This window comes from Melospiza melodia, chromosome 5 (assembly GCF_035770615.1).
Source record: "Melospiza melodia melodia isolate bMelMel2 chromosome 5, bMelMel2.pri, whole genome shotgun sequence".
NCBI classification, from domain to species: Eukaryota; Metazoa; Chordata; class Aves; order Passeriformes; family Passerellidae; genus Melospiza; species Melospiza melodia.
In genome coordinates, this window is record NC_086198.1 from 75,717,945 (window position 1) to 75,836,201 (window position 118,257).

The window sequence follows — 118,257 nt, forward strand, 5'->3', positions numbered from 1 at the left end:
CACAACCCTCTTCTGGCAGCCTTGATGCTCTCCCTAACGTTTGCCAGTTTTCCTGCTGGGAATATATTTGCCATCCAAGTTTTATGACATTCTATACTTGATACCATTTTATGCTTATGTTTACTAATTGTTTCAGAACTGACCTATAAAAACAAATACTATTTTGTTCCACTATTTTGTTGAACAAATAGAGCTATTTTGTTCTAGTGTTTAGTTCCAACAATCAGGTAGCAGCAGACTCATCTCTACTGTTTCAAGTTCCTTATTTCTGTATTTCAAGATTATTTTTATTAGCACTAATGCTTATGATCAAAGAGACAGCCAGGTTCCAAGTCAAGTTTTTTAAACCTGACTCAAAGTCAGGTTTTTTAAAAAGACCCTTTTTAAAGGTCCTAACAGAAGTGTTAAAAGTCATTCACTATATATTTAGATCACAATGTGCAATATGCCCCATGCAAAGGACAGACCATGACCATGTTGGACATAATAAGCCTATTCTTGAAACACCTTATTTGAAGTTAATTTCTAGCTAGAACTTTCTTGGAAAAGGTTACTATTGCTAACAAAAAACAGGCTTCAAGAGGCTTTTGTTTACCTCTTGGAGCTAAACATATTTACCGCTGTGGAGAACCAGGACTGCAGCCATTAGGAAAGGATTCTGCCATTTACTACTACCATTAGGAAAGAATTCTGCTTTCTTGTTTGCTGTACCTACTCCTCCTCCTCAGGAAATTACTCCTTATATATACACTCTTTGTTGTTTTTGCAGCTTTCCTTTTCTCTGTGATTCTATGAGATCTTAAACTGTGATCCTGCTTGAGATGTGAGTCATCTTTTTCGCCATATCCAAGCCCCCAAGCCACCATTTTCATTCTGGATGCAATCATTAAAAACAAATGTAATCAATCATGATCACTAGCAAGTTTATTTAAGACAAACAGTATGTAATTTTACATGTCATCAAGTTCTGCTCAGCACTTTCCAAAATATCTGCTGTGTAAAGTCTTCCCTTTCTGAGAACATTTGTGCTCTTAGTAACACCCCAATAACATGCTCCAGGGAAAACAGCCCCTGGTGCTCAAAGGAAAGTAACTGCTCAAGGAAGTTGTTGGTGGATGGGGCTTTTCTCCCATATTTCAATTGCCCAGAGAATTGGAACAGTCCTAGATTAACCTGCACACCTATAATAACACTGCAGCTAATGATCCAAGCCCAGGAGATGGCAAATTCAATGCTTCATTGGCTTTGGCACTCTCAGCAGCAGCCTCCTATTCTGCAGAAAAGGAATAAAGCCCCCCATGGTCCCTCCCCCTCCCCAGCTCCCTCTGATCCCCTGTCATATTGTGCAGCAGTGAAGGCACCTGAAAAGAGACTTGACAGTGAGGTCTGTGGAGACTCCCTCCCTCCCTCTGATAATTGCCACAGTGCAATTGTGCTGGGAGAGGATTTTCCAGAGCACAGGAAAGGATGCTGAGCGTTGTTCATTGCCTTCCTCCCCCAGCCACTGGTACAGACTCTGCTGACTGCATCCCTTGCCACACCAGGATCAAAAGAAGGATTGCCCTTGGTCACACTCAACTTGAAATAATGAAGGTAAAAACATGAAATAATAATAATAATCCCCTGTACCGATACAAGCTGGGGATGGAGTGGCTGGATAGTGCCCAGGTGGAAAGGGACCTGGGGGTGCTGGTTGACAGTCGATTGAATATGAGCCAGCAGTGTGCCCAGGTAGCCAAGAGGGCCAATGCCATCCTGGCCAGTATCAGAAATGGAGTGGCCAGTAGGAGCAGAGAGGTCATTCTTCCCCTGTACTCGGCACTGGTGAGGCCTCACCTGGAGTATTGCATCCAGTTCTGGGCCCCTCACTTTAGGAGGGACGTCGAGTTACTTGAGCGTGTCCAGAGGAGAGCAACGAAACTAATAAAGGGCTTGGAACACAAGCCATATGAAGAGCGACTGAGGGAGCTGGGGTTGTTCAGCCTGGAGAAAAGGAGACTAAGGGGTGACCTCATCACTCTCTACAACTTCCTGAAGGGTGGCTGTAGTGAGCTGGGGGTCGGCCTCTTTCTCCGGGCGACAACGGATAGAACAAGAGGACACAGTCTCAAGTTGCGTCAAGGTAGATGTAAGTTAGAAGTAAGAAGAAAATACTTCACAGAAAGAGTGGTCAGAAACTGGAATAATTTACCCAGTGAGGTGGTGGAGGCATCATCCCTTGAAGAATTTAAAAAAAGACTGGATGTGGCACTTGCTGCCATGATCTAGTTGAACAGTTAGAACATCGGCTGGACTAGATGATCTTATAGGTCTCTTCCAGTCTTGAAATTCTGTGATTCTGTGATTCTGTGATTCTGTGAAATAGGAGAGTAATTTAACATCTGGAAGCAAAACCTACTAAAAAAAAATTGTCACCATTGGAAGTCTCAGAAAAGACACAAAGAGTCAGTGGCTCTGCACTGCCTCTGAGACTGCTGGAAGCACTGAATGACAATGCAAAAGAAATCTTATATCAACTAAAACAGGAATAAAAAGGTATCACAGAGCATACATGCAAATATATTTTAATCTTGCAGTGTTTTATCTGGGAGAAAAGCAGTGGGGAGAATCATCTACGAAATGAAAGCAGAAAAATAATTATAATAAAAAGCCAACCAGGAAAAATTTAGCTTCTGAAATGTTTTCTCTTTCACTTTGGTGAAAGCTTTCTCCTGATGAAAAGGTCCCACAGCATGCAGTGTGACTATTTTAAGTACCTGCAGTGTTAGGAGTTGAAATTCTTGACATTTGCGGGGAAGGGAAGGGAAGGGAAGGGAAGGGAAGGGAAGGGAAGGGAAGGGAAGGGAAGGGAAGGGAAGGGAAGGGAAGGGAAGGGAAGGGAAGGGAAGGGAAGGGAAGGGAAGGGAAGGGAAGGGAAGGGAAGGGAAGGGAAGGGAAGGGAAGGGAAGGGAAGGGAAGGGAAGGGAAGGGAAGGGAAGGGAAGGGAAGGGAAGGGAAGGGAAGGGAAGGGAAGGGAAGGGCACTGGTTTGGAGGTGCACATTTCATCTGCCTGTGCATTATTCATTAGCAGTTGCTTGCCTGCCTTTGGGCTGAAGTGATCTCAAGTGGGATGCTAACTCCATGCCTGCAATTACTTGTCAGGACAATCAAAGGTCTCACTAGATCAAAATAACTAATTAGATGTCCTGACTTGTCCAGACAGAGGTGGAGGCTTTCCCAAAGCTGATACATCCTTTTCTCAGCAAGATCTGGTAAATTCTCTCCCACTTCCACTCCAACCATACCTGAATTTCCCAAAGCTCCTGGTAACAACAAAGAGCCAACATTCATTGTGCTCAGGGACAAGCACCTCCCTCAGAAATACCCCAACCTTGCCTCCACTTCCCACAGCAGGATAACACCTCTCCCATCACCTGCTTAACTTCACATGGTACCTACATCTGGCACTTGCTCAAACCATTACATAAGTGGCTCTGTTCAGCCAGGCTGCCCTAGGAAATCTACATGAACCAGTTGCCATTAACTATTCCAGGTCTCTCATCTTTCACACCTCACTCTGCTCCCACCTGCAGTTTTGTTCCAAATGAAATGCAGCCCCTTTCCTGCAGGGAGTGACCTCAAAGGACAGAAGTAACTCACAGAGCAGAACTGCACCATTAGAAGTTTCCTGGGTGGACAAGTCACTGAGGCAAAGAGTGGCTGCAGTTCCTGATACAGCTTTTCTAATCACCTTTGTGAAGTGCTTTGCACTCAAAAAGCACTGGATAAAATATGTGTCTTTGCTATCATTCTCAGTTAGCTGCCTGAGGCTGAGCACAAATGTGGCCTAAGCTCAGCAGCCATGACTTTACACCCTCAGCATGTCTTCAATTGCTTATCCCCACCTTAATACACATCAGAGATGCCACCTGCAGACTGCTATTCCCACATTAGACAGATTCTCTGAGCGTAGGACTGAAGGTAGGCAGGAGCAGCAGCACGAGATCTGCAGCACGTCACTGGCACAGACACAGATCTGCATAACAAAGAGCTTTGTATCTCTTGAGAAAAGGGAATTTTATGAAGCTCACACAATTTTAACCATCCCAGCTCTGACATTTCTTTTAAAGCCTATGTGTTGGTTTGGATAAATGACTTTGGAGAAGTAGGAATCTTGTGAGTCTCAGCACTTCTTTCTGGGGGTGGCAGGCTGTGAGACACTGCTGTGCTACGACACAGTAAAGAATATGCACTTCTTCACAGCTATGAAACAGAAAATATATTGCATTCAAATATGATTTTCCTGAAAGATTGTCAAATTTACTTATTAGATAGTGGGACACTTCAGTGTGCATTTCAATTGGATAAAAATCCAATATTGTTGAGTGTCGGGAAGAAAACATTTATTGCAAAAGAATTTTAAAAGGGAGAATTTAGAAATTGTCAGATCATCAGTCAGTCTTTTCTAGCATCACTGGTCTGAAGGGAGCTCATTTCAGAGCCTTCAGATTAAATATTGCAATATATCTACAGCATGATATACCTGGATGCTATACCCTGATGATATACCTACTATTATCTCTCCAAGTGTCCTTTGAGCACAGTTTTCTAATTTAAGCCACTTCACCCTCTCAAGTATATATTTACTCAAAGAACTGTGCTCTATAGCTTCTATCTTATTTATCCATCCCCAGGGCATGCTTACCAGTACATCTACTTGGCAGCTGTATGTACATTTCAAAATTAATATCAAAAAACAAACAGCTGAGGCAGGAGAATGTGCTGGCAAAACTAAATAAGAAGAATGAACTGACAGGACATTATGACAGACTTTAAATTTTGCTATAATATATTTTATAGTAAAAAAAACACCTAGAATTAAATCCAAGAAGATGATGGTGACTTAAGCTGTTTAGCTACCTGACTTAAGTATCAAAGTGAACAATTTTAAGGCTAAAAAAAATACTTTTACTTAGATAAATTATTCTAGAACCCAGTTTGTTCACTGCTTAAAATAAAGAAAGATAAACAAATAAAAAATATTATTTATTTCTTGCTTGAAATCTTCTGGTTTCAGCCTGGATCTTGCTATACCTTTCTCTGCAGGATTGACGAGCTACCTACAACTGGAGCACTGCTCATGCTAATTAAGGGTTTAGTCTTCTGGACAACATGAGGAATCTGAACTTCTGAGTCCTTTCCCAGTCAGCTGTTATGAATCAATTTATTATGAAGGGATAAGGTGAGTTAGAATCATGACATCATGGAATATCCTGAGTTGGAAGGGACCCACAAGGATCATTGAAGTTCAACTCCTGACCCTGCTCAGGACAGCCCAAGAATCACACCATGGGCCTGAGAGCACTGTCCCAAGACTTCCTGAACCCAGACAGGCTTGGTGCTGTGACCACTGCCCTCGGGAGCTGTTCCAGTGCCCAACCACCCTGCAGATAAGTGAAAGTGATGTCTGAAGATCATTATCGAGAGGCTCTCTAAGGAGTCATCAGCTGCTCCTTTCCCCACTATTCCTGCACTGTGTGCAGTGTAACACACACGGTCCCTGTGGCTGTGCCTGCAGAGCTCTTTTCTGTCCTATTCCCACTAAAGCTGGCTCTAAATTATTTCCTGACTGAGGCTGATGGGCCCTTGCTCCTCCATAAACTGCTGACACACCACTACAGCAAAATCCTTGCTTGACAAGGGTGTGATGTGATATAATCATACCAGACGTGTCAAGCACATTAACCCATTTTTTAGAAGTACCTGGAAGAAAAGCACCAGGAATGTCGGTCTGTGTCATCTCTGTGCATAAAACACATCACAGGAAAGGGGGTCTCTTCTTGATTTCTTAGCAGCCACAGAAGCATGCGTCACACTTTTCTTCATCCTTATACACAAAGCACACCTTTATTGAAAATATACATCAGTGTGCCACATTAGACCCTGATTCACCTCTCTCTGACAACAACAGAAAGAGTGGTTTGGGTTTAAAAGATTACATAATAGCATTCAGGTTTGTGCACATTCAGGTGGAGTCGCATTCATCCGAGTGATGTTCATCCAAGCTATCACTGCACTTGGTCACTTTGTCAAAAACTAAAATCTGGAATGAGAACCTCTGTGAGGAGCTGAAAGCACCTCACAAATGTAAGCTGTCTACAATGGGAAGTAGAATTCAGAAGCCTCATGAGAAAAACATTGCTAAACCATTTAAATATGGATTTTCCTTTTTAGCAGTATTTCCATTCCTTTCAAAACTGTTCAGCTGGAAACAAATGAAACTTTTTTAAAGTAATGCTCCCATCTAATTTTTAAAGGCCAGATAAATATATAGATGTAAAAAAAATTACTTTGAAATAAATTTTGGAATATACTGTGTTTCAAATAGGCAACTTCCCTGACAGTTGTGTATGCAGTGCTTCTGATTCATCAGGCTCTGCCCTGAACTGGATTACTGAGCACTGTTATAGAACAAGCAATAAATAAGAACAGCAGCTTACTTCACATATCCCTGTACATGTTTTCACTTTAGATACCTAACTATATAAATCATGGTTTTATGGTTCTTGTAGAGACAGGATTAACTGGAAAATTGAAATCCTATTCTGGGCACTAAAACACTCACGCATTTTCTTTTGGTGCCCAAGCCCCTTCTGGGAACTGATGCAACCTCATTACAATTCCATAAAGCTTTAGAGATTTTATAAAGCATCAAAATTGCTGTTAAGTGATCCAGCACTTCCCTGTATTTCACACCATTTGTGACACTTCACACAGTATCTGGTCTCCAGCACTGTACACACAGGAGAGGAGAGGCAATATTTGTGCCATAGGCTTTTATAAAAATTCTGCATCTTCCTTAGAGGGAAAAACTTGGTTACATCTGGCAAAACTTCAGTGATCATTGCCACAGTCAGAACAAAGTATGAGCTTGCCACACCTCAGGCACAGAGAAAGCACTTTTAGATCAGAAAAAAGTTAAACTTCCAATTAAGTTTCTCCTAATCTATCCTAACATAGACATAACTCCTTATCTATCTCCTACAACACAGCCATTAACAGGGCAGCACTGCCAATTCTACAAAATATTTTCTAGAATCAAACACCATTTTCTGCCATGACACTTCCACTTTTGACTAGAATCTTGTGATTCTCTCAATTGCTCTAATTCAAAACAGGAATTTTACCTTGTTATGGTCACAGTAATATTATTTTTAAAAAAACCATTGTTTCTAAAATAATGTTTTTGAGTTCTTGTGAGAAAGCATAACATCTCAAAGTTTAAATATGATAAATCAAAATATGTCTCTGATTAAGTTTGTCTCTAACAGTTGCCATTCAAAACATTTGTTCTGGGCATTTGGGATAATTAATACTGTGCTGCACCTTGAATTTTGCACTATTTTCTCAGAAATACCAACAGCATGGAAGGTTTTTCGGTTCCAGTACTTGCTTCCAGGACAATCTGTTGTAGATGAAGTTCCTGGAATGAAGTGCCCATCTGCTGATGTCTGTGAGAAAGTTGTTGTTGTCTTTAACAAGCCCAGAATTTCATTTATATCTCCTTGGGAGAAGAAATATTGGCTGCACCTGGTAAAAATTCAGTGCACTGGTCTGATTTTAGGAATCAAGTTGGCATTGGGTGACATAAAAGATCCATATAATGTAATTGTATCCACAAAAACAGTAGCACCAAATTTCAGTACAAGAATTCTTTATCCTGATTTCCTGTCATCTAGCATTGTCCTCTTCAGGAGATTCCTGGGCTGTAAGCTCTTTTCTGCATATTTAGTTACTCTAAGCCCTTCTCCATGAAATTGTCCAGTCTCTCTCTGAGTCCATGATAAACTCCCTTGAATCCAGCAGCCACAGTGTCCTGGCCAAGGGTGTTCACAAGTCTACAATCAAACACACAAGGTACTGCTTCCTCCTCTCCGAACTGTGGTTCCCATTCTTTCCATTCAATACTCCTACTTCTTTATTTATATAAAGGCCCTATCTTTTTCTCCGTGGTTGCTGTTATTTGGTGGCTCTCATCCCAAGGGTCTCTTCCAGCCAGAAGATTCACCAATTACACAACTCCTTCTTGAACAGAAGCTATTTGACTTTTTTGACCCTAGCTTGCTTTCCCTGAACCTGACCATGATGAACCCCAACCCTCCAATTGGTGACACCAATTTGGGGTCCATTAGGGGAAGGCTGGAACAAAAATGAAGGCAGCAAACCATTATTCATGTCCACTGAGGGTAGAAGAGAGAGTAATAAGGACAAATTGCTGCAAAGAAGAAAAAGTTTAATTATCCAGGATAATTAAAAATCTGAAAAGACTTTCAGGAAAACAGGGCTTGACACTACTGAGGATTCTTTAAAGAAAGCTTAAGTATGTGCTAGGAAATACTGCAGCTGTATTTTCCCTCTCAGCTAAGAGCAGTGGATGGAATGGGGTTAAATAAGCAGGTTTGTCTGAACTCATCATCTTGCCAGTGAGGAAATATGACAGAAACATTCAAATTTCCATGCTTAAGAGAAGGGTTTAGGCCACCTGTGAACATGATCTGGTTTTCAGAAAGGCTGAGCTTCTTAACTCTTACTAGATATAAATAACAGGTAGCTACTAAGGATCTTGACATGCTGGACTTCTTTCTTGCTTTGACAGCTACCTAAACCAGACTTTACCTTCAGCTACACAGGAGTTAATCATTTTTTCACTAATAATGTTCAAACAGGCAACTCATTTTACCTGTGAGATGGAAATAAAGGAATATTTAACCTTTTGCTTATGTGGTGTTTGGGCCTAAGGAAGAAAGTGTTCTACACACCTTATCTTCTGAGTCAGAAGGGGATTGTGGTGATTCTGTTTTGTAGAGGTGTTTTTGTTGCTTTTCTCATTCTGCTTGAACTCCATAGCTTGAAGTCCCTTAAGAAGAGAAGGTAGCCTTCTTTTTTATTGATCAGTAGCTTCTGTGGTGTGGGGAGGCAGACAGAAAGGATATCTCTGCCTTTGTGGGTGTATGACATAAGTGATGCCAAATGGAAAATACACAGATCATGCTGAATGCTAACTAAATGAGGACTGAAAACCTCCCAAGCACTTGTCAGTACAAAACCAGGAAAACACAATTACTTCTGTTTTGAATATCCCAGACAAATGCAGACACTCAAGCTGGATATCTGTATGTTTATGTGATAATGATGAGTAAAAAAATAGCTGTTCATTTTAGACATTGCCATAAACAAAACACAGCAGAGTATCTCTGCATTATGCACAGGACACCACAAGATGCACGGGGCTCCTCTCAGAGATTGGCATTCAGTGCAAGGAAGCAAACAGCTGGGAATTGTAACACCTGCATTTGGATACCTGCAGTTTCAGGGGTGAGGTAGATCGTTTAGATGAGAATTCACAAGAGAAAGGGAGGAAAAAAGTGCAGTCAGAAGCAGTCAGATATTCAGACTGGCAAATTGAAACAATGCCACTGAAGTCAATCAAGCTCTGACAACTTGCAAAAGCCAAAGTGCTACTCTAGAACATTGTCTGAGCACAGTTGTTATGTATTGTGCTGTCTCCCTTTCTTAAAGCAGAAATTGCTCACAGATGCAAAAAATTTATTACCGCTGAAACAAACCCACTTCCATCAGCTTTGAGAAGATTTTGGACAAGCATATGTTCTAAAACAGTGAGCATCCAGCAGGCTGTTTCTGAATCAGTACTGTTTTTTTGTAAATTAAAACTTCTGACAGGTATTAATGAAAGTCTGCAATGTTCCACTGCTTCAGCAAGCAAGCTGGATGGTCCAAGAGCTGTGACATAATTAAAGTATGTGAAATGAAACCTGTCTTCCAGTTCATCTGTCAGTTACTGAAGCAGCATAAAAAATGTCTAAGCACCTAAGAAAATGAACATGCCATAGGTATAGTTATGCAGAAGAATGTCTGCCTTTTGGGAAAGACAGGTTAATCCTTCAGTTGACTTCATCCATTGAAGTGAAAAGCTATCTTGATTTTTTTCTCTTCACTAAAGCTAGAAGTTGTGAATCCAACAGAAGGCAGAGTCCCTGACAAAATTTTAATCTCTCTCATAAATGTAATTGTGTTGACATAATATGTTGAGATTTCTGCAAAGCATATCACTCAATGCCATTCAGCAGTCTGATTTTAAAATTTTGGCACTACCTGCAAATTAATGTTGTCTTTATCAAAGTGATTGAAAACATCCAAATTATGGTTAATGAGTCACCAACACAAGGATGTTTTCAGGATGGACAAAAAAAGAAATAAAAAATAATCCTGGATGATGTTGTTGAACATTGTTACAAAATATAACAAGTGGAAAATCAGTATTAAGTTTGGAAGTGGCAGAATTTTATCAGACACTAAGCCAAAGCAATTAACAATTAAAAACAATTAGTTCATTATTGATGCAGAAATGGCTTTTATTTAATGACAAGAAAAAGGTGCTCCTCCTCTGAAAGACCAGAAAGGACCTTTGGGAAATCAACTTCTAATTTCTGCATAAGGCAGGCTGACAACATTGTCTGGTTTCAATCATGACTGAGAAAAGTTGTTTTAGAAAAACTGCATTCTCTTACAATTGCCACTGATCACTCCATCAAACACTTCATAAATTGCTCTGTTGACTAGTTGTCCTCATTTTTTTGGTAAAAAACACACAGATTCTCACTGAAAATGCAGCAGCAATGCTCATATCTAGCCCAAACGGAGTTGCATCGCCCCGCTTTGGCTATGGGGCAGAGGTGGGGGATGAGCAGAGCTGCTCTGTCACAGCTCTGTGACCCTCAGAGCAGGAGTCCCTTGCACTCCTGCTGCCTTCTGCAAGGCAAAAATCAACGGGAAGGGGCAAATCCTGTGCTGGGGAACTGCAGCAGGTGAAGAGGATGGAATCACATTACAGGAAAAAATCCTTCACTTTACCTCCCCCAGCACACATGGCCAGAAGTACAGAGGTCTCGTGGTAATAAATGGTTTTGCACTTACACAGGCATTTTTCTTTGTTTGTTACACAGGCAGAAGAACTAAAGGACTGAGGATATGAGAGTCAAAATATGTGCCTGGTCTCAATATAGGAACATGTGCCAAAACAGTATAAGTTTTTTAACTGCTCTAAATTATGACTCCTCTAAAAGCATTGTGCAATCCACTAGAATCCAAAATCTATGCACTTATCCCAGAGGAGAAATGTACAGTTGTAAGACATCCCTTTAGGATTAGGAAATAACAAATATTTGATAATTAAATACATTAACAGTATAGAAATGCTCACTGAGAACTCATTGACTAAGCCTCAAGATGGAAAAAACAGCAAACAAAAGTGAGAGTCTCAAAAGCCTAGAAGAAAGAGCAAAAATAGTTATGTTAATAACTATTGACAGGGATGAAGAATTTTGTATTGAATAGAGATTTTCTAGGTTTTTAACCCAGTTTGTCAGAATTGACAATTTTATTACCAGACAGTATTATCTCATGAAATGTCTGTTGTTGAGTTTGAACCTCACTCATTAGACTTTTTCCTTCTACATAACAACAATTTTGGTCTTTGTGATACCAAATTAGAAGAAATAAATTACATTAAACTATCTTATTTGCATGGTTATTCATGGACATATATAAGACTCCACAATTTTTAAATTTGCTAAAAGCAGCCATAAAAAATAGACATGCATTAAAGCATATTACTGAAAATTTCACTTAACACTTCAACCATAAAAAAATCCTTGAACTTGATGCAGAAGAGCTATAATGATCTAATGTGCCAACATTCTGAGTTTTCTCTTTTGATATCTTTAAATATTCTCCAGAGTTCAAAGCCTTTAGCACAAATCATGAGTGCATTTGGTTTTACATTGATCTTCAGTAAAGCTGGTTATCTACAAGAGAGTACAGTCTAAAGCCTTATGAAGAGTTCTAATATTCCAGAGATCTCAATTTATTGACTGAATAAACAGCAATAAAAAATTGTAATGCTTGTTGCCTCTCTGAAATTGTGATGTACTTAGACTTGCGTGGGTTGATTTCCAAAGCTCTTCTGAATTTAATAGATCCTTTTCTGACAGCTGTAAACTACTGCCCCAGCTGATTTTTGGCACATTGTTCTGAAATGCTGGCAATTTGGCTGGGACAGAACACAATGAATGGTAGAATGGATGAATTACCAGAAACAATTGCTCATAACAGATTAATGGGCATGCCTAATATTTTTGCAAACTTAGTGCCTCTCAATGCATATAAAGTATCAGCAATCTATTTTTGCCACACTTTTTTTCTCTGAAATGGGAGTGGATTCAGCCATGCTGTTGAAACTTCTGTGTAAGAACAGGAGATATTGACACAGATACCCAAGTCTTTCCTCAGGAGTCTTTTTTCAGACATAGAAGGGCAGAGGTGATACAACAGCAGAGAGCAAAATGTGCCACAAGATGTTCGCAATTGCCCATTTGGTCAGTAGCTCACACAGCTATCAGACACTACCCCAAAACCTTTAAAGCCTTTTGTATGTGCTTTAAAGGATGTATGTGCTGTTTCATACATCTGCCAAATAGCCTTTTTAAAGAACATCTGACAGAAGTCTGACAAGCAGCAGAATGATTTCAGGTGTGTTCCAGTCAAGAGGTTGAAACCTGTATTTTTGAAGTGTCAAAGGAAAATAGTTTACACATCTCATTTTCAACACAGTCAAATTCTCATTAATATCCCGTTCTCAAAGCTGTCTTTTTGGCATTTCTTTCTTCTTGAAGAAAGCCTCCCTATACATTTTCATTATATCAGCATGTTCTCTGCTTCTCCCCACTAAATTCAGACAAGTTACATGCTTAGAGAGAAGGGAGCTTTTGGTTGGATATGTTGAGCTTGATTAAGAAACCATTCTCTCAAAACTGCTGCTACTACCACATTCAAATCTTAAAAATCCCCAAATTCCGTGGCACACACACAGAGAACAATCACTTTGGTGTGCTGACCACTTTGATGTCATGCCATTTACTAAACAGCCCACTCTGATCTAAATTGAAGAGAACACATAGTCTGCAAGGAGATTAAAAAAAATTCTCACTAAGCAGAATTGTTTGATGGCTTTCAGTCAAACTCTTTATTCCAGCATTTCCATAACAATCTAAGTATTCACACTGGTGCATTTCTTCTGGCAGCAGTCACTTTGAAAAAAGGGTGTTGAAACAGGATAATTTTGTATGAAAAAAGATTGCTGTAAAGAGGCATTCTCATAAACAGGTGGGAGAAGAAATAGGACAGCACTTAAATATATAACTGGTATACAAGTAGTTGTGAAAGGCTGTGATCAGCTTGGAGGTATTAAAGCAATCTTAAAATTGAAGCTTCCAAATCATATTATGTTTGTGCTCATCAGCTGGGAGTCATTTAGGGTGATTTTGGTGATATTAATCTTTTTGGAGATGTTTGTTGAAAGAAGCAGCTAAGCAAATGTATTCATTTTGAATTTAAATTGATGAGGGGGACAACTAAACACACCTGCTATGAAAGGATGTGGAACAAGCACTATGGGATGGGAAGTACAGTTGTGATTTAGAGCATCTTAGTATTTTCCCTGCTTGGAGAGAATAAGATGCTGGATACATGAGCTCTCCCTTGAAATAGCCTTTAGAAAAACAGGTTATATTCCCCCATGTTCTGAGCAGTCCACTGATAATATTTATAAAAGCTTTGAGATTTTAAACTACAGAGGAAATTTAAATCCAGCTTGGGGGCTAACTTTTTTTTGGCTTTCTTTGTGAAGATCCAGAAGTGCTGCATAAGTGCTCATGAGTTATTACTCATCAAACCTTATGAAAATAATTGAGGATTAGGCCAGTTTTGAAGATGGGAAAAGACAAAGGTTAGGGCTTGGTTTGTATTTCACTAATATTGGTGTAAAATGAGTTTAACAGGAATTCAATGCCCTTCATGTAACCAGGATGGCTCTCTATTGATGTTGTTATGCAAGACAACACGCAGACAAAACCAAGAGCACAGTGGAAACAATGAAACATTCAGGCCTGGATTTCTGCCTTCTAATTTCAGAAAGAAGTATTCTCAAATTAGCTGGGCAAAATCAGTTACAATTCATTACATAATATATGCAAACAAAAGTTAGCATTTTCTTTGTATCTTAGGCTGGAAAATCTGGTTTTATCTACATGAAACCAACCTGCTATGCTCATTCTTCTTGTGTTTTATTGTTAATGTTACCTGTGCCTGCTCGTATTTTCTCTCCTGTTCTGTTACTATACAGAAAGGAGCTTGCCTTTTCTCAAAGAGAAGTCATTTCCTTCTGTACCAGTTTGTGTTAAGACCCCAAATCCACAGCTGAAACACTTCCAGTTGCCCAAGTAGCTAGAAGTAAATAATGTATCCTAACCAAGTCTCTCATCACAAAAATTTGAACTATAAGATATTGTTGTAGGTGCAGGTTGGTATCAGTTTAAACTCTTTATTGGTGCTGCACACTATAATTTTGTCCAAAGACGAATAATGCAGGTTTCTTATAGACTGAATATGCACATCTGGTGACCTGCTTGACCAGATGAACTGCACCATTTGCTGTGACAATTCATTAGAACTACAGCTGCAGATTTTTCTAGTCAGGGCTGAAGTAAAAAGCAGACTTTTGCTATCAGGGGTGCACAGCTGTGGGAAAATATCATATCTGAAAACTGAAGGAGAAACAAATTCAGACCTAGGGAAGACCTGGAGATTTCAAAAGCACTGCCTATCATCTCTGCTGGAGCTCTTTCTTAGAGAAGTGTATTTTCAAGGTCCGCCATGGCAGGAAGAAAGTGATGTATCTGACTCCATGTTCTTAAAAGGCTAATTTATTATTATATTATATTATATTATATTATATTATATTATATTATATTATATTATATTATATTATATTATATTATATTATATTATATTATATTATATTATATATTATATTATACTATACTAAAGCATAGAGAAATGATACTTACAGAAGGTTTAACAAGATACCAATGAAAAACCCGTGACTCGCCAGAGCCTTGACACAGCTGAACCATGATTGGTCATTAAATAAAAACTTCCCATGAAACCAATAAAACAATGACCAGTTGGTAAACAATGTCCAAACCACATTCCAAAGCAGAAAAACATAGGAGAAGCAGATCAGATAATTATTATTTTCATTTTTCTCTGAGGCTTCTCAGCTTCCCAGGAGAAGAAATCCTGGCAAAGGGATTTTTCAGAAAATATGATGGTGACAGAGAAGGATTATGAGCAAACCGAGTATAAACTGATGCAAATCATTCCATGAAACTATTTGCAAGATACGAACCATCAGATGTGGCTGTAAAATCTGCAATTGCAATTTAGGTTGAAGGGTTCTTTGATTGTAATTAAACTCTAGTTCCAACACAGGAAAGGTGAATTGTCATGTTCTCCACACGGTATCTAATTCTCAGATGCTGTTCCTTTACCTTTTTCCTCTGGAGGCAAGACTCTGGAGTACAAATTATCAAAAGAGAGCTATAATTTTGGATCTGACATAAAAAAATATGTGTGACTCATAGACACTATGCATCTGTTATCACAGCCCTAAATACGTGATTATCTGGTAGATTGAACTTAAGAGTTTCTAGAAGAGAAAGTTGCAGTTTCTCCTTTGAATTACATTTTAGGTTTGGTAAATAATCACCGACGCACTTTTTCAGCTTATTACTACAATCAAAGTAAAGCATAAAGCACTTGGCAAGTGGCAGGTGTCTTTTAAAGAATAAAGATGATGTGGGAGTGAGAGCCAAGACCCAGGAATTTCTCAATTGGCTACAAGATAGATCTAATATTTCAGTAAAGCACTGAATATGGTGCAAAGCCTCTAATACTGCCTTCAAAGTGAGATTCAGAAATTGAGGCAAATTTTCTAAGGTAAGTAAGGAATTGGAGTGCTGATAGGGATGGCAGGATTCTACTTTTTAAAGAATCAGTCTTGGAGCTGATGTTAGCTAATGTTTTTAATAATTACATCATTACAACCAAAAGAAAATTACATCAATTAGGTTTCCTGGTGACACAAAATTTAAAGAGAATGTATGAGCACATCAGATGTGAAAAACAGTGGGACTTTGAGGAAACAAGCAAAATACAAATTTCATGCAAAATAGAAATTTAAATTCACCAAGTACAATTTTATGGGCAATGACAAAAATTTGAAAAAAATTCTGAGCTGCAAACAATATTAAAAAAAATGACAGAAACTAGCAAGGATATGTATTTGGCAGGTACCTGTGGGAGTAAAATCAGTTTTTAATATTCTAGTAATTGTTATAATTTAAAAAATTTATGCTCTGAAGCAGTAACAGAGCCTTATACACACTTGGTTATTAGTGTTTTGATCTAGTTTTGTAACAGGAAATGGTAACTTCAGCATTCATAGTCACAGTTCATACCTATTTTTGACTTCTTTTCTTTGGAAATGAGACAGATAATATCATCTGTCTTTCCCAGTGAACTGTTGCTTTATTGCTCATTTTTCTGTCCAAGAAGAAAGAAGAGTTGACATTTCAAAGATGATTATGCTCTTACTGTCATCACAAAAAAAAAAAGATGGCCAAAAAGAGAACAGAGTTTGTTGAAGACCTCACACAGAAAATCTGCAAGGCAGAAAGACCTCATAAAATCTCCAGCTGTAGGAAAAGCTTTATATAGCACTTGCTACCAAAGGACTTAAGTCTCCAGTCCTGGAGAAACATCCCTCATTTTACAAAAGATATGGTCAATATGCTACAACACAAGACCTACAAAATCAGTGTATCAGTCATGCAAAATTGCCACCAAGGGGTGAGGCTGGTTCTTGTTCCTGATGAAATTGATAGACTTGTGAAGCATTTGGCTGTGTGAAACATTTAGGAAATTTTGATTTGATCCTTACTTGGAAGAGGGCATTTCAATGTTTTAGTGCCTTCCAGGGAAACAGTAACAGCAGCCTGAGAAATGTGTGTCATATATTACATGTTCACTGCTGTGCCAATGCATGTTCTGTGTGTTTATGTGCTTTGCATGCTGCTCTCTCCTAAACACTGAAAGTTAGAGACCTGTCTGGGGCTCTTCTTTTTTTCCCACATGGCACTGAAAACAAACTATGGCAGGGAGGGTAGGAGAATGCTTAAATTTGCTGTTATCTAAACTGATATTTGCACTGCTGACTTTCAGGTTTTGCATAAGGACCTCATAGCTACTGTAAATTATATGATGCTGTGGGATTTCATTTTTGTTATATAGAAATTTAAATTTTAATGACTATTAAACTATTTTAATTATTTTTAGTTTCAAATGGTACAAAGCTGAGAAAAAGGGTTTTGTAAAGTATATTCTGATATCTGAATAGAGAGGAACTACTTAAAGGAACAGTTTAATGTATATCTTGATTTAGTAAGTGAAAAGGATGGACAGGAAGGGTCACTATCAGCTTTTACAGCCCAGAAAATACTTAAAATAATGAGCCAAGTTAATACCTGAGTACCTTCTTGTGGTATTTCTTGATTCTCCCATTGCTGAGAGGAATAAATGAATCTGACTCCTTGTCTTTAGAAGGTTAATTTATTATTTCATTATCTGTATTATATAAAAGAATTCTACACCAAACTATACTAAAGAATAGAGAAAGGATATAGACAGAAGGCTAAAAGATACCAATGAAAAACTCGTGACTCTCTCCTCAGAGTCTGACACAGCTGGATGTGATTGGCCATTAAGTCAAAACAATTCTCATGTTGGATAAACAATCTCCAAACCACATTCCAAAGCAACAAAACCCAGGAGAAGCAAATGAGATAATGTTGTTTTCATTCTTCTCAGAGGCCTCTCAGCTTCCCAGGAGAGAAATCCTGGGCAAAGGGATTTTTCCAGAAAATATGACGGTGACACCTTCTAAGCATCCATACAGCCTTTAAAGTAGCAGAAATGACTATGCAAACCAGAGACTGGGGTTATCAGACAGCTTTTTTAGTAAAGCTAAACCCAGCCACACAAGGATGCAACCTCTGTTAGCTCACTGATCTGACTGTCAGAGTATCCACCTAACTTATATGGAATTTGTCTTGCTTACCCACTCCTCTGTGAAGGTGTCTTTAACACACAGTCCACTTCAAAATTCTTCAGAGGAGCTTAATATTTCTTTAGAGACAGAACTGGGACACAGGCAAGTGTCCCTGTCTGCTGTCCCTGGTAGCAATACAAATATCCCATAGGTGTTGGTCAGATCCCACCGTGCCACTGCGCTCCTTACAAGAGTCAGTTTCCACCAAAACATTTTGGTGGCCAAAAAAACAACCTAACTCCTTAATTCTGACCTGATGGACTCCCTGAAGGATTCATGGTTGGGTTTTTTTGTTCCTGTGACTTCCCTATTCAGCACAAAAGCAATGGACAGGCTGCCAAGCAGCCTTCATCACCCTGAGTCCCATCCCTCAGCCCCTGGGTACCAGCCCGCCTGGGATTAACGATTACCCAACAACAAAGCAGCTGAACTTTAATTCTCCTGCTCATGGGAATAAAGCCCCAGAGTCCATGATTAAATCAACCTGGTTTTCAGACACTCTGGAGCTCTGAAGCACATTTTATAACCAGCTAAGCAAACTACACAAAGCTTTAATTTTCAGTTAAAGCCTCTGCAATGTGGTGTTCCTTTTCCATGGGGGAGACTGAATTGCTTGCTATCCTGTCTTTACTTGCCAGTGTCAATATTTCCTTCAGTTAAGAAACAACTGCTGCTCTAACAAATTGCACAAATCTGCTGAACATCCCATGTGCGTCTCCAAGGCTAGACATAGGTAAACATTCCCTTTTTCTATAATAAAAAACATTTATTTAAAAAATAATTCTGATGTTTTAAACACACCGGGAGATTTTTCTGTATTTTGGATAGATGCATGCTCAGGCACATTCTTGCAAAATATTACATCACCAGATGTGCCTTTGTACTTTATAGGGGTCTGTACAAACTGATAAACCATAAAGACAAAGCTAAAACTTGAAATACATGGAGTTATTTGTCTGTGCTTTAAACATCTTCCACAGTGAATATTTTCCTGCTTAAGATGATCCAAGAGTTCATTAACCATGAAAACCACACCTGTACTTCTTTAAATGCTATTCTTTTAACTAGAGAATTTGACAACAACACCAACACCTGCTCTTAGGTAGATTGGAAAAATGAAGCAGGCAGAAATGTTTACATTCACTATAAAAAAAAAGTGGATTTTTCCAGATGTTAAACTGTATCCTTGGTTCCTGTTCTTTGCATTATCTGTTTTTCCTTACTGTTACATTTAACTGTAAATTATTATTCTATACTGTACATTTCTACTATAAAAAAAAATCTTTCCAGGAGATGAATAAAGTGCAACAAGAGAGTTCAAACAATTAATTGCCTTTATTAGCCTGTACATAATTCAGCCCTTTGTAGTTTGGGAATTTTTGCTTACAGGGAACACAGAAAGTATCTTTTTGTGTACCTGCTTCTGCATGCTCCTGAACTAATTGGGCAATGTCTCACAAATTGCATAATTGGCTGAACATTCCTAGCCTTCTGATTTTAATCAGGAACACATGGTGCATATCAATAGTCTACTTCATTACGCCTCAAGAAGATCCAGGGTACTGTCCATTTTCAATTAAATTGTATTTTAAAAGAACAGCAACTTGACCTTTTGGAATACCACATAATAGGTTTAAAAACTTAAGCAGCTTTGGGTTTTTTTCCCCTGGAATAGCTAACTAACAAATAGAAATAAGCACCCCTTATTGCAGTATGTCACCAAGGATCAGCCTTTGGATCCATTGGCTCTGTCTTGTGATGGTAATAACACCTGAAAAAAAAAATCAATTGCAAAAGAGTACAGACCTGTGTGTCTTTACAGCCTTGGAGCTTCCTGTTAGCATTGTTTACTAGAAGCCACGAAAGAAAAAGAGTGGGTGTGATCAAACAGCAGAACATGGAGAGGGCTCCAATCCCAAAAGGCTCACCCTTTTAACTGACAGCAGCATGCAAGAGAACAATAATGAAAAAGCCTTTCTAAAGATAATGAGCAGATCTCTGCCAGAGCTGGGAACAAAACATGCATCTTTGAAGTGGTCAATTCTATTTATTTCTCCTTAATTCCAACTCTGAAATATCTATTATTTTAAGATTCTCATTAGATCCCTGAAAATCCGTAAAACAGCCAAGAAGATTTTACCATCAGCATAATTTTCCTCTAATTCGGATTACAGGGATTCTTTTTGTTTACCTGTGGTGACAGCAGTTGTCAGCCAGTATTGCTTTGTGCATGATCCAAAAGAACTGGATCAGTAGCAAGCCATTAGATAACCAAAACAGCACTGCTCAGGAACTTTTAGCTACATGAGGTTTCACAAAACTGAATAAAATCCATGAGAGGCTTTTACTGGAATATATCAGCAGTTCTGGGAGACCTCACAGAAAAAAAATCATGCCCCTCCAGGATGTGCTGGCCATGCTGCTGAAGGCTCTCTGGTCTCTGCAGTTGATGGGTTTTGGTTGAACAGCTGGCTCACAAAAGTTGCATATATCTGTGATTCATATGTCCCAATGTTTAGGAATAATACTTCTCTCCAGCTTGAATCCACTGTGGCCTTGTGTAAGTGAAAAGTGACAAAGCCCAGCCACATCTCTAGAGCTCAGAAACAATCCCACACATTGTGCTTGTTCATCACCAAATGAGATGAAAGCACAAAACAAAATAAAAAATTATAAAAGTATTCACTAAGCACAATAGCCTAAACAAATGGTACAGAGTATCTCTGCAGCTGAGGTCAGAGGTGATTTAAGTTTATGTAACTGATTATTAGAAACTTTAAATGTCCTTGACCTATTTCAATAGAGCTATTCCCTCATCTAAAAGCATAAAGAGGCACCTACCACTCTCCAGCTAGGAATTCATTTGGCAGAGGTAAGAAAACTACCCTTATTTCAGCTATAAGTATTTTTTTCTTTATTGGCACGTTCTTCAGTGAAAGTCAATCCACTCTTTTGGAAGTACACTTCATTCAAAATGTCCCCACATGTAGCCAAAAGATTTCTAAAGAAAAAAGGAACAAAATTAAACCTCTTAGAGGAGTATATTGTGGACACTATGGAATATTTATAGAGCATCCTTCTGGGCCGTGGAAAATCAGAAGCCTAACTTCAAATATTCTAATATTCTATTTTGTTGCTGACAGAGGAACATTTGGACTTTAGGGTAAAGTTAGCATTTGTGAATGCTTATTCTCCTGTCCCACCTGCCTTCAAAAGAAACACCTTTAAAACCCTGGTGTGGATAGTTTTCCAAGTTTAAACCAAAAATATTTGTGGATAGCTCAGCTGGACTGCCAAAGGCATCAGGGTCCAGGATGAACAAGACAAGTTATTCTTTGTCATTCTTCTCAAGTATTCTCTCATGAGAAAAAAACAGATGTATCCAGATGCCATAGCAGCCAACTGACACTAATTACATCCAGGATAGACCAAAGATGCAATTCATCAATAAAGGTAATTAGGGATTTCAAAGACTTACTAGTTAATATACTGAGTTTTTGTCACTGGAAGTCTTGAAACAAAATGTAATGTCATTTTAAAAGCTGTGTTTCTTATCTCAATAAGAATCTATGCTGTAATTATGGTGTTCAGTACCCTGGTCTGGCTTGTACAGGAGGTCAGATGAGACAATCCTAATTATTCTAAATTATTCTATTATTATTCTATAATTATTCTAATTATTCTATTCTATTTATTCTAAACTCTAAATCAGTGAATAAAGAAATAGCAAATATCTCCACAACTAGACATAAAAATAGGTTGATCATAATAAAAACAAAGGATCAAAAGAATGAAAAAGTGTTGGGTTTGCCTACTAACATTCAGAAGCATGACCAAAAAAAGCACTTGGAGTACTAATCACTGTAAATTATTTAAAAAGCAAAAGAAAAATATAAACAACAATAAAACCAAAATCTTCTACCAACACTCGGCCATCTACTTCAACCCCAGGAAGGGCATTGCTTTCTGTGTGTTTTATTGTTTTGTTTGATTTGTCCTAAAGGTCACAAAGCAAGATTATCTTCTCTTCTGCGCAGGGCTATTGGACACCTTAATAGACTTCATTATATGAGCCATTTCTCTGACATTCAGCTAACATTTGACTGTTTGTGACCTCTCCTGAAGTGACAGAAAATACCTGCAAATCTACCTAGGAATACAATACATGCGTGGTTGAGAGCAGAAAAGAAATTTCAGGTGGAAGCAACATCAGAATTATCCTTGACACGACCATTTTCACATGTTTCAAGTGTTCAAAAACACAAAGACTGAAAAAAACACTACTCCAACTCTTCTTCAATACTTAAGACAGGAAAGTCAATAATGGGGTTTTTAATGTAGTGGTTTGAGCAGAAAAGGTGACTATGAAGTGAGAAAGGGATTACATTCAAAAGCGCACAACAGACTTGGGTGACTGGCACCATTTGTTTTATCTTCATTGTACTTACAAATTGATTGATAAGTAAAATGAAATAAAAGGAGTCTTACCTCAGTGTCTAATTGCAAAATGCACATTCCCCTAAAAAAAAAAAAAAAAAAACTTAGCTGGAAAAACTTCATCCCATTGTGATTTGTACCATCATTGCCCACCCTTTACCAAAGACATTGGCTGTCACTCACCTGAAGGAATTCCTCTTTTTCAGGGCACTTGAGGACTCCAGCTCCCAGAATTACTCAGTAGTTTGGAAAATGCTAAGTGCCAGTTTGGGCCACAAGCCCTGCAAAGCACTTGCCATTTTCCTGGTGCTCCTGGCCTCCTTGCCAGGTCAATCCTCTTGAAACTGTCAGATTTGCTTCAGTTCACCTCAGACAAATTTAAAAACAAAAGCCTTAAAAATTATTCCTGCAAAACAAAACATTTTGTTCTTGATTATGATGTTTAAACCACACTTTAAAACGTAAAGCATAAAAGAAATAAATTGACATTTAACATAAACCTGACATAAAACATAAATGTCTTTCTCCCCTTAGACACATTCAGTTGAAGTTCAGCACTTTCTAAAGAAAGGTGACAGTTGAGTTTCAGCATTCACAGATCCATCAGAAGCAATGTGCAAACTACAAACTGAAAAACATCACTTGGAAGAATTGTCTTTCAGAAGGGAACCTCTTTGAGACTTTATTCAGCAACAGAAGCTAAAAGGGCAGCAGCTCAGTAGCACTCCTTCTCTGAAACATTTTCATTTCCAGATGACCTAAAAGGTTAGCTTAGAAGCTAGCAATCTATCCTTCATAAATATGCCTTTTTAACTTTTAATATTACTTTAATTTTTCTTGAAGACTATTCCTCTCATACAAGTAACACGGATTACAGAGCTGGCCCTTAGGAAGCTCCCTGTTCTTCCCTATTAGTCTGGGGAGTACAGCTGTCTCCAAAATAAAGAGATACCCAGACTGCATAAATTACTTTCATATTCATGTTTCAGTACTTGAAGTATGTTAGGTGATGTATTAAGTACTCAAATGTACTCACATGTCTGACTTTGCCAAACTCCATTCTCAAACTAAACTCATTCTTTGCAAACCAAGTATTCCCCTCCCTTTAAAACTTAAATCCACTGGTCTCAAAGCACTCCTGGCAGATTAATCTTCATCAAGAACACAGTGGAGCTTTCATTTTCTCTTACAAGACCAAACAGTGGTATCTCCTATTCTTCTAAGAGCCACAAAATGCACATTCAACCATCTCCTTTGGGGAATTAAAACCCACAACACTTGCTTCTCTGGAGAATCTTCTAACTAATGAGATTTATCTGACCAGCTAAGAGCAAGGGCACGAATCAACAAAGAGCAAGGGCATAAATCAATAGCCTAATAAGTTAGGACTCCTGCTCCTGTGCCTGGATTCTAGTAAAGAAGAACATGGCCTCAGCCTCTGGGGAAAACATAAAAAGTTTCTGAAGGAAAAAATAAAAATAAAATCCACCTTTCCCAGCTGAATACTCCTGTCAGTATTAGTGAGAGTCACACACCCTGAGATTCTCACCATTATCAGTTAAAATTCTCCTTACTTCAGTTTGAAACAGGGGACAAAGAGCCCTCCACCAGCCCTGGGGGCTGCCACAGTCACTGCTGATTGCTTGTGCCACCTCCTGGCTCTGGCCTCCAGCTCAGGTGGTGGAAGGGGGACAGCACAAAGCAGTACCAATCTGAACCAGGGATGCAGAAGCAGTAGTTCATTAGATGTCATCACAACTCTCAGATTCTGTGCTGCAATTTGCTCTTCTGGAAAGGAGGAATGGGAGAACCAACTGCTCAAGCCCTGCAAACATAGCTAAAGGCATAAATCCACTTCCTGATCAATACAACTTTGATGATTGGTAACTATGATCAATCCCATTTCCCCTCAGGTACCTGCAAGACTTTCAGGGAATAAAGCCTACCAAATTTATTATAGAACAGTATTGCCCTCCTGTGGCCAAAGACTATGCCAAAGAACCGAATCTTATAAGGATTTCTCTGTATTTTTTTAATTTATTTGTTTCTTTCTTTGTCATGCACAGTCTGCTACCCACCTTTCTGAAAGGAGCTGACAGCTGGGAGACTCCCCTGCAAGCCTCTCCGAACCTAGATCCAAAGCTGGTTTGGGCATTTCAAGGCATAGAAGCTGAACAGAAAAATAAGCAGTAGCCATCATCCCAGTCCCTCTGGCTCCTTACATTTCTCCTGATGATGCTCTTCACATCTGAAATTATTATGTGCCTCATCTTCAGTGGTGACGTTTGATAGTGACAGCATTTCTTTCTGTGCACTGCCATTAATCATTCCTCTTTGCCTTAGATTTACTGCCTGTTTAATAATCCAAAAGTAGGATGTGCCCATTTTCAGACTAAGAGACAATCTATTTCTCCACTGGGAGCAAGTATGGACCTTCCAGACCTCCCCCAAACCCATGTAAGAAAACTGATTTTCTCTGATTTAGAAGTCTTTTGGTCCTGAGTGACTTAGCAAGCACGGTGTGAGAGTTTGCAGACACACAGAGCGACAACAGAGACTACAAAGGGGCTGACACACAGCTCCCCATGGCAACACCCCAGCTCACAGGCTACACAATTAGTGCACAAAGCAAATGACATCGTCCCACCCTTGAATACATAAAGTCCTCTCTGAAATCCCCATAACTTTGCCAACAGAAGTATCACTTAACCAAGAAAATTACAACTTTTTTCTTGGATTAAATACTTGGAGATAATAAAAATCTCTTAAATATTGATCAGCCACACACCTGAGAAAACACTGTTGCAATAAAGGATTTACATAAACAGTGGGACAAATGTAGCTTAAAGCAGTCTAAATTCTTCACCATTATGTCAAAGTGTTGTTGAAAACCAAGATACAGTTTCTGTGAAGATTAATTTCACTTTACATATATCATGGAATGGGCTTCCAATCTATTTTACCTGCCAACAGTCAGTTAATATGACTCAGCTTTTCTGCCCAGCTGTCAAAGACTGAAGAAAAAAGGATAAGCAGCTCCATCTTCCTTTTCTGATTGCCAGCTATGCAGTATAAGAATGATCTATCTTTTCTTTTCACAATATGTGTGTCTTTAATCAAGTCTGATTTCAATTTATACACATGTTCCAGTATTTTCTACACAGGATTTTTGTGTTGCTCCATTCAAGTTAAAGAAACCAGTCACAAATAATCCATATAGCCAGAGAAAGTTGGGAATAGATCTGTGTTCAAAATATGCAAAAATATTTTCAGTCATTTCTGGAAAACAAACAGCCCAAAACATGGGACAAATCCTGGGCCACAACAGACTTACTTGGACACAGCCATAGTTTTCAACGCACTGAATGCAGCTAACAATGACCACTCCAAAACACAATTCTTTTCTGGTTAAAATAAAAAAAAAAGCCTTTGTGTTTCAGGTAAGTACTGACAGCAAATTTTATTTGCTGTCTAATTTATGAAAAATTAATTTTAATTATCATCTAGGAGAAACAGCATCTGCTTAGCATTAGGTTCCAGAAGAGTCTGTAAAATGTGATGAAAAATGAGGACTTCATACCCAGCTGAGTACACAGAGACAGGGAGAGCAGGATAAGGAATAATTCTCCATCTCTTGGAAGTATCTGAAAAGGTTTTTTACCTGTGCTTCCTTTCCAAGAACAGTTTGCACAGACCAAGCATACAGAACTGCAGTCTGGAAGGAAGGAGAGTATTTGAAAAGGTTTTATCCACAAGATGACAAGATGAGCAAGTGAACACAGCTCACTTGCTGATGAATTCTGTGTAATCAATGTTAAGTCACAGGCTTGCTGGCATTTTGGTTTAATTGGGCAGAGCAACTGTGTCTTCTGGATGGAGGTAAAGAAAACAGCATTTTTCCAGATCAAGTTCCATGGCAGTCTTGCACCAAGGACATGCACAGGCCACACGTTTCAGCAATGTGTCCTGTAGGACAGGGGAAGGAGGACATTAGATATCTTCTGGGAACCCTGGAGACATCATCCATTTCCTTCTGTGTATCTTCTTCCTAACCCCATGGGAATGGACAGTCACATTTGGATGTTGCTGCTCACTCCCAAGCACAGTACACTTTTGATCATTTTAATTTTCCATCTTTTCTGATCAGTTTTTATTTTGGATGCTATCTAGGAAAGAGAAATAAAAATTAGTAAGATATTTAGATTCCCATTTATTTTTATTTTGGGCTGCTGAATTCATCATCTGTAGCGCTCAGTATTAGTTATGCCACACGTAACACTCTCCAGAATCATTCTTTTCATTTAACCACTTTTCCCTAGAAAACAATTTTCTTGACAATTACCCTGATTTCTTTTCTTCTTCTTTTCAGAAGTAACAGAATCCAACTGAAAAAGGGAGGATAAGAGGATGCTACCAGCTAGTACAGGCTTTTCTGCCTCTCCTCTTGCTTTTTGACCCAAGCTATGGCAAAGGAAGTCAGTTCACCATCCCTCCCACAGCACACACTCACATTTCTCTTCTGTTTGCAAGCTCAGTACTCCTTGCTGTGCTGTGAAACCCTACCTGCTCTCCTTCGAAGCACACCTCTGCCTGGATGCTGTGTACTTCAGGCAAGGAAAAAAAGTCTCTTGTTTTGGCTCCTAAGTCCTTTTTCCAGGCTGTTGTACACAGGAACTTAGAAATCTGTGAGAATTGCTCCCATTCCTGAAAATGGCATGACCTCATCTCCCTCTACAATTATTGTCCTTTTGGGTTCATTCCTCTTGACCAGATGTTCAGTCACTGCTACTCAGGCTTTGTACATCTGAATGCCTCCTGGCCAATAAGGCTAACAAATACCCTGAAATCAGTGTTTGGCTGTTGAAGTCCTTCTAACTCAACTGCAGTCTCTGCCTCCTTGAGGAATTCTCTGTGATGCCCACTAGGAAGCACTAAGATCTCAAACATAGCAAGGGATGTATATTTTTTCTTCTAGCTCTGAAATCCTCCCTTTGAAACTTCTATAGGAAGAGTAATTATTTCAGCTGGACTGGAAGAACCCATCTGCTTATTTGCTTCATTTTCTACAGCTTCCATGACCCTTCTTCTGCCTATTTAGCTGAAAATTCAGGAACAGTAATGAGAATGAAAACTCCTCCTTTTAACATTCTCAGGTGCTTATGCCAGAGCTTGTAATACTCTAAAATGCCAAGCCACTGCTGAAGGCTGCTCACCAAACATTAAATTCCCCATATAACAGTAACTTGAAAAATATTGCTGCTTCTCTTCACGAGTTCTGATAACAAACATGCCAGAAAATAGAGATGCTTCTGTATGTCTCAACAGATACAAAAAAAAGATAGTGAGCTACATCTGAATAATGCAAACTGCAACATACAACTCTTCCTTGAACATCTAGGAAAAGAGAGCCAGGAGTTTTGAAAGGTACAGGTGTTTGGTAAAATTTGAAAGCTATATACACAATGGAAAAGGAACTGGAGAAAAATAATGTACCTATTATGAATATAAACTTAGAAAGCTGTGATGTCAATGCTAAAGCTCATGAAGGTAAGTAAACAAGGAACAGCATGACCTAAAGGAGATGGAAAGAAGAAGAAGAAGAAGAAGAAGAAGAAGAAGAAGAAGAAGAAGAAGAAGAAGAAGAAGAAGAAGAAGAAGAAGAAGAAGAAGAAAGTAAGCAAGGCAGAGAAGCAAGAGGCAGAAATGATTCAAGGCAGCAGGACACAGAGGTCCTTGTTGAAGTTCTCCTGTTGTCACAGCTCACGGTGAAAATCAGCACTGCAGAAGCCATTGGCATTGCTGTCCTACATTTCTGAGGAGAAATGGGGATCAAGTGAAACTGCAGCCATACTTGGAAGGAGCCCTTAACTAAATTCCAGACAAAAAGGACACAGTTGCTCTGGCAGAAAACTGATGTAAAGGAGCACATCTGCCAGGTGTGTTTCTACACTGCGCTGTCGAATCCCAGAAAGGATGATTCAGGAGGAATGGAATCACGATCAATTATCTATAATAGGATGATGAGAGAAAAGCACAGCACTTCAGTATATGGTTTTCAAGGAGATGGCTCTTGGCATTCTTCAGAATAGTTTTTGATACTTCATGTTCTGTTCCACCGAACAGCTCTTGCTTTTTTTTTTTTTATTGAATTAGATGACACCATGAGTTCCAATGATGGGCTTCATCTCACAGAGGAGCAGCATTACTCAAGCATATGAGATACCTGTTAGCAATTAATTTTTTCATTTTACATCCATTGTTTATTTTATAGTAATAAGCTACAGCCCAAATTCCAATTAAAAGTTACCTATACATACTATTAAAAATGCAAGTAGTCTCACAGTAGTATAGTTCATGTATTAGAAAACATGAGTACCAGAATTATAAACCAAGATGGTTTCTGGGATTCTCAGTTCTTGAGAGACCACCTCTCATCTCAAATCCTGAAGATGTTCAGAACCTAAACTCCATCTCACTGAAATAAAATTTCATTTCAGGAAGGGAAACGAAATCTTGTAATTTCAATGGAGATCAATTGGGCAAGCTTTGGTCCATGTCCCTGAACTTCATGGCATCCCATGCCTTTTGATGACTTTCACTTTGGCAAAGACTGTTTTGGGGTTTTTTCCAGTATCCATGGCATGGCACTCATATCTTCCTCAAAGTTCTGTCTTCCTCCTTGACTTTTTCCCCTGATTTTGCAGCATCTCTGAGGTTACTTTTGGCATGTTTTGCTTCTTTGCACTGCACCTCATGTAATCCTGGTCCATTTTCCTGTAGTCACTAAATTTTCCAATTTTCTGGCTTTTTCTTCAATTGCATTTCCTTTCATCGTATCTCCATTCCAGAGTGTTTGTAAGTCCTTCTACTTTGGCAAAGACTTTTTTTTTTCAGTATCCATGCCATGTCCCTCATATCTTCCCCTCAAAGATGTGTCTTCCACCTTGATTTTTTCCCCTGATTTGCAGCATCTGTGAGCTCAGTTTTGGCATCTTTGGGTCCTTTGCACGGCACCTCATTTCCTCCCAAACCACTTTCGTGTAGTCACTAAATCTCCCCATTTTCTGGTTATTTTGGGTTTTTTTCAGGTGCATTTCATTTGATCATGTCTCCTTTCCAGAGTGTTTGTGAGCCTTTCTTTTCTGTTCTGCAAGATTTCGTTTCCCTTCCTGAAATTTGAAACAAGTCAAGATTCCACGTAAAAAATCCTTATTCCCTGCACACTTATGAAAAAAAAGAAAATAAAAAGAGCCTTTACAAGTAGGTGCTGAGAATTGGATAGAAAGGAAAGTTGGATTCACGCATTCTACCAAAAGTCATGTAGAGTTGCAGTCAGGAGGACTAAATCAAAGAGACAAGAATACCAGTGAGTTCTTAATTTCCTCTCAAAACAAGTCATGGTTCACTTTAATCAGCTGCAAAGATCATTTCAGAAAGGGAAGAATTGATAAGCTGGTTTTGATATGCTTATCTTCAGCATCAGCCCTAAACAATTTAGCTGAGGAAGTAATTTCAGGAGGAAAACAGCGATACTAAGCTGCTATAACTTCTGAAAATTAACTACTCTAGAGGGATGTTTTGTAATATTATACCAATACTTGCTTTTTTCTTCTACTAAAATTAAGTGCATAGAGGAAATGATCCACTTTATGAGAATACATGTTTTAAAATAAATTCCAAACTGGTTAGTTCTCCTTGATGTTCCAGTAATTCACATTAAATACACAGGTAAGAAGGGAATGTAAAAACAAGCACTTCCCCAGTTCATCTCTTCAGCATGTTATGCAATTCATTTTCTTCAGTCTGACACTATTTAACATCCTGCTTGAATGCACAGAATTAAATCCAAGAAAAATAAAGAAGCTATTTCAGAAAAAGAAAACAGTTACATAGATTAACCTAATTTAAATGCACAGGGGGAAAAAAAAGTCTCATTCACACTACAACAGAGTAGTTTTCCTAAATTCAGACTTGGAGCAAAGCAGACATAAAATTTCTGATGCTGGATTCTCTGGGTTTGCTTGGATAGGAAAGTGAGAGTGACCCATGCAGAGAATCCTGGAGACAGGAGCTGTGATGCAGCTGCTCTTCTTTGAGCAGAACATGGGGTTTTCCCTGAGAAGGCAGGTTTCCAGCAATGTCCCAGGTACAGCTCCCAGCCTCTGGGCCTATGAGGGATGAGTGTGTAAAGTGCTTTTAAACCAACTGTGACTTTCCATCCCAGTGAGCTATTGCAGCTGCCTTAAGGGAATATCAGAGGAATTCAGGTCCTTTTAGCCCCGCTGAAGTAGTCAAAAATGATGTCTTAAAGCTGATTCTGACCTTGGTCTGAGATTTACAGAACAGCACACAGTCAAAGAACAGGCTTAATCCCTTGACAATCAGGATTGTATCTTCAATGAGAGAGCTCAGCTCAATTAGTCCAGAGACATATCTCCAACTGTCTTGTCCTGGAAAACTCAAAGCACAGCTGAATAAATTCTCTTTAATTTAATTCTCTTTCATTTAAGTTGCATTACATATCTCTCTAAAAAATCAATATATAAGGTCCACAAAGATGCTTTCACTCTTATTACTAAGAGAAATTAAAAGAAGCAATAGGTTTCCTCCCTGTTTAAAAAACCATACTGAGAGATGGATGCCAGGCACAGAGAATCTTTTGTGTCACCAAATAAAGACAACCAGGCATCTTCAAAGCCATCTTAATTTGTACAACTCCTGTGCTATCAATTCCCAACATTAACCCAGGAGAGTTTGTCAAGAATGAACCTGCATCTGTATAGGGCCAAAAAGCCTTCAAACTATTAATATCTAATCCAAAATATTAAAAAATCCTGCTGGTGCAAGTAGAGCCAGTAGGATTACACACAGTGTTAAGGTACCTTTGTGGCTCTTCATGAGACCAGGCTGTAACTCACTGCTGACTGAGTTCAGTTTGTTCAGACTGGAGAAGAAAAGGCTTTTGGGGGACCTTAGAGCAGCTTTCAGTGCCTAGAGAGGCCCTGAAAGAGAGCTGGAGAGGGACTCTTAAGCAGGGAGTAGTGATAGATAAAATTGCTACTTCCTCTTTTTTTTCCCTTTTGCCAGTCTTGCCCTGATTTTCTTTGGGCTCTTGTTGTGGAGCTGCATTTACCAGCCCAGCTCTTGGCAGGTTTAGGTTCTGGCCAGTCCATGCTAGGAGCCAAACGGAATCAGAAAGTCACAACACAGTGGCTGGTGCTTCCCCTTCTGTGGTTTCCTTGCCTTTACCAGCTCAGCAAATCTGGGTACCCCTGACAACATCCTGTTATGATGCATTCATATTTCCCCATTATGATTCTATTATTTTCTTACAATTTCCCCATCTGAGGCCTATCTATGTGAACCTAGCATTGCTGAGTCATCCCAGAAGCCAGGTATGCTCTCCCTTCCTAGAAGACAGCCCCATCCCCATTGACAAGCCCCCCAAGTCCATGTGGAGTCCATGTGGGTGCTGCCAGAGCAGCAGGTGGGATACTCCTGTGCAGCCCTGCCCCACAAAAATAAAGTATCAGGTCCCCAAGAAGAAAGGTGAATGCAGAACATCCCCCTGAGCACCGGCCAGAGCAGATTTTAGCTGGTGGCCCACTGCACGCAGAGGCCCCTGAACTGTGGAAGATGCTCTGGCCTCTCCCTCATGCAGTTCATGGCATTAACCCCACTGGCACCCCAGCATGGTTTTGGAGGTGACACTGGTGCTGTCTCCAGGCACTGCTCAGGCTGTGCCAGTGAGCTGACATTGTGCCAGCAGGCCATTGTGCCAGCAGGACAGGCTCAGTGTCCACAAGAATGGATTGGTGAGTCTCCAGAGCTGACACTCCACAGCCCCCAGCCCTCTTTTCCCTTCCTGCAGTGCCAGGCCAGCAAGCTGAGCCAGACAGGGACCAGTGAAGAGGGATTCTACAGCTTTCCCCCGACAGCCAGCAGGAGCTGACACAGTTGGCACAGAAGGTGAGGTTAGGAGTCTTCATGCCCCCAGTCTGGCAGTGCACAGGCAGGGATGCTCTGGTAGCCAGCTGCAAACCACTAACCAGACCTTCATTTACCCAAAAAGGCTCATTTCTGCAGAAATTAGGTCTTTTGAGAGGGTACATGATGGTATCAGTGGTTCCTGTGGTTCTCACTAGCCAGGCAGCCCACTAGCAGGGGTAAGGGGTAACCAGGCTCCCCGGGGGAGTGTGGCACTGACATCCCCTCAGGGGCTGCACCTGCCTGCTGGGGGCACCTCAAACACCACTGCAGCAAAATTCTTACTTGACAAAGGTAGGATATAATCAATTCCTAAAGACCCCAGCAGTGCACTGTCACCCCATTTCTCTTCACAGAGAAAAGCAAGGCACAATTCTTCCCAAGAATATTTCTGGGTTTCACATTCTCTGAACCTCAAAGGAAAAACAATTCTTATCATTTGCTGTGCCTGTGTTTGTGCAAAAGTAGAATGCATTATGGAGATGTTTTTTACCCAAAGAGATGGTATTTTGTTTCCTTGGCCTGTCAGGGCCAAGTGTGTGTCTGTGTCAGGACTGTCAGCTGACAGTCACGAGATTCTGTACAGTGTGTGCAGAGTTGAGTGCTTGGTAGATTCAGTTTAGATGTAATGTAATATAATGTATATAGAATAATATTGTATAATAAAGTAATTAATTAGCTTCTGATAAGATGGAGTCAGATGCATCACTCTCTCCCCTCATCGGGACAGCCTGCTAATTGGATAGTGCACACTCAGAAAGCAAGCTATGGAACTTGCTACTTCCTTCTTCTTTTCCAGTGTTTATCCTTGTTCTGGTTCTCCTCAGAACCCTGGTCAGCAAAGTTCACATCCCATCCTGGCTCTCAGCTAACAGGTCATTGCAGCAGTAGCAGGACTTGTGTTTGGGGGTTTGGCTCCGGCCAGTCCCACCAGAGACTCAAATGGAATCTCAAAGTTGCAGATCTGTCACATGCACTTCCCCTTCTGTGGTTTCCTTCTCTGTCATGTTGCACTCATTTTCTCTCCTTTAAACCCTGGATGAATAGGGACTGAGCATTGGGAAGAGGAAAACCCTGCAGCCACCCCAGCTCCAGTCCAGTTTGTGGTCCCTCAGCCTCTGCAGTACCATGAAGTAGACAGAAACAAATTGTAGGATCATTTGTGTTGGAAAAGACCTTTAAGATCATCAAGTCCAACTGTTAATCCAGCATTGCCAAGTTCACCACCAAACTATGCTCCTAAACACCACATCTACATGTCTTTTAAATGTCTTTAGGGATGGTGACCCCACCACTTCTCCAGGCAGCCTATTGCAGCGCTTGACAACCCTTCCAGAAAAGAACATTTTCATAACATGACCTGGTTCAATGTGAAGCCATTTTGTCTCGTCCTTGTAACCTGGGAGAAGAGAGCAACCTCCACCTCACTACAGCCCTTTCAAAAACTTGCAGAGAGCAGTAAGGTGCCCCTCAGGGGGGCCTCCTCTTCTACCATCAAAGAAACCTGTGGAAGAGGTTTTACAGCAACTTCTGTGGGCCAGAGGGAAGTTTGATAAGAGGATCCATGTTTACTCCTGAAAGGATTTTCCAGCAAGGTTATTGACGTAGAAGCCAAGAAAGAAAGAAGGATAAATAAGCGAAAACTGCAACTGTCTGTTCCAATAAGCACCTTGTTTGTCTTTTGTGACCAATGAGTAAAGTGTAAACTTAGGAGTTTTGTAAGAATGTGTAAAAAGCATGATACTATAATAAAAACAGGTCTGAAGCCTTCTGAAAATTGAGTATGTTGCTTTGTACTGTGACCATCTCAACTACAACACAAACCCAGCTCCTTCAGCTGTTCCTCATAAGACTTGTTCTCTCTCAAATCTGAAAATCATAGCCCTGTGGCTGGCACTTCCCTTTCTGCAGCTTATTTACGTCACATAATTTTGCTGGTATGACAGACTCATTTTCTTCCGTGAAACCCTGTGCCCGCCCAGTGGTGGGGGATAGAAAAAGAGATCAGCAGGAGCAGGGGCTACTGTGCAGAGGACAGCCCGACAGACACCGCAGCTCCAGCATCACTCGTGGCTCTCTCAGCCTTCCCAGCACCATGAGGGTCCTGGCAGCTGCCCTGGCTGTTCTGCTCCTTGTGGCCATCTGCTCCCTGGCTGAGGCTGATCCCAGCATCCCCAGCAGCGCTGCACTTTACCACCAGAACGGTAGGATCTCTTTCCCCAGGAGAGAGCCCCATCCCCACTGATTAGACCCTCGTGTCTATGGAGAAGGCTGGGAGCTGATGGGCATCACCAGTGCAGGGACTAAGCCTCAGAGATGGAGGTTTCCAGGAGGTGTTCCCAGCACCTCCTGGGAACACAGCATAGGTGATGGCAAATGCCCTGAGAGCCAAAGACAGAGCCTCTGTTGCAGTGTGGGGTCTCACTGGGCCCATCTCTCTTCCCTCACAGAAGCTGAAGACACCATCTGCTGCTTCTCCTACATTTCCCGCCCCATTCCACGCAGGATGATCAGCTCTGCCTACGTGACCAGCAACACCTGCTCAAGGCCAGCTGTGGTGTAAGTACCCAACACTGCTGGGGTCCAGGGTGCAGCAGCCAGGGCAGTGCCCCAAGGGTGTCCAAGGTTGTCCAGGATGGGGAAGGGCATGGACAGGGACAAACAGGGGCTACCAGCAGGACCTAGCAAAAGCACCCTGATGCCCTGGCTGAGTGCCTCAATACTGGTTTTCCCAACAGCCTGGTCACCAGGAGAGGAACGAAGGTATGTGCAGACCCCAGTGCTCGCTGGGTGCAGGAATACCTGAAGGACATGGAGCTTCAGTAGTCGCTCCTCCCTGCTGCTGGTCCCGGGCAGAGTGCTCAGCCCCCACCATGAGGACTGCAGTAAGAGTGCTTGAGCTGCATCCTTCTTCAAAAGGAAAATTTACTACAATTGGCATACACTGGTTTAACTAAACTTTGCTTTTGCATAAATGCTTGAATAAAATGTTGGCTTGTCAAATCCTTTGGGTGTCTCTGAGGTCTCTGCTGGAACCCCAACATGACAGAAATGACAGACAAGATAGAACCACGTATTCCAAAATGACTCAGGAATACATATATACACTGTAATAATGAGACTAAAAGAAGCTCTAAATCCTAAAATTGATGTGTAGAGCTGCACAAGATTTGGGCAAGGCTGATGGACTTCTTTCTGCATCATCAGTTTGCTGTACTTCAAAGCTCACTTCAACTGCTCTTCAATGCAATGTATAGTGCAATGCTTTTGACCACTTCTGCAATTCAGTCTCATAGCAACAGCTCCTAGGTAAATAACATTGAAAATCTCTGACTTAGGAAAAATGTGAGAGAGAAAACACAAGATTTTTATATTACTTTCAAGGCAAAAATTACACTTCAGTAAAAATCCTCCACGGCTCATTGTTTTCACAAATCTCATTACAGTTTAGGCAATCTATTGGTTCTTACAAATACACCAACACTGGATTAAACACTGTGCATTTTCACAGCATCATGGAGGTTTTTTTCCTTAATACAGCTTGACTTAATCCCCTCCTAAAAACGCCTGTTGACCACTGCATCCTTTGGCTGGCTCCTTGAAGAGGACACACTGAGGTAGGAGGTTGGCACCATCAGGACCAAGAGCTGCCCTCTGAGCACACACGACTGAGCCCAGAGCCATTCCACTTCACCCCTGGAGAACAACCTGTGAAAAATGCCAATCACTTGTTTTTAAAATTTTAAAAGTTTAATAGTAATAAAATGGTTATAAAAATAGTAATACAATTAGAGTAATAAAAATTTGAACAATTGAGATTAGGACAATATGAGACAATTAAGACAAAGAGTTATGGACAGTCCAGGTATCTTTTCTGGGCAAAATAAGCCTGAAAAAGGACATACGTTAACAGAGGATTAACCCTTTAAAACAATGGATTAACCCTTTAAAACAAAGGATTAACCCTTTAAAACCTGTTGCATATTCATACACCTCATACATGATGAATAAATTCCATTCAGACAAAGAATTCTGTCTGGTCAGGGTCAGCTTCTTCCCTTAATCCTGACGGTGTCTTCATGCCTGAGCGAGGCAGAAAGAAGTTTATTTCTTCTGATAAGAGAGCAATAAATTCTTTTTCTCTGAAAGATTTAGGTGTCCTGTGACTGCTATCTTGTGAGTCCTTTCTTTTAAAAAAGTATCTTATATAGCATAGTTTCTATTTTAACCTTATGTTACAACTTAAAACTATATTTAACACACTATTTAAGAAAATTAATACAGCATAACTTTCTAGCCTAACACATATAATATTCATTTTAATATTTACAAAAAGCCAATCATAAAATACGTATTTTTCACAAACCCATACTAGGTGTCCCTGCATTTCACACAGCCCTCCTTCTGCCCACACCACCATCCAATACCACCATCCATCCCTCTGTGCTGCCCCAAGTACAGGTGTTCTTCCCTGCCACCACCAAGGGGGAACCCGTTCCCATTCCTGCCTTCCATTCCTTGAGCTGCCTCTTTCTTTTTCTGTTTCTTGGACATTGTGTTAATATCTGAAAACTTTGTTTGATGAAAATAGCAGTGTTCAAACCCACTGTGTCCCCTTATTCCCACACAGCTGACATCAACACTGAGTGTTGCATGGGAGACTAATCATAAAACGTGCCATATTCAGCATATTTTGTCAAGCAAGTGCTGAGGGGAATGAGAATTGAAAAATGTGTCTTTTATTATTGATTTATTGCAAATATTAAAATGAATATTATATGTGTTATGTTAGCTATGCTGTATTAATTCTCTTAAGTAGTGTGTTAAATATAGTTTTAGGTTATAACAAAATGTGAAATAGAAACTATGCTATGTAGGATACTTTTTTTTTAAGAAAGGACTCGCACTGAGATAGCAGCCACAGGACACCTAAATCTTTCAGAGAAAGAATTTATTGCCCCATTGTCATGAGAAACGAACTTCTTCTCGCCTCGCTCAGCTCTGAAGACGCCGTCAGGATTCAGAGGAAGAAATTGACACTGACCAGACAGAATGCTGTATTTGAATGGAATTTATATATCATGTATGAGATGTATGAATATGCAACAGGCTATTGTTTTTAAGGGTTAATCCTCTGTTAACGTGTGTCCTTTTTCGGGCTTGTGCTGCCCAGAAAAAGGTACCCGAACGTCCCTAACTCCTTGTTTCTATTGTCTCATATTGTCCTAATTCAAATCGTTCAAATTATTATTACTCTAATTATATCACTATTTTTATAACAATTTTATTACTATTAAACTTTAAAAATTTTAAAAACAAGTGATTGGCGTTTCTCACAAAGAGAACAGCACGAAGTGCAACATCCTACACCGCACTCCTCTCACGCTCCCCAGACCCAAACTCCACTCTGAGTTTCCGGATTTCCGGCCTTTTCCCCGGCTCGTCCAGCACCGACCTCCCGGCCCCGCAGGGCATCTCGGGAGTTGTAGTTCTCCGCACGGCGCGACATGGCGGCTGTGCGGGCGCTGCCGGCCCTCGCCGCTGCGCTGCTCCTGGCTGCCGCCGGCCAGGCCAGCAAGTACTCCCGGGAGGCCAACGAGGGGCTGGCGGCCTCCGACGGCAAGCGGCGGGAGGCCGGGGAGTTCCGGGTGGTGAGGCTGAACCAGATCTGGGAGAAGGCGCAGCGGGTGAGTGGGGCGGCGCTCGGAGGGGGCTCCGAGGTCGGGCCCGGCCGCTTCAGACACTCCTTCCCCGTCGGGGAGATGGCGAGGAGCGGGCATCGGTGTGTGAGGAGACGCCGAGGCTGTCTGGCCCCGGCTCGGGGCATCGGTGGCGTTTGTTCCGTTCTCGGGCACGGCTGTCCCCGAGCGTCACGCAGCGAGCGCTGCGCTCAGCCCCGCGGCGGCTGCTATGCCGGCGGCGGGAGCGGCCTCCTCCCGGCACAGGGATGGGTGTCCGAGCCCTGGGATGTGTGTCCGAGCCCCGGGAGGTGTTCACCTGCCCCTGGGTAACGAGATGTGTGTCCGAGCCCCGGGAGGTGCTCACCCGCCCTGGGTAATGCAGCAGCTAAACCACTTGGCTCCCGGGACAGAGATGTGTGTCCGAGCCCTAGGATGTGTGTCCGAGCCCCGGGAGGTGCTCACCTGCCCCCGGGTAATGCAGCAGCTAATCCGCATGCCCCGGCAGTGCCAGAGAGAGGGAAGCCCCCCTGGTGCCGCGTGGGATCTGCGCTTGGCTCCCGGGCTCGCCGGATGAAAGCTTTAGCCGTGCTGTTCAGGACTGGGATGCTCTCAGCTGTCTGAAGGTGGTGGGCTCGGTTCCTGCTCGGCACAGGGTTGAAGTTCACTGCGGGAGAAGAGGAAATCTCCACCCTGGTGGTTGTGTCTCCTACGTTCACGTCAAGTAATGTAGACAAATGCAAGAGGACCAGCAAATGGGTTTCACCATTCCCAGATGAGAGCCTTAATTCTGACAGTGAGTCAAAACAGTACTTGAGTTTCTCTCACAGTGGACTACAAAAGATGTTTAATTAAAGTGAAAATACAGTCAAATTATTTAATTACAGTGGAAATACTTGCTTATAACTAAGAAGAACAGCTGCAGTGGGAGAAGAATGTACTGCAGATATTCCCTGAATATTGTGGACCATGGAAATCAGGGTGATGACTGGCAAAGGTTCAGTTCTTTCAGGCTATGAAATATAGTTAACATTAATTTTGGATCTTCTGTATTCTGAATAGCCTGAGCTATTGAATTGGAGGTAGGGCATCCCCAAATTCAGCCAAAAACTAGAACCCTGCTATACTGCTGCCTCCCAATCTGCTAAAAGATGGTATCAAAATTACTCCTTACATCAATGCGAGACAGATGGAATGGGGCATAGGAAAGTGTGTTAATAAAACTCCAGCTGTTGAACTGACAGCTGAAAAAGAAACAACACTGAGACTGGAAGTAATCTGTAATTATAGTAATGTCAGTTACATGTCACCTTTCCAATTAGTCTTTTTTCATATCTGGCTCTTCTGAAATTAAAATTTGAGGTGCTTTACATCATCTGTGTTAAGATGCTAAAATATAAAATGGATTAACTTTGTCAGTAAGGAACTAAGGCTTAGTAAATTCTATATGTGTGAGCTGGATTTTAGAGATGCAGAACCTACTTGAACTAAATTTGCTACAATCTGAATTTCACTTTTGAGTACAACTGTCATCCAGCATGTGTTTTATAAAGTGATTTTTCAGTATGTCTGGGCAATATATAAAATAAGAGGAAAACTTTGGCTGTGTATTGCATTTGTATTTAAATACTATGTGTGTCAATGCAGAACTCTTCATTCCTTTATTTTGGTAGTGATAGAGAAACTACTGAAAACAGGGGACTTCTTTGTTTTGACATAAAAGTCGGATACCACAATTTAGCATTGCAACACACAGCTGGAGGAGCAGTCCCTAAAAAAAGCCCCAAAATGTTACTTAGTGGGAGCAGGAGCTGGCAAGCCAGACTTTCTTCTTGTTTCCCTGAGGATGAGTGGAAGGGAGTGCTTGATCTTTCTCCAGAATCTCTGTTGATAAAGAGTAAATTTGTAGTAAAGAGCTCTTTTCTCTTAGAGGCAAGAGTGTAGGTAAGGGTGTTGCAGGTAATGATTGCAGCCAGCCCAACAGCAAATGATGCAATTGTTGTAATGTTCAACAAGTTTCCAGCACTCATTCCCAGAATTTCCAGGTACCTGTCTTGGATGTTAATGTCCAGGCAGCATAAGGAATGAGGAATAAGGAATGAGTTTAAGGAGCTTGTTGCTTGGTTATTTAATCATTAAACTTAACTTTTCACCCCTGCTTCTAGTTAGTTATTTCAGCATGTGAGTGATGTTAGTAAAGTGATGAGGAGTGTTACCACTGACATTTTTTACCTGGTGTACTCAGGGTCCAACATGGGATAACCTTAAAGGAAGTAGTTCTTGAACCGAATACTTTAATTTATGTATTCACTCTGTTTTGCATTAATAGGACAGGCAAGGGGCTTCCAAATGGTTTCAAAGGATTTATAATGCTTACAAGGACAGTTACTTTAGTTTCCTACTAAAATTATGATGAGAATTAGAAAAATATTGCTCTAATTGGGAGAAATTTGAATAGAATCTTGTTTTCTCTTAAGGAATAGTGGACTTAAAAATGTAGCTCCTTAGTATTTATTAAGACTCAAACATGTTTGATTGATTATGTCTCCAGACTTTATGTTTAGAAGTTCTGATATTCTTTTCTATAACATCTAGAAAAGAGAAAGCTGTACATGTTTATGGGATTGCACTCACAGCAGAGGGGCTCTAACATAAAATGCACTGTAGAATCTTTTACACAGTAGTGTGTTTCTGATGACAAGGTCCCACATAAAAGATTTTATTATATTTGCAGTACTTAGGAGCTAAATTACTTCTTATCTAATTATGCATGGCTATTTATTCCTGTATTTCCCCAGCCCAACTACATGTGATGTCCTTGCTACTTGAATGCTGACTAATATTAGAGTAACTAAATAAGTACCAAGATATTCGGCCATTCCCTACACAATTTGTAGCAAACCTCTCACTCAGTCTTGAAGCTTCAGAGCACAATTCTTGCTGAGGAAAATGATTCTTGGTGCCACTGCAGCAGTGACACTTCGGCTGTCCAGGTCATCCTGCGCCAGAAAAGTAAATAAGTACATGATTAAGGTTTTTCTTTTACTCAGCACATCCTAAGAACCATAAATAAAGTGGTTCCTTCTAAGTGCTTTGTTTCTGTAAAGCAGTTCCCCAAAAGTAGATGGTAAAGGTCACAACAGGGACACTCTTTTCCTTTAGTATTAGAGGGATCAGAAGTTTTAATGTGTTCTGTAAGCATTATATTTACCTGTGATTCTAGATTTTAGTAATTTCAGTAAGCCAAGTGCAAAATGCAGAGAAAATATAGTTTAAAAATCGAAACAATTGCATGCAATGGCACAAGATTAATTAATAGGACAGCCTATGATGGAAACATAAACAATAATGTGGATAGTTTCATGAATTCTTGTCAATAGGAAGCGCATTAGTTTAATTACACTTTTTCTAGTTACTTTAAAATAAATAACCTAGTGACACACTAAGGAACGGGTGAATCTTTTCAGTATCATTCAGGTGTTTAAAAACAATACTGAGTTCTGAGTTTGTGTTTATCGAACATACTCCTTCCTCACTGAAAATGGTAATTTTTGTAATCTGTAAGCTGGTTTTAATGATACAATAGATAAACTTGTGCTAGGACTGACGAGCCCAGGTGGTTTCCAGCTGGATCTGAGCTCCCAGGAGCTGGGCGCGCGGTAGTTGGAGGGGTTTTATCTCCTCTCTTCTCTGGGCTTCTCCTCACCTCACCTTCTGTTTTTTGACCACATAGACACAAAAAAAAGTGGTTCTGAAGTATTAAGATGGTTTGTTACATTTATTTGTTTTAAATTGAATAACTAAGGTGACTAAAATCTGGAAGTTCGGGATCAACTCACAGCAGTGCTGATTAGCCAACCACATATTAGTCATTGTTCCTGTTTTCTCTGTAGCTCACAAAATTTCAATTAGTCCATATTTTTCCTGTTTTCTCTGTAGCTCACAAAATTTCAAGCTGACCTAGCATTCATTTAAACTATTTTTTTTTCTATCTTCAGCCTCAGTGTTATACCTTTTTTTTTTCTAATATGTTAGACAGGAATACCTGTAGGTTTTGTATCTTTTAATGCACATAAACTGTGTTAAGAAATTATTTGAGAATTTCTTTTTTCATTTTGATCACAGTAAATATTGCTGATGAAGTGGCTGTCTGACCTGCAAGGCCATCCTCAGTGACCTGGGAGACTGAAAAACTGTACTAACCAATAAAGTTTTCCAACTCACTATAACTGTATGGTTGGAAGATGGTCCACAAGAAAGGACATGTGATGGCAATGGCATGTTCTTTGAGAAGAATTGCTGTGCCATGCTGGTTGTTATCTGTCTGTACGGGTTCCTGAGGTAGCTCTGAAGCAAAAGGGGACTCCACATAACTAAATACAAACCTTTCTGTGTTCTCGTCAGCTCCATCTCTCTGCGGTGAAACTGGCAGAGTTGCATAGTGATCTAAAAATACAAGAAAAGGATGAGCTGAGCTGGAAAAAACTGAAAGCTGAAGGGCTGGATGAAGATGGAGAGAAGGAAGCCAAGCTCAGACGGAACTTAAATGGTAAGGGCTGTCTCGGAAAGGAGGAGTTTGAACTTTGCATCACACACACACATGGTTAGACACTTGTGTTTATTACATAACAAGTTGTCTTTGTGGACACTAAGCACACAAGTTCTCTGCAGGTCAGTAGGGAGCTGCAGGAGCCTAACGGAGTGCTTCACTCCCAATAATTCCAGAAGAGGTCATTGAACCTGGGACCACTGTGTCTTGAACTGTTTGTTAGCTTTTCCTCCATGAGCTGCAAAGTCCAGCTCTGAAAGTCACAGATGTAGCCCATCTCTCACCTTCCATGCGTCCATAGTTGGTTCTCATGTTTCTGTATCTTCTATTCCCTTGCAGTCATTATGACTAAATATGGAATGAATGGAAAGAAGGACTCTCAGCTTGTTGATACCAACTATATTAAAGATGGCACAGAAAGTGACACACTAGATGATCCAAGACTGGAGAAATTGTGGAGCAAGGTGAGTAAGATTTCCAGGAACTGGAGTGTAGGAAGTCAGTATTTCTTCACTGAACTCTTAGCTGTGTCTTCTCTGAGCATTCAGACTTGGAAATTAATGGCTTTACTACTCTTTTGTTAAGTACTGACCAAGCTGCCTTGCTCTGTAGCTCACATCTTCATGCCCTGTATCCAGACCATCCAGCTGTGGCAGGTTGTCTTTGGCAATTAAAACACCCAGTTAATCTGAAAGGTGGAGCCTGGGTCCTCACATTTCCCTGAACTCATGGCTTCCCTTAGTGTGACTGTCACACTGTGTGGTAGTATATCTATGGTGTTTTTCTCAGTTTTCTTCTTGTTATTTGTGGATATTTTTTTTAAATATATATTTAAAATAGAACCATTTTGTAGACTGTCTAAAGTGAAATGTATTGTGGGGAAGGGTTTTAAATAAGGGCTTTCTCAACCTAGTATTCAACTGAAAATTTCAGGATTTGCATTCATGCATAAAAAGTGGAAGATGTACTGTCAAATTTGGGCAGTTAAAACTGGCAAAGTCATAATCTTCAGCAATTAAATAATTCAAATTTTAAGAAGCAACTAGTCAGGTAAATCTAAAGAATTCTCCCATGAGTGTAGTGCAGTGATAGAAAAGCAGAAAAAAAGATTTGCTGAATATTTAAATGTTACTGTAACTAGGTACAGCTTTGGCAAGGAACATGTTGTCCTGTGCTTTGGGGAACAGTAAAGTGCAATAGGAGAAATATTCCCTGAGCAAAAAAAACAAAAGGGGTCTGGATAGGTTTCAAAAATATTCACTTTTGATCAGGCATTGCAGCAAGTATCCCCCCAGATTTGTGAGTAGTGCCCCAGTTGTGTGAGCAGTGCTTCTTAAATGGTTAGAGAGCAAGTGCACAGCAGTGATAAAATCTTCACATGCCAGTAGAGTAAGATGCAGTAAAGACTGTGTTTAATATCCGACTGCATCCCTCATGCAAATGGTTCCCTTACAGTTGTCTATGGAGCTCCATGGCCCTTATTTCTGTATTAAATTGTTTCCCATGGAATAGAAATGCCAGACACTTTTCACTGGGTAATCCATAGCAAGTCCAGCTTTATAAGTCTGAAGCAAACTTCTTTTGACATGATTAAAGGCATCTCATCCATCAACATCTAAATCCTGACCACATACAAATATTAAGAGAATTAAAACAAAAGATCTAAAGAAAAGCTGCACTTAAAAATTTTCTAAATGTGGTGAGGAGTGGGAAGACATTTTGGCAGTGGAGGGCACTTAAAGCACTTGGCCTGGAAAGCATAATGAGCTCATGTTTCTTTCAGGCCAAGACCTCTGGGAAGTTCTCTGATGAGGAGCTGGATAAGCTTTGGCGAGAATTTAAGCATCACAAAGAAAAGATCCGTGAATACAATATTCTGCTGGAGACTGTGAGCAGAACGGAAGGTGCCTGGACATTTCTCTGATGTTTCAAGATCAGTACATCTCTTTTCTCTGCCCATTGTTTCCATCACTTCCAAATTTCTTTGAAACTCCTCACATTTCTGTCAGAACCACTTGCAGATGCTGGCATTTTCAGATACCTCCTGGGTTTAGTTCTGCATTAGCTGCCAAAATTCTTGCCAGCTAATGAAACTGTTGCCATTTCAGTTTTCTGATTCTGCCTTCATTTCATGCAGGGAAAATGCCATCAGATTAGCAATGATGGCCATTGTAGTTTTACAGGAAATTAGGCAGCAAGCATAAATCCACTGCTGCAAAATGCAATTCTAAAGTCTGCAGAAAATATGTGTTTTGTCTCACCAGCTTTATTTGCACTCAACTGAAATCCTAAGAACTTAGCACTTTTTTATTCACCTCAGATTTGGGGGATTATTTGGAGTTTTTGAGCCATCAAGATTTGGCCCACAATCAATAATACTTACTGTTCTTCAACAGATATCCACAAGAATGTTATCAATCCATCTGAGGAGAACCTGGTGAAAGAGGAAATCTTGCACAACAAGCACAGAGAGCTGAAGGAGAAGTTGAGGAGCATCAATCAGGGCTTTGAACGTTTGCGTAAAGTCAGTCACCAGGGATATGACACAACCAGTGGTACGATACAGCAGGGTTTGTGCTTCTTTGGGATTCATTTCACTTTTTAAAAGTTAAAATCAGTGGGCAAGGGCATAGTCACAGTATCACAGTGTGTTGTGTGCCACAGTGGGCTGAAGATACAGAGTCACCAGCTGTTTAGCACCAAACACTGGTAGCCTAATGAAAGGATACAGTCATTGTGTTAAGAGGATAATTTTGTCTTCCATGAGAAGGGATGTTGCCCCAGGAGGGCAAGTAAATGAGACAACATGCAGGACAAGCAATGCCTTTATCCAGTTCCTCGGGTTTGGGGTTTTTTGCTTTTAAAAACCTACTTGTTTTACCTAGTACTAGTATCTAGTTTTATCCAGTACTTGGGTACTTCTCCCAAGTACTCAGTTTCATCTAAATTAGATCTATTAGAAATGCAGTGCTTAATGTCTCTGTGCTTAATTTAATAACTATATGTATGTGAGAAGGCATCTCTTCATCTTTCATAGAAGTTGAGCATTAAAACCATTGTGTCCACATTTTAATTTTGTTGTGTGTGTTTGTTTAGAATTTGAAGAACCAAGAGTGATTGATTTGTGGGACATGGCCAAATCAGCTAATTTCACTGAGAAAGAGCTTGAATCTTTTCGAGTAAGTAGAATTCCAGTGACTTCTCTTGCAGAAAGATATTTTGCCACATAAAGAAACGTTGATGTTACTCTGATTGCAGCCACTTCTGTATTACCCTCCAGACACCATAAAAAAGGTCATACTGCCTTTTTAATTCTTCAAATTTATAGACATGTGTGTAACTAATCATATGCTGGTTCTGTTATAATCAGCAGAATGAACATTCTGAATCCTCTCAAAACAACTGTTGCATATTTTGAATCTTTGAAAGATCAGGCCCTGCTGCTTTGTTGCCAAGGCACCAGATTTACCCCTCTTACCAATGTCTTAATTATGTCTTTGGGAGGCACTGTAATCTGTATACCCAGCAATTTCCCTCTCGTGCCCATCTCCTGTACTGCTAACTTCCCATGTTGGAGCTGTGTTGAGCTGACACAAAACTATTGTGATTAAGACTGTTTTTCAATGAAATAATGTAGAACTTCATTCCTGTGCAGTTCATGCCACTATTATTCAATTCAAGTTGTTTAAAGATTTATTTTTTTTAACTGACTCTCTCTGTTTATCAGATTTCAAAAAGAGGCTTTTCTAAAAATCTGTCTCTCTCCCCTCATTCTGCTGTTCTTATGCCTAAATTTTTGCTTGGTGTTCACTGCTCTCATCTTGTAGCACCTCACAGCCACCCACAGTCTCCTTTTGAGGACTCTGCAGTGGGTCGTTTTCAGCACTGCTTTCAAAATCAGCAGTCTGGTGGTGATGGTAATGGATTGTCCAGACACTTTTTAAGAAGCAGGGAACTGAAAAAGCTTTCTGTGCCTGACTTAGTAGAGTATCATTAAGAGTGTCTTGGCAAGAGAAAGGAAGACTTGGAAAGAAACTCCTCTGAAGCTGTGTGTGTTTGTTATCTTAGGAGGAGCTGAAACATTTTGAAGCAAAGATTGAAAAGCACCATCATTACCAGAAACAATTAGAGATTTCACACCAGAAACTGAAGCATGTAGAGGAAACTGGAGACAAGGATCATCTGAACAGAAACAAAGAGAAATATGCCATGCTGCAAGAAAAGACAAAAGAGCTAGGATATAAGGTCTGTATAAATGCAGTGTTACATACATGTTGAAAGTTTAACTCAATAGTAGAGAGGAAGCAGATTATCCAGTGCTGATTTTTCATGCAAGCTGAATGACTTCCAGAAGGGGAGTTCAAGACACATCTGTTCTCCATGTTAAGTACACCATACACATAATTGTTCTTACAGACTTAAAAAGGCCTGAAATCTTCCTGCTCTCTGCTCTTTCTGTTGTTACAAATACTTGTGGCAAAGTCTGAATATATTACTCTATTGATAATTTATTGTCTTCCTGATTTTTTTGTGTGTGTTTTCTTTTCCTGATAGGTAAAGAAGCACTTGCAAGACTTATCCAGCAGAATCTCTCAAGGTCTCCAACACAATGAGCTATAAGAATTTGTCCTGCTTCATGGGATCAGTCAGTTAACACAAAGCAGTTAGTGTGGTTTTTTGAGCAGGGCTTACCAAGGAGTCCTTCTGAAATAGTAAGGATTGAACAGATGTGTGGTGTAAGAATTTTTTTTTGCCTACTTTATTACAAATTTTGTATTTGCACTGTAAAATTAAACGATTATATATTAAGGTTTCACATCTTGGATCATAAGAATCTTACTTCTGAATCAAGTAGCAGCCTTTGAAATAATCAGTTTTGTCAAAAGGAAACAAATATGCAAAAATCAAAGGATTCCTGCTAGTAAAAAAATACTAATCTGATAGTCAGGTAAGGTATTCTGATCAATGAAAGCAAACACTGAGGTACAGGAAGGTTAAACAGGGGCCAGAAAAAGTCTTTATTTCAATCCTTGGCCTATTACATTTCCAACTTAAGGTTACAAAAATATTTTTACTGACTTTGAGCAGTGGCTCAGAGCTGGACTGCTGCACTGTATATGAATCTTTCATGTGAGAGAGGGAGGAAGGGTAATGAGGGAACAAGTACTGAGGTCAATTTGCACAGTTTAGTTATTGACTAATGTGTGTGTACAATTATCTTGTTCATGGTTGCTTTGGTTTTGCTACACTTGGTCATTAAAAAATCAAAACAAGATACTGGTGAGTCTTTTTCTTTTCACCTTCCCTTTCATAAAGTGAGAAGTAACCAGACCTGTTTTTTGAGCATGTTGCTAGTTCCTGTAATGTTCATTCACACATCAGTTTTTAAGAGAGGAGGGATAGTTTTGCACCACAAGGATGTGTTTCTATGTTCTGAATAGGCAGAAAGATTTCTAAAGTAGCTTATCTCTGAGTGTATATTTCAGTTCAATCTCCAGTAAAGATTATTATCACTTCTTCTTTCAAGACCAGATTTTTCTGGTCAGAACTTTGGCACACATCAGGCACTTGGATTGAAATTGTCTATAATAACAATGCTGACCCTTTATTTCAAATGAAAGTTTCAAATTAAACTGTTCCAGGAGCGAGGCCAAGGCCAAAGTCCAGTGTGGGTGAATCATTACAGCTTGGTTGGGGAGCTCTGTCCCTCACAGATGGCAGCGCTGAGGTGTGCTGGATCAGGCAGCTGTCCTCAAGCCCTGCTCTGCCTGCCTGTTCCATGAGGGACACTGAAGAGACCCATTCAGTCAGAATAGGCCACTCATCCTGGGTCATCATGGCTTAAAAGTAACGTGATTTTTTTTACTTAAAAACTATATCTTCATGTGCAAAAGATCTGAACCAAAACTCTGGTAGCAGTCTGACTTTGAGATTTTCTTTGAAGATAGAATCTTTTTCTTTTTTTTACTTTGAAGATAGAATCTTTTGTTTACTTTTTTAATTTAATGTAAGCTTAGAATTATTTATATTGCAGAGAATCGTTGTCCATCACAATAAGAAGCCACCACTAATATTAGCAATCTCCTTAGACAGCTCTGTTCATGTAGTTTAGGTATACCTTTGGTTAGCAAACTAAAAAATGTAAATCCAAAAATAGTTACAAGACATTTATGAGAAAACTGCTTTGTTTTTTTTTTTTCAAATGCTACACACTTATTTCTTCTCCAGACTATGGCTTTAAGGGTTGATCAGAACAGTAGCTGTATTATCTTTCACGTTTGTCTACATCAATTCCCTGTGAATGCAGAACAGAAATGTAATCTGTATTATGTTAGAAAGCAGAGACTTCACTGTGTCCTTCAGTGCCCCCTTTGGCAGGGTGGGCACCAAATCTGTGAGCTGCAGGTCAGTTTGGTGGCTGTAGCCTGGGTGTGGGGGTTCCCCCAGCAATGGCCCTGCGTGAAGAATTTGGACACATGCAGAGGAGAGGAGCTACACAAAGCACTGAGGCACTGCTGCTGGGCAGTCCTGGCAGGGTGGTGGGGGATGGAGCAGCTTTCCCAGGGCACAGAGTTCAGGTCCTGCTGCTGGGGGAGCTGTGCTGCCCATGGGAAAGAAAAATATCCCAGCCCGCACTGAAGGCAGGCACAGCAGCTGTGTGCTCCACACAGGAGGGCACAGCACGAAGCTGGGTTTCATTCCAGTGTGTCTACCTGAAGTAGAATATGCTTATCCAAGAATTTCTGAGGATGTCTGGAACAGCAGAAGGTGCTGTATTCATGGAGTGAATAACCAGGGTCGGATCAGTTGCTGAACAAGTGCAGAGGGGCTGCAGCAGAGGCTTTAAAGAGGCAGTGGCTGTGCCGTGTCTTTACCTACCACACCGTGACAGTAATTCCGCTCAAAGGCCAGGTGGGCTCAAGCAGAGAGAATGCTTGGCAGGTGCTGCAAAGTACAAGAGGCTGACAAAATACTTACATGTCACAGTAATGTAAAACTGGGAACAAGTCACAGCTCATCAGAGGCAAAGGTTGGAGAGTGGGGCCAGCAGAGTCACCTCACTTCAGTTACAGAGCAGAGCTGTTAATGAGTCTGAGCACACAAACCTAGAGGAGAACAAAGTAAAAAGGCTGTTGCTGCCCTGCACCCAGCTTCCCATTGGAATAGTCTGTGGCTGAGTTAGAGTGCAACAGCATAAGGGAAAGCATGAGCAATAGTCTGTTCCTGTCAAGGTTCCTCAGGGCTTTCCCTGCCTTTTAAGATTTGGGACAGGCTAGGGGGGTGCAAAGTCTGATTCCACTCTAGTTTCTATGGTCTGCACCTCACATGCATCAATGTATTACTGTATTTGCAGGGACCCCTGTGGCAGGGAGGAATGATGAATCTGACTCCATGTTCTCAGAAGGCTAATTTATTACTTTAAAATACTATATTATATTAAAGAATACTATACTAAACTATACTAAAGAATACAGAAAGGATACTTACTGAATGCTAAAAAGATAATAATGAAAACTCATGACTCTTTCCAGACTCTCAACACAGCTTGGCCCCAGTTGGCCAAAGAGTCAAAACAACTCACACCAGAATCCAATGAAACAATCACCTGTGGGTAAACAATCTCCAAATACATTCCACATGAGAAAAACACAAGAGAAGCAAATGAGATAAGAATTATTTTCTTTTTCTCTGAGGCATCTCAGCTTCCCAGGAGAAAAATCCTGGGCAAAGGGATTTTTTCCAGGAATGTGAATGCTACAATGTATCTACAATTCAGTTATTGTTGCAGTTTTAGTCGTCCAAAAACTGTTCATATGGTCAAAATAACAAGAGTGGGTAGTGTTTGAGATATTAAAGATTAAAAAATAACTTGAGTCACCACTCCTGTGTTTCTCTAAATAGCAACAAAAAATCAGAGCCAAGAAAAAGGGTATAAATGAGATATACCTGCAGTCCTGTACCTTGTAAGAGGTGAATAATGGAGTTCATAGATCACATGGAAAAGGCATCTGAAAAGCAAAGAAAACTTTTATACAACGGTTGAATCTTCTCTTCCTTAATAGGTTTTCTAGCTGATCCTTCTGTAATTTTTCAAATTAACAAGTTTTTAAACCACTCTGAGAAACAATTTGAAATACAAAAGGGGGAGCAAAAAAAGGAGAAAAGAGCTGCATTTCTTAGGAAAAAAAAATCAGACCATTTAATATTCTATAGTCAGTCAAATTCTGCCCTGAAAAGAACCTCAATTTAAGTAAACATGTCAGTGACTTCATGGACAGATTTTATTTGTTAAAAAGGGGGGTGGAAAGGTGAGGGAAATAAATACATAAGGCATTAAATGCAACAAAAATAACCAAGCCTTTCTTAAAAAAAGCCCATCCTACATGTTGGTACAGCAGCTAAGGTGGCATCATTCTACCAAGACAAATAAGGAACAGCACTGTAGCAGATTTATTGTGCAATAATTTCCCCTCTCCCCTCCCATGGCATCCTGATGAATGATAGATCTGGCAATAGCAGGAATATTTAAATTTACCAAGTAGAGATCATTTACCTTTTGTCAGGTGAAGTGACATCTGCCTTTTCAGATCCTGTTTCTGCAGGTGGGGATCCTTGTGCTCAGGAGCTGGTGGGATCCTTGCCTGGGCTCTCCTGCTTGCTGTGTCCAGCTCTCCCGGTGGAGTTCCCTCAAGCTAGGCTTAATGCAGATTAAGGTAGAAAGCAAGGGACAGAGAAACCACCTTAGCTTCCAGAATGTGCTGCCTCAACAGCTGATCTTGGCTGAGCATTTCACAGTAAGTACTACACAGGAAGTTCTAAAATATATCTTAAATATATTTTTTCATTCCATAGCATTTAATGAGAATAGAAGAAATAAAGTAATTTAAGTCAATAAATGGAATAGATTGTTGCATTCAATACAAACAGACCTACCTCTGTAACTGAGAGCTGGGTGCTGCATTTTCTGGATGCATTATGTTCTTTAAAAAAGTGCTGCTAAATACCACAACCAACATTTCCAAACAGATCACACAGTTAACGTGTATTTCAGTCTATTCATCTAGTGCCTATTGGGAAGCAGGATATTCATCTGCAAAAAAAGACTGCATGGAATTCTTTTACTGGTATCTACAGGCATAAAATTGAAGCACTCATAAAGTCTGTCCAGTAGAGCCAAAATAAATTCATAAGCTTTCCTCCACAATAAATATTTCAAGTTGAGCCATATTATTACTTTAACAATTGCAACCCAAGTGCTTTTATCAAAAGCCTTTAAAGCACTTTCATATCCAAATGTTCAAATGTTATATTATCCCACCACTCAACAAAAGAGCACTCTCCTAAATCAGAAACAGTACACAGATAGTAATGCTTAATACGTGAACTTTGTTCCTTCACTGCTGCAGTAATTTATCACAAAAGCTTGCCATTTTAATAAAACTAACCATTTCAGTCTCCAAGTTTGCCTCTCAATAACTTGTCTACTGTAATTTAAAACTGACACTTTCTATAGGTAAAGTGAGTGTTGAATCACTTTGAAATAAACCTCCTTCTAAAATAAAATGCTGTTTAATGTTCTACAGTTGTAATTTTCCAAGCACTTTAAAGAGAGAAGGGAGCTACGCTATTTGAAGTATAAACACACTGAGAACGGGAAACTCCCAGATGAAAACCAATAATTTACAATACCTGGCATTGGGTTCTTTAGTCCAAAATTCAAATTTCAGTTTCTAATTCAAGAAGACATCTGAACCAAAATCATTAACTAAATGGTCCTTCAGTGGGGAAAAAGTTCATTTTCCACCATTTAAGACCCAAGTTCTGGGTCTGGGATGGATGTGTCTTAAAGAATGTTTGCATTAGACTCAGTTTGCTGGTGTCACTAAAGCCTTGCCACCAATCAGGCCTTGCACAAATTGACCCTCATTTTTTGTAGAACTGCAAAACAAAGTTTTTATTCATGATTATTAATTCAGGATGAGAACATGATTTTCCAGAGATGTTCTTAGGAATTGTTTTCCTTCTCATTTTAATGCCACATGTACAAACAGCCGTACTAGAACTTTTGAAAGACCAAAACAGCCAATGTAACCAAATAGGACAGTCAGAATTCCAGATCAAAGTGCTGTCACAGTATGTGTCTGGGATTACAGAAGGAACAGGAGTTTAGCCACAAGCATACCATGAAAAAAACATGAATTTTCATCAGCCCCTTCCAACCTAGGAACAGAGCAACTCACCCTGTTCAGCTTTGTCCACTTACAGCAGAGACACAGCAGGGTGCAGTTAGTTTGGCATCTTCACATGGACAGTGTTGCTGCTTGGCCACCAGGTTTCTGTTATCCATTCATTCTGTTCTCCCTGCAGTGCTCGGGGCAAGCTCTGTGCTGATGGACAGAGGGACAGGGCTCCCATCACAGGCCACGCTGCAGATGTGGCCAGCTGCAGGCTGAAACTGGCACCTTGACAATTCCCCAGACAGAGCAACAACAACGAGAGGCTCTAAGCTGGTTAAATGTTCCCACTGTATTTGCTGCCTGCAGGGCTCCAAAGCAGCACAGCCAGGGCTGTCACCGCAGTCACTGCAGGAGAAGCATTCCACAGCTATCACTTCTGGCCACTTCTGGTCACTACTGTCATAGGTCTGTGATTCACCATAGAAAGCACAGAGACAGCAAATCCAAGATCAGGTCCTGGGCTTTCAGCAGACCTGATGCATCTGTACCAAACACCCCAGCCACTGTAAATGACACTGGTGCATTTACAGAACACAGAATTAGGAGCACTCTCCTTTCAGATCTCCTTTCAGTTCTCTCTGTTTCACAGCACTTGGCTCTTTACACACACACATCTTGTGGTGCTGCCCTCCTACCAGTGCTGCCAAAGGACAGCTGCTGCTTTCTGGTTCTCTGCTGACACCTACCTACTTCATCACATTCCCAGGAAGACACTTTCCTGTGCTTCCCAATTTTTGTCCAGTACTGCTGACTGTCAGCATCAAAAGGACAGAGTGTTACAGCAGGCCATGGGGTACATCCTCCAAATGTGGCAGAGACATGGGGGAAGATGGATCTGAGTGATTCATTACATAACAAAACTCCAGTATCCAAAGAGCAGGTTCCTTTCTGAACATCTAATCAGCTCTATTTTCTGTATATGGACTATCCATAAATTGCCAGCTCAGCCCACAGATGAGCAAAATTTAACTTATACAATAGCAGATGCTAGGGGTTTTTTATTTATTTATTTTTCTTTTTAAGGATTTCACAACCATATAATGTAGAGAAAAATTACTGTCATGCTAAATCTGCTTTCTGATCCCACCCCCCCTACTGCATATTCCTCAAATAAGTTGACACGTATTATTTCAGTAAAATGGTGATGTTACATACGCCTCTGTGTACACAGTGGGATCATAAATTTGAATTATTTCTAGATGCCCTGAGAGCAGGAGAGCATTTGAAAGTATATAAGTTTTAAAGTTCACTCACCCTCAAGTTTTTACTAAATTCAAAGTTCACATGTCAGCTGCACTTTCCTAAACCTGCTCACTGTCTTACAAAGCTATTCCTTGTGTCAGAATCCAGGTGAAGATTACAGGTACTTTCCTGTCACTTATATCCCAGCCTATCAGAGAAAATTGATAGCTGATTTATCAATAACCAACTCATATTACTCAGAGTGAGGCTACTCTGAAACCTGTCATCTTTGGGATGGGATGGGAGAAGAGAAAGAGGATGAGGAAGAGAAGAGAAGGGAAGGGAAGGGAAGGGAAGGGAAGGGAAGGGAAGGGAAGGGAAGGGAAGGGAAGGGAAGGGAAGGGAAGGGAAGGGAAGGGAAGAGAAGAGAAGAGAAGAGAAGAGAAGAGAAGAGAAGAGAAGAGAAGAGAAGAGAAGAGAAGAGAAGAGAAGAGAAGAGAAGAGAAGAGAAGAGAAGAGAAGAGAAGAGAAGAGAAGAGAAGAGAAGAGAAGAGAAGAGAAGAGAAGAGAAGAGAAGAGAAGAGAAGAGAAGAGAAGAGAAGAGAAGAGAAGAGAAGAGAGAAGACAAGACAAGACAAAATATATTTTAATTGGGAGGGAGCAGTATCAACCAACTAATCCCCCTGCCTGACCAATTCAGGGCTGACCAAAAGTTAAAGCATGTTATTTAGGGTATTTTCTTAAGGCTTCTTAAGCACTGCCAGGCTTGGGACAAGAATCACCTCTCTGGGAAGCCTATTCCAGTGTTTGACCAGCCTTTTGGTAAAGAAATGCTTCCCAAAGTCCAATCTAAATCTTCCATGGTGCAGTTTTGCACCATTCCTGCACATCCTATCTCTGGATACCAGCAAGATGGCTCAACACCTTCTTCTCTGCTTCCCCTTAGGAAGCTGCAGAGAGCAATGAGGTCACCCCTCAGCCTCTTTTGCTCCAAATAACACAAACCCAGAGCACTCAGCCTCCCCTCAGAGCACTCCCAGACCTTTCACCAGTTTTGTTGTTCTCTGGACACACTCAGGGACCTGCCTTTGCTTCTTAAATTGTGAGGCCAAGCAAACATCACTCAAGATAAGGCTGTAACAAAGCTGAGCACACATTCACCTCTTTTGCCCAGCTGTCTGTGCTGTGTTTTATGCAGATCTGCTCCCTACAAAAATTCCTTTTAATTACTTTTAACTCTCCCAGCCTTACTCTGCTTTGCTTGTTCTAATTGCTGTATGAGATTAAATTAACATTTCCTGTCAACTTAGATTGTAAACATTGTTTGTATGACTGGTCAAATGAGAGCTGAGGATCTTCCCAAAGAAAAGGTGACATAAAAATGTAGCAGCATTGGCATCTTAAAACAAATCCTCATAATTTTAACAGTAACTCATAAAATACTGTGTCTTTTTCCTGTGGCGATTGTACCAAGTATGTGTCTTATTCCAGACAAACTAGAAGAGAAACTTACCAAGGGCTGCATGTTTCAGCATCTCACAAAAAATGCAATCACTCATAATTCAAATTCAAATATAGTTTTCCAAGCTACACTAATTAAAACTGTTTTGTTTACAGCAGAGAGGAAAAATGAGGATTTTTTCCAAGCCGTTTGCTGAAAACAACTCTCAGGGCAGATTTTCACAAACATTTACATGCCTAAAGACACCTACTGGCATTTTCCACAACTAGGTGCCAGAGTGCTATTAAAACCCAGACAATTATTTGCATTGTTGGGAAATTAAATCCCTCCAAACTCCAGCCCTCCGTCCTGCAGCCCATTACCTTGGAGAAAATTCCATCAGCCAAATATTTGCCTGTAAAACTGTTCCACAGCAGCTTATGAACCTTGCCATTGCCCCACTGAGGCAGCAGTTACAATTGGCAGCAGGTTATCAGGCAGAAGGAGGTACACACACAGCACATTAATGCTTATGCTCAAACTCTGCACTTGAGAGCTTTTTCTCATCACCAAGAGCACTTCTGCCACATTAAAGTCCTTCAAGAACACCTTTCAGAAGTACCAGCCATATCACATTGTCTTGTTCTTCTGGTAATTAATACTTTGTGCTCCTGGTGAAAACAGATCTGACTCTGATAAAATGCTAAATTAAAAATGATCAAATCCTTCATCCTTCTTTTTATCATCAGAAGTTACAAGTTGCATTTATTTCCAAAAGCATGGGAGAATTTGTTTTTTTGGCTTTTTTGATTTTTTTTTGCAAAGAGCTCTATATCTGGACTCATCCCATAGAATCACAAACTGTATTTTAGATCACTCATGCACATGTTTTTTTATGCAAGGTCTGTGAACAAGTACAAGCCTGCTAACAGGACTATGGTTTGATTTCCATTGCCCCTGGTTCACTAGTGGAAGTTGAAGGCACATGATTTTATTTATCTAGGAAAAAAGGTTTCCATTTCTGTGAGCTCCTGTTGTTCCAATGAGAAAATTCCAGTTCTTTCAACAGAAATGTCAAGTGTGTAACTTGACAGGGAGGTACAACCTGCAGGTACTACTGAAACAAAAACCAACCACTTTTTAACAGATGCAACAATTTGGCTTGGCCTCCTGCTTCAGCTCCTGATATAATTTAGTGCATGACAATATAACGTGAATTTTAAAACTAAGTGAAAGTCATCTATTTGTCCTATTCTAGTGAAGTAAAAGTAATTTAAAAGAAACAGAAATTACTATGACATACACAAACACATGTGCACAGAAAACCATGTGCATGCACAGATTCACAGCCCTTCTCAACCTGAAAAAAACCATTTTTTAAAATTGTGATTCCTCTATGAGACCAGCAGCAATCTGATGACCTTTACTATTGTGTCAAATCCTTACCCATGCTACAAGTCCCAGATTTAATGCAAGTAACATTCAGAAAGGCAGCCTTTGTAGAGACCTTGGGTAATTTATTTTCCTGGTAAACAGAATTTTGCAATAAAAATATTTTGTCATGGAAAACACTGCATTTCAATGCATCAGTCCAGGTGGCCTCATCCTAAATATGAAGAGATTTAACCTTGCAAGTCCTCCAGGGGGGATCCTTGAGTGAAGAACTCTGATAACCTGGCCCCAGGAAGTCCAGGCTATTCCAGTTGTACTGAAATTTAAAAAGCAGATCAGCACTGTCCACTTGTCAAAGAAAAACCTTTTAAACTTAGAATCTCATAAAAAGATCTCTTTTCCCTTCAGAAATATGCTAGGTGGATCAACCGAAAAAATACATCTGAACACAGGACAGAGAAGAATGGCAATTGTCAACTCTCAAACACTGGGGTTTTTTTTTATTTGAGAGATTTCTGGTATTTTACATTACTATTGAGGCTACATTCAAATAAATTTGTAGGTTAAATCCTGCCTCAGAAACAAAACCCCACCTCTCATTTTAAGTCACTTATTGAAACCCTCACTGGCACAAAACTTCCACCCACCAATATAAATTATAATCGTATCTAGAAAACAGAATTTGGCTGTAACACTGGATCTTAAGAGGACATTAACAGAAAATCATAATACCCAAGATGTCACTCCTGGCAACTTCTGGAAGCTAAAGCTGATATTTTATCAGAAAAAAATTCCTTTCCTTCTTAAGTACATTTCTTTGTTAGTCTAACATCACTGCTATACATTTTATATAACATTTTATTTAAATAACATTTTATATGAGGACAAAGAAAATATTTACATAGCCAACATGGGGAATTAAGTTTTGAATCATAAACTCTCACTGTACAAAAGCAAGATATGGCAGATTCATGGCTAAACCTATTTTACAAGACAACATCCTGTTGTGCCTCAAGGCTGTAGCATCTCTAGAGATATCATCCTCTTACACAGAACTGGTTTTATGCTACTTAGGGACAGCAAAGAATAATTCAATAAAGTTTTGGATTTAAGGGGGATGATGGTTTTACATTATGAATAGTTTTTGTGACATTAAAGACCCAACTTCGAAAAGCAAATGTTTCTCTTGAATACCTTGGTTTTAAAATATGCTGTGGGAGAAAACTGGGACCTGATTTTCAAAGTGATACATATGTTCAGCTCCAGGAAAATTGCTAAGAATTACAGATACCCAGCAACATGGTTTGAACTAGGCTTTTCAAGAACAGAAACACCCAAATGCCCCTTCACATTACTGTGGTTTATAAACATAATTAAATAACTTGCTTGTGTGCTCTGGTCTGTTTGCAGACACGTGCATCCCTGACACTCCGGCTTTTACATCTGAGAAACTTTAGCCAAACTGCAGGACTTGGTGAGGTATAAAACTGAATTATCCGTAGGTATAGTTGAGCATGTCCATAAAGAAGCACATCAATTGAACAAAACCGTACTTGCAAAAAGAGCTGGCACTGAATTTTCTTGCTTTTGTAGGAGTCCATTAATGTATTAATAGAGGTTTTACATATTTTATACACTCAGATATATACATATATTTTATCAGTAATGTGCGCTTACATACAGACATATGCAAACATATGTGTACACTTACCACACACACTCACATTCCCTTATCTACACACATTCAAGTTCTTTATTTTCAAAGAAAATGCCACCATTTAATAAACACTGAAATTGGTTCCAGGTTCTCCATGATTTTAGAATTATAGAGAAAGATAACTAATTGCCTATGACAAAAAATCTGGACTTTACAACCAAATTAAAACAAAAGGAAAGACCAAACACACCCCTCGTGCTACCAGCTTTCCAACCAGGAATCAAGACATTGGAATGAATCTGGTGTAACTGCAAGGAGCAATGGCAGCAATTTGTGTGAGTGCATTTTTGCAACAAACGTGAATCCTTTGGAAGATGAATTAGGATGGATTTGTGGTGAGCACAAAGTTCTTTCCTGGCCAGGTCACTGCTGAGCTCCTTTCTTCTTGTGCTCCAGCTCCTGCAGGCGCTCCTGCGCGTGCTGCGTGCCCACCTTGTGCGCCGTCTCGGTGGCTGCGATGTCAATCTGGGCGTACCGGGACGATCCACCCCCTGAAACACCACATGGAACCCTGTAAAAGGCTGCACCCCTCACACATTCCTGAGAAAAACAGCTGTTGTGACACTTCCTCCATAGATTTCCTGGACTGTCTTTGTCCAGTCTCAGAGAAAGCTGTGTAAAGGGAGCAAGGTGATAACCACCACTGAAACAAAACACCTCGAAAGCTTTGCTACCTACATATTCTAGCGGCCTGGCTTTCCTCAAACAAGCAAATGAACCATTTGCATGTCTGCCCCAGGTGTGAATCTCCACCCCTATTACTCCCAGTCAATGACAAAATTGAACTTGACTCTCCCACTCCTGGGAGGCTTCCTCACCAAGCTATCAACCAGGAAATCAGCTCCTGCTTTTTGAACAGAAAACTCTTGTGGCAGCTGGCACTGTTCTTTGTCAGGATTAGGCACTCTGTGCATGTTTACCAGAGCAACACCTTCAGCCTCACACAGAATGACACTTCAGCTCATTTTTCTTGGCAGTAGTGAAGACAAGTTAAGTAAAATACTTAAGTATTAAGAGTTGAGCAGTAAAATACTTCTATAAGGCTAGAGGCTGGGAAAACTTTAATATGACAAAATTTAAATATTTGTGGTCATTACAGGCACCTTTAAAGTTACACAATTTGAGACTGGGAGGGTAGTTGACATTTAGGAAAATTTAGAGTCTTTAATTCTTCATTTTTAATGCCTTGGTTCATTGTGTTTAAAATTAAGAGAAAATATTGCTTTTACATTTCAACACAATGGTTGTAGAGAGAACTACATTGAGGTCCAGGAGAAGCTTAGAATTACATAATGAAGAACATAAAAACATTTAAAAGGCAAAAAGCATGGGAAAAGTGCTAGCATTTCAAGTTAATAAAATTGTTGAAATTAGAAGTATAAAAATTAAAGTCTTTATAGCTGAGAAGTATAGATGGAAAACCTATCAATATCAAATGCAAGGAATTAAATACCAGAGTCTGATGAAAGGCTTGCTGTAGCAAGGACTGTATCTCTAAATGACAACAGATAGCAGATGTATTGCATGTTTATGTGCTAATTGCCCAAGTTAAGCAATAGAAGTAAAATATTCAATCCATACAAAATAATTAAAAAGAAAAAAAAACCATAAAAAATGAAATCATTTGTATTCTCTCTGTAGCACTTTCACATGCCCACATGGAGAGCAGACAGAAGAACACTGTGTTCTGTTCTGAATCACTTGCTGCATGGCTCCAGAGCCAGTGTCTTCAGGAGCAAGCCCTGTACACCCACAGCCCTGTTTCTGAAGCCAAGAAAAATGAGGAAAGTGTAGTCCTAATATGCAATGAAAATCTTGAGAACACAAGCAAATTACTGTCTTTCAAACTCCAGAGTTTGAAATGTTCACTTTAGAAGGAGTGCATATACAATCACCTGTCAAAGGGATGCAACATCTTATAGAACTTCATTACTCAAAAATCTTTTTCAAGAAGAGATGCCAATTAAAAAAAAACTGCCTCTGAAACATAAGAGGGTTCAACTCCTCTGTTAGCAGAAGCCTGTGGGTAGATCATGGAATCATTAAGGTTGGAAAAGACCTCCAAATCATTGAGTCCAAGCTTTGACCAAGCACCATCAACTAAGCCACAGCACTGCATGCCACATCAAGTCATTTCTTGAACAGTTCCAGGAATGATGACTCCATCGCTTCCCTGGGAAGCCTGCTCCAATGCTTTTCAGTGACATCCTGTCAGTGAAAAAATTCTTCCTGATGTCCAACCTGAACCTCCCCTTGGGCAGCTTGAGGCCATGTCCTGTCCTGTCACTGTTTCCTGGGAGAAGAGGCCAACCCCCACTTGACTACAGCCTCCTTTCAGGTAGTTGTAGGAGCATTAAGGTCCCCCTTGAGCCTCCTTTCCTCTGGGCTGAACACCCCCAGCTCCCTCATCTGCATCCCGTACGAAATCAGGGTTCCACATACCCATACATTCTGCATATGCTTTGCTGTTTAAAAGTACCACAGACTTCCTTACCTCTTATGCTTGTGCTAGATTCTTGAAGCTCCAGTTCCATGTAGTGAAGCTGTTTTTTGGAAGTAGGGCTGACAGGAATATTAACATAGGTGGCTGTCTCACTGTGGGGTCGATCTGGTGTTGGGACATCAGCTGAATAACCTACAGCCCCTTCTGAAATAAATAACAAGTTACAGCAGGCGCTGTTTGCAGTGATCAATGTTCATACACACAGAAAGCAAACAATGGGCAGCAACAACTCCTCTCGCCAAACAGGACATTCCTCAGTGGTAGATGGGACCTGAGAAAACTACAGCTTCTACTTTAAATATCCTGAGACACTGATCAAGTGTCTCAGGAACTGTGCAGAAGGCCACAGACCACAGACAGACCACAGACAGACCACAGACAGACCACAGACAGACCACAGACAGACCACAGACAGACCACAGACAGACCACAGACAGACCACAGACCCCACAGGGTCTTGCTGAGTTGTGGCAGAAGGCAAACACTGCAGATATTTCTAACAGCAGCACTGCCTTAGGTTAGTAGAGCTTTATGTGAAGTAATTTGTTCTAGGAAGATGTGAATTACTATATCATCTGCAAGACAGAAAGCAAAATCAGTAGAGGTTCTTAAAGCCTGTCCCAAAAACAGGGACTGGAGAACTGTTTCAAGCAAAGGGAAGGCGATCTTGAGGAGACAATGTTGACAGCTTCCCTGTGCAGAATTGAAAAAGATAGGAATAATGAGAGGACATGAAGATATTAAAGGACTTTCACTGCAGAAAAAAATAGTGGGAAAACCCTTCTAAATAGTAAAAATCACAAGAACTTCAGAGGAAATCCCAGAGTTTTCTAGAACTTTCTAAAAAAGACACAGACCAACACCTACTAGGAGAGAGTTCCTATGAAACAATTTTGACTTAAAACCATTTTTTTGTCTACTGGTCGAATTCTCAAGACCTTATCTCGCCCTGCTTTCAATAATTTTAATCTTATCTGCCTGTTCAGTCCAGTTGGAGTCCTTAGCCCTAAAGACCTTCTACTCTCAAGTCAGTTTGAGACAGAGGAGTGCAGAGGGAAAACAGTATTACTTTGAGGTTCTTTTTCATGAAGTTCTCCTCTTAAGCCCTTCCTTAACCTTCCTTATCCCTACTAAGAACTCATATCAAGTCTTTTTTTTGCCCAAAATGCTGCTTTTCCTTTTTTCCCCATTTAGACCCTATTGAGATGTGAACAGAGAGGCAGTAGGATATCAAGGCATTTTAGAGCATAGAGAAAAATTACTTCTTATATCCAGAAAACAGCAGCAGTGAATAACCACTGAGGGAAACTTTTTCATCCTTTTGGAAGTATTATGAGTAGCAGAAATAGCTTATACAATGTTAGGCAACAGTATGGGTATGTTCCAGTATAATGGAATCTCCCCAGGCTTAAGCTGTTTAAATCAAAGGAGTCTACAGTCCAAATACTGGAAAGACTGGAAATTTGGCCAATTTGCCCACAGACTTTAATTTTAAAACATAGGAAAATCCAAAAAGTATACAAATATTTCTCTGTCAGTCAGACTTCAAGTTGTTGTTGCAAAGCAAGATGTTAAGAACAAAATGACAAAATCAATGCAGAAATGAATGCAGAAGGAATTTTTGTATTTTCATCAAACATCATTCTAAGAAATTATTTTCAATTATTGTGTCCAAAGTATTGCAAAGGATTTTGGCCTGATTGAGCAAGAATGGACTCAGAAAAATCATAGCATTGAAAACCCGCATCACAAAATTTAGAAGCTGCAAGCAAGTGACAATTTTGAGTACAGAGTCACAAATAGTTCTGAAGGAAAATATCATTTTTGAAGTATTTCTGTATTCTGTTAAAGTGATGTAACAGAAGTGTTAAGTGAAGCATCCTTAAAGTTAGCTAGCATGAAAACTAGCAAGATCCCCTACAGAACTAAACAGTTAACAGGTTTAAGGAAGCTGAGCATCATACCTGATGCAAACAAGCCAAGGGATTTTCCTGAGAACTAAAATACTACACATGGACAATTAGTAGGGCTTTGTAAAAGAAAAACAAAAGAAACAAATAGGGAAAAAAAAAAAAAAAACATGACCTGGCAACAGTCAAATATTCTTCTCAAAGGAGGAAGAAGAAAAAACACAAAACAAAACAAAAAAGTTATACACAAAAAACTCAAACAAAAACAAACAAACAAAAAAAGCAAAACAGTTGGGCAAACTGGCATGGAAGGAAAGAAAAAGCCTTCTGTAGTTCAGTCAGTGCTGTCTCAATAGAAACTGTGCTTTCTTTGCAAAAATAGGAATACTTGGTTTCCATTTTTCCTCAAAAAACCCAACCAAACAAAAAAAAAATCTTACTAGCAACTGAAAACTGGCTTTTATTTGTTTGAAGAGAAGAATTTATTTAAGAAGCACAGTCAAATGTTCCAACTAATGAAAGCATGGTGCTCAGAGTGAGCCATGGACAGTGCTTGCAGCAGTCCCTTCTGGTTGGACAGAGAAAGATGTTTCCAAGAGGGGTCAGAAGGCAAATACTTGAGAACATTATGAAAGGAGGATTTCAGAGAAGAGCAGACCACAATGGATGGTTACAACATTCTGAAAGAATTCCTAGAATATCATGATTGCTTGAAGAGAAAAGGGGAAACTGTAGGAATCAAGAAAGATGGTCAAGCAAGTAAGAAGAGAAGAGTAAAAGTGAAAATTTAGTGGCCCTCAACTGAGCAGAAAAGGAAGGAAAAGACTATAACTAGGGAGGGAAGAAAAAAGTTATATTTGAAACTGGTGTTGCAGCCTTTCTTTCAGGAAGTGTTAGTTATTCATATTTTCTCCCCAGTATAGGCCCTGTTCTCAGAAATGAGCAATAAATTACACAGAAAGAAAACCAGCACTATAACTACATCTCAAAGATAAGTGTGTGTGTGAGCATGCATGTGAAGCTGACACGTTCAAAGGGCAACACTTCAAAAATTACACTTAGAAGAGATCTCAACAATAAAAAAAAATTTAAAAACAAAAGGAACATGAAAAAAAATCAAGAGGTCTTAGTGACCTCTGCACAAAAATCTGTACTCACCAAGTTCCTCAGAACTAGTTGGAGTTCCAGGTTCTGAAGGAAGTGCTAGCATCTCATACCCACCTTTAGGACCTAGAATACAGGAACACTGTTAATGGCTTTGGATTTAGCAATTTGTGCAATATAATCAAAGCCTATGCTTTTCTGGTTTTGACTTGTAACCTTTTAAACTAAACCATACAGAATATCCTCAGAAAGCATAAACTGTGCCTAGAGCTGACTTTTCTGTGACGATGATGTCAGCATTTCCTTATGAGTGTAACACCAAGGAAATAAAATTTAAGACACTTTTACAACTATTCACACTGAGGGCCACCGAAGTCAACAGCAGTGCATTCTGCTGTACAGCAGTGTGGGAGCAGAGCTGTCTTGCATGCATGAATCAGGGAGCAATGTGTGGGTGATCTTGGGAGCATCTGGAAGACTCTTGTTAAAATTCCACCTCCAGCATGATGGATAACTTCTTGATTTCTGAAAAACCATCGAGAATGCTTAAGCTAGCCCTTCCAAAGACAACTTTGCTTTCCAAGTGCAAACCTCCATCTTTACAAAGAAGTCAGGCTGCACGACATTATTGGTCTTTCCTGAGCAGGAAGCTGAAAAGAGATGCCCACATTTCTTCACAATTTCAGACTCCACTCCAGTTAAAACCAGGCAAGCAAAAATGCTGTGTCCATAGAATGAACATATTGCAATTAATTCTGAATGACAAACACACATATCTATCTGCTGGCAGTGTTTCTATTCTACATTATCATAAAGAAGTATATTTTAAATGTGGTGGGTGTTTTTTCCCAGCATATCATTGTTAGGGTACAGGACTTCTCATGACCTGAGGTGAATTTTTTTGGTGGGTGCCCTTTGTTAAAGTGATGGCAGCATTTCACTACTGTGAATAAGATTACTGCTTATACTCTGTCAGTTATCTCATCTGTCACTGCCTCTTCTAAACTTATCCCATCTGTCAATGCCTTTCTGACAGAAATTCCTCAAAGCAAAAAACCCAAAGAAATACGTAAGCCTTACAATAGGGAATCAAATCATGCATTACCTTTAATATTTTCTGAAGTTTAAAATAATTTCAGTTTAAATTAGTTTCGATTTACATGCAAACACACCTCATAGTTACTTTTACTTACCAGCTTGGAGACTGTGCCCTCTATGCACTTTCAAAGACCCAGAAGCTGCCATGACAGAAGCACCACCTGTTTTCAAAAACAGAGATTAACATTAAATCTGAATTCCTGTTTCATTTTTAGTAGATGTTTCTAAAACATCTAGGCAAAAAATAAAACAAAACACAAAGAATTACAAGTCTTTGTTCTTCATTTAGGCAATTTTTTTTTTTGCTTAGTTCCTTATCCTGAGTTTGTGGCATGAAAATCTAATTTTGTGTTTTCTTTCTTTAGAAAGAAAGGATGCCTTCTATAAAACCTAAGGATGCTGTCCCTCCCTGTTTGTGGTAAGTACTTCCTTCCTCACAGAGAAAGCTGCCTTAAGCTAAGTAAAATGGCAACGAGAACTGAGTTGGGAGATGCCTTTGCAATCCATAATGTCGTTTTAGCAATCACAAAGTTTAAAATGCTCATTAAAATCTGGTCAGAGTGGATCCAAAACCTATCTAAGTGTAATGTGACCTCTGGCTGGGTTTTGGGGTATCCCCGGGTGGCCTCACTGCTCCGGAGAGCGCAGCCTTGTCCAGCACAGCCTGCCCGGGCTCCCAGGCAGTTCCCAGCCACAGGCTACCTCAGCAAGCTCAGCTCTCAGTGAGATCAGCTCTTTGTGATTATCAGCTCATTTGTGATTTCAGCTCTTGGCTTGCTAAGTGCCTTGGGCAGACACAGGGAGAGAGAGGAGAAGGCCGTGTGAGGTTGCACAGGATTGTCTTTATTGGCCTTCTGCGAAGGCCTCAGGGACAGCTCCTCCGCCAAGCTGGGCAAAAGGAGCTCTTTGTATAGGGCACAGGAGTTTTAGGAATTGTCCAGCAGCAAGGGTCAAAAGGGGAGTGAACTATAGTATATAAGCAAGGGTCTGGAGGCAGAAAAAGGGGCTTTTTAGGTCCAGCCATCATGACTGGGCATTTCCTATCTTAGGCTGCTGAACGCCAGGAATGCCTTGCAGGCTCTGTGCCTGCTGCATAAGTGAATGAGAAAACTTCTACACTCCAGCACTCCACCAGCCATGCTCAGACATGGACACAGCAGGCCAGAGGCAAGGGAACACAAGGGATCTGCCCCATGGGGATTGAATCCAGGTTCTTGTGAAACACCCTCCCAGTGTTCCAGCCATGGACACCCCAGGTGGCACAGCCAGCCTCCCTTCCCCGGCCCGAGTCTGGCCAGCAGGAAGCTGCACTGGGGAAATTTGAGGAAACAAAAGCCATCAGCTCAGAAAGCTCCAGGGTGGCATCCCTGCCCTGCAGGGTGGCTTGGCTGCGCACACAAGCTCCTTCTTTGAGCAGCAAGCTCAGCAACATCATCCCCACTGCTGGCTACGGGGTGACCTCACGCCATCCACCCCAAACCTCTGCTGTGTCACTGCGGCCACCTCAGCAGAGCTCAGTGGCATTTCTGTCCTGGCATGAGTAATTGTGAGGGAACTGCGTGTGCAGGAGATGGAGCTGAGCGGGGAGCGGGTGGGAGGCTGTGGGGATGAGTAACCCTGCCCCTGCTGCCATGTGCTGCAGCCTGCTGGGGCTCACATTTAAAATTAACACTTTTCTAAGCTGATGAATAGTCTCTGAGCAGGTGAGACACTGCTCTGCAAATTGTTTTTAAAATAGCGTCCAAAAATTACCACAGCTCTTATGCAACACAAAGAAATTCTGTAAGATAAATATTCTGAAATATCTAAGAAAGCTGCATGGCCTGGGAATCTAAAGAAAATGGCAATTTCTTTTTTTTTCCTCCTGTATAAAGTATACACACAATTTTAATTCCAAACCTAAGGGTTTCCAAGCTTCATCCTAGTTTTATAAAATAAATCTAAAAAGCCACTCATTATTTCACTTAATGAGGACAATGGATTAAAACAATAGAAAAAAAACAATTTCAAAAAGGCACAACTGAACTAAAGCTTTTAGTTTGTTCTCTTTATATACATCCAAGGGTAATCCAAGGCTACAAAATTCAATTTTAAAGTATGCCATACTGAGAATCTGATTTTGTATTTTAACAAATGAGGTCAGATTGTAGAACATTTACATATTATAGAACTCTAGTGAGGACTTAACAACTAAAAATGTTATTTGGAATTTTGTTTTTACCAAGACTGCTGATAAAAATAAATGCAAAAATAGGACAGCCCCAGGCTAGCTGATTTACTTATATTTTCACTTTAACTCATCTTCCTTTTTCTCATATCAGTGCATCCTCTCTCTGCATTGAAAACATCAGAATATGTTTTATGAAGCCAAAAGCCTCCCCTTACTTTGAAGAAAGATTAGAACCTTATGCTAATTTCAGCATCATCACAAAACTAGTGTGGGGTTGGGGGTTTTATTCCCTCAAAAATGTATTGCAACTCAGCAGAAATTATTCCAGAGGCATTGTGGATTCTTAAGCAACATTTTTAGGATCTATGAGGAACACCCAGGACAGGAAAGATTTAAAAGAAAAAGACAGTCCAATCCATTTATGGTCAAGTTTAAATTTTCTCATTCAGGGCTTATTTAAAAGAACCATGTTAATGTTTTAGGATTTGACCTGTTGCATTTTCCTCATTTTCAAATCTGGCAACTAACAAATATTTACATAATCAAATCTCCCAGGGAATTTTTTTGAAGCTTTGAACTTCATCCTATAAACACATGTGAACAGAGATCAACCTAGATATTTTCTTCCTTCTTCTTTTCAGCTACTGAATAAACTGGTTTGATTCTTATTTGTGAATCTAGGCTAACACTTGCAGGAATGGAAAAAGCAAGATAAATTTCTAGCAAAAAAAGTATCCAACAGGAGACAGACGCTCCCTTCCATTATTCTTCTCATTTTACAAGGAATTGTTAAGAATTTTTTTTCAGTTTCCCCTGTCATCTAGGTCTGTGTGGCAGACTTGCTCAAGTCTTTCTCAGAACTGGGTACCCCATCAAGAGAGTTACTTCTGTTCTACTTTCCTCAATCTGTAAGAGGAAGAAGGTACTCAAAATGTGACAAAATGAAAATGATTTGCAGGATATTTTGAATTCTGACATTTGATTAGACTCAAAAGTTTAACATAGCTCAGTAGTTGAAGACAACTACTATTTGAAATATTTTTCTAGCTTTATAGTTATTACTTCATGCCCATTCTTCAAACATAAGGACAGTTTACAGCACATGTGCTACAAGAAAGAGCCATGAAAAAAAATAATGAGGGAAGATGGAATATAAAATATAAACTGAGCCCAGACAGTTTACATTTTCAAATCATCTGACCTATCCTTCCATGACCAGTGAGGAGACACACACAGCCCTGCACTGCCTTTACCAAGTGATCACTTCTCACTGCCAGCCTCCTCGAGGGGTAGGACACACACTCTTCAGGTCTGGGCTATTAAATTTCCTGAAAAGGAGTCAGAACAGAAGAAAACACCACATTCTGTGATAAAACCCTGCTGCTTGTTGAATTAAAACTAGCTTTATTATGAAGAACTTTGACCCACTCACCCAAGCAACATTCTCATCTCCTCCTCTGAAAACAGATACCTTGCTTAAAAGAGCATCCAAAGGCTACAGCAGCTGATTGGCAGGAGGAACCCTGCAGGAGCACCAGGAGGTTGTTGCATGTAAATGTAACAGGAGACTTCCTGCTCCTGTATATTTGCCCTACAAAACCTCCCTGTTCGTTCTCTTCGATTTTCAAAGTAATTTCATATATTTTCTGCTATACAAATGGCATTACCTGCAAGACATAAAAGCTGAAGGGGATACTTAAAAATGCTTGCTTGCTCCACAGATTTCTCCATATTCAGAAATGCCTCCTGTCTCTCTAACAGATTACTTTAAATGTGGCAAAAGCTCTCAAAATTAGAAATGCATTCAAGCACTCTGTTCAAATATTGCTCCTCAAAGATGTCTATTTAGTCTGTGCAAAAAATAACAGAGGATCTAACTAGGTCTAGCTATTATTCATCTTCTCATGCTGTGGGCCATTCCATCCCAGCCTCCTATCCTTAAAAATGCAAAAGTGTTAAGCTAGAATTATTACCATTTCCCTGTGCCAGGAAATTCAGTGTCTGGGTTTTTTTTTTTTTTTTTTTTTTTTTTTTTTTTTTTTTAATACACCTTCAAAGATGCTTTACATACATTTAATTCAAAAATCTTCATACATGCAAAGCTCAGAATCTACACTGGGCAGGGATGAAGGTCAGACACAAAACCAAAAATTTTTTAAAAATTTGAAATAATCACTATATGTGCAAATAAGGTCCTCACCTTTGTGCTCTATAAGGCTGGGATAAGTAATTTGTCCAGATTTCAGTGTCAGAGAAGGTGTGGAAAAGCAAATCACAAATAAATAAAGGACAGGACTAGAGGGTTACTGTGGCACAGACTCACCACCTTCTGTCAGCCCCAGTCCAGAGAACTGGATCTGCTGGATCTGCTCAGCCCAGAGGATGAAGCAGCAGCATTGGGATCATTCTCTGACATGGTTTCCCCATAGATTTCTTTCACCCCTGGAAATTCTCTTAATTCAGACATTAATTTAGTTTGTAAATGCAATATGTATTTTAACAAGCTCACTTTTTCTGAGCTCCTGTATTTCTTCCCCTGCAGAATTATTTTGAGTGGACTTTTAGAATAAAGCAGGACCAAGAAAGAGCATGCCACTTTATGGCAGGTTTTCATTAATCAGTTTCTCATTAGAATGATGTCTGTCTATTACAGTGTTCAGCCCTATAAGGTATGACGTGACATATCTATGGTGGACCCTGTTCAACACAGAGTCCTTCTCTGGCTCAATAAAAATATCAGAGTGTACTTGGTCATCCTACATCTGAAGAACTGACAGCACAAATCTTTTAAAAAAGTGAGAATTGTAAACTGTTTTCAATCTAAGCAATTATAACCACCACAGTATGGCCCAGATTCCTCTTTCTCATTGCTCTGAATTAATTCCTTAAAAGCTGACTCCTAAGCTTGGAATAAAAGCATCATGCTGCATAGATGTGCAATAAAAATATTTTTAAAGGCACAAAAAACCATCGAATTTTCCATCAGGAAAGTTAAGCTGTCAGACAGCTGACTTTGTTTTCAGTACCTGTTATATACTTAATTTTATTCTTTCTTCTTGTCTGGCTGCCTTGAGTCCCTGTCTACTTAAGAAAAATTTAATAGGTGATATTTTAGCTGAATTCCAATCTACAGCATTGTTTTATGTTTACTCCTTAATCCATCTCCTCAGTACATTTCCCATCAAGCATTGTGTAGGTTAGGTATTGCAAGCAAAGAGGATGTCAGAGAGCAGAGTGTCTGCTGCAATGACAGTGAATCTGCTCCTCTGGAATAAGGGGGAAAATGGAAATGGAGAGAGACAATTTACAAGTCAAAAAGCAAAACTGAAAGTGCACTGCTTCCCTGGGAGCATTTTTATTACTTGCCCATTCAACTACTGGCTTTTGCAAAGCCAGAGCCCCTGGCACAGGGGTGCAGGGAGATCAGATCTCCCTCAAGGAAAGTTTAATTTGAGTGTTGAAACACTCAGGGCTGGGTCAGGCTCATGGGAATGCCCAGGCAAGCAGCTCCCCTGTGGGAATTGGAAATGGATGAAAGTTTCTGAAATATGGTGCATAGAGCTTGCATGAAATGCCTTCCCCAGGGACTGCAGTGTCCCTAAGCACTTCTGCAAGCTATTCCAGCTCCCAGCCTCCCTTCTCTAAACAGGAGTCTTGGGATTCAGTCTGCTCAGCTCATTTGGAAGTGGTTGGCAGCTAAGGACAGAAATAGTGGCATTTCCCCAAGAACAAAAATAGTGACATTTCCCCTCCACACTGAACAGCCTCATGGTTTAAACATCATTCATAAAAGAAGATTGCTGTGAAGACTTCTACTCAACTGAGAAAATACAAATATTTTGAAGGAAATCATTTGCCCATATGAGTAAGAGCTGGAGGTTCCTTATCTAAGGTGTTGCAATGGAATAGAAAGGAGAACAGGATTAAAAGAAAAGGCCTAAATTTCAATGAGAAACAGCACAACTGCTAGGAAATACATTGTAAATTGTAAGAATAGCGGAGGATTTTGGGTGATTCAAGGTGGATTAAGGATTCTCACTGCAGAACTAAACATCTGTCAGACATACACAGAAGAACATCCAAACCTAAGGGCAGAGACTCTAGACAACTGCTTCAGTCCTATTTTTCCTACAGTGCTTTGGTTAATAGTACCAGAAAGATAATGAAGATAATGGCAAGCTCTTCAGCTCACCATTCTGTGAAGGAATGAATGTGCAGTCTGTTGTTTCATTTCCCAACACTGAATGTGGATCTTATTCACAATCCCTTAACTCAAAGCATATAAGCAGTTCCCGAGAAAAAGCCCTACATAAATATCTCTGAAATTGCAACCACCAGATCAAGCTGCAGGATTCCTTAAGCAGTGATGAGAATCTGCCCAGGTCCCATGAGAACTGCTCACACCAAATGTACCAAACTGAGGTGTCTCCAGAATCCAGCAGTCTCAGGAAATCTGAATCATACTTTTGAACCTCTATCCTGTCATGGTATTTTGAGGTCCATCATAACTATAAATGCAGTCTATTATACTTAAGAGCACACATTCACACATCATAGAATCCCTTACCTTTATCTGTAGTACAAAGCTATGATAACAATGGGAACATTTTCCTCCTACAAACTCAAGTAATCTAATTCAGTCTCTCTTTCTAATCAATATTTACAAAGTTATTTATAACAAAGGCAACCAAATTATTTAAACCTGAATTAAATGATTCAGCCCAACTTGTTTTTTTCTATCTAATAATGCAACTTAGAATTGTTGCCATATTTAGAACACTTTGCCATTAGAATGAAACACAATTCCCTAAAGTTGCTGAGTCTGTTGCTCAGCATATCTAACGAAAAGGAGAAAGAGAATACCCACATTCCCTACAATAAACCAACAAATACACAAACAATTGATTTGTGACTGTTTAATTTCATGTCTTGCTACAGGACCAAGACATTCAAGAGCAAAAATATTGCATAGAAGATGTAGGTACCTGTATCTCCGGAAGGAATGGGTTTGCATTCTACAGTGTATTTAAATGACAATATGATAGAAAAGAGATTTACTTGTGAGTAAGGAAACTACTACAGTAGGAAATATTATATCTGGGTATTGGTCATTGTCATCCATGCTAGCAGAGGTATCTTGCCATGTATATGCATAATACAGGTTTTGAAAGTAGCTTCCTCAAATTAGTGTGCCTCTATTTTATTCTCAACAATGGATAATAATCTCTCTATTATTATTTCTGGATAATAATAGAGAACCACAGACAAGTTCTAATGCAGTTCCTTTAGTGCAACAGAACAGTGTGAATGACTGCTCAGCACCCTGGGACCTTCAGTTAATGCCTTAGATTAAATATTCAAATGCTACAGAATTATTTTGAAAGCTTTGCAATGCTGAGTTTAATTATACTTAAAATTTCACCTATATAAAAGAGAAAACTTTAATACAAAACAATAATAATTATCATCATCATCAAATATCTAAGGATAATAAAAATGCAATGAGACACAGAAAACTGCAGCTCCTTTTGTATTCTGAAAAATAGTTTTAGCTTTGAAAATAAAATTTTACTGGTATATTAGAACATTTGAGAGGTCAAACCCCATAAACAAAATTTCACTCACTGGCTTTAGATGTTGCATTTGTCTCAAACATTTATATTTTTCCTGCAAGAGTTATTTTCATAAACTATATTTTTCCAGTGTACCAGACAATAAAATGCACCTGCTCAAACTTCTTTTTCTGTTGATATAAAAATCTGTCCTGTATTTCTGCACTTCCAATTTGCTTCATGGTAGGTTTTATCAAAACAGCTAACTCCCTCCTATGCACGAATAGTCTGAGATAAGGATTTTTGTCAGATGTTGTTTGCATCCAAAATTAACTTGATGCTGAAATTAATACAGAAATAACATTCTGCCCACCACATGCAGCAGAAGTTTCCCTGTATTTACACACACTTGAATCATAAGTGTTCTGGTTTCCTTGCTTTGAGTTGAGGACTAGAAACTTGAGTACCAGAGGGAAAGATAAAATTAATGATCCAATTTGGGATTCTACTTACACCTCTAAAAATCAAGAGTAATTCCACTGACTTGAGTGGAATAACTAGCAACAACATCTGCTAAATGCTTCTGGATTTTCTCCTGCTAAGACAGACAAAGGAAGGAGTTACTTTTAACCTTCTCCAGAGACACCTCCTGATCCTGAGTATCTCACTGGATTTGTTCACAAAAATCCCATCAGTCACACTGCTTTATGTATTGGCCAAGGTTTTTTAAAGTAGTAAAGAAACCCAAGCATGAAGAACTGCTCCATGTCTATTGGAGGTGGGAATCCTACGAAATTTAATGGATCTGATGAATTATCAGGTAAACTATTTAAGGAATGGACAGACATTTAAGACAGTAACCAAATTCTTTGCACAGATCTCTCCAAGGTCTAAGACAGAGAGTAATCACACAAAACTAAATGCTTATGAACTAAATGCTTATGAAATGCTTGTGTTTTTTTGAAGTAAAATGATAATTCAGAAGTGCCAGATCAGTTTGGCTGCATTAGAGAGGGAACTCAGGTGACCAACACATTCTACTGATAGAGAGTTTTGCACTGCAAGGATGGCCAGTGCCTCTGCATAATCTTTCCAGGCCAGACACTCAGTGTCCTCTCATTAGTGATTTTGTTGGTCAATCAAGAGTTTTACTGACATGAGAGAAGCATCTCCCATTTGCTTCTGGTAAAGATTCATTCCTGTGATTTTGTGTTATTTAGGAAACTGGCTACACACACTGAACATATAAATAATGTTTGCCTTTGGTGTTAATATAGCCTAAAAATAAAAAATTCTTGTTGTTCTTTGAACATGTAAGTAGAAAAGGCACTAAACAGCTTTTTTAAGACTAACAACTTTGAACCTCTTCAGATTAACAAAAGAAAGGGGGAAAACAAATATATAAATCTTTTCAACCAAGGTTATTACAGATTACAATGTATTTCATAGCTGCCAAGTCATGGATTGCAGAAGAAAAACCAGCCACAAACAGCACACCTCTCAATACAGTATTTAGTTCTGCTTCCATAAATCTTCTGTTTCTTTTGTCACAATTTGAGACTAAAACATCATTGTTAAATAAAGTAAATAAGTAAATGACTCCTACCTGATATAGCTGATAAGACGCCAGACTGTAATACTGCTGTTCCCTAAAGAAAACAGAAAATTTTAGAATGAAATATCTTTACAAGTAGAAACCTGACAAAATATAGAAGGTATATAAAAGTAGAATGGAGGGGAGGAAATCAAAAATGTGGCCAAGATTTCATTTGTGAAAGAGAAAAACATCTCACAGCATTCCAGAAAATATTAGATTTTACTTAACAAAGATGCAAAAATGCCAACAGAAGTTTGATGTGTGAAATTACAACAGATATGGGACACAGTTAAAGTATCATTCAAATTATAGGAAAGACAACAAATAACTAGAAGAATCACCTTTGATTAGATAAAGAAATGAGCCTGACGTAAGAAAAAAAGAAAAAGCAATGTTTTGTTATTAAGTGATTTTTTTCAGTCTCTAAGAATGTTTTCATTTCCCTTTTCAGTACATCATATTCTATTATTTCTGCAACTCTGAGGCCTCCTGCTGCAATCCTCTGTAAGGCAGAGGCTTCAGTAACAGTGGCAACAGCAAAAGCAACTCAGCAGAAAGAACAATAGAGAGATGTAAAAGATGCCTTTTATAATTCTACAAAACACAGCAAAACATGGTTTTTCCTGTAGGAGAACCTTTTAAAATTATTATGGCATCATATACAAATGTAAGTGCATGGTTTTCAAATACAGAGCATAATGCAGATCTCAACCCACCCTGTGATTACATCAGAGGAGAAAAGGGGCAAGTGACCTCACTCAAATCATATGCTTTTGTCACACCTGCTATGACACCCAGACAAAAACTAACATGATTACCTAAGGCCTGCATGCCTCCTAGTATTACTCATAAATATAAGTTAAATAGCCTCATATAAACATGTAATCTTTTGTCTGTGACCCAGGAGCTGAGTGCTGGGGTCTGTGATGCCTGGCCCCAGCCACCCCAGCAGCACAGCACCCTCAGTAAGCAGATATGCACAATCTGTGTGTCACACACCAGGAGTGCATGGCCAGGGCTATTTTGGCTCTGGTACTGATCTGCCTGCTGTCAGATGACATTCATTTTTTATGTTCTGCTTCCAAATATCTTGGGTAGAGTTCAATGAGTGATGTTAGGAGAACCCAGTGGTTTGATATGCTGGGTCATTATTCATAGATTAGCTTGATTTCCCTAAAGAGCTAAATAGAACTTAAGCCTGGCATTTCTTTCTGTATAACAAATAACCACCATGGCACATAATCCTTTTCATGATCAAAATGGGATTTTCTTTTCCCTTTTCTGTGTATATTTGGAATATCTTTGCCTTCCTCTCACCTTTTTTTTTTAAGCTTCATTTTATTATATTCAAACTTTCACTCATTTTAAATTTCATTAAATATGTGATTGATCACACTGGTTCTCATAAAAAAAAAAAAAAATCAGCAGTTAAAAATACAGTCCCACAGGAAGAAGAGCAGGCCTTCCCATATCTATACAACTTTTCAGTGATTACATACCTAATCCTGCTTTTGGTGCTGCTTATGGGAGTTTTAGTCTTTGGGTCCAAGTCCAGCCCAAAAATTCCAGATCATCTAATATAACCTCTACAGCATGGAGCAAAGATACTGCACTGCACAGTTCCCTGGCTATAGAAGAAGTTTTTCCAGATTCATAGTGACAAAAAGCACCAGAACAGCTTTGCAAGCTCACCTTGCTTGGTGGCATAAAAAGGAGCCAGAAACTTGCCAGTTGGATGAATAAAAAACAAACAAACAAACAAACAAAACAAAACACAAAAAAAAAAAATTGTCTTAAAACTAATTCTTCCCATATTGGCTATGATAGATAGCTGATCAATATTAACCAAGCATTTTCACAGAGCCAAAATATTTTTGTTTCCTATTTTTCCTCCTAAAAAGGAGTAACCTACACTTCCAAGAAAAAGCTCTGTAGGTTTGAATGCTGAGCAGGGCTCCATGATCACTGGCAAGAGGAATGAAATGCCAGTCACCTGATAACTGTGCCAACATTTCAGACACTCCTCATCAGCCACAGCTTATGTAATTCCCTCTGTGTATCTTTAGAAATAAAGCTTTTCTTTCAGCTCATCTAAGTTTGGCAGCTTTTTATAGCTCCATTATTCTGCGCCTACTGAGAGTCAGAGTTCTCAGCACAGGGAAGATGAACCTCTTGGAGCAGGTCCAGAGCATGGACAGAAAATGATGGGAGGGCTGGAGCACCTCTCCTTTCAGGAAAGGCTGAGAGTGTTGGGCTTGTCCCTGGAAAAAGGAAGGCTCCAGGGAGACCATGGAGCAGCCCTTCAGTACTTTTAGTATAAGAAAGATTGGGACAGACTTTTTAGCAGATTGTGTTGTGATAGGAAAAAGGGTGATGTTTTTAAAATAAAATAAGATAGATTTAGCCTGGGTGGTGAAACACTTGCACAGGTAACCCAGAGAAGTCATGGATGTCCCATCACTGGAAACATTCAAGATTAGGCTGCATAGGGTTCTGAGGAACCTGACCTAATGGAAAGTGTTCCTACTCAAAGCAGAGAAGTTAAAGTAGGTGACCTTGAAAGGTCCCTTGCAGCACAAAATAGTTGTGCTTTTTAGGTCTCTCTTGCTTTAGTCTAAGCACATATCTGAAGTTTTGCCCCAGTCTGAGTCCTCAAACATGAAGAAGAAAAGCTCAACATAAATGAGAGGCTCCCAGATTTGTCTTGTTATGAAACAGGACTTTGTACTTGACAGTAATAGAAGCAAGTATTTACTTTGGGAGATTTTTATTCTGCACATTCCAAAAATGCACTCATAAACAAAGGCTTGATTGCAACATTGGCCAAATGCTTCATTTTTTCAGAGAAGATGATCTAGCTTGTTTTTTCTCCTCTCCCTCCCTTTATGTTAAAGCTATTATGTAGTAACAAGGCTACACAAAATATCCAGTTTTTCAACAGGAAACCATGAAAATCATGATTCAAAATTCCCTGAGTTCCTGAAAACCAGGAACTGTGAGCAGACTTCCCCAACAATGAACAAACACTCTCCTGCATGCTGTGGGTAGCTGGTGGCAAATCATCACAGGCCTCTGACTGCTTCACATAGTTTGTGTGCAGAGGGAGGCAGCAGATTACAGTCACATAATATAGTTTATTACAATCAACTTGAACCATTAGAAACTTCTCAAAGGAGCAAAGGGCTCAATGAGAGATCCTGAATGAAGATTTTGAAATCAGCGTCACAAAGAGAACTTTAAAGTGCTTTTAGAGAATGGAAGAGAAAAAGTATGTGTAAAGTTCTGCAAAGCTCACATATTTCAGCAAAAAGGAGCCAGTCTCTAATGAAAGTGACAGTTCTAGTACTTTTCTTGTAAGGATTAAAGACTGTGATTTATTCTATTATTCGAAATCATAATAAAATATAAAGCTTGAATGCTTAGGCTGCCACAAGAAAAACAAAGTTCCCAGGAAAGGTCAATAAATACAGTCACATGGAGCAACCTTTAAAGGTCATCTGCCTTGCTGGGCTCTTTCACCCAGCAGTTGATCAGGTTCAGAACAAAAGATACAAAATTTTTAACTCTATGATCCTTTCTAACAACTCCAATGAAACAAACTCCTGCCCATAGCATGTTTCATTGGTGCAGGGCTCCAATTTCAGCCACAAACTCCTGATTACTCAGCTTCATCTGTGACAAGCCCACAGCCAACTACAGAAGGACTGCTGAAGTCAGTTTAGAAACATCTCCACTTGCTCAGCCAAGCCCAAACATCAGCTATTTTATGAGGCATGAAGCTGGGAATTTCAGTGCCTCTAGCAAGCCGTGGGCTGTGCCAAATTAAAATATACCCCTGCATAAAATACACCCCTGTTAAAATATACCCCTCTATATTTTACATATAAATATATATATATATATATATATATATATATATATATATATACGAGCTCTGCTCATCTACAAGGTACAGGTCTTGTTTAAAAAACAAGAGGTGAGAAACAATCAAAAGTATTGTTTAATTCTAGTCCAGATTTGTGTCACTTTCTTCTAATGTTTTTTACAGAGGCCTCTGCAGTTGAGATTTTTTTTTAAGCTTCTGTTGAGAGGCATCTCCTGCTCCCTGCTCTGGGCTTCCCAGCTGCCTGCAGCCAGGAGTCTCCTGTCACACAACCAGACCACAACCATTAACATCAGAACGTGATCATTACCTCCCAAAATGACACAACTTGCCTAGAGCATACTCGGAAGCTGTCCACTCATGGGAGAGAAAGAGAGGCTGGGCTGAGTTCCCTACCACAAAAGCCAGTAGCTGGATCCCTCTGCCAGGCAGCAGAAATTCACAAGGTCGAGTCTCAGTTGCAACACTGAAGGGTCAAATTTCAAGCTCTGCTACTGATAATATATGAGCCCACAGGGAAACTGACACAGCAGCAAGGCACATGATTTGCTCTTGTCTTTGCCTTTTCAAAACCAGACCTAGAATTACTACAAGGACAGTCACACTAGGAGTGTGCTGAACAACTGCACTGTAATGCAATTACATGGTCACATACCAGTTTGTCCATGGGACATCTGTTTCCTTCACTGCATGAGAGAGACACATGTGTGGCTGCAAGATGGCATGAGCCACAGTAAATCTGTCAATTCCTCAACACTGAGGAGCTTAACTTTCCAACCTAAACCACATCCTTTTAACATCACACACATATCTCATTATGCACAGAAGTATTCTAGAGGAAGCAGCTATGCAATGCCGTCCAAGGCATATAAAATACCTGGTGTAAACACATCAGTGATGTTGGTGTCTGTCTCCAGGCATTGCTACAAGCCAAGCTTGCATACTTGCTAGACAAAAATATAAGTCAGGAGAATATACAGCTGGCCCAAAGCAGCAACACTCAACCCGGGTCAATAGCAAAGTCTGAAGGCACAAAACACCAAACCCTCCTAAACTGTCCTAACAGCAATATCAGCTATCTTGTGATTACAGAGACATGCCCAAAACTACAAGTTATAACACATAAATAAAATAAGGACACTCTGCCGCCTCTGTCAAACTGAGGGTTTGGGGTTGTCTTACCATTTCTAACTGATTTCATAAGGTTTGAGTTTCTCATGGTTTCATTTGATATAATGACTCCAGATCAAACAAAATTATTCAATACTTCCATGAATTTGAGGGTCTCTCCTCTTTAACCATGGGTAAAATTCAGAAGCACTGGTTTCTATACAGGTAGAAGCATTTCATTATTTCATAGAGATTTTGTAGGAATAAATATAGTGACAATCTGCAGAGAGAGAGGCTGCAGTAGCAAACCCTCTAGGGAGAGCTGTATAAGAAACTCAGATGGAAAGATGGACACTAATGATTATGAATATTGCTGAAGGGATGAGCTCATCTAAGATTCTGAAGAGATCTCACAGGACAAAGACACTGAAGTACAGTCAGAGAACACTTCACCCCTGGTTCATGATACAGGAGGACTTTTCACAGCAGGAGCCAGGACTAGGCTGAAGAATTCCACCAGAGGAAATGGCTACACCAGACACAGCAAATTGCCTCTGAAACCAGTTTTAATCCAATGTATTTGATAAACACAGGCAGAATGTTGGAGGAGTTAGAAGACTGGAACTAAAAATAATTATTCATGAAAAATAAAAACACCATATGTAAATTTCACAGGATATATTCCTCAAACTTAACAGCATCTCCTGATTTCAGAGCACAGAACCCTAAACAAACACACCTGTGAATTGATGCTGAGTACATAATGCAATGCATTAACCTCAGCCTTCACTGCCTCATCTTTCACCAGGTATCTCATAATAATCATCCTACCATTCAGGGCATGAATGACTCCTTAGGCAATTGCCATTAAAATAAACCACACTCAGCTCAGAAGTGATAAATGCTTTCTCTCCAGCTGTGAGATCTAAGAACAAAGGCAAATAGCCCAATATAATCTGAAGTTCAATATTTCAGATATTCTTAGGGCCAAGATAAAGACAACCAATTCTTCCAGGTAATTAGAATCATCTACATTGTTCTCCCCAACTCCTCAAGTGAGCTGTCCTGATTTACAGTAGCAGATGATGTTCTGCAGTTTTATGAAAAAGAACAATTTTTAATTTAAGCATTAAGACACATAGCAGATTTTCCAATTCAAAACAGTGTTGTCAGCTTTTTAGAGACGTTTTCATAGAAACATTACATTCCCTTTTCCAGAGCATTGCTCAGCTCAGCTCTCCTGAGGCAGAGACAGAAACTCCTGCTGCAATGCCAATGCACAAGAGACCAAATACACTTTTCCAGACTGTTCCATGTCCAGCAGGGCATCCACAGCACTGCTTTAGCCAGTCCCATTTCCACAGGGGAGCACAAGTGCCCTTCCTCAGCCAGCACCTGAATCACAGCAAACACTGTAACTTTAGCCATGCAAAGAGAGAAGCTGCATTTCTGTTTTAGAAGTTGCAAGTTCTTTATGACGAGATGCTTGTGAACAATAAAAATCAACATTAATAGGTTATACATTTGTATTCTTATAGAAAGACAGTAAAATGACAGGCATTTTTGCCTGCAGCTGTATTTCACCATGAAAGAATATTTCAAATTTAATTCAGTGGTAACTGGAAGGAAAAAAAAAAAACTTTCCTATTTATGTTTTAAAAATACTTTTTTTAAGAGAGACTGGTACTTCTAAAGTCTTGTCAAGTGGAATGGAAACAAAGTAATGTACACAAAGTCAGAGGCTTCAATTCCATGTATTCTGGTTTCATATATCCCAAATTCCAACAGGGGGTAGCATTACACTTCTGCAAGAACATTTGTTATTGAGAATACACTCAGTTTCCCCACATTCGATAGTCTGAGCTTCCTAGTACAACAGATCTGTTAATTTCCACTCATTCTGCACCCAAGGAAACCACACAAGGCAGAGACTCCAGCAAAACTCCCCCACTACTGAAACTGAGGTTCAGATGGGCCCAAGCAGGTATGAAAACCATATTTGACTCTGTGCAAACAATCAGTGCGTGCCTCTCAGCTCGTTCTTCTTACTCTGCACATAACACAAGCAGGAGAGGCAAGGTGCTCACAGATGGAATGCAGCCCCTCACATGATCCACTCCCTCTGCATTTTCAAGTTCACAAGACTGACTGTGCCCCCACTGAGCACCTCAGTTCTGCAGAAACACCTGTGAACGCCTGGCCAGTGGGAAGTACTGCTGTACATTTTCTCAGAACAGCACAGCCCAGTAGAAACCACAGAGCTCTGAGTCAGAGCGTTCACCCATTTCAAGGTAGTCAAAGTCAGTACAAAAGTACTATGGAGCAGGAAGCCTGGAGAGGCTGAAAATAAACAAGAAGGACCATCACTAACATATGGACCTATGGACACACGTGCTCACAAAGGGATTCAGGAGGCCTTGCTCTTGTGGTTAGCAAAGCAGCAATTTATGGAAAATTTACACACAAAAGTGCATGAAGTATAGCTTTACCCAAGTTTTCTGCTTGCAACAAGATTTAAAATCCAAGCCAGCTATTAATGAAGAAAAGGGATCACTTTTTGCAAGTAAAGAGTTCAACTCTACAGCTGAAGTGACAGTAAACAGAGAAGGACTCAAATGAAAACATTTCAAAAGTTGGCAAAGTGAAATCTCAGATCTTAGAGACAAATTAAACCTGCCCCTGTGGGGTCTGTACACATAGAGAAAGTTAAGCTTTAATTATCATATTGAAACATTCACCTGAGGAAAGTCCCAAGTCCTTTTCTTCCTCTATTTCCCCAAAGACTGTTGCTCCACAGTGTGAGCTTATCTTCTGCTGGCACTAAAAATACACTTGTGCCTGTCTTGTAGCTGATGGAGCTATGCCAATTTACATTAGACTAGTTACTTGATTCCTTCCTTCCAGCCCATTCCACAGAAAGACACAGAGAAAAGAATCCTTGTTATAACCTATGCATCCTGTTCCACAAAGAGAACTAGAGTGGGCTTAATTATGGGCCTATGAAGAACAAAAATGAAAGCCTTGCAATATGATCTTCACATTCATTTTCCTCCTTTTTCAACCTCACATTTAGAGCTATAGTTAGTCAACTTCCAGAAAAAAGTATTAACAAGATAATCAGTGATCATCACAAAGAAATGGATGGAAGAAGAAGGACAAATAAGGGAGGAAAAGCTCAAAATAGTAAAATTAAGACAAGTGTTTTTCTTTATCCCCAGCCCATCACTGAAATTATGGTTTGTCAAAAGTAATGAAACTATAATTAAGCTGCACAGCTTCAAAGGATAGAGATATTTAACTATCCATGGGGGCTGCTCCCAGGCTTCTTCTATATCAGAGAGCAGTGCAATAAATTATTGGGCACAATTATATTTGTAGTTTTTTCCAAAGTCTCCTACAGTAGTTATCTCCACAGCACGTGTGTTCTGCTTGACTTTGTGTCTCCAGGAATGAGATGAATCAGCAAACTTCATCTGGAAATGTTTTCCTTGTGCTACAGGGGATTCAAGTGTACAGTTACCAGCCCTGATATAGCCCACTTAGCACTTCTCTGTCCTTCTAATAAACCAGATCTGGAAAAGGTTTATATTTCCTTAATATTTTCCAGGCTCAAATTTCTAGTACATTCAGAATTGCTTCCAATCAGCATTGAATTAGCAGAGGATTCCACAGAATCCAGACTACTGCAGAGGATGTGGCTAGGGGAGAGGGAACACTGCCAGAGTTCATGTCCCACTGATTCCCAGCTGTTGAAACAGTCATTTTAGTTGATTGACAGCTGGCTGCTGCATTTTATCCTGCAAATAACCCTTTATCCTCATGTGACAAGACTTAAGAGCACAAAGTCAACTTCAGAGTCCCTTTTCCATCTATACTTTGAACTCGAGTTGGATTGAACTTCTGCAGAGAAAGTCCCAAGGTCTGCTTTCTTTCATCTACCCTGTTTTTGGAAGAAAAATCATGGAAAGACATGGAAGATAACTCCAAGGAGGACATACAAGCAGAGCTTGCATGCAGTAAAGGCATTTTACTGCAGCCTACAAGTCCTAAATATGACTGCTATTCACTCACACATCCTGGCTTTCATTTATCATATTAGTCACATTTATTTTGACCTTAACATCCTCATCCCACCCGAGGAAGTTCAGTCTAACTTTGACCCACGTACACAAATTTTGCATTGTTTTATTGATGCATCAAATTTCCCCGGAGATGAACCAGAGGGGACAGAAAACACACAGTAGCTCCATATTACATTTTCCCCTGCACTTCTATCCTACACTCACAGGTTGACTTACTGACTGAAGTAAGATAGTTTTTCAAGGCACAAAATGTTGTTACACTAGCAGGGATGGCCATAATGCAAGGAAGCACTTCCCTCTGCAGTGTCATTTAGGAATGGAACAGAAAAGTTTGTGTGCAACTGGTAAAAAGAGCTTTATTCCCACTTAAAAATTTACTTGGTCAGGTGAAGTAACTGAGGTTTCACTGTGTTCACCTTAGTTCTTACCCAGAGTTCCTACATTTCAAAACTAAGTTTAGCCAGAACCATGGGAACTCATTTGGGTTAATTTGCTACCAAAAACATTGCTCCAGAAGTTCCCTGCAGTCATCTGCTCTCACACCTCCTACTGGGGAACAGCTGAGTTTTACCTAATCCCTGTTTGGGCAAAATGGCTTTTGATCTAATAGAGAAATTTGTGGAGAGCCTGGTTCAAGCATGGCTTAAAGAAAGAGGCCATGAAGGTATACAGCTAATGGGAAAGTAAGGGGCAGCTGTAAAGCAGCAGTTTCCAGGCTTGATTTTGTAAATAACTAGGTTCTCAGACAGTCTTCTCATAACAGTCCTTGGCTGCTCTGGGAACAGATATGAAGGTTTTGAGAACTTTTCATATCACAGTGAGAACACTAATTTTGGTTTCAATAAACAACCACGGGTATTGTAAACAAAAGGAGGGGTTAGAGTTTTCTCTGTAACCTATCGTGAGCTTGGATTTTGCAATATGCATGAAGTTAATTAACACTATTATAAAAGATGACTGATTTGATCAATAAATCGGAGTCGATGCTGAACAACAAAGATGGGTCGTCTCCCTTCGCTTTCAACAGAAACTGGGGAGGAAAGTCATCGCACCCAAAAAAATTTGCAAAATTACATTTTATGCAAGATGCTTCTCCACAAGGGTTTTAGAAAAGAATACATTGAGAAAACATAATACCAGTATAGTCTTTTCCTCCCTCTGTTGTTGCAACTTGGCTTGAAGTTCAGCCATATCCCCAAGCATTTTCTTGGTACCTTGCACCTTTCTGAATGTTAAAAAATCACTCAGCCCTCAGGCTAATCCCATTCTTAGAAAGAACTGATCTTCAACTGCCATGTCCTCAGTCTCAGATTTTCTGAATCAACTGAGTTTAAGGCTCCAACATTCATAACGTTTTTCTGTTAACTTTAGTTCTTGAAAGACACCATCCTTCAAGCTCAATTTCAGATACAAAAAAAATCTCTTGAAATAACTTATGCAGTGCCACTGCTTTGTGGTCTTTCATTAAATAGAAAACGGCTTTCAACTGTTTGTTGAAGTTATAAAAATTATTGATAGACTTCCCACAATTTAAAACAATAATTGTGGAGCAGCTGCTTCATCCTGGCAGGTTGATTTTTCCTTTAGCAACTCTCATTAATGACTTCCTTTTCTGTCCACAGTTCTCTAAAAAGGCAAACAAATTTTCTGTCTCTCTCACTACCACGTGGACAACATTGCATTTAACATAATCTTTAGCACTTGGACAGAATTTTCAAGATCCAAAGTCCTGTACAAACATCATCCCATCAGACCACAGCCCAGGGAAAGAAATACAGATATCACAGATAGAGTGAGGTAAGCTGGTCACAAGAAAACCCTGGCACAAAATCCCTGCATCAGTCCAAATCTCAAGCTGCTTTCCTCTCTTTACAAAGTGAGACAGAGCCCAAAACACCACTCTGCCATCACAAACTCCTGCCAGCAGCCTGTCTGCATAGACAAGCAGCTTCATAGCATGGTGGGCAGGTTTGTCAGATGCACTCAACACTAAGCCAGGCAGAGCAAGAACACCAGATTGCAGTATGGATTCTTTCTGTATTCCCTCAGGTCCAGAGCAGTCAATTCCACTCTTCTACTGTGGGACACGGTATGAAATCTGCCTATTTTAAATATCAAAGGTTCATCTTGTTTGTTTTAACTCACATGCAGCCCCAATCTCTAATGAAGGGAACATTTTACCCATATTGATTCAGTGGCCTTGCTTCCAGGAGTGTCAAAGGAAAGGAGATGAAGTCTGCACAAGACTTCTGCTCAACTCAGAGGAACATTTTGGTCAGAACTATACAATTGCATGAGGGGTAAATTTGACAGTCTTTTCCTCCTTATGAGCTTCTAAAGAATTCTCTCTCCTTTCTCCTCTAGACAAGTTCCCTGGCATTTCAGCAGAAGCATTCAGAACTTTGCATAACAAAACAATAAATAAAATCTCAAGGAACTTTAAAAATAGTCCATCCTAAAAACTGGTAGGCATTTTTCTATCAGAATGACTTATGCACATTTACTACCTTCTTTGCCTATGGGAAACATTCATTCAGTTCTGAACATATATTTCAGTGATTCATTTCTCAAATTGGTTTCAGTATAATGAAACCATGGAGCAGGTTCAGTGGAGTAGGTAATAAACCATTTTATATTCAGTAGATGTGTTGCCACATATTTTCATGCTAACAAATCCCAAAATTGCATTACCCATACGAAGATGTTGTTACCATATTATTACATTTCACAAACATAATAGATGGAAAAATTATGTGTTCTTTATGACTAAAGTAATGTAACTTGGAATAGGGTCGAATATGACAAACAGTAAGGATTTGCCTACACCACAACACAACCAACACCTTCAGATATAATCTGATTACAAGTAATTACAACTCACTGTAACTCTGCTGACATGTTATCAGCTAGACTCAAAGTACTTCCATGGATATCCTGAAGTAATAAGTATATTGAGAATCTTGAATTACCAAAACTAATTCCACTCCTATATCTTGTCCTGAGTTGTGGACCAGCTTGTTTAATGTTCTTGGAACACATTTCACCCTTCTAATTTGCATACTTGCAGTTTAAGTGGTTCTGTCACAAAAGGTGGTTGGAAAGGTCACACCCCTACTGAGCATCTATTTTCAGTCCTCTCATCTACTCCCAGGGAGCTGCTGTCAGCCCTCCAGCATCCCATCTAAGTGATTGCTATCCTACTGACACTCACCAGTTCCTTCTGAGCCATGCAATTACTTTGATATCACTGACTGTTAATCAAAACAAAATATTTCCTGCATAGTCTTTTTAATGCACAACCTTAAAAATAGAATGTTGGCAGACATTACAAACATTTTTCAGAAATGTAAGTCAAGGAATTGAGGTTTTTTGAAAGTAACTTTGTTTATGATCTTCCAGAAGGAGATAAACCATATGGGAATCAAACTTGGGAATCTTAATCCAGGGCTGCTACTGGAGTTATTCACTTCCCCTGAGTTCAGCTCCATGTAATCTAGCTTTCCTTACATCTATGCTTTTCCTCTCTTTCCTTTCCCTGCAGGTGAATTTTTCTTTCTCCCTTTTATAAAATGAAGATAGAAAGTGTTTGCTAACACTTTGTAGGATTCTGTTGAATTTTTCCAGAAATAAATAGATTCGTATTTGGGGGGGGGGGGGGGGGGGGCTAGATAGATTTTAAAAAGCCTTCCATTTCTCATTTTGGCCACATTCCAAGCAATCTGAAGACTCTCCTTTACAGCTGGATCAAAACCAGAAACTCCACAAACTCTACATTCCAAAGGGAATTTTTCCCAGCTTTTATTGTCATATGACTCCCCCTTCAAAGCATTTCTTTCTCTCTTCAGAAAAGCTACTGCTCCCAACAGAGGAAGAAGTAGCCATTGGTATTAGTAATAATAAAAGCTATTATCCAGCTTGATTTTATTTAGGGGAGGAAGCCAATTTTCTAGTTTGTTCATTGTGATGGGGATAGAAGGTCAATAATGGGGTTTATCAAGATCTCCAAGGCTGACAGAAAAGCAATCCAGGAATGCTTGTGCTTGTTACAGAAGAATGAATTCTGCTGAGTTACACTGTCTGCATTCCCTCACGTAAGGAAGGATGCTCTCTTCTCTTGACATTGTTATCATTTCACTCACCAGTGCTTCTGTGGCAGGCACTCCTTTTCCCATTACAGACTGTCTTCTCCCCTTAGTGCCAGAGCCCAAGATGTGCCAACTGTTATTACTCCAAATTTAGATTAAAACTCTTATTCTTTGCACAAAAGTTATGAGGATTCTTTCATGATAGTTGGAGAGTACCCTGAGTACAGTTTTCTAGATAAGAGATAAGGTAACCTCTACAGGGCTGAAAGCAAGTCAGATCTGCACTGCCCTGGTAGGGCTGGCATTTCTCATGTGTTCCTGTGACATCTAAAATCCAAATTCTTACCCCTTGATCTCCTCCATGCCCACCTTTGGAAGAGCTGGGTCACTTATGTGAGCTCTTACCAGCAACAACAATGGAAAAGGAAGCTGGGTCTCTCCTTGGTTACTTGGGAGTGAAGCCTGAAAGCTGCCAAGAAGCATTAAATACTGGACAAGTTAACTGGGGAACTGGTAAGAAAAAACATTCTTCCTTTCCTGCAAGCTGGCATTAGGCAATATCTCTACACGGTGCATAAGCACACCTGGATGGGAAATGAGATCAAGAGGATGGAGATCATCTCTACAATAGACTTAGGCTCTTGGCCAAAACTACAAAAAGAAAAACAAAACAAATGTAGCCTTAAACCTGACACTAAATCCACCTGTTTTATGCCCCTTTTTTCTGTCAGCTTCAACTGGAAAAAAAAATGATTGAAAAACTGACAGAAGTGATGACACTTCTTCTCATCTTTGATCTGCACAGCACTGGGTGCTTTTGTCCAGCTCCAGAAATTACTGCATTTCATTGTCAAGAGCAGCAATGATCATGGATTTCTTCTATTTCAGAAAGATGCTGTGGGAAAACTGGTGGGCTTTAAGATACTTTTGAATTTCTGAGAAGTCTGAAGAATAACACTACTTTATTGTAAAAATTTCAGAGCCTTTTACAGTAACAGTAATGTAAGTAAAATGCCAGATGGCCAAATCATTGTCCAGTGCAGGCACCTCATTTAGTGGTGACACATGCTGGGAGATGCACATCACTGCTGGTTCATGTATCACAGTCAGGACTCATAGAAAAACGACTGGAATTAAATCTTGAAAGAAAAGAGCACAAAAGCAAGTTTTCTAATTCATGCAAAAAGCCAGCATGACCCAGATACAGAAACCTCACAAACATATCATTCAGGTCAATAATGACCATTAATTTCCAGGTTCCTCTGAGGTGCAAACTGCTCCTGTTATAGTTCTGACAGTGTTGCTCAACTGCCCAGAGCTCTGAGATTAGAGCAGAAATACAAGCAGCAACAATGCTGTAGAAGATGACAAATGCATCCTTCTCAGCTGAGAATTTAGACAGCTTGTAGCTTTTTTAAAGGTGGGAGGAAGCATAAAATGTTACAGCACCACACGTCAATACTGTAAAAAAAAGAGATGTAAAAGATGTGCAATTACAAATAATCATGTTCCTACACTGTCAGAGAAAGCATGGAAATAAACACAGTACAAGATAAACACATAAGGTTTTCGGTCTCTTGGGGAAAGAGGTAATGACTCCCAACAGAAAAAATATAGCTAAGTTAAGGTTGTAGATAACAGTACATTGTGATTTCTTTAGTATCTGTTTTAGTACTACATTAGAAAAGTACTTGATTAAAAGCCAAAAAAAAATAAAACATTCTCAGTTACACAGATATGGCCATGTAGTCATGCAGCTGCCATTTCTCAGATTTCACTAAGAAAGTTAACACCATACAGGCCTTCTCTTTCACCCCTTTCAAAAGGAGCATCTACAATGACAGGAGAAACACCAGCTAACTCCAGGGTTAAGGGTTTGTACAGGATTTGGAGGATTAAGGCCATATTCCCAAGCCAGTGACAGGCTGCTCATGACCCTGGTGAAATTAGTACCAGGCAAGTCAGCGTAGGATGCTCTAGAGCTGAAGCCCCTTCTCTGCCTGAAGTCACATCAGCTGTGCTTCTCCCTAGGCTTAGTCCCTCTCCCTGGTCTATAGTGCACAAGGGACACAGAGATATTCACAGTTTCTCTAGAACACAGAGACTCTGCACTCACCCAAGGCTGCAGGAGATTACCCACTCTGAAAGTGGGACATGGGGCTGCAGCGTCAAGCACTGCAGTAAAGAGCCATGCACATGCCACCCTCTGGAGTTGTAATGCAAAACAAAGCAGTTTCTACAGGACAGACTGAAAGAGTTAAATATCCTACCAACCAAACCAACTCCTCACTTAACCTGAGATCCATGAGCTCCCAAGGCAGCTGCCAGTCCTCCCTGGATTGTGTAGGGAAGGGTTCTCAGCCCCTCAGTGCTGTGGATCCTGCTGCCTGACAAAACCACTTTTGTCCATCAAGACCACCACACTTCTGTATTTCCACTTACTACAGATATGCTGGGAGATTCAAAGTTTGAGGCACAGAGTCACTGTGGTAGCAGGAACTATACAAATACCTCATAGAGAATTTGGGACCATATTGTCCCCAACGAGGCCTTGGTATTTTAAAATCATCAACCCAAGTTGGTGGCTGAATACCAAAAGCCATTGATGACAACAGCCACAACTTCTTTTCTCCTCTATCATGGCAAGTTAACTACCAAAGCAGTACTCATTACTATATTTCTACATAAATAAGAACTCCCAGTGACATAAATATGAGTTTAGCATGAGCTAGACATACATAAATGTAATTCTTACTAATAGGCACATTTGGAGCTGTCAACAGTTATTTGAGTATAACACTAAGTAGCATGAAGAGACAGCCATAAACACTCCATATTAATTCAACTTGCAAGAAGGAGGTCAGGGGACAAAAAGCAAAGCAAAACAAAACCCAGAACTTGTCAGATGGAAAAGGACAAAACCAGTTGGAAAATACTTTTATTTTTCAGACTTCTAAGAAAATTTACAAACAATGGTGATGTAAAAAAAAAAAAAACCCTATAAAAAAGTTGACATTTCTCAAACTATAGCATCAAAGGAAGTTACAGAGCAACAAGCATACAATTAAATTCTATTCATCAAATTAGTATTAGTTAAGTAGTTAAAAACATAATAAGTAAAGTCTAATAATAAATCTCTACAGCTTACTCAGAAATTGTAACAATCAATTCTGAGCTTAAATTATACTTACAATAGACAATTAATTCACCTCTGCAATCATCTACAGCACTGAAATCATCTAGGTCAAATTACATAGCAAAAGCACACCTTGGAAATCTGTAAAGGACATCCTGAGCACAGCACAATTACATACAACAGAAAGCAAATCACCCTGCATGCTTGCTTCTTAGCCCCCAATGTCTAATATGAAATACAACAGACAAGTAATAGAAGCAATATTTAGTAACTCTTGTCATGCTGGTTCTATTTTTCATGCAGAGTGACAGAAAGGCTTCCTTGCCCTGTTTTCTGTTTGAGCCTTGGCACTTTCCCAGGCCTGTTCTCCCTGTTTTCACCACCGTCTTTGTCACTAGAGGAGCAGGTGGTTGTTAACAAGTCAATCCCATCAGGACCCCCACCATGCCCATCTTCACCCTGCAACCTCTCTCCAACTCTCCACATGCTGAACTCCAACATGCACACAGACATGCCCAAAACTACAAACCTAACCTCCATGTGCCTTTTGTGCCAAAGGGCACAAACAAACTAATGCCTATAGCCTTAATTACTGCTGCAGACTCTCCTCCACTCAGGTCACTTTAAATAGTAGGCATTTAAAAGCCATTAACACAATTTAATTAACAGCTTAACTCAAAATTGCAAAGGAACTCCAAACACCAGCACATTAAAGCTTTTTGAGTACGAATTTGAATAAACATTAAAACCTGGTGTTTTCATCAACCCATAAATCAACTCTTCCTGGCCCTAACTTAATATATTCTGTTCAAAGTACAAGGAGTAATAATTATTTTTTAGTTACAGCCTATGGATTTGTTCTTTCACTGAACTCATCAGGAGAAATGCCAAAGACAGCGTCCATTAAATACTGCTAAAATAACTCATTCATGACAGTTCAAGAGAGTGCACCAAAGGGTTATTTTTTCTTTCAAAAGTAAAAACAAACCCATGAATCATTCCATTTAATGAGACTTCTTTCGTGACTGCTTATAAATGGATTGATAAAAAAAAAAGCAGATGTACATATCTCATGCTAAAACAAAAGTTAGGAAGAAGGTTGCACCAGTGTTTATCACTAAATTTGTTTAAGTATAGACAATATCTGAAATTCTTGCCAACTTATTAGGGCAGCTAGAAACACTGTTAAACCTGACACCGCTTTGTAATAAAAGATGTGGGTATTTATGTCATTGGGGTCAACAGGCAGTTGTAATGACATAATTTACTTTTTTTTACTTAATGATTTTGAAGATATCCAATGGAACACTCACTTTCAGCTTCCCATCTTCCACAGATAGCTAGGGTAAGATCTGACAAATTCACATCTAAACCAACAATTCTGGTCACCCAGAAACATTTAGGCCATGTGAGCTAATTGTAGCTAAATTACTCCTTTCCTCCCTGCCTATAACAAAGCCACTTTTAAGCTTTCTAACCCCAAAGCAGAGCCCTTCCAGAAATCAGTCTTGGTTATTTTCCCCAAATTCTCCCTGACTACAGGGAGCAGCCACAGGAAGCCAACAGCAGATGTTGGCTGTGCACCCCATTGCCTGCAGCCACACTTCCAGAACTGGGCTGGAGGCCTTTGAGGGCTTGTGGTGCAGGTGGCTGGCAAGGATGGCCTTGGAAAATCACTGATTCCACTGACCATAACCTTAGACAACTTGTCCCACAGGTGCCTCCCTACCTGCCAGGTGCTCCAGGCACATGGCACAGGAACATCCAAGGTGCTGTGACGGGGCTGTGCAAGTGGCCCAGGCAGACAGATCTTTCCAGTTTGCAAACATGTGAAGGCACTCAATAATGCAAATGCATGAAACACCTCATGAGAAGAAAACAATCCCTCAAATTTATAACCTTTTAATTTTTCTTTCATCACCTACTAGGCATTCAAGCCCTTTCCATAGCAGTGGTTTATGTAATCTCATATTTAATTAAATGCACACACTTCAATGGCAGTGTTTAATTCTTCATGCAGAAGTCTCTCTTGCTGAATCCTTGCTTCACACATTCCCTAAATTAAGCACTCCCTCTAACCTTCCCAGCCTTTCAAGAGCTCACTAATACAAGTAGCTTTAACTTCAATTTTAGCAAACACATTCACAAAAAAAAAAAAAAAATCTTCTCTGGCATGGATAAAATCAGATACATTTTCATACAATGTATAATTGATGTATAAAGCTTACTGCCATAAAAAGACAAGAACCTAGCAGGTCCAAAAAGAATTTATAAGAATATCAGTCTTAGATACTGGCAAATGTGTTTGGAAAGGCAAGTGAACCTCCACAGTTTAGGTATTAATTCTTTACATGACTGGTGATAAAAATAAATTTCCCTGCAAATAAACTGTCCTGTTTGTAGACTGTTTGTGAAATTCTGTGTACCTGCTCTAAAGTGCCTGTCATTGGCCAGTCACAGAACCAGACTGCCATGCTGACTTGGCTATCTTGTATTTCCTCAGTGAGAAACGGGTCTAACCTGGCTTCTTGTGCAAGGCATGCTCAAACTACAGGGACAAAGAAAAGGAAAACATCAATAAAATAAAAGTATGCACTCAGATCTCCTTAAGAGCAGCACATACTATTTCACCTCCCTTCTTTCTTTGTAAATACTCACAGCAAAAAAAAAGGTCAGTGTCTTTCATGCTTGCTTGCCATTATATGACAAATCCAGTGCCTGAAAAACTTTCCTCTTTCACTTACATGTACCCAAAGCCAAAATTGGCCAATTTAAAAGTAGTGGTTGTGGTTTCTATTGTTCAGTGTTTCCATGACTAGGAACAGATTTTGAGGAAACCATGTGCTAAGCCTCTCCATTTCAGCATGAACAACAGAAAAAGTTATTACCTGTTCAGAATATAAAGGAAACAATATTACTTATGACCTACAACTTAGGTAACTTTAAATCAATCATGCTCTATTAACTAGGGCTCGTTAGCATCAGCTCAGCATTAGGTATTTACCTTTAGTCCACCACAGATTGGACAAGATGAAAAAAGAGCTCTTGTCATCCCAGGGTGGGGGCTACATGTGTCACAGGGGTCAGCTGAGGCCCCACCAGGTGGTGACAGCTCACTACTTTTGGAGTCTGACACCTGTCCTTGTGGTTTTGTGTCTGACCACCTTGAAACAAAATCCACATATGTCTCATCACTTGAGTCCTTGCTGCTTGCTGTGAGTAAGGATGAAGGCCTCCCTCTGTGCTGGCTGTGCTCAGCTCCCCTCCGTGCTTCCAAGTGTGGCAGCAGCAGTCTTGGGTCACTGGCACCTTGAGCTGGCAGGGCCTGGTCCTTGGGTAGCGTGGAATCTGCACTCTTGAGCTGCACTTCCTTAGAAGCTGCCTGTAACACACTCCTGGGTATATCATAAACGTGTCTGAGAGAGCTGGGAACCTGATACTCTGATCCCACACCTCTCTGGGACTCACTGTGAGGGCAAGTACATAGACTCTGATCTGAAGGGAAGTTCAATGGCAAGCTTAGCAATGATCCAAACTCATCACCATGGCAAATGTCTAAGCTCCCAGCATAGGAAGAGAAGCTCCCAGAGTAGGAAGAGTGACTCCCAGTAGCTATTCCACTGTCAGAAGAGCTCTGACGTCCTATTTCCTGCAGCTGTCTGGACCGCAGGGGCTTTGGAGGGGGTTTGGCGGTGCCACGTGCCCCTTCTGGAAGGGTCTTCTCTTCTCCCAGGTGAATGCCCTTGGCAGCTGCCAGCCCATGGCTCTCCTGAGAGGTGCTGGCTGAAGATTGCTCAGGCCACACTGTCAGCCTGCTCCCAACGCTGACATCCGAGTGGCTGGTATCTGAAGATGAGCTTGAAATACTCCTGTCATCTCCTGGAAAAGAAGGAAACACATCAACCTACATTTAAAACACAATCAACAGACTCAAGCATGGCAAGTATGCACTAACAGGAAGGGCCCAGAGATTCCATCTGCTTTTTGTAAGTAGAACTGCCGTCAGAAAGCCAGAAATTCCTACAATAACTCACAGCCCCACAGGAAAAATAAAATGCAATGGTATGTTACCTTGCCATAACCCTACCACAGTGAGGAACATCATGCATTCGAGGCTAAATCCTTAAAAGTTTATGCACCAAGCTCTGCCCTTTTCAAACATATTTTACTTTCATACAGTTAATTGGGTTGCTGTACCAAAATATAATCATACATCACTGTACAAATAAAAATAAGAATAATATTGCTATAAAAATGTTTACATATCTATATACGAAAATGTCCTCTGTGATTAATTTATGTCTATATTGCAAGATAGTTTCTTCAATGACAGTTGCAAGAAAGGCATTTTAGCAGGTAATTACTGCCATCATGCCAAAATTAAACATTGGCATGAAAGAGCACAAGGACAAAACATAAACATCACAAACAAATAAAAAACCAAACAAATACAAAACCACTTTCTTGTAGCACAAAGTCCGAAACTGTACAAGAAGTTGGGTCGTGATTTCTGACCAGAAGAATTTAAAATAAAAAAAAAAAACAGGCATGCTTATCTATCAAGTCTCATTTTTTTCTATCCATTCAGTTAAGTCTAGTAGTTATGTGCAAATTAAGAAAAAAACCTCAGGAAGTCTCACGGGAATTCAGTCACAAACCCCATTACCCAGCAGTGTCTGGGCCAAAGCAGCCATGGACATGTATATAAGCACATAATTAAGCTCCTGAGGATCTTCACAGGGACAATTTTTAGGCTTGTAGGCTTTACAGTCAAGAGCAAAGCAGATGTTTGGATGATCTACCTTTGGCTATTAAACAGTTCAAATGGCAGTTCAGGGCACAGGCCCTTTTACAAATCCAGTGCTAGACACCAATTCTACTTTGACACACTAACAACTCCAGAAAAGGAATGTACAGATAGCAGAGAAAAGCACAGGAGTCCTATGTGTTACTGCAAAAATCTGCCGTAAGTCTGATGTGTGAACCATACAAGTGAGTCCACCTCACAGGCTGCATTGACCAAGGTACTTAAGCAAATATCAGATTTGATGCAGACAGTTCTTTTTAAGTTTTACATGCAAGAATTCAGTAGGACTCAGCATCCTAAATGTTCTTCCTGGTTTAATAGTGCTTGATTCAAAACTCAGTCTGCTGAATTGAAAACCTCCAATGTACATCAAAGGACTTCAGACAATGCCTGTTGGAGAACTGCCTCACAGGAAACATAACAAATCAAATGTCTTGACCATTTCTCTAGTATTTTTTCTTGTAGGCTCCACATCTTATAACACAGACCATACAACTTTTAAAGCCTGGGCAGGAAGGAACATAACATAGTATTTTTATTTAATTAAAGATATTTCTTACCTCCACTACCTTGACGACTTGTATGGGACAGCAAGCTCAAACGCTTTTCTAATTGCAAAGCTTCATGAGCCAATCTTTCTTCTGAATAGGCTGGGTTTGTACTTGGATCTTTAAAAAGAAACAGAAAATAAATAAATAAATAGATAAATAAATAAATAAATGAGGTAATATGGAAAATAAATAAAAAATAAGGAAAGAGAAAAAGACATTCTTATGCTTTAAATGCTGATTGGAAAAATGTATGGCACAATCTGACTTCAAGCATATCCTGGGCATGTGCTACACAGCAACTTATAAAAGATTTTCAGAGATTATACCCAATGTCTGTAATAGTTACCACCAGGGACAGAACACTGAAAAGCACAGCACCAAAGACAATAGCTACAGAAATAATTAGCATCCATCAGGTCTAGAGAACTTGAAAGCTAATTTGACCCACGTAAAATCTGTCCTGAATTCACTGGATTCACTGGGATTTTTAACATTCAGAAAAACGTAATTTTTCATCCTAGAAATTTACAAATCTACATCATAAAGTCAGAATCAGAGGGATTAAACTGACATCTTCCAATCCAGATCATCTATTTACAAAGACTTTGCTTTCAAGTTGGATGTTCAGACAGTCATTAAGTTCAGATGTCAGAGATAAAATAAGCAACCCCGGTGGCTCTCTGTCTTCATGTTTAAGACAAGACAAGTTAGGACGATATAAACCACTTCTACAATGTACTGTTATGGATTTTCCCCATACATTTTAGTGAGCTTGCCAGTCTAGCTGAGATTATTTCACTGAAGGCAGCTCATTATATTCCAAAAAAAAAAAAAGGCAAGCAGAATGTGGAAGTCTCATCAGTAAAACAGGCCAGTTTCCTCTAAATAATTTTATTTCCAGGAGGCATAACAATAAAACCAGATGTTGGAAGTAATCATAACCATTATCCCAAGAGAAACCTTACAGATCCCTTTAAATAGCAGCAATGAGTCTGTCATGCTCAGCAGTTGCAGAGGATAAGGTCTGCTAACTTGTTCATCATCAGAAACTTCAGTAATTCTTATTAACACACAGGGAAAGTAATTAATGACAGCAAAAACAGATTAGCTTCCTCACAACTGCTGCACTTGTATATCTGATCAAATAGGCAGCAGAAGCAAACCACAAAAACACTGAATCATTTAATGAAAGGAAAAGAGAATGAAAAAGGCTATACATTGTTGTGATTGAGTTAGTAAAACAAAAACCAGTTGGAAAGATGAAAGAAAAGTTTCATTTTCACCCCAGGTCTTTTATTTTTAAAAGACTTGGTTTTAATATTGTCAACACAGCAGTCAAAGCAAGCTCATAACCAGGGGAAGGAGCACTGCCAGCTCAGCTGAAGCTCCATGGGAGCTCCCTACATTATCAACTGCCCCAAGAAACAAACTGCCACATCTCTCCTCTCTAATCATATTCCTTTCTGACCTGTCCTAGGTAGGAACAGAAATGACAATGCTGAACTTTCTAACTTTTCTTTCTTATGTCAAGGAGGTTTCCATCTTTGGCAGTCTGCAATCTGGGTAAGATGAGCAGAAAAACCAAGATATACACAATCCACCTATAACAACAAACATTGGAACCCAAGGGTGTTCTAACAGGGACAAGGCAACAACGCCCATGACAAACAGGGTCTGTGACCTCTGTGTGTCCCAGCTCAGACAGAAAATAGGAATGTTTGATGTGGATTATTTGTTAGGTGTCCATTTCTATTTACACTGCAAGACAGTTACATTAGGCATTGAGTACCTCAAACCTGTGTGACTGCTTACTCAAATGTAACCCCCAGTGCTTCCATATGGACCTCTGCCAAAGGAAAGCACAACATTTGGCCACCAGCACCTATGGTGAAACACAGACGTGTCCATGCAAAGATCTTCTCAGTAGCATACAGCGTTACAAGCTGCTGCCTATTTTTTTTATGTCCTCTACTCCAGTTACTTTAGTGTATCTAGTTAAATTCCTTATGTCCAAAAAGGTCCCAGAAAGATGTTCTACAAGCACTTTAAGTATAAAGTTGTCATAACAGATCAGCAATTTGGTCAAACAAAGATGCAAACAGACACTACTAATCCTTCTCACACCAAAGAACTGTCAGTAGGAAAGGTCCTTTCAATTTCCTCAGAACATGACTACTTGACAAATACAGATGTTCAGAACTAGGGCACCTACACAACAACTAGTTTTTGAAGTAAATTATGTCCCTCTTACAGACAGCAAAAGACATAATTAAAAGAAATTCAAACAACTGATCTTGTAAAATTATAATAAAATACAAAATGAGGTAGGAGGGAAGTTGAAGTCAGAAAATTTGCACTTCACATGTTCAATTGCTTCCAGAAGTCAAATTCCCTATCAGCTACACAGCTACAGAACACACCAGGTTTCACCCAACAACATGAAACCTCTGTCTGTCCAACAGAACTGGAAATTTTTTGGTTAACCTTCCCCTTAAAGACTGCCTATGGATAAAATGTTTGTATAAAATTGTGTTCATAGTTATGTGCTGCTCTCATCACCCAGGTTTGTGAAAGATTAAGCAGAAAAACCTTCCTCAGCAAGTTCTAGGAAATACCTATTGAAAACTTCAAAACTTGACAAACATACCATCTAAGTTTTAGATAATTACCTATCAGTCTTAACCAAGTCTTTGTTTCACCTTGAATCTTCTCTGCTAATAAGCCAGACTTCCATGGAAAACACCCACAATATTATTTCCCAGAAGTAACAGATTCTTGTACCAGTATTTTTGGTTACAGATGACCAAGCTCTAATCAGGACATTTTCCTACAGGATCTGACTATGGACTGAAGTCACTGGCAGCCACTTTTTAGGGACCAGTCCTCATTGGAGTGCATAACCTATGACCTCCCATGAGTGCTCTTGTGATAACCCTTTTTCTAATACATTTTTTTGGCCATAATACCACAAAGTTGGATTTGTTGGCATCATCCTCTACCTTCAGCATGCCCAATACACAGCCTCTAAATAAATGGGTGGCAAATTGCCACATTAGTAGCCCGGGGGGACAGAAGCAGCATGACCGGTACTGAGCCAGCTGTCCAAGGAAGTTCCGACAGCTTCTGCCCACACAACATCCGAGAGCAGCTCCAAGAACAATCAGTACCTTCCTTCCCCAAACTGTTAACAAATGGATCCTGTCCTGTGACTCATTCAGGTCCTTCAATTAATAATTTTTTTATCATTTTCCAATCAAACATGGATCCCTTGCTATGAAGAAAATCATCTTCTATGTGAGGCAGTCATCGAAATCTTCTTAAACATTGCTTTGGGGCAAAGGGGAAGGATTACATCAAATTTAGCTGGACTAAAAATGCCTCTGCTGGAGATTTTATTTTTACATTACGTTGGTGGGTATTCATTAAAGCCACATCAGCTGCTCATCGTGGGAGATTTAGAATATTTTGGTAACATAGGAATAAAGTGTCATAGTAATTCAAAGCTCCAAGGCTGTTCAATAAGCACCTGTCAGGAAAAAATGTATCCAGTCAGTCAGCAGCTACCCAATTGATTATATGCACCTTAAAAGCAACACTGGTTAATTACTTTGTTAAACAAAATTAAATAAGTTAGGCTGAAAATCTCTCTTTTCTTTCTTCCTGTGTAACTGTAGGCACATTTGTAAATCAGGCCTGGACCCTCACCTTCTAGCTAACATCTCCACACCTTGTAAGATGTCTGGAGGAATGGAAAGATGCCCTAAAGGTTTAAGGAGGATCCATTTGGTACAAATACTGCAGAAGGCAGCCACGGGGCTGTTTTGCAATGACCAAAGGTGTATCAAGCTTCAACAAAAAAAAAAAGAGTATCAATGGATCCTCAGCAAGCAGCAACTGTACACTCTCCAGTCAGTCACAAAGCAGCCTGAAAAAGCTTTCAGAATTAAAAAAGAGCATCCAGACTATCAACATCACACCTGGGGTCTTTCCAGACTGCAGGACTAGACTGTCACACAATCAGATTTAGAGAGTAGTGATCTGCCCATTGATCAAAGATATCCCTGATGGGCTCTTGGGCTTTTGCTGTGCTCAGGTTTGGCATTCAATGTGAATCTTGCTAGTGAAAAAAAGGAGTTCAACACACACCTGATAAACATTTCTCAAATAATAAGCATGCAATTCAGTATAGATTACAAACCAAGCAATCAGAGATTCATTACTAAGTCCATGTCTAGACTTCTGTCAAGACAGAATGCAAATTCTCTGGACTGTTTTCTAAATATCTCTTCAAGGAAAAACAAAAAAGAGATCACACTAGTAGCCAGTTACAGTAGCTCTCTTCCAACTAATAGCTGCGGAAAACAAGCCATCCCTAGCCATCACCCATTTGAGTCCTTTATTTAAAATATTACACTTCCTAAAAATATCTACAGATACCTATACCTACATGACCTTCACAGTCCCATCTTCTATTCTTTGGGGGGGTTTTATGAGACCTGATCAGGCAACTTTTAAACCATAAAACAACTAATTTTCTTTTCCTCTCCCAATTTATTTTGGGTGTACACATAATAGAATTATTTTTTATTGTGAGAATCGTAATTTAATTCATTTCCAAAACATCACAGAATAATTCAGGTTGGAGGGGATCTCAGGAGCTCTCTCTGACTGGCTGCTCAAATCTGCTCTGTTGAGAAATTAGACCAGATTATGGTACTTTGCAAGGGTAAGTCAAGTTTATGAGTTCCACTGCACTGGATTTTCATTGCATATTTTATAGATGACATCATAAAATATGTACAGCAGTCATATATCCAAGTGATAAGAACATCATGCTTTTAAGGAAACAAGGTATTGTTTTTAAAACTACAATCTTGAAAAGAAGATGTGAATATTGTCCTTGAGCAAACACCCCCTGCACACCCAGTTTACAAATTCCATTGGGATACTGGCTGTTTTACATTTGTTTAAGAATCACTATGGCAAGTAAGAAAACTGGTGATTTTTCAGTCTTCTTCAAACCTCTACCATCTCCTATTAATTTCATGCTAACACATAAATATTTCAGCATCCCTTTTAACCATATTGTTGAGTTGTTCATACATGAAGCAACTGGTTTCATTCATTCATCCTTCCTACAAAGACAAGGACAGACTATATTGATTGCATAACATCTACAGATTATATCTGTGCTGTGGGAGTTGGTGTCCAACACTGTCACTGTTACTGTTTTTACCACATTACATTCCTTCTCAGTACATCTGCCCTTTGTGTGTTTCCTTGCTTGAAAATACCACAGTGCTTCAAACATATCTCATGTTTAAGTTGGAAAGGCAAAGGCAAGATGCCAAATTCAAGTAGCAAACTGTGAAGAGAAGGTTTCTCTAAAAGCTTTTAAATTGCACAGAAGCAGCATATTGCATACATAAAGTACAGTTGAAGCTGTGTAGCATTCTGCAATGCAGTAAATATGAATTACATAGACAAGAGGTTTCTTGGTAGAACCTCCAATTTGGAAGTTTTGATCTAGTTGCCTGAAATGTACAGATAATTAATCTGTTTACAAGCTGATGCTTTCAAAGGTTGAGTGAATTTCAATACCTGACACATGGTATGCATCTGGTAGACTCGACCTTTTCAAGCAATACAGCACATTCTGTGTAATGACATACTTGATAAGGAAAATTAGTTTATGGATGAATCACCAGAACTGTACATCTGTGTGTGCCTTAAACAGATCTGTACAAGCTTCTGCATGGGATAATAAATAAAGAACATTAAACAAATATTTTTTCTAAGGAACATGTAAATAGAGAGAAACAACAAACTGAAGAGAAAAGGGTAAAATACACAGGAATGAAAGTTAGAGTCCTCAAGGTAGTTTGGATAAATAAAAGCAGAGTCTGCAATTACATGAGCACAACTCTTGACAAAACACTTCTCCTGTCCAGGGAAATGAGATTAAATCAAGTGGATGAGATTTTAATGGCAAGTACATCAAGCACAGAAGAGAAATGGAAAGACCTCAGGAAAAAGATCTTCTCTTACAAAAAACACCAAATACTCCCCAGAACACTCCACATGCACTTCATGCACCTCAGTGAGGTCAGAGCTCCTGAAGGAGGGAAGAGATTGTGGTATGTGGCACAACAACCCACAAACACCAGAAGTGATAACTAACATGTGAAAGCAGATTTACTCCTACATGCTTGTGAAAAATGAATCTGCAAAGATTCATTGTGCTAAAATTAAAATTTAAAATAATAATTAAAAGAAAAAAGACAACAGAATAGTTGTTTGTGGGCTTAATTTTTCCAGACAGAAATTTTTGTTCGACTAAAATTTGTTTGGCAAGACTTCAGGGTTGTACATATATATTTACATACACACATAGTTTTAGATATGCAGAAAAATGTGTGCAATAGCAAAGCTTTAAGCATAAACATTGATTCTTGTGTTTCTGTTGGGTTTTTTTCTGTTTGCTTCTTTTTTTCAAACACTACAGTTAATTGAATGCTGACATATATCATCACACAAGAATGACTTTTTTGTCTACTATTCTGCTTGATTATTTAACTTGCTTCTGCCTTACAGCCATGAGAAAGACAACATGAACTGAGACTTGTGTTTACTGAATTTACTAATTTTTAAGTAATAACTTTTTCATAATTTATTTTCACAAGCTTCACATTATCTAATGATCTAATAAGCTAAAGATCTAATCTTTCCCATCACATTTCCTTCCTGCAATTATCTTAACCTTATAAGAGCAATAAAACCCTGTTGAACACTTATTAACTGCCTAACACACAAACTCTAAGTATTCCACAAATCCCATCTCATCCTTCACCATTCTTGCAACCTATTCCTACTGTATGCCAGCACCAAATCACAGACAATTTTCTGCAATTTCATTTCTACACTTTTGTCCTGTTTGACAGAGTCATTCTGACTCAATACTTTACTTCATCTGCTGAAATCAAAAGGAAACAGGCTTTATTATGATGCCATCCAAATTCCTCTTTGAACACTGCAGTACATGCAGCACTTACCACGAAATAGGAAAAGGAATTTAATCCTCAGACATAAGGAAAGAAGCTCAAGTTGAAAAATTTAAATATGATGTGGAGGCTTGACAAAGTTTTCTAAGGCTGACAAGACTTAGAACCTCGTTTTGGAGAAACTCAAAATGTTGCAGAAGTTAGTTTTCCATTAAACTATCAAAATAGCAATGCAGACATGGATCCAAGTTAAATATCTAAGTTTAAAACTAAAATTTAGGATTCCCTTCAATTCAAATAGCCATCTTTTAGTACTGTTAAATAAGAGAGGGTTGGAGTTAGCAATATAACCAGAAACATGAATGAACCAGAGCAGCAGGGAGAAACTGGGTAAATCCAGCTTATAAATCTGTACGGTGACATTTCAGAATGAAAACCACTTTGCACCCTGCACACCCTCAGTGTCTGCAAGCTGCTCTCACACCAGCAGCAGGGGGTGTGAGACATGACAAGCTCCGGCTTCACTGGGTTACTCTGGACTTCCTGTATTAACCTGGGAGCACTGGACGCAGACCAAAGGGGCCTTTGGTCGGGGAGATGCCGCGGACGATGCAGTCGAACAGAAAGCTGATCTGCTCCCCTTCAGCACAAGAGAGGAAAAAAACACCAGCCCCTGCAAGAAAGCACAACATAAATATGTATGGTTTTCACCTGAAAACACTAGAAATATATTTAGCTGAAGCTATTTATAATGTAGCAATCAAAAGAGTTTTAAGTGCAAGCCATGAAAAGAAGTCAACAAGATATTCTCCTGGGAAAAGAAATAAAAAATTCAGGTCAGCACACACACACTATACCACAAACATACATATAAATTCAATAGCTGTCTAATAATTCATGCTAATTTTATGACATTCAGGCAGTTAAAGTAGTGTCCTAGAACAACAGAATGGCTTGGGTTGGAAGGGACCTTAAGGATGGATCATCTACTTCCAATCCCCCCTGAATGTCAAAACAGACACCTTACTCTCAACAGCTGTGCAGGTCTTTTGTTCTTATTTACCCCTAAAATTTTGGGGTCAAACTTTCCTATGCAGGAAGTGTCAAGAATACTTAAAGTGACTTCAAAAGAATGAACCAAGTTAATTCCACTTTTAACCACTTTTAAGCAAGAGGAGCTTTTTATATGCCAACAAATTAGAATTTGGTTATATTGCTGGATTATAGTATAAATTTTCCTAGACTAAATCCTATGTCTCTATTATTAACATAATGTAACACAACTCCTCAGGTTGTCATCAGATCTTTACCCTTTGCTCTATTCTGATATTTGCTTTCCATTCATTAAGAATAGCCCCAAGCAAAATTAGAATGAGATTCACTAAATAAACAAACAAGTTAGGAGCTCCATGACACATGGCTGCATGAACAACACAAAAGACTAGAAGGGCTCCACAGAACATTTTATAAATTGTCGGTCCAAATATAAATCACATCAGGGAAAAAAAGTTATTATCTTAAAACATCAGACAAAAGACCACCCCAGTAACCAGCAATTTTAGGGAAATAAAACTTCAATACCAGACAAAAAAGGAAATTAAATTAGTATATAGACCTAGAAGAAGTGCTGCCACTTCACCAGAGCCAAGAATGCTAGCAAACTCCAATATAAAATCTTAGACCTGCAGTAGGGTTTTGCACATTACTTTTCTTGTGACTCAGGCCCTAATTTGGACATGTTTGACTTCTGCATGTCTCTAGCCAATTCTGAGTTGCATTTGTATTTTTTTCAATTTTACTCAAAGAAGCACAGCTGATCTTGACTAGAATGACTGCATCCCCATCACTTTCCAAACATATGCCCTGTCATACCCAACAGGATACTCACATTTCACTTAAGAAATTTATACACTTTTGACAGCTTGACAAAGGGCTGTGTGATTCAAACAAAAAGGATTGTATAAAGTGGATCACAACCCACAACACCTACTTGAGTAAATTAAGTATAACCAGCAAACTGTAAACCAATCTCTCTAGGAAAAACATATTCTGGTCCACACTCTTGTCATTCCCAATTTATGTCACATCTAAGTCTCTCCCAGTTCTGCTTAAATCTGTTGAAGACAACATTGTTAGAGACATCTTCATAACTTGATTTGTCACTCCACTGCATTTGCATCTCTTCAGATCTTACCTATCAAGAATTCTTCAGCCAAAGAAACATGAAGCCACCCTGGCTTCATGGTCAGAGGCTATCTAGGAGAGTACAACATTAATCACACAGCCTGACAGATATGAAGGTTTCTGCTGGTGACTCACTTGCAGTCTTGCCCATCTCTTCCCTTCCCAGGAGATGCCAAAGTCAGAGAACATTGTATTCGGATAAAAAATCCTGGCTGCAATGTATTCAGGAATTATCTGAAATTCAGCTTCTTCTTTGAGCTGACTTCTCCTCCCTGAACAGAGCACAGAGAGTCTACAGGAACAGGACCTTTGCATTCCATGCAGCAAAAGCAAGCAGGATATAAACACAACGTAGCAGAGGACATTCAGGTCTCAAGCACAGTGATACACTATGTGGCTTGATAATTCAGCAGAATCCTACACCTCCCTGTTGCCACTCAGGGCAAAAAAAAGATTCCTCAAATATTTCTGTACATAAGGAGTACATCTGGACCATTTTGTTCTTTTATCACCTTTCTTAAGAGTTACTTAAACTCCAAAGAGGCTCTACAAGCCTTTGACTTTAATGGAAACAAAGTAAATGTGTGTGTGTACGCTTGCTGCTTAACTCAAAGGATTTTTTCTGCAAATAACTATCAGTCATCTGAAAATCCCAAAACCAAATGTGATGACCTTTATATAACCAGTGCAAAGAGTGTACGTCCATGTGCATGTGGATACAAATCCAACAGAAACATACAATAATCTCTTTGTAGATTCTATTCTTAATTGCTGACTGACTCTCACAGGAAACGTCTTCTTTCTAGTTTTGTTAGGTAGGACTAGATTGCAAGGGAAGAAAGAAGTCTGAGGGTCCTTGCAGAAAACATCAAGTGAGATGAATGAGTAGGCAGGGCTTAACTAAAGCATACATAAAAGCAAGTGATTACATTTCTTTTCTCCTTTCTTGAGAAAACTGAGAAATTCACTACTGGAAATTACATATCTCAGTCATGTGTTGGAACTGGTTTGGTGCACAGGCATTTAGAAGCCAAGGAATGTGTGGCATGCACAATGTAATAGCATGCAGCTGTTCACCAGACTGAAGGGCTCACTCAGCTCTCTCCATGGCCTATGAGACTTGGTGAAATGCAGCCTCCAGCCACTCGCAGGAGACTGAAACACTCAGCCAGTCCTCTGTGGCAATCAGCAGTGAAGCATTGAACAGTCCCTCAAACATTCAGGACAAGTTGCCAATTTCATAAAACTTCAAGTACTGCTTAATCTTGCCAATGTTGATTTTAACTGATCATATGGGCAAACACACTTTAAAAATGGACAATAGCCAAAAATTACTTCCTTCTCTGTAGTGTGTGTGAAAGTAGGGAGGAAGAGTCAGTTCTTTCCCATTAATTACTATTCCTAACATAGAACACTAGAGCCTGAAGCCTTTTAGCTGAAGCCTTTAGCCTTTAGGCAGGAACCAGAGCAGCTCATTCCATGGCAATCAGCATGTCCATTCCAACCCCAGCCTTGAGCAGCCCCTTCAGAGGGGACCTCACACTGCTCTTCTCTGTGGGGAAAATGACACAGTATTCCTATTATTGCCAACTAAGATATGGGCATGACAACTAAAAATAGATAAATAGAGATAATGTTGGTTGCCTGCAGTAGGCCTAAGTAGGAGACAGCACAGAATATCTGCATATAAAGAGACATTTCAATCTATGCAACCCAGGATTTTTCAAAAAATTCCAGACCTTGCCCCAGTTTAACCATCTCTACTACTTCTTTATTTCAAATAAATGCAGAAGGGGAAACAAGGAAAGAAGGAAGGAAGTACCAAATTTTATCAAAGCACCAAAAGGATTACAGAAATATTCCTGCTTATCCTGCAATTAGCATTTGTTCTTTCAAAGGGCACTAAGGGTCCCACAAGTTCCCTTCTTCAAGGAGATGCTGTCAGAAAATATGAGGCAGCTTTAAACCAGGCTCTGGCAGCTAATCCTGAAGCACTTGAACAGGAAGAGCCTGAATTCTCATGGTGTTAATGTGCCCTTTTATTACCCCACTTGAATTTTTTCACACTGACCTCCAAGTGAAGATTCTCCCGGCAACTGGTCATTTTAACTGGTGCACACTAATTGAGCTGGGAACGTGGGAAAGTGAGAGGCTCCTTTTTTCCAGGTAAACCTCTCCATTGACTGCTAGGCCAAGACACCAGCTTTTTTCAAACGGTGTCTGAATAAGCTTCAGCTACAGAGAGAACAAAATTTTGGCCCAGAAAATAACTTATCTGCAGCTTTCAGAAGCAGAAAAAATATTTTTTAAATCTCTAGCAGTACAATTGTGGTGTTAAGAGTAAGAGAAGTTCAGAATGTAAATGTTCTTCTTCCTACTTGTGAATAAACTTGTGTGAACCATCTTGAAAATGCACCTAGACTTAATGTTTGAAATCTCAGCATTATCTCAGATGGTTTCCCTCTTCCTGGACTGAGTACCAAAGCCTTTGGAGTTGAATTAAACCTGTACTAAGCAACAGAACATAATGAAATGTTATATCTTTATAAAAACTTTTGTGAGGAAGCACGAAACAGAAAGCTAAAACAAATTCATATCCTTTTAGACCTCAGTTCTACCACAGACATAACCAAAAAAGCTCTGCTTCAGTTTCAGGCTTCATGTCTTTTGTTATGGAGAGGCAATCAAACCACAAGATTACTGGTTCCTTTTAATAAGGTATTTATTACAGTGATATTTAAACCTTAAACTCACTAATCCTCTGCATTCAGACCTCCACAGGATGAATGTGAGCAAAGATATGGTTTAAACTGTAGGAAAGTAACATTAATAATAGAGTCTGCATAATATTATATTACACTTACATGACAGGGTAATGGAGAGTGCCTTTGTTTAGGAATTAAAACAACTTCTGTAATAACATATCAATTTTTTTCCTGAACACTACTTATTTGCCTCAAGAATTCCAGAGGACTGAGGTAAAAGCTATCTGAAGAAAGATGGTCCTTCTCTTTACCAACACACTTCTGACAAGAATAACCAGAGTAATATTTTAATTTAGGTTCTATTTTCAAAAAGCCTTTTCTTATAGTGGCAATATTAAATCAAGTGTTTAGACTAAACACATATTTAAATGTTGTTATGCCTGTGGGTATGTTTGACTGCTTAGTTAAGAGCAACAACTCCTTTAACAAGATCAGCTTGAACCTGTAAAGAGTTTCCAACTGTGGCAGGCAATTTTGTACCAAATTGACTGTGCTGTTCTTCTCTCTGAATGCACACCTGCAGGGGAAAGACAAATATCCTTTCATGGCAACTGAAAGGGCTCAGCTACCAACACTCACATTTCTTAACAATGATCCGCAAGGTAGTGGGACCTTTTCCAAGGCACTTTTCTAATTCTGTTTGCTTGTAACCTTAAAAAAATCAATAATTTCATATTTTTTAAAGTATGCACACAGGGGAGCTACGGATGACCCCGTTTCACCAGAAACTAGTGTAAGTTTAAGGGAGGAAAAAAAAGAAAAACCACCATAGATAATTCACATTCCATCACCTACAGTTCCTCATTTCACAGAATCATTGAGGCTGGAAAAGATCCTGACATAATCAAGTCCAACTTTTGACTGGACACCACCATGTCAACTAAGTGTCATGTCCAGTCATTTCTTAAACACCTTCAGGGATGCTGATTTCACCACCTTTCCAGGCATCTCATTTCAATGCCTGACAACCCTTCCTGTGTAGAAATTCCTCTCAAAGTCCAACCTAAACCTCCTCTGGCACAGCCTGAGGCCACTTCCTCTCGTCATATCCCTTGCTGCCTGGGAGAAGAGACCAATCTCCGCCAGGCCACACCCTCCATCAGGTCAGAAAGAGGTCAGGAATTTGGGTTTCCACTCCATAGAAGTAGAGAAACCAGAATTTACATGCAGAGCACAGTATGCAAGTCCCAGGAAGAATATATTTGGATTTGGATCAACTCTGAAATCTTCTAATTTTTCAGTTTATTTATTGAAAAAAGTATGCAAGTCAAACAACTTCACATCCAAACTGGCAGTCTGCATATCCATCTGTGCTCACAGGCCATCAATTCAGCATGGCTTCAAACTCTGCTTATGAAATTAAAACCTTATTAATAAAAACCTAATTATATGTTATTATACCTGTACATTTATTAACCATCCCTTTTAGATCTTGTGTACATTTTACCTGAAGTAAGAAATTGAGAAGTCCTAAATTGCCCATGGGAACAAGAGATTTATCTCCATGTAAAGGTGTATCTTAGCTACTAGGCTGTGGAAACTAGCTTCAGCCTGCTTGCTTTCATTCTGACCCCAAATATCACTATCCATCCCATAGTTACAAAGCTGCTAATAGGGAAGGGACCAGAGAGTTGTTCTAACTTTAAGGAGTAAAAAGTACTCTATGGGATTTAGAAATTAGCATTTAAAAAATGAGAACATTGATGCTGCCTGTAACCTCAAAGCTCCGGATCACTTTCCCCTCAGCAAACAACAAAACAATTAATCATAATTTAATAATCTGTACATTAAGCCATTTTACCTTATCTCTTGCATAACACAAGCCATAAAATTTCATTACTTTATTTTTGCTATGTATTCAATAGCAGCTTTTGACTAAACATCTTCTGGAGAGCCACAGGGCAATTTTTAGCCAGGACTGCAGTCACATTTCTCCTGAACACCAGGGTTGAAGCCTGCAGAAATCTACTCAGAACAGACCCTCTGACAAGAGGCTGCCTGTTTGACAAAGCACACAGCTGGCTCTGCAGTCTCCACCAGGAATCAGAGTGCATTTACATTTCTGCAAAAGGCAGCAAGCAACATTTGGAGGTTCCATTTGTACTTACAGAAGCCGCACCTGGTGCCCCCTTCGAAGATGAATCCGTTCGGGACAGCCCCGTAGCGCCGCAGATCCGAGAGCTTCCACTGCCCCATGACACTGGGAGGAAGGTCTTTCACCAGGACAAGGATGTCATTGCAGAAATGCAGGGTAGCAGGCCCACTCTCTAGTTTTGTGCCAGGGGCGACAAAGACTTGAAATCTATGAACTACCAAATAAGGAAAAAAATATTACTACAGGATATACAAGTGTTATGTAAGTGATTCTGTTCAGCTGTGGTATTTGGACCAAACCCTGCCCACACCATGAGACTCTGGCATAAAGATCTACATGGAGCCCAGACAGCCACACGTAAGTAGCTGTAAGGCCATTACCCTCTATTATGCCAGTTTAGGACTGAAAAAAATCCACCATATCTTGCCCTAATGCTACAAATGATAAAAGTTGCAATGCTACATTAATTTATCCTAAATCATCTAGGCTAATCCCTATCTCAGATTAGTCAATCATCCAGCCCAGACTTCACTTACCTCTTCCATCCTTGCATCATTACATGGGTTGCTTTGTCTCCTCCTCTAACCTGTGTCTCTCCTTTCCCACATGCATACAATAAAAATAAAATGGTGCTCAAGGAGCCCAAAGGCCAAGGCTCAAAGAACGAAACAAATCTCTCTATCACCGACTCATCTGCAACCTTTAATAAACTGCTTCACTTCCTCCCTAGCAGTAAAATGAGGAAAATTATATTTTCCACCTTTGTGATTATTTCATGAGTTGGTGATGGTAGACGCCAAGACATTTTATATTACTAGGAAACAAAGTGATGTATAAGTAACAAACACTTTTGGATGTCAGTTATTTTTTTCGTATTTCACATCCTGAATTTTAAAAGAGCGGAGAAATAAAAAGAAACACGTATCTCATTCAAGTTTACAAAATCTAGGTTCAAATCTCAGTCCCAGTATCATCTATAATTCAGTATCCTTACCAAAAGCAGTTGTTCTAGGCTGGTCTTCCATTTTCTCTTCCAAAGCTATTGCATTCTGAATAATAAGTTATTGGGATCACTCAAATCTAAATCTCACTGTTTCAAAGGGAACAATTTAAGTGAGCAAGCATACAATTCTCAAACAATTGTTTTGACCTCCACTACTGTTCTAGTTTCTTTCATATTGTGATTAGACACAAAAAAAACCAACCAACAAACAAAATAAAAACAATAAACCCACAACAAATTTTTTAAAAAGCAAACAACATCTGTCTTGGTAGAGAGAAGCATCGAGACTCTTATCTTTACAGAAGGAGGTTTTTGGTGATGTTTATCAAGAAGGAACATAGACTTAGTCTTTGGTTATGCATCAAAGATCACACAAACAGCTCCCTGCCTATGAAATCTACTGGGTAACTTCCAGGTACTCTCAGTTCTTGCATCAACTCTTCCCTGTTTCTTGCCCATGCCTCATCAAGCATCACAAATTTCATCTGGGTCTGAGTCTTGCTTCTCATCTAACTGCTTGCTGTATTCTTAGTCACGATCCGCGCTGTAAGCCAACTCCTCATCTATGACATGCATTTGCTAAGTTCCCTGAGGCTCCAGCAGAATTAGCCACAAAGTCATTCGAGTGAAATGTGCAAGGAGACAGAGATAGATCTAACTAACCACAGCTCTGCTTACAGCCCTGCCAGCAGCACTGCTAGGGAGCAAATCAATAGTCACACCATGTCCCCTTTTGGGCACGCAGTTGTTACGCAATCTGCTTAAACATCAGCTATCAAAAGGACAGCAAAACCATCATGATCAATAATGCTCAGAAAGCAACCTTTAACGCCATTTGTAATCCTCTGCCCAGAACTTTGCTGACAATTAAACCATGGGAGAAGCAGCATCAGGACTCTTTCTGCTTCATAACTGAGGAATGAAGCCCACTCTTCACACAATCAGTTGCAAGTTAAAACAGCTGCTGAAAACAAAGAGCTGCAGCCCAAGTTCTAGACCACTGTCAAAATACAGCATACCCAACTCTGAACAAAGCCAAAGTAAAAGGAAAAGCACATTTGAAAATAAAGCTTTTCCCATACACCACTTTTGGTAAATTGGAATATTTTTTAAAAATTCTTCCCAGCATTCTCTTACTCTGCAATAAAATACTTCCCAGACTTCTCTTACTCTATAAAAAAAAATTGTGAAGACAGAAAGCTGAGTATATCCCTGAACAAAAGGTACCACTTAAAGCCATCACTTTCTTCAGCCCATCTTTTCTTTTTCACAGCTATGCACTGACCTGCAGTACACTAACTTCTCAAAATGAGTTGTGAGCCCAAGCACATTGCAGGAATCACATCCACCTCATCTGCTAAAAACTGAGAGAAAACACTGGGAACTCCAGTGTGAACGCCTCCATTCTGTGGTCCTCATTCAAGAACAGTGTCAGCTCCTTTCACTTTTTTTTTTTGCTTCCCAGACTCTGAGGTCATCTCTCCCTAGCCTATTTTTATCATCCAGCCACCTTATTTTCAAGGCACACAAAGGCACCCTTACTACACTTTAGGAAAAAACACCAATCACCATCCTCTCTTCATCTACATCTTCTCTCTTTTCTATTCCTCTTTACTCAAACTAGACTCCCATTGACTTTGTTCTCCTAACTGAACATGTACTGAAAGACAAAATCCTGAAAAAAGTTTCAATGCTTTGGTTTATTCTCCCGCCCCTAAGATTTTTTGCAATTAACACAAATTATTGCCAGTTCAACCAATTACACTTGTTTTCTTACTTCTGCATTTCTTCACTTCCACACACGTACAATCTCTCCCACTTCACCTTTACTTCATGGCTGCAGATGTCATAATCCAGTAGGCTCTATTCCTACCTCATTCACACTTTCCTTGAAAAAAAACCTTTGCTGCTTTTCTATGTCCTCCAATCCCAACCACAACCCTCACACCCAGACTGAGATTACTCCAGCACTACATCAGTGCAAGAGCATAAAAAACAGACCTACCCTGTTATATTCAAGTACTCCTTCAGCTTTTAGGATAAGTCTATGCTATATATAGATCCCAAACCTAGTTTAAAAAACCAAACAAACAAACAAAAAAACTAAAACAAAAACACCAAACCAACACTGGAAGACTGTAGAGCTGTATCATCAAAGTGCACCAACCACTCCCACTACTCATGCTTGTATTGTTCAGCAAACCCTCTAACCTTTCCTGTTATGTAAGGCATCATATTTGATAGCCCTGAGAGGTACATCCACATATCTCACTTCTTATAGTTCTACATATTTTTACTGTAAAATTCCCAGGCCATCTTTCTACATATGTACTGCAAAGGAACGAGCCCACAAACCCAACAGATGGCAGAGCATATGTAACAAATGATAAAGATTGCTAATGTGTGTCTCCCACACACCTACCCTCCTTCCCTAGTTATGACTAAACAAACATAAGACAGATACTATGGATTACCAACATTATCCCTCTTTGTTCCCCACAGTTCATTTTAGAGCTGCTAACCAAGAAAATAAAATAGGAGGAAAGAGAAAGGTGAAGTTAGCTGGAAAGAATGTGTCTGATGACACTCCTTAGGGCAAAAAGTCTCCTGCTGAAATGGCACACTAGCAGCAATGAAAATTATCAATGCAACTCCCAGTAGGCAGCTCAGCAAACTGGGCATGAACTGGCAAAGTTCTACTCAGGACTTTGCATCTTTTAATTCAGGCTCCTCCTGAGTCCTTTTGCCAGAATCCCTGAGTCAGTTGTAGGACCAGAAGCAGAAGTTTGATCACTTTGTTTCAAAGCTACACATCATCAGTGTCCAAATCAAAACCCCAAGTTAAGAGCTGCCATAATTATCCATCAGTACTGGGTGGTACTGTAGCCAAAACCTATTGGAAGGGATACCTGCTTTAACATCTAAGGGAGAAAACAGTTTGTCCACTCTCAAACGAGTGACAATCTTGTCCTGAACTCTACTGTTTTATTTGCATTTTAGTTTCACCTTTCTTTGTTTTTTTTTAATCCTGTGGGGGAAAACCCGAACCAGAGTGAGAAGACAAAGGTTACCTTCCCCCAGGCTGTAGCGTATTCGCACATCCCAGGCGTACATGGCCTCCTTGCTGTCAAACCCCAGCATCACAACCTGGGACAGACAGATGATGGCGAGCGTGTGACTGAGGCCCTCGTAGGACAGCCCAGGATCCAAGCCACAGATGTCTTCTAAGGTCATGCTGCTCCTCTCCTTATGCCCTTTTGCTCGCTCAGATTTATCCTTGTACACCAGCATGAGCAAACAGTCTAAAAGAAGCAAAACTGTCAGAGATGATGATGCAGAGCACAGACCATAACAAATTTCTCAGCACTCTGCTGCAATACAAAGGAGCTTTAGACAACTGCAGGATCAGCTTGATCAAGTCAATGTAAAACTCTGATTTCTTTTCCCAACCCACCCCCAGGTAGTTTATAGTCCTTGTTTTCAGGAAGCAAACACTGAAGGTGTGTTTTAAGGGTTAAATTGCAGGCTAAAAAAAAGGAGATCAGTAATAAATCTTCCCTCTTTTATTCAAAGTCCAGTGGCATTTCAGATCCTCTCCTGAGTCCGGTGGGACTGGCTCATTAATTCAGAGCATTAGGAGCTATGCTAGGATAGCTGTTCACGTTACAGACTCTAAAGACCGAGAGGCTATTGTTGTCTGTATTTTCATTAGAACATACTGAACCACAAAAGAAATTCTTACAGCAGCTCACAGATTACCCAGCCACTAAATGGCAAGCAGACTTTGCTGCGAGATTGCTGCTGTCGGCTCAGGTTTCCTGGTTAAATGCTCCACAGCAGCCATTGCTAAAAATCATTATGTGCCACACCTTCTTTTATTTTTTTTTTTTTTTTTAGTGTTTGCCTGTGTCACTGGTTGTTATTAACCCCTTTCCAGAGGTGTTTATTGCACAGCAACCATGCAATGGCAGAAACCAGTTCAAGTGCTATGGCCCCATGGGGAAAGCAAGCATTTCACAAGCAAACCCAAAAGGAAAGGGGAGTCACCTCTCCCACCTTTTGCATTTATGACAAAAGCAGCCCTCCTTCCCCCATATTCATTTCCTATCACACAGCACTCAGATGTAGATGAAATTAATGGTCAATATCAAAGCTGCAACATCCACAGCTTAAGCTGAGCTACAAACCACAAAAGACAAAGACCCCCATGTATTTTATAAATACTGAGGCTGGTGCTCCCAGTCCCACTGAGGTGCCCTGCAGCTCTCAGCTGGGCAAGGGACTGGCAAAATCTCCACCCACAGAGATGAAAAAGTACTGAAAGACTGAACTGTCTGCTAACTAATGCAGAGCTTTGCATGGATTCCCAATTGTCTTTGTGCACCTGTTAGCAAAAACAGCTGCAACCACAGTATTTAAACATTCTGCAATACAGTTGTGTGCCTGAAGAATGGCTATAGTTTATATACCAAGAAAAGAAGATCACCAGGGGCTTTTTAGTAAACCTGGCTAGATTAGCTAGAATAAAAATAGTATTTTTGAGGAATATTATCAGTCAGGCTCCACCATCTACAGCCTTCGAAGTTGGCTTACTCATAATAGAAACTCAGGCCCATGTTCACAGATCGATGTACTAGCTCTATGATCAACAGATGCCCTTTCACACAGGGAGGCTGCACAGATTTAGATGAGATGCAGGCATTTCAAACACTAAAATATTACTGTAACAACTCAGGTAACAAAGAATTACTAAGAAGCCCTCAGTCTTTCTAACAAGAGCCAAGAAAGGCTGCCAAAATCCATTCTGCAGCAGTGAGGATTCACGTTTTCCAAGTGTGGGCAACATTTCGCCCTAGAAAGAAGTACTTTTGGGCCCAAATGTTTTCCCTCTTGGGAACAGATAAGGAAACCTGAAGCCTACTTTTCCCTCTGCAGCAGTAAAACATCAGCTCTGTGTAACGTTCTCAATTTCCCCTTCAGAAGCATGGAAACGATCTTTTTTTTTTCTTCTTCTTCTTCTTCTTCTTAATTCAAAATGTCATTTTATTTTTAAATTGAAGTGATATTTTCTGTCAAAACACTGATCAAAAATAACTATCGAGCTTACAATGTCAGGGGCTTTTTTTGGTGTTTTTTTTTGTTTTTTTTTTTTTTTTTTTATGCCAGCAGTCACCCTGAAAAAATAAGTTCACCCTCAGAAAATTAAAATTAAAATTAAAAAAAAAAAAGAAAGAAAAAAAAAAAAAGTGCATTTGGAACCAGCACCAAATCCAATGCCTGTGCTTTCGAAAGTCACTTTTCCCGTTGTTTTTAGTGAGGGCAGGAGCTCGTTCCGAGGCCGGACGCGGCTCCCGGGCAGCGCAGCTCCGGGACGGCCCCTCCAGGGCTGTGCGGGCACTCGCCCCGGGGGCCGGGCAAGCTGCGGGGCCCCGAGCCCCGTCCCCACCGCCGGGCCCCTCTTACCTGCCACCGGGGAGGGCTTGCGCAGCACCAGCCACCTGCTCTTCCACTGCAACGAGAGGCAAAGGGACAGGGTTAGCCGGGGCCCGCGGGGGAGAGCGGGCTCTCTCCCCTCAGGGCAAGGGGCGGCGGTCGGGGACCCCCGCGGGCCGAAGGGGCGCCGGGAGCGGGGACCTTTTTTCCGTCTCTCAACTTGACGTGACCCTCCACCACCACGGAATCCGTCATCTTCAGTCATGATTCCGGACAGCTGCGCCGGCTCGCTGCGCCCGCCCCGCGCTCCGACCGCCCGAGGGGTCACTTCCAAAATAGCTTTATTAGGGCCCCGCGCGGGCGGGCGGCCAGCGCGGCCCGGCCCGCCCCCCGACCTGCCGCCTGGGCAAAGGGGGCTGCCGGCCGTCCCAGTGTCTCTGTTCATGTGTTTTACTTCTGGCTTGCGGGAGAAACTTGGATTTTTTTATTTTTTTTTTAATTATTTATTTCCCCAGGGTTTCAGAGCGCGAGGCGCGGCCCCCGGAGCACCGCGGATCCGCTCCGAGCGCGACCCCCGCCCCGATCCGGCTCCAGACTTTGCCGCTGCCCGCAGGGGCTGCCCCGCGCCCGGGCGGCCGCAAAGCCCGCACCGGATTCACTGTCCGGAACGGGGCCCGCCTCTGGCCGGTCCGAACGCCCCCTTCCCGCACCTTCCTTACAATGCCCAATTCCCACTTTGCAAAAGTATAATTACAGCTCTCCTTGGCTCCCAGAAGACGCTGCCAACTACACCCGATAAAAATACTCTTCTCACTTTTTTTTTTCCTCTTTGCAATACAACTGTCACGAGATAACAACCCGCTTACACCAAACCAGAAACAGCTACAATTAATAGAATAAGATGTGTTAATGATGTCCTCAGATTTATTTTCACGAGCAATGGACTAATTAGAGTCCATTATTCCAAAAATACTCCTGCTGCATCTTATTTGATGGTAATTAGTCCTTCAGCTTTTTTTAAACAGCACTACAGCACATTTTTCTTTCAGTAGCATAATACAAGGGGTTTTTTTAGATGTTTGCATTTATTTCTTCCTTTTAAATCGGTCGGTTTGCATGGAATAACATACAATTTAATAAAACCATCTTTTAAGTGTGTTTCATAATGAATTAGGGAAGTGTTTGTTCAACTGGCTTTGCATTCTAATTCAATTTCAATATAGAGTTATGGAAAATATCAGATAAAATTTCACTAGTACATTTGAGTCTGTTTTTTCATTTTAACCAAGGCAATAATCACTTAAAGGGGGTGAAAAACATGGAGAATTAGTTTCCATGGGGTAATGCTCAACAGAAAGGCAGGGGGCAGATGCTGGAGTGCCTCATAGGAATTTGACTGATGTCAGGATGTGAGAGGTCAGGACATCTCCCAACCCGGACATCTCCTTGCCACCCCTACTCTGTGCTTGTTATACTGTGCTAGTCACCTCACAGCTGAGGCT

The 118,257-nt window shown here is 39.9% G+C and overlaps 3 protein-coding genes across 7 annotated transcripts; 2 read left to right on the forward strand and 1 right to left on the reverse strand.

Annotated features, from left to right (window-relative positions):
* The first annotated feature begins 34,464 nt into the window (after positions 1–34,464).
* LOC134419073 (C-C motif chemokine 3-like) lies at positions 34,465–35,492 on the forward strand. The gene is made up of 3 exons (XM_063158045.1): positions 34,465–34,693; positions 34,940–35,048; positions 35,228–35,492. The coding sequence occupies exons 1-3, from the start codon at positions 34,585–34,587 to the stop codon at positions 35,313–35,315; spliced, it is 306 nt and encodes a 101-aa protein (XP_063014115.1). The 5' UTR covers positions 34,465–34,584; the 3' UTR covers positions 35,316–35,492.
* Positions 35,493–37,993: 2,501 nt separating this feature from the next.
* LRPAP1 (LDL receptor related protein associated protein 1) lies at positions 37,994–47,989 on the forward strand. Of its 3 annotated transcripts, none has more exons than XM_063157448.1 (8): positions 37,994–38,176; positions 42,572–42,716; positions 43,056–43,180; positions 44,500–44,620; positions 45,113–45,286; positions 45,813–45,895; positions 46,785–46,961; positions 47,271–47,989. In XM_063157448.1, the coding sequence occupies exons 1-8, from the start codon at positions 37,997–37,999 to the stop codon at positions 47,334–47,336; spliced, it is 1,071 nt and encodes a 356-aa protein (XP_063013518.1). In that variant the 5' UTR covers positions 37,994–37,996; the 3' UTR covers positions 47,337–47,989. The 3 variants fall into 3 exon arrangements, with proteins under 3 accessions (XP_063013518.1, XP_063013519.1, XP_063013520.1); XM_063157449.1 differs by having other exon boundaries at positions 45,113–45,271; XM_063157450.1 differs by lacking the exon at positions 37,994–38,176 and adding an exon at positions 38,928–38,963.
* Positions 47,990–57,073: 9,084 nt separating this feature from the next.
* Positions 57,074–117,066, reverse strand: DOK7 (docking protein 7). 3 transcript variants are annotated; one of them, XM_063157452.1, is made up of 12 exons: positions 116,957–117,066; positions 116,786–116,831; positions 114,394–114,624; positions 110,333–110,533; positions 103,829–103,948; positions 96,284–96,391; positions 93,921–94,795; positions 74,630–74,672; positions 65,397–65,462; positions 64,258–64,329; positions 61,181–61,333; positions 57,074–59,177 (listed from the first exon to the last, which is right to left on the reverse strand). In XM_063157452.1, exons 1-12 carry the CDS (start codon positions 117,008–117,010, stop codon positions 59,050–59,052), a joined length of 2,097 nt encoding a protein of 698 aa, XP_063013522.1. In that variant the 5' UTR covers positions 117,011–117,066; the 3' UTR covers positions 57,074–59,049. The 3 variants fall into 3 exon arrangements, with proteins under 3 accessions (XP_063013522.1, XP_063013521.1, XP_063013523.1); XM_063157451.1 differs by having other exon boundaries at positions 114,394–114,639; XM_063157453.1 differs by lacking the exons at positions 57,074–59,177; positions 61,181–61,333; positions 64,258–64,329; positions 65,397–65,462; positions 74,630–74,672 and adding an exon at positions 90,705–93,804 and having other exon boundaries at positions 114,394–114,639.
* Between the last annotated feature and the right edge of the window lie 1,191 nt (positions 117,067–118,257).

Bases quoted from the DNA above. Each gene is read 5' to 3' on its own strand.
- LOC134419073 (XM_063158045.1), top strand. From the start codon at position 34,585: ATGAGGGTCCTGGCAGCTGCCCTGGCTGTTCTGCTCCTTGTGGCCATC. The intron at 34,694-34,939 runs GTAGGATCTCTT...CTTCCCTCACAG, and splicing joins TGCACTTTACCACCAGAACG to AAGCTGAAGACACCATCTGC. The intron at 35,049-35,227 runs GTAAGTACCCAA...TTTTCCCAACAG, and splicing joins TGCTCAAGGCCAGCTGTGGT to CCTGGTCACCAGGAGAGGAA.
- LRPAP1 (XM_063157448.1), top strand. From the start codon at position 37,997: ATGGCGGCTGTGCGGGCGCTGCCGGCCCTCGCCGCTGCGCTGCTCCTG. The intron at 38,177-42,571 runs GTGAGTGGGGCG...TGTTCTCGTCAG, and splicing joins TCTGGGAGAAGGCGCAGCGG to CTCCATCTCTCTGCGGTGAA. The intron at 42,717-43,055 runs GTAAGGGCTGTC...ATTCCCTTGCAG, and splicing joins GCTCAGACGGAACTTAAATG to TCATTATGACTAAATATGGA.
- DOK7 (XM_063157451.1), bottom strand. From the start codon at position 117,010: ATGACGGATTCCGTGGTGGTGGAGGGTCACGTCAAGTTGAGAGACGGA. The intron at 64,330-65,396 runs GTAAGTAAAAGT...CCTGTATTCTAG, and splicing joins AGGGCACAGTCTCCAAGCTG to GTCCTAAAGGTGGGTATGAG. The intron at 59,178-61,180 runs GTAAGGAAGTCT...GTGGTGTTTCAG, and splicing joins ATCTAGCACAAGCATAAGAG to GGGGTGGATCGTCCCGGTAC.